The 126,079-nt window shown below is 40.2% G+C and overlaps 8 protein-coding genes, 3 long non-coding RNA genes and 2 other non-coding genes across 18 annotated transcripts; 6 read left to right on the top strand and 7 right to left on the bottom strand.

The window, feature by feature from the left end:
• Positions 1–8,851: 8,851 nt before the first annotated feature.
• LOC129191411 (uncharacterized) lies at positions 8,852–11,891 on the bottom strand. The gene is made up of 4 exons (XR_008573207.1): positions 11,559–11,891; positions 11,184–11,322; positions 9,253–9,352; positions 8,852–9,163 (listed from the first exon to the last, which is right to left on the bottom strand). It is a non-coding gene; the product is annotated as an uncharacterized LOC129191411 (long non-coding RNA).
• A 1-nt stretch (position 11,892) lies between these two features.
• On the top strand, positions 11,893–19,818 carry nipsnap2 (nipsnap homolog 2). Its single transcript, XM_054794744.1, has 10 exons — positions 11,893–12,039; positions 12,524–12,660; positions 12,739–12,784; positions 13,142–13,236; positions 13,748–13,818; positions 13,905–14,045; positions 16,849–16,880; positions 18,686–18,780; positions 18,991–19,074; positions 19,198–19,818. The coding sequence occupies exons 1-10, from the start codon at positions 11,948–11,950 to the stop codon at positions 19,260–19,262; spliced, it is 858 nt and encodes a 285-aa protein (XP_054650719.1). The 5' UTR covers positions 11,893–11,947; the 3' UTR covers positions 19,263–19,818.
• A 326-nt stretch (positions 19,819–20,144) lies between these two features.
• Positions 20,145–25,631, bottom strand: psph (phosphoserine phosphatase). Its single transcript, XM_054794745.1, has 6 exons — positions 25,490–25,631; positions 24,433–24,576; positions 24,228–24,362; positions 23,089–23,234; positions 21,658–21,806; positions 20,145–21,579 (listed from the first exon to the last, which is right to left on the bottom strand). Exons 2-6 carry the CDS (start codon positions 24,570–24,572, stop codon positions 21,469–21,471), a joined length of 681 nt encoding a protein of 226 aa, XP_054650720.1. The 5' UTR covers positions 24,573–24,576; positions 25,490–25,631; the 3' UTR covers positions 20,145–21,468.
• A 102-nt stretch (positions 25,632–25,733) lies between these two features.
• LOC129191612 (uncharacterized) lies at positions 25,734–29,427 on the top strand. Its single transcript, XR_008573234.1, has 3 exons — positions 25,734–26,550; positions 27,026–27,102; positions 28,175–29,427. It is a non-coding gene; the product is annotated as an uncharacterized LOC129191612 (long non-coding RNA).
• LOC129191764 (small nucleolar RNA SNORA15) lies at positions 26,812–26,942 on the top strand. Its single transcript, XR_008573292.1, has one exon. It is a non-coding gene; the product is annotated as a small nucleolar RNA SNORA15 (small nucleolar RNA).
• On the top strand, positions 27,588–27,721 carry LOC129191765 (small nucleolar RNA SNORA15). The gene has a single exon (XR_008573293.1). It is a non-coding gene; the product is annotated as a small nucleolar RNA SNORA15 (small nucleolar RNA).
• On the bottom strand, positions 28,697–37,609 carry LOC129191610 (phosphorylase b kinase gamma catalytic chain, skeletal muscle/heart isoform-like). Of its 4 annotated transcripts, none has more exons than XM_054795112.1 (10): positions 36,820–37,609; positions 34,648–34,764; positions 32,928–33,106; positions 32,706–32,760; positions 32,565–32,614; positions 32,300–32,488; positions 31,351–31,441; positions 30,934–31,087; positions 30,704–30,829; positions 28,697–29,587 (listed from the first exon to the last, which is right to left on the bottom strand). In XM_054795112.1, exons 2-10 carry the CDS (start codon positions 34,728–34,730, stop codon positions 29,321–29,323), a joined length of 1,194 nt encoding a protein of 397 aa, XP_054651087.1. In that variant the 5' UTR covers positions 34,731–34,764; positions 36,820–37,609; the 3' UTR covers positions 28,697–29,320. The 4 variants fall into 4 exon arrangements, with proteins under 4 accessions (XP_054651087.1, XP_054651089.1, XP_054651090.1 ...); XM_054795113.1 differs by having other exon boundaries at positions 28,699–29,587; positions 32,300–32,463; positions 32,549–32,614; XM_054795114.1 differs by lacking the exon at positions 32,928–33,106 and having other exon boundaries at positions 32,300–32,463; positions 32,549–32,614.
• A 141-nt stretch (positions 37,610–37,750) lies between these two features.
• chchd2 (coiled-coil-helix-coiled-coil-helix domain containing 2) lies at positions 37,751–39,874 on the bottom strand. Its single transcript, XM_054795117.1, has 4 exons — positions 39,692–39,874; positions 38,850–39,090; positions 38,491–38,650; positions 37,751–38,086 (listed from the first exon to the last, which is right to left on the bottom strand). Exons 1-4 carry the CDS (start codon positions 39,739–39,741, stop codon positions 38,076–38,078), a joined length of 462 nt encoding a protein of 153 aa, XP_054651092.1. The 5' UTR covers positions 39,742–39,874; the 3' UTR covers positions 37,751–38,075.
• A 103-nt stretch (positions 39,875–39,977) lies between these two features.
• im:7138535 (uncharacterized protein LOC797998 homolog) lies at positions 39,978–42,691 on the bottom strand. The gene is made up of 8 exons (XM_054794458.1): positions 42,518–42,691; positions 42,235–42,341; positions 41,842–41,967; positions 41,448–41,698; positions 41,289–41,369; positions 41,098–41,214; positions 40,513–40,659; positions 39,978–40,442 (listed from the first exon to the last, which is right to left on the bottom strand). Exons 1-8 carry the CDS (start codon positions 42,559–42,561, stop codon positions 40,290–40,292), a joined length of 1,026 nt encoding a protein of 341 aa, XP_054650433.1. The 5' UTR covers positions 42,562–42,691; the 3' UTR covers positions 39,978–40,289.
• Positions 42,692–45,152: 2,461 nt separating this feature from the next.
• On the top strand, positions 45,153–62,002 carry si:ch211-235m3.5 (BICD family-like cargo adapter 1). Of its 2 annotated transcripts, none has more exons than XM_054794267.1 (9): positions 45,153–45,517; positions 46,976–47,191; positions 52,388–52,507; positions 53,212–53,358; positions 55,019–55,189; positions 57,373–57,516; positions 58,375–58,487; positions 58,635–58,755; positions 60,599–62,002. In XM_054794267.1, exons 1-9 carry the CDS (start codon positions 45,269–45,271, stop codon positions 60,806–60,808), a joined length of 1,491 nt encoding a protein of 496 aa, XP_054650242.1. In that variant the 5' UTR covers positions 45,153–45,268; the 3' UTR covers positions 60,809–62,002. The 2 variants fall into 2 exon arrangements, with proteins under 2 accessions (XP_054650242.1, XP_054650241.1); XM_054794266.1 differs by having other exon boundaries at positions 57,373–57,537.
• A 2,449-nt stretch (positions 62,003–64,451) lies between these two features.
• scn4ba (sodium channel, voltage-gated, type IV, beta a) lies at positions 64,452–83,854 on the bottom strand. The gene is made up of 6 exons (XM_054793799.1): positions 83,266–83,854; positions 74,016–74,179; positions 73,704–73,923; positions 73,485–73,614; positions 71,652–71,739; positions 64,452–70,411 (listed from the first exon to the last, which is right to left on the bottom strand). Exons 1-6 carry the CDS (start codon positions 83,324–83,326, stop codon positions 70,406–70,408), a joined length of 669 nt encoding a protein of 222 aa, XP_054649774.1. The 5' UTR covers positions 83,327–83,854; the 3' UTR covers positions 64,452–70,405.
• LOC129190964 (uncharacterized) lies at positions 66,675–86,015 on the top strand. The gene is made up of 4 exons (XR_008573118.1): positions 66,675–66,807; positions 67,824–68,611; positions 69,195–69,365; positions 77,560–86,015. It is a non-coding gene; the product is annotated as an uncharacterized LOC129190964 (long non-coding RNA).
• A 7,485-nt stretch (positions 86,016–93,500) lies between these two features.
• Positions 93,501–109,806, bottom strand: scn2b (sodium channel, voltage-gated, type II, beta). Of its 2 annotated transcripts, XM_054793800.1 has the most exons (5): positions 109,580–109,806; positions 101,676–101,836; positions 101,392–101,599; positions 99,443–99,635; positions 93,501–97,189 (listed from the first exon to the last, which is right to left on the bottom strand). In XM_054793800.1, exons 1-5 carry the CDS (start codon positions 109,650–109,652, stop codon positions 97,186–97,188), a joined length of 639 nt encoding a protein of 212 aa, XP_054649775.1. In that variant the 5' UTR covers positions 109,653–109,806; the 3' UTR covers positions 93,501–97,185. The 2 variants fall into 2 exon arrangements, with proteins under 2 accessions (XP_054649775.1, XP_054649776.1); XM_054793801.1 differs by having other exon boundaries at positions 93,501–99,635.
• Positions 109,807–126,079: the final 16,273 nt, after the last annotated feature.

Genomic DNA, 126,079 nt, shown 5'->3' with positions numbered 1-126,079 from the left:
TGTTGTCATTGACTAATATTTAAATTTGTTTGATGATCTGAAACATTTAAGTGTGACAAACATGCAAAAAATAAGAAATCTGAAAGGAGGCAAAGGGGGCATTTGTTCACACCGCTGTATATCGTATATCGATATTCAGCCTATACAGTATATATTGGGATATGAGTTTTGGTCCATATTGCTCAGGCTTACTGCTGATTTAGTATTTTCTGCTAGAAAAAAGTCTGAAAATTATGGCTCGTCTTATATTCAGAATCTAGAGATTTATACATGCAAACCAACTGTTGGCTCCCCAAGTGAGACCGAGTTTTTCTTCCCTTCACTCACACACAACAGTGACCTGGACAGCTGCAGTCATGACACGGAGACCCACTGGAAAAAAAAATGTCTGGAAGGGTTGGGAAAGTAAGCAAACAACAAAGGAGAAGTTATGATGCTAATTTTAAGATTATGCCGATGAAGCAGTTATCAAACAACTGTTGCGCTGCTAAGAAATAGGAGGTCCTTTTCTACTGTAACCTACCAAGTGTTATTTCACAGATATTGCATCATTTTAGGTTGCATTTTGTCTTAAAATATGTATTTCCAAAAAAGGGTATTGAAAAACAGGGATCCTTTTATATTTATTGCAATATGGCATTTTTTAAACTATTAAACTATGAATTTGAAATAATAGATAAAGACAATAAAGTCATGTTGGATAATGTGGTATTTGTTATGTCTGGATGTACAACATACAGAGTTTGTGAAAAGATAAGATTTAATTTGAAATGCTGTACAGTCGTCCCTCGCTACGTTGCGGTTCGAACGTCATGCCCTCGCTGTATCGCAGTTTTAAAAAAAAATAATTGATTAATAAATGGTCGCTGTTTCATGGTTGACTATGGCCTATTATGAATAAAAAACAAGTCATATGTACTTGTAGTATTCTGGTCACTAGGCGTCAGTAGTGCTACATTTATGAGACACTACCTTAGGAGTACATTACCTTAACACTGCATGGATTAAGCCATGGCATGTCCGGCATGAGAGATTGAAAAATGCTCTCCTCCTATTCCATGTAGAAGTGATACATTTTTGTATTCTTACTTTGACCTTCTTCCCCACGCCATTTAAACACTTTCTTAAGTTTAGAACAAATAAATTAGAGGCTAACTAGTTAGCTGGATAGCTTGCTACATGCTATGAGTGGCGGCCATCTCTTACGTCCATGCAGTGATCCTGTAGCCGGTGCCTGTTGTGCCATGTGGTGGAAACACAGAATAATAGGAGCGTAAATGGTGACCACGGGGGTGTTATTTCATGTCTACAGGGTTCTAATAATGGTAAAAAAAACATACTTAGAAGGTCATGAACAAGGTTACTATGCTCTAACTATGAAAATATTCAGTTTATTAATATTGAATTCTACTTTGCGAAAATTCACTGTCTGGAAAGTATTAACCACGATAAACAAGGGGGGACTAGATAACAGTTTTGCTAATTTTCTCCCCAAAATACCCCATTAACCATTACGAAACACACACGGTTGTCATCTGACGACATTGATTAGTCTTGAAAAAGCAGTGATGTGGCAATGATGTCATTTCATGACCTCACCATCAACACTTTCTAAAGATTTACTTAGATGGTTTTGATGTCATCCTCTATGCTGCTTACAGTATGAGATTGCTATGTATCAAACAGCAACATGGACATGGGCAACTGTAGTTAATGGTATTGTTTTGTTTTGAACTAAAAGAGGACCTCGGGAATATGAAGACATATAAACCTTTAAAGATGGTGTTTTTCTTTTCATAGCAGGGACTGGAGACGGCAATATACGGACTACACCCTGGACTGGTCGACAGTCAATCATACATCTCCTGTGAATCAGCCGGAGTTAGCATTGTTCCCGCGCCAGCTGCATAAAAGTCAGCTATATGAACCATTACACTAGCAATCGAGCCATTGCCCTCTGATTTCAAAGCCCAAATTCTTACGGATGAGGCCCTGTATTGGATTACACTGAGCAATGAATACTCACACAATCTTATCAATCGACGCATTTTTGTAACACATGTCAGATCGGGCATGCTCGTGTAATTCTTGGCATTTTCATATCTATATTACATTATCCAAGTAAAAACATTAAATGTTTCCAGCATATTAATCTGCTCTGTCAGATATAATAAATGTCTCAGTGCCACTGTGTGCAGCAGTGCTAGATTTCCTTACTGCAGTGCCCAGACAAAATAGGGAGTGGGGACACTACACAAAGTATTTTCTCACAAGTCACCAGTGTTTCTTGGAGAGCTTTATATCGCATGCATGTTCACTGTAATGCCAAAGATAATAAGAGAAGGCAGAGGGTGACTGTGAGATTAAATTTACAAAGATCACTTTTATTATTCCCTACTACCCTACCCTGCTAAACAAGTTAATAGATTTTGCAATACTTGCATTATTAAGGGTTTATCATTCTCATTGTCATTGATCTTTCTTCAAGGAATAAACTGTAAATTAAGATCATTTCAAGCCAGATTTAGCGTCGGTCAACTCATTTAGATTAGGGCTGATTTCAAAGCTGGCTGGGTGTCTTAGGTAGCGCAGTGCACTGGGAGGAAACAAGGAATGATTGACTGCTCCTGACCAGTCGTACTGTACAATGATTCAATCATTTTCAGGCGTGTCAGTTATTTGGTCGACCCTGAAAGTGATCTCGTAAAATTGAAGAAGAGTTATGACTGGAATTCTTAATCTGAGACCAGATTTTCAAATTTATGTATACTGTATGTTTAAAATGTTATACTCTTGTTCTACATGATGTGGAAGTACCATATCATGAGGTTGTTGTGGTTTTAAGTTATCCCTGGTCAGTGCCACTCGTGAATCTCGTGAATGGTTGTATATAAGAACTTCACGAGATTTCCACTATCTCACGTCTTTAGGATGAAACATTTGGGTTTGTTTGTCCTGAGAAGAGACCAGTCAGACACTCTTTTCTGTATTTTCAATCTTTAGTGAAGCAATTGCCTGGAATATGTCACAAAGCTCAGCACTGGACTTCAGTCCATCCAATGGCAGAAGGAAGAAGCCTCGAACTAGGAAGTGCCTACTCGTATTATTATCCTGTTCTCAAGTCCCACCCTCGCAGGGGTTGTACCGCTCCCCTACGTGGATCAGTGGTATGGCTATGTGTTTGCATCTAATGGGTTTCAGCTCATGTCAGTCTAGGGTATGAGTGTGTGTCTTCTACGTGTCGCAAGCTGATAAGGTTGTCAAAAGTTCAAACAATAGTATTTCCATTGTTTAATTCTATAGTGCTTCTATTGTTTGATTCTAGCCATCTCTAACAAGGATCAGTAATCGGTGACAGTAACCGCTGTTCAGTATTTGAAAATGGCAGCCAGTGTTTTTCTGATGTAAGAATTGTCTAGCTAAACAGGAGTAAGGCAGAAATGGGAAGATGTTTTGTTTTCATGGGAGCTAGAGGCCTACCTTACAGTGACTGCTCCTCTGCTCTCATCACTTCATGGACAGCTGTTTCGTGAACAGCACCAGGGGAGCCGCCAGAATTCTGGGCCCCATGAAAAAAAAAACACCTGGGGCCCCTTGGGCAGCTGTTCTAACCACATCTCTAGAACCTTAACTGGCCAAACAAGAGCTTTACATAACTCCAACTCTGAAGGTTTGCAAAGGACTTGCTTCTTGTTGTTCAGTACTACCAGTGTAATTTTTACTGAGTTGTCCATGCAGCAATCTGCATATAGTATGCGATTCACTATTTGATGCAAGAGAACATAAATGTGCTAACAAATTGGGGAGGGACAACTGATTTAATAATACATGCTAAACATTTACTTGATACTGATTCAATGTTGGTGAAAAAGGTGTGAGATATAGGCTAACAAAACATGCTAACACTCTGCTAGCTTATTTCATTGTGGACATTAAAGGGATAGTTTGGATTTTTTGACATGAAGTTGTGCGACATCCCCATCAGCATTGTAGTCCAATAACAGCGACTTACCCCCCGCTTGGTCTCCTAAGTCCAGTTCTGGTCAGATTTCCGAGATGAAGAACATAGTTCCACTTAGTTCCACCCTGCGCACTCTTGCCTGTACGTTCATGTGTATGTGACAAAGACGCTCGCATCTACTTAATGCTTTAGTGCCGTCCCACATCGATTAGCAACATTGTGCACTTCCTGGAAATGACAATCGCAAATGTATCCGTTTCCTCTACTTCTTCTTTGCTCCTTATTATCGTGAATTGCAACTGCAATTGTTAATCCCTCCTCTCTTCCCTCATATTTGTGGTGAGGATTGAGGGTGGTTAGGCTCCATTGCTGAGCGTGTCAAAAAGTAAAAAAACGCCACTACTGGTGAGCCACTGCATTTTGCCATACTTCTCAGTGTGAACTGACTTTCATTCATTCATTTTTTTATGCCGCTTGTTGTTCACTAGTGTTGCAGGGGTATGCTGGAGCCTATCCCAGCTGACTTTTGGGCGAGAGGCAGGGTACACCCTGGACTGGTCACCAGCCAATCACAGGGCACATATAGACAAACAACCATTCACACTCATATTCCTACCTTTGGACAATTTCGAGTCGCCAATTAATATGCATGTTTCCGAAATGTGGGAGGAAGCTTGAGTACTCGGACAAAGCCCACACACACGGGGAAAAGATACAAACTCCACACAGAGACGTACAATGGAGATCCAAACCCAGATCTCCTGACTGTGTGGCCAACATGCTAACTACCAGTCTACCGTGTGTACAGCAACAACGCACTTTAGCGCTTAAAATGCTAAGTTTAAGTGTAGGTGTGCGCAATTTGGAACACAACCCATTTCTTAGCATTTTTGGCATAGAACAAGGTGCACACAGTTAAGAGAAACCAGCTGCTTTGTTGTTAGTGTTGTTCTTAGCATTAGCATGCCAAATCCACAGGCGGCAGACCTGTCTTGGCTCTTAGCCGGTTATACAATATGAGCACTTCAGTCATAACGTTGAGTTTCTGTCACAGGCAATACACTTATAATAGGAGTAGGAATTTAAACTCTTCTGAAACCGTACAATGTATGCCCATTTTAATATCTATTATCTTGTTGAATAAGCCCAACTGTTGAATTTTCATGTGAACAGAATTAACAGATGTCTGCACAATTCTAATAATTTGGCTTGAGATATAACATTTGATCCGCTATGAGAGGCTTGAGTGAAGGATTTATCCACAAAGGTTCTTAACTGATGAATGGCATTCATGGTGTTCTGCTGCATTACTGAAGGATTCATGTCTGCTGTTTTCACAGCTGCTCTTCTTTAAGCCTTGCTTTACACAAAATTATTGTGTCCAAAGATGAAATCTGAGAATATATTAAGGGACTTTAAGGTCACAGGAACGCAAATTACCAGTTTGAACATGACATTTTATGAAGAAATACCACGAATGAGTAGAGTATGTTCGTTATCCAATGGTAAAGCGTTCTGCATGACATAATTTCTACCGAGAAATGGGATACCTGTGATAAAATAAACTTAATCATAGAACTCCATGTTTGTGTTCCAAGGTCAAGAAGCCTGTGAGTTTTACTTTGACCTTGTTCTTAGTATAATTTGGAACAATTTGCAAACAATCCCAAGACACCTCTGGGCTCCGTATATTCCGCTTCCATTAACTGCTACTTCCAACAACAACTTACAGCTACTTCCAACAACAACTCTCTTGTATCCATAAAAGGCTCCATCTTAATGGTGTGTTTTAATGACTTTGTACAGGTAAAAAAAAATGCTCCATGCTGAGCTCGAGTTATGTTTGCTAATTCTGTTGAAAGCATTACAACGCTTATATATGCGTGACAGTATCTTTATCAATAGTTTTAGCAGACTTGGCTTGAAATGGAAGTGTAAATGCGTACTGTTGAGCTTGCAAATATTCGCTTGCCAAAATACACAACAACATGTTTAATGTCCCATTAAGCTATCTCAACAAATGAGCAAATTTTAGACTATGAAGAAAGACTGAAGTCTTTGGGAAATGCTGGAGTTTGCTCCTTAGTGTGTGTAATTGTACCAGTATGTTATACAGTATATGCACTGTGCATTAAGACTGCTTTGTTTTGGGCTGACTTCACTTTTCCCATTACTAATATGAGCCCCCCTTGTGAAACGTTTCCACACCCAAGTGCGTACTGATCAGGCCATTCAGATTAATAGTGATGTTGTGAGCGCTCTGCTCTGTTTGTGGAGTTTTGTGAGGTGCAATTAATGACATAATAACACTGGAAATAAGTACAACAAGGCACCCTTTTAGATGCTGCTTAAACTCCTGAAATGCAGAAGTGGATGATCCTGCTGAACACAAATCACTCAGAAAAAGCAATGTACCGTAGAATTCTTAGAATTCCCAGACACATTGACAAATTGCATTTTCAAAAATGTTTCACTGCTCTGTGATTCATGTTTTTGAACTTCAGACAAAGAAATCCTTTTGGCATTTCTTCTAAAGCCAATAAGGCTTTGGAAATATGAGCCCTTTTAGTTTCACCGACACACTATCAAATAATAAATCAATCTCAACTGTGCTGAGTTGCATGGTGTTTACGATCCTACCGCCCGAGTCATCGTCAGTTTCGAACCAGATAAAATTCTCATGTTCTCCTGCTGAGAATCTCACATCTCTGAGGAACGATATCAAATTCATTGAAATACAGTGTGTCCCAAAAAATGTACACTCAATTTAAGAGGTTACTTTGTTCATTAAAGTCATGACTAATGATAAATACTAGTACTAATTTCTGACAGATTCAACTGGTTGTTGACTGGTTCAACTAGGACAGAGACGAAGTTTTTGGCACCTACCTACCTTAAAACTAACTATCTTATAGATTCTGCAAGGTAACAAGGCATGACCTTAGTATGCCAAGGCCTCCGCATCTATAATAATAATAATAATTGATGGGATGTATATAGTTTCTTTCTAGACAGCAAAATCACTTCAAATGAGAACCCGTTATTCATTCATGCCAGTCACACACTGGTGGTGGTAAACTAATGACACACCAATGGCCTCTCCGACCACCACCACCACTTTCATATAGTACACTAGAGGAAGGGTGGGTGAAGTGTCTTGTCTAAGGACACAAGAGCAGTCATTCAGGACAGAGGAAGGTGGGTTCAAACCGCCAACCATCCGGTCTCAGACAACGTGCTCTACCTCCTGAGCCACTGCCACCTACTACCACTACTTCTGTTCATGTTTGTCATAAGAACACCAATGATTTGTAATAATATTCCATCAAAGACGCTTAAGATTGTCCGCATCATATCATGCACCGTGATTGTTCGTGACCAATTTGCCATTAGATTCCACTATGCAGCAACTACACGCTGTCAAAAAGTTTTGACATCAGCATTTTTACAACTGACACCAACAAAACACAAAAAATGAAAAGGCCAGATAGTATTTCTGACAAATTAAGATGTCTTTAAAATGCCAACCCCACTTTGCTGAAGGTGAAGTGAAAATAAAATCCTTGACCTGGCCTACTTTTAGTAGGTGTTTCCTCAGGTAGTTTCTGAGTAAACCTGCTGGAGGCCAAGCAGACAAAATAACAGACGCCGGTGAAAACAACGTTTTGGCAGAGTTAATAGCGACTACTAAACTTTAAGTCCCCTCTGAGGAATTTAAAGTTGTGTTGCAGTAGACTCCATTTGGAAGTTGTAGTAGAACCCATATCTGGCATGTGCTGTTTCTGTGGTAAATACAGCGCAAATCTGAGCAACTGTGTTGTCCATTTCTGATAACACTGCTGCTTTGACAATAGCATATTATTATCCTTGGGGACCACCATTTTTAAAGCTCACTTCAATGCTAACGTATGCTAACTATTGGTGTGGTCAAGTTCATATTTATTTATTGGGCCAAAAACAATCATATCAGTGTGAGGACTGACAAACTGTGTTTGCAAGATTGCATGTGTGCACTGTGCATTCTAGTAACGTTAACTCACTTGCCCTCAACTCTGCAATATAACTATGTTTTATAAAACATGCATTTAGACTAATTGGAGACTCTAAAGCACATGGTGAATGGTTGCCTATGTGTGCCCTGTGATTGTCTCCCACCGAAGGTCAGCTGGGACAGGCTGCATATGATCTGTGAACCTAAACAAGAAAGACCAGGGGTCGGCAACCTTTACTATCAAAAGAGCCATTTTTCCCCGTCCCCACTCAAGAAAAATAGTCTGGAGCCGAAAACATTAGCTTAAAACAACATTTTATCAACTTTAAACAGTTTGAATCTTTCTTGATTTTACGTTACAACAACAGAATACAACAAACAGAAGTGGGATGAGCATGTGTAACGGATGCCAATGAGTGGGGTTGTGATAGTATGTTGGTTAAATCTCACTACCTGATGCCTTAAGAAATGTGCAGCACAGTGATTCGTTTTAATAACATTTCGATTCATATCACGATTCATTGTTGCCGATTCAATTCAAGGACGATATTGTTTCATTTAGCACGATACAATCCGAAACAATTCAGTAACTTTAAATCGATTCAGAAACCTTTTTGCCAAAAAATTAAACCATTGTGACTATAAAATAAATACCTGGATACTGACACTGCAGGTGAAGTTTCCTAGATTCCTCTTGTTTTTTGTAAGGGAATCGGTTATATATTAATTATGGATATAAACAGACAAGTAAACAACAATTTATGGAAAATGCATTCACATTTTATTTGAATAAAGTGCAACCAACACTCCAGGTTGAATTAACAATTAAAGAATTAACAGGTTGAATTAAATCAAGTCTGTGATTAATTCTATCTGATAAAACATGCCTTGAACTCTAATTTGATACCTCATTCACTTCTCTACCCCAAGTATTAAAGAAGTTATAGCACATTTCATACCGGGAAATAGGGCCTATGGTTCCCATTGTTTGAACATTAAGTCAAGACAAAAGCTGTGATTGACCCACGGACCTTGGCAAGTACAACGTCCTACAAAACTTAGGCTGTGACATTTGTCAACAGAGTAGTCATTAAAAAGTCCAGGGAAGAAAATCAAGTATCATAATTTTCATGTAGGCCTCGCACTCGCAGTGCAGCAGCATGCTGTATTCGTTCCCACGCCACACTTCAAATTGCATGTACACAGGAATTCTGGGCCAAAATTAACATTTTTGCACCATCAGATTTTAATGAAATTTCATCTGCAAATAGATATTAAAGTGAATTTGTAGCCTACATACCTTTTATCTTGTCCTGAAGCTCCGATCCATGAGTGAGAAAGGCTTACAGTAGTAACTTTCGAAGCAGTCATATGACTCGATGTGGTCCAACACTATAAATCTGATAGGAAATCGAAGAGGAAGAGGTAATCTACCGAACAAAAGTGTATATGAATGAAAATATATCCAATATCATATGAAAAAGTTGAATTTTCACGGACATCCTCACAGACTAGGTTTACTGCCTTGCTCAAGGCCGCAGTGTTTAGGAAGCAGACCAGCCTTTCTTCAACAACAATTTGCATGTTTTTTAGTCCATAGTGGAATTCCAACATTCAACCTTCTGGTTGTATAGCCACAATTCATGGCTGAGGTGCCCTCTAGTGTTTCACTAATGCTATGCGTTTTCTGTGTTCATTGTAATTATGTTTCATATAGATAATCTACATGTGAATACACTGTAAATCTGTAGCACGTACTTCTTGGGTTATTGTATATGCTGTGAGTTAAGCATGCATTTCTCATTTAATATTAGGAGACACCTTTAAGTGATGAGTGTTTACACATTGTGTGGTGGCGCCCTCATCTGTTCAAATGTTGCAGTTTGTGGAATGATTGTTGACCTGAAGCTTTTCATTCTTAGAATACTGTACAGTATATCTTCACACGGTGAGCCAATGTGGTCAATATTAGGCCCCAAAATGAGTGGAATCCTGTAAGAGTATTTGTATTTTAGATGGGTAAAAATTGGGTAAACCTCCTCCCACATTTTAAAAACATGCATGTTACGTTAATTGGAGAATCAAAATTGTTAATAGGTGTGAACATGAGTGTGAATGGTTTTGTTGTCTGTATGTACCCTGTGATTGGCTGGCGACCATGCAGTCCAGGGTGTATCTTGCTTGCTTGCTATCTTTCTTGCTCAAAGTCAGCTGGGATAGGCTCTAGTTCACCCATGACCCTAATGAGGACAAGTGGTATAAAAGTGGGTGGATGGGTAATTTTGTGAGGTAAAACGTTGTTTTAAATGTCACCACTTTTAGTATATTTCTCTCAAATCTTCAAAACAAAATAAGCACAAGTGTAATGGATGACAATAATAAAACAGCACTGTAGCATGTCTTCCAACTTTGAGTTTATCGTCACGCTTTGTGACTCACTAGCATAGATCACAATCATGATTATTTCTATCAATTCACCTGTGTAAATGAGAGGCCATGCGCATGAGGTGTAACAAGGTCAGCATGTTTTTCTTGAAAAATTTTCTGTAAATGAGACATCTCCACCTGTACAGTGAAATTATATTGTACACTGTTCAGAAGAGCGCTGCATAGTGAGCCACAATAAACCTGATGAATGTACATGTTTTCATTGCAGATTGTATCATGCCTATAAATATTCAAATAAAGAAACAAATGGCTGATTTTTTATTAAATATGTTGTGAGTGTGCAGCATGTAGCCAAGGAAGAACCACTAAATTCATTAGTTAATCATTTGTTCATTTGTTAACCAAGGGTCATTTCAGTCCTTCCTCTACCCTAATTATACATAGCAGTGCATATTTGTTTCCAGTGATACGTGATTTGTTGGAGTTTGGCCAATGAAATAAAAAAAAAAGTATCTTCCCAAAATGGCTGCCATACCAACCGATATGTTTTACGGGCACAAGAGAAGTAGAAATTGAGTGTTTTTTTTACGCACATGTGTTTAAACAATAGTTTGAGTTGGTTTTGGTAACATACTGTAATATTTAAGGTACCTTCCACTGTCCTCTGTGGTGGACTTGACGACTTACTACTACTAGTTTTCATATACATATACAGTATATGTTATTGCATTAGTCATCACTTGGGTTTATTAGTCCAGCTTCGTCACTTTGATGGCACTGGATCATTGTCATTGCTCACCTATGCTGTCACCTAGACGTTTTGTCTTACTTGCTGCAACTTACCTGCACCTGTTTGTGTGCAATAAAAGGCTTTTATTTTTACACGCTGCCTCGGTCTCTGCATACCGGGGGTCTAGCATTCGACAGCTCCATCGCAGGTCTTAACATCTTTGTTTTATAATAAGAAGTCTTCTACCTCCTCCTGTCATCAAAACAGTAGAAAAGATGATAGATTTAGTTGTAATATTGATACTACATTATACTATAGATTTCATACTATATACCGTATAGATAGATGCTGTTAAAAGTAATAAACACGTTTTGTGACAAAAAAACAAATTATGGTATAGTTTTCCCCCATGCCAACTATTTAATAAAGAGACTCAGCAGAAAAAGAAGAATAAGCAATTTGTCAACATTAGTGAAGGAAAAACTGACCTTTATCAAGAAGACACATCAGAGTAGGGTGGCCATCTGCCTCGATTGGATAGGCTACTGCTAGCATAAGTACTACTACTGATGCTAAACTTGGGATATTCCTAACTTAAGCTATAGCAAAAAGCAAGGTTTAAAAATCTGCTCTTAAAAATAGAGAAACTATAACACTACAACACAAATTTATGGAAGCTTTGTGTGTGTGTTTTTTTTTTAAATTATAGTAATACATAAAAATTTTTTAGGCCAAAAAACAGTGACATCTATCATACGTCACAGACTTGCTTTACTGCACTCGCGCTCCTTCTTCGCGACCACATAATGAGTGCTACGGTCCTTCACTGCCACCTGGTGGTCAGTTGTGTGACCAGCGTCTGCATCTTGTGTGAAAGATGGCGTCAGGAGTCCTTCAGAGAGTGAGCGGCGGCTTGGGCCGGGCTAAAAGCGGAGCCCACTCAGCCGGACAGCTTCTCGCTTGGAACAGGTCGGCTGGTCACCACCATTTACTAAGCGTTTTAGTGTTTGGTGAAGTCCGGTATGGATTTATTAACATCGGCGGCGTATGCGAGAAGTGTGAGGGGGGGTCGCAAGCTAGCCGCTGGACGTGCTAAACAATCTTGAATAGCGGTCCGTCTCAACTAAACTACATGAAAAACCCATACATTTGAATGACGTATTGCAAGATTTGAAGGTCGACTTGATGCGGTTGCTGGCTCTGTGCAAACAGTGTCATTTTCAGTTATGCTACGTTATTTGTCAGATGCTCAAGGTCAATTTGGTACTTGAAAAATGACTATGGATGCTACAAAGCAAACAAAGTGAATCCAGTGAGATTATCAGTGGGCGTCTGTGTTTTATGTAGCATTTAACATGTATTTTTTTGCAACCTGCATTGTTGGTCAACATTTGTGCATGTCATGGTGTCATAAAATGTGTCTGTCATCCAGCATTTGACCATTTGTTTGCAGAGTGTTTTCCACATCCGGCATCAACAGAGAAGACAGTTGGTTCAAATCATTGTTTGTAAGGAAAGTTGATCCCAGAAAGGATGCACATTCAACTCTACTGACCAAAAATGAGGAAAGCAACCTCTACAAAATCCAGTGTAAGTCTACATTTCGCCTAACAAACCACATATACAAGTACCCTTGGGATAGTAATCATATTTGTCCTTTGTTTTCAGTCCATAATGTAAAGCCAGAGTGCCTCGACGCATACAACAAGCTCTGGCAAGTGTTCATCTGTTATACTTTAATCACAAACGTGTGTACCTTAATTATGTTGCTGAGTGTTAGTTAGAAGTGCCAGGCAGAGTGAGCCAAGCGCAGAGTCGGTAAAAATAAATCAGTGCAGTCTATTCTTGTGAAGTGTTTAAGGAGCTGCTATGTCACAAGTCATCTGCTCATACCGTGGATGTCTGCAGAGCAAGAACTTATAGTTGGCTTCTATTTAGGCGCTGGAACCTGAGACCTTACGAGACATGTAACAGGAAGACATGTTGTTGTGATTTTTAAGATATAGTTGTAAGGTTATTCTAACCTCATACGGTCTGATACATTTGTGAAATTGTGTATTGTTTGACACAGTGAGGATGTTTTGCCTTCCATCCATGCTGATAAGTACTACCCCTGTGAGCTGGTGGGCACCTGGAATACTTGGTATGGAGAACAGGACCAGGCTGGTAGGATTATTTACATCAGCGCCGCCAATTGTAGTGTGTAATATACTGTAGGTATTTTACACGCTTAGCATGCAACAGTTTGTTTTAATGAACAATACACACAGGTACAGTATATGCATGAATCATGCTAATAATACACACACACACATACAGACAGACTCACTTCCACATTCAGGTAGGAGTAAATTAAGAACAATACCACATTTGTAAAACGGCATTAAAAAAATGCACTTGCATTAGTGTAATCTGACATCTAAAATTAATATATGAACATATAACATTCCAGAAACATTGGGTGTTGGGTTATTTGGAGGCTCTTGTCCGTAGGTGTGAATGGTTGTTGTCTATATTGCACGTACCCTGTGATCGACTGGTGAGCAGTCCAGGGCGTACCCCACCCCTCACCCGTTTGTTCACATTCCCAGCCTTAGTCAGGAGATTGACTGCACCATAAGACACAGTAACTTTTAGTTAACACGTTTCATTCATACTATTTTGTTCTGCTGCCCAGTTCATTTGTGGCGTTACAGAGGTGGTTACCCAGCTTTGACTGAGGTGATGAATAAGCTACGTCAGAACAAGGTCAGAGGTCATGCCCGTGCCGTTTTCCATCGTGTCAGTATCATCCTCAAGTTGGATGCACTGATGAGTGTCTGTCCCCGGTGCAGGAGTTCACAGAGTACAGGAAGGAGCGTGGTAAGATGCTACTGTCTCGCCGGAACCAGCTTCTGCTGGAATTCAGTTTCTGGAATGAACCGGTACCCAGAGAAGGACCCAACATTTATGAGCTCAGGTCCTACCAACTCAGGGTGAGTGCTAAAGTAGGACTTTATCTTTATGATTTTATTATTTATTGTCACTGGTCCTATCCGTGTTTGTGATACCGATTATTCATGTGTGAACTCAGCCAATACCGATCACATGGATTAACTGTAAATTTTTGAATGTACTGTATTTATGAGTGCTATTGGCCAGGTGTGCCGTATAGCGGGGAAAAGTTCAGACAGTTCCAAGTGCCCCAAAAATAGGTATTTATTAAAAAAAAATAAAACCGGGTCCCATGGGGGAAAAAAAAAAACAGCAACAATTTCTGGCTTCACCCCTGCTATTGACTATGTAAGCTGAAAAACTGAACCACAAAATCACCTTAAGTTAAGACAAAAACATATTTTACTTACTTTTTGAAGAGAACATACATATTTAATTCTGAAACTTGAAACTTAGAGGATGCGACGCCTTCTTTAAAGAGAATTTTGATGTGAGAGTACTAGTGATGGAAACTCTGGCTCTTTTTAGAGAGCAGGTTCTTTTGGCTCGGCTCACTAAAAAGAGCTGGCTCCCAATGGCTCCTCAGATTTGTCTTGTTATCTTAAATTAGTTTATTACCAAATTATGTGTGTTGTATAAAATGAATTACTCATGTAAAAAATACATTATATCAAAAGTTTATTATTTAAATGGATTTAAAAGATTAAACCTCAATGAGCAGCTATAAAATTGTTATATTATAAATAAAACACAAAAACCCATCTCCATAAGTCAAAATAGGTCAAATCTCTTCATGCAAATTTGTCACGAACGAATCGGCTCTAAGAGCACCACAGCGTGTGTTTAACCCCACCCCTCCCCCTGCTCAGTGTGGACATGGAGAGGCTGCCACACATCTTGACCCATGACATTCACCCTAAACAGAAAAAAATACGAGGAAAAAAGTAATCGGTTCCCAATTGGCTCCCAACGACGCGAGCCGGCTCCTGTCGTTCAGGTAGCACGTAGCCAGGCAGGTGAGAGAGCAGTCGGCAGAACCCGGTGTCTTCCACCGCTGAGAACGTGCATGCATTTGAACATGCATATGCATATATTGTGGGCGGAGACAGTATCACTGAATACAAATGAAGCGCATCATTTGCTGCCAGCTTGTAAACTAACACATCATCGAGTTAATTGCCTCTGTGTTGTTGACTTTCCTTCGTAAGATGATGAACCAACATTATAAATTCCCGCAGTGGAGCCATGCTGTCTTGCTGCCTTGAAGAAAAGTTGGTGTTCCTATTTGCAAAGTCAAGAAAAACTTGTCTGACCAAGATGCTGTTGTCACATTTGACTGCTCTGAGGTTGGGTCCAGAAAGCTTCAATTTGAATATTCTTTACTTCCATGCAGGTTTAAGGGAACGTGACTTTTAGTTGTCAATGTCAATCTAATAGTGTTGCAGTCACATGCTCCCATGACCTCCACGTGAACAACAAAACTGTCCTCACACATGCGTAGCTATCCCGTGAGTCCTGCTTTATCACTTTGTCAACAGGTTCAGCACTGCGACCATCCACTTACAATATCAGTTGTTTTTGTTTCGTGTGTATGTTTTCTTACTATCGCATGCAACGTGCTTCCTGTGCAGATTAAAGCTGATTTTCTGATCTCATACTTTACGTCAGTGCAGTCTGTGTCACGTGATAAATGCAAGGTATTATATCATGACCAAGATTACTTACGGCAACGGCTGTTGAATAAGCCTTTGTGTATCCTTATTCTTAGAATGGTAGCGTAGAGTTGCATTTACTAGATGGTAAGAAACCCTGTTAAGAAATTTGGATTGGTGCAGTTACTACAGAACTGGGTAGATTTATTGTAATAAAGATAGAAAGAAAATACAGAAAAATACAAATAACTGGCATAGATGACTTTGTAATTGATTGAGAGAACTATTTGATCTCCTACCAACCAGCAAGCATTCACAGGTTGAGTGCTCAGGAAGCACACACACGTAAGTTCCGTCTCTTAAAGTACTCGTAGACTCAACTCCTGATGTGGATAAAAGACAAAGAAACAGTCTCTTCCATTCAAACATCTGCGCCACCATGGACAACACCAAAGAGCTTTCAAAAAGACCCCAGGGACAAGATTGTAGACCTGCAGAAGTTTGGAATAAACTCAAAAGATAATCAGCAAGAAGCTTGGTGAGAAAGAGACCGCTATTGGTGCAATAATTCGGAAGTGGAAAAAATGCAACATAATGGTCAGCCGCCCTCGCTCTAGAGCTCCACGCAAGCTATCACCTGCTGGGGTTAGGAGGATGAGGAGGAAGGTGAGGGACCAGTGCAAAATTACAAGGGAGGAGCTCTTCTATGATTTCAAGGGAGTTGAGAGCAGTTTTTCCCCACCAAATACATACATGACACATTTCACTGTCATGGATTGACACCCCGCAGTGCTTGCGAAGACCCCCGGCTCAAGAAGACACATGTACAGGCCCGTCTGATACATAAATGGAGTGGTCAAATGAGACCAAAATTCAGCTCTTTAGATGGCTTCTCTGATCACCATGCCCCCTGAGATGTGTGCAACCAGAAGAAACGTAGAAGGGTTTCTCCACCAAGTACTAAGCCACATTTTGCATTGGGATCAAATACTTATTTCCCTCAATCAAATACAAATGAATAGACCCCTTTTTAATTTTAATTTTTTCTGGATTGTTTTATACATTTTTCTTTGTTAAAATACACCTACTATAAAAATACTGGACCGTTCATATCTTTGTAAGAGTGCAAACGTACACCATCAGCAACCCATGTGTGAGTTCTACTAATGCCAATGTATTTTCTCTCCTCCAGCCAGGAACCATGATTGAGTGGGGGAATTACTGGTAAGACAGCATGAATTCAGTCATTCATTCATTCAAGAACATGTTTAATGACCAAACAAATGAAGGCCCAACGCTCTGGCCGGAAGGTCAACATTTGACTGCCTGTGTAATGCAATCAGTTATAAAGTAAGGAGGTGAGCTTTGTCAGTTGTCAGCCCAGTTTCGAAAAATCTAATCAATATTTGTGATGGGATTAGCATTCTCTTCCCAAGGTTTTATAGTGTGCATGTGATCCCACTGTCAGAAGTGACAAATGGACGTTGCAATGGTGCAGTGTTTATTTGGGCTGTTCATCTACTTCGTTTTATCACAATTTTTTAAAATATTTCTGAATGCATTTGGGCCATTTTCTCCACATGCAATGCCATCATTTTATAATCCTATACAGTGGTAGCTCGGTTTTCCTCACTGTTCCAAAGGGTCCGTCAAAAACCCAGTCATACAAAAAACGAATCATTTCCAGTCAGAAATAATGCAAGTCCAATGAATCTGTTCTAGTCACCCACACTTATGAACATAAAACACATTTATACAGGATAATTATAGTTTTACATACAGGGAACAATGTGAAAATGGATAAATGAACATTTAACATCACATTTACCTTTTATTGAAGACGCTTGTGGCCAAAGGAGGCGATGAGCAAGGAGCGAGGAGGAGAAAGGAAAGCCACAGCCACCACCTTCGTACGACTTCCTTATCAAAGTTCTGGCACTTGCAACTTTCTTTATCTCATGGTGGGTTATTTTGCAGCCATACTCAATAAAAACCAAGCAGAGACCTGTGGTGTGAATGGGTTAGTTAGCAAAGAGTCAATCAGTGATGACATCACAGAGGGGGGAGACGGAGGTGCGGGAGAATGACTTTCAGGTGGGACTTGAGCAGGTAAAAACACATTACAAACACAGTTGGACTCAAAGTTGGACTGTAATAATAACACCACGAGACTGAGTCACCAATGCGTGGGATTCTTTGTTTGGGCACTTGAATCAACGGAATGGTACAGTACAGGAAAAACGGGCTAGTTTGTCAGGTGCAGTGTTTGAGTGTATGATTTAAAAAAATGGGACAAGACTGGTGTATATAAAAAATAATTGGTTCTGTATCAAACTTTTTATTTCAATGTTGAAAATGTAAATGTAACTGTAGTTCATCCACACCTGGAGGTCATAACGACGCACACAAAGTTGGATTTGACCAACTGTACCTGTAAATTTGTCTTCACCAAATGTCATAACATCGCTACTATTATCAAACATAAAAAGTAGTGGCGGCTCATAAGTACGAACTGTGGCTCCACAGGGTTTACTAGCCGACAAAAGCCGGTATCTTCCAACGATGGTAAAGGGCTGGTCATCCAGTGCCATCCTTTCCATGATAAGCTCACAGATCGCTTTAGCCCTCACGTCGTCACTTTTCAAAAGCTGCGGCGATAACAAACTCCAGGGTGCCGTCACGATGCTGGCGTTTCAGGTGGCTGATGAGGTTTGATGTGTTGCTCGATGTGATGTTCCCTTATCGCTCCCTTATCGTTTGCTGCAAGTAGCACCCAAAATGTCTTCTGAAACAGTTTGTTTACGAGTGAGTTCAGGGGAAGTTATGACAAAACATCACAGGCAGGAGAAAAAGGAAGCGCTTGATTTGCTCACCAGCACAGTACAGGTAATCACATCAGCGAAAGAGCATTTACGTCTTATAAAGCAGATCCAATACAATTGCCTAATAGGTTTCTCTTGGGCACTGGCCAGAATCTTGTGTGTTTTGTCTGGATGAAACTGTACTCAGGCTTTGTTGCTCTTCTGCAGGGCAAGAGCTATCGGATTACGCCAGCACAACAGGGAAGCCGTAGGAGGATTTTTCTCGCAGATCGGCAACCTTTACATGGTTCATCACCTCTGGGGTAAAATAAAGACACATGCTGCTTTTTATACACATGTTACATTTTTTATTTTTTTTAGGGAATCATAATTCTCTTATTTTACACATTTTAAAGAATGCACTTAAAACTATTGGAAATTCCATTTTTACAGCTGCAAAAGTGAATCAGAGAAATGTTGGGAGATTTCGAGGGCGTTGTTGAATGTCCTGTTATTGCTTTTGCTTCTTGTAGCCTACAAAGACCTTCAATCCAGAGAAGACACGAGGAACGGTGCGTGGCAGGAGGAAGGTTGGCACGAGGTGGTCTATTATACAGGTAGGCAAAAAAAACGACCTAGATATTAAAGCACCTTCACACTTTGGTGCACGTAAAATCAATGTCCGAAGACTTTGAGCCTTGCGGACAAGAACAAACTTGTTGCTTGCGCTTTTCCCACAGTCCCTCTTATCCAGCATATGGATTCCAGGATTATGATCCCCACCAAGGCATCGCCACTGAAGTGACAAGTCATGTCGTGGCCCCATGAATGAGAGCATCACGTTACGACTTACAGCCCCTTTTTCTTTATATCATTGTCATTTGAGGATTGGGTCGGTCCAGTGAAAGACTCCATCGTCTTAACAGCTGTAAGGACATGCAGTATGTAGCTTATATACAAAAGGGGGTAGATTTTCATTGGGATTGGCACAGTGGCGTAGCATGGGGTGGATGGGCTTTCAAATTAAACCATTGTAGTAATCGAATGTACAAGGAAAGAAAAAAAAGAAAAAGTAATCTAATGTGCATTTTCCCGGGTGTGGTGTTGACTTTAACTTCAGCTCGTTTCACGAAAGCTTGTTTCCACGTATCCTGTGTGAACAGCACTGACACAGAATGGCAGGGAACAAAGTCAAAGTGTCAGGGCTGTAACAGAGGCAGGACTACGTCTGTTTGACAAGTATGGTGTATGTCACACCAGACGCTGGGACAGATGTCGCATGTAATTGTGGGACGCCAAGCAATATCCCGCTTTGCTGGCTTCTGTGTAAAAGGCACAGGCAAATAAATGTATCTACTGTACCCTTACGACCCTGATGCACCAATTTCACGGGATCTCTTTGTGAATCAGCCACCCACAAAACTAATAGTGCATATAAACACACCATAAATTGTAAGACATGAATAACTAAATACTGTTTGTAGTGTCATATTACAGTGATGCCTCAGAGATTTGGGAGTCAAGCCACACTCCGCCACAATAAGGTCATTAAATCCGACGATCGGCTACGCACTGAAGAGCACCAAGTTTCAAATCTACCAGCGTGTCTTGAGATGTAAAGAAAAACAGCTGTCTGATGCTCTCGTTAGTATGAGAACTGCTGGTGCTCACTGGGCAACACAGTGGCTTTTATTTATTGTCACCTTCATCGCTAAGACCTCCATGATTATGGCTTTCTGTTGCTAAGTATCGACATTTGTAACATATCAGGAAAAAGTTTATATTTGACTGAAATGTGATTTTTCTTTTGCTGTCTCCCTCCCTCCCCCCTCCGAGTTTCCTTTTTGAGAAGTTCTTGTGACATTTCCTTGTTTGTAAATCTTGTGTGAGCTAAGCATGCCTTGTTTAACAGTAGTAATCTATCATAGTTAAGCGTAGGTCACAACCGGACGTACGTTTTTTTGGCCCAAATTGCCGCATTATGTTTTGTTTAGTTTTTTTTCCGTGGAGAACGTAGTTGTGGTCACCATGAAGGAGTAAGATCTCGACACGCATGGAGGACATACGAAATATCTGAACGTGCGTTGGCCGCACTAATTACATATGTGGGGTGCACGTGTGGCACATGACACACATAAGGATTCCGCACGTACAAAAAAAAAAAAAATTGATATTTTGCCCAAACCTGACACCGGCCAAACGGATGAAAGACACACGTTGGCTGCGCGGACGACGCACGAAGACGTACAAAGTGCGTAAGTTAGTCTTGCAACCTGAAAAAAAAAATGTAAGCTTCCGTAGAGATTGCTTGACATGGCAAAGAAACCCTGTGGCCGGTCTACGGCTCGAAAATCAGCACATCACACACGCACCCTCTGTGCGTTTTTTTGCACGTGGACCGGCTGTAGGAGCCCGTACGACCGGTTGTGACCTAGGCTTAAGATATCTTCAGGGGGTGTTGTTAAGCCCCATCATGGGCAATCATGGCACTACATATTCAATTTGAACCAAAAAGGCCGCGCATGTGTTTTTGTTTGCTCAAATATGAAGAGAAGAGCAAATAACCACACCTCAGATTAAAGAAGTCCAAGCAACAGTTTCTACTGTTTAATGCCTCTGGTCTTAATTCATTGGAGCCTTTCCTTGACTACAATTTGTATCAGTTCATATTTAAAATACTTTTTGTCCCCCCCCCCCCCCCTCCCCCTCTCATTGCACTTGCCGTAATGTCGGAGTTGTAAGATGGAAAAGAAAAAGTGCGTGTACCACTAAAACCTTCAAAGCGACAATATTCAGTCATTATTTTTAGTATGTTCTCATATAGACAAATCCAGACTGTAAAAACCACAGTAGAAGGTAGAATCTGTCTCACTAAAGTAAACATGGTCCCTAATTAAATATCTGACATAAACGATGTATGCACAATGGATAAAACCATCACAAACGCTCTTAGGTGCAAAAGAAACATTAGTAAATTAGTAAAAAAAAAACAAAAAAAAACCGAAAGAACCTTAAATCTTTTCCAGTTCTTTCAGCAGCTCTCCAAAACTTGTGACGTACCACATACTCTTCTCTTTAACCTGTGGCCTCACCACATTGCCTCCAAATCCGATGAAAGCGCTCTGAAGGAGAAGAAACCATTGGGAGTATCTGTCAAGTCTCAATTTCTGAATGAAAGACGCCTAAAACAGGAAACTTACAGCCGGGGGGCAGGCTTCCAGATCGGTGGCCCCGTCTCCGATCATCACTACCGTTTTGAGGCCATACTTTTCTTTCAACATGCTGATGACTTTTCCTTTGCCGCCACTGTCGGCCGTAGGTTGGCTCTCGTCAAATCCAGCGTACTCGCCTAAGAACACACAAAAGTGCATTCAATTAGCTCTGTGTGCAAAAAACGTGTGTTTGCAGGGGTAGGGGAATATACACGCAAAGATATAAACACAACACTTGTTTTTGCTTTTTTGCTTCCATGTGTTGCGGATCTAGTGGACCGTGGTGGTGGTGGGCTTATGGTATCGACAGGCGTATGTTAAGACGAACACAGGTGCATTTTTTTGAATGCGCAGAGATAGTGTGATGAGGTCCTGTGGCCCGTTATCTCATTCGAGCAACCACCATGCGTACACAATTCCTGGAAGCTGAAAACGTCCCCGCTCTTGCGTGGCCAGCATACTCCCTGGACACACTGAGCATGTTTGGGGTGCTATGGATCCTACGTCCCTCGCTACATCGCACCCTCCCTCTATCGTGGTTTTTCACAAATGCATGAATACATTATCGCTGTTTCATGGTTGAATACAGCCTATCATTAGTAAAGAAAATGTTATATAAGCAAATTGTACATATTCTTGGCCTAAATTAAGCATTTTCAAGCATAGAAATTGCTAAATGAACTAGCTAAATCAACTAAAATGCAAATACAAGGCAGAAGAAGCATTCTAACACCGAATGTAGTATTCTACATTGGTCGCTAGGGGTCAGTAATCGTTCAGTGAGACAAGTATCAGATGTGATCGCCAGAAAAGGCATTTACAGTTTTTCAGAAACGAACAAGTGGCCGCTGGTTTGTGCTTGACGATGGTCTGTTATTAGTCCAAACATTGAAATACAGTTGATATGTAGTATTCTGGTCATTAATGACAAAACATCGAGGCACTGCATGAAGGCAGCCAACCTTAGCAAAAATGTAATACATTTCAGAAAAAAAACATAAACCCCCCCCTTTTTTTTTTTTTAAACAGAAAGCCAAAAACCATCATCGCGGAACTTTAGCCGGCATGGCAATGCTAGCCACACATTTGTGAGGGCAAGTCTTCTTTAAGAGTCATTTATCGGCAATTTGCAAACAATATTCGGTGTGCATTACCCTCAGCAAGAGCGTGCTTCGAGTTTGACACGAGCGAAGCTTAAGTCTTACGTGACCTCATGCATGACCTGCACTATTAAAAAGGTGTCTTACGCCCACAATTTTGGTTGAATTCGAAATGCCAACATACATTTTCCGTCAATTCGTTCATTTCCTACAGGTGTTTCGGGGTCATAGGTGAGCTGGAGCCTATCCCAGCTGACCGTGGGCAAAAGGCTGCACTGGTGTCAACCAAATTACCCCATGAAAGTAAAAAGGCACTCACCATTGAAGTAGAACTTGAGTCGATTGGCGTAGACGTGGTCTAGAGGAATGTTAAGCTGAGCGGCCACGTGTTCAACAATGCAGCGGAAGCCGCCTGAGATGAGGAACACCTTGATGTTACGCTGATGTAGGCGGTCCACAAGTTCCCTGGTTAAAAAAAAAAAAAAAAAATTGTGTGGGAAAAGTCTGGGGAAAGCAGTGCACAAAGCAAGGCCCACAAAGGCATGCTTGGATGGGTTTGGTGTGGAAGAACTTGCACAGAACCCTGACCTCAGGCCCACCCGGCACCCACCAGTAACTAGGACGACACAATTATCAGGATTACGCTAAAAATAGAAAAACAAATTCCACCAAACGCTGCAGAGGCGTGGCACATGCACCAGGGAAGAAGCCTTGGGTGTTGGTGAGAATCTGGATCAGAACATGGATCACTCCATGGTCACCTTTACATCCGCAGTACCCAATATAGTAGACATAATCAGAACAAAGAACCTTTTTAAGACATAAATAAGACTCGTGACTCATGACTCAAGACTCATAACACTCGTGTGTCGCAATAAATGTGTTCCGAATGTGTGGAGGACAGGAAGTGACGTCAGGGTTTCAGAGTTGAGTTTTATCTTGGAGTGGATTATGGCCGCAACAGTAGCCTGTGTTATTTAAATTATTTGCCCGTTGTGAGATCATTCGAACCTGCAATACAAGCCTGTTGTTCCGGCGATCAGGACTGATTCTTGTGCGTCTCACCAAGCATTACAGGGAAATTACTGACACCTTGTGGCCAGTGTAGAACACTACATAGCATCACGTTATTGAACGCATTTTCTGAAAGCCTTAAATTTGTATTTTAGTTCATTTAGACATTTTTATGCTTGAAAATGCTTGAAAAATACATAAAATTGACTTAAATAAACACATTTTTGACTCATAATAGGCCGTATTCAACCACGGAACAGCATGATTTATTCATATATTTTGAAAAAACGTGATCGGGTGAAGCCGCGGTGCGGCGAGGGACAGCTGTATTGCTCATACATTCCAAAAATAAGTGTAAAATTGGTGTGAATGAGTTGGCGTGAAGTTGGCTAACAAGGTGAAAGGCTACATACTTTACAACCCCCCACCCAACCTCACTCTTACCTGATACCTGGTGTCAGCTGTGGTGGGTGGTCTGTGATCAATTTGTTGACTTGTTCTCGAGAACATTTGATGATGGCCAGGCGCTCAGTCAGGGCTGTTTTGAAGGTCATGGACCCACCCATGGCTTTACGAGTCCTACGATGTCAAACACATAATATCATACAGGGCCGAAGATCTACTTTTACACTTGAAAGCTTTGACATACATTTCAGTGACTGCATCCCCCACGCCACAGAACTTGGCAAGTTCGTCGATGCCTTCTTCTTTGATGACAGTGCTGTCGACATCAAAACAGACAGCCTCTGCTCTCCTAAAAAGTTCCATTGTCTGTGACATTGTCGACATGATGCTGTGAGAAGAGCAACAGGGTTCACACTGGTTACGTAGACCAAACAATACTCCTGGTTAAATAAATAAGAGGCGATTTACTCTGGCTTTTTTCCACATCCTAAATATCCACACCTTAGGCTAATTGGAGAGTCTAAATTTCCCTTAATCCAATATTGTTCAATATTTGTACGCCGCATTTTAATAGGCTCAAGGTTTGTAGTGTTGTGTGGGCATATTGTTGTGACTAGTTGTCAATATCTGTCCTGTTATTGGACGGCATCAGTCTAGGGTGTACGCGGCCTCTCGGCCAAAAAGTCAGCTGGGATAGGCTCCATCTTATTTGGCAGAGTATTGGAAATGGAGCACTCCCACAGCATATTTTTGGTGAAACAATTAGTGGATTTGCATATCCACATAAAAAGACCTAATGGAATTAAATACTATTAACTGAGCACAAAGTTACGAAATGTGAAATACGTTCCAGCTTCCTTTGTGCAGCAATTACTGCAATTGATGCCCGCTATCCAGTGAAGCGGCAAAACGTTTAAACAAAAAAGACACAATCCGTTGCACGGTGTGCGGACTGCCTATGCAAAACATATGAGGGGGCCGCGGTGGACATCATCTGCCAGTATTGCGTCACCCCTCATTCACGCCACAGTTTGCGCCTATTGGGTTGACCATCGATGCCAAAGGGGGAATAAAACACTTTTGCACCACTAGACGTTGATCTTACAGCCAGCATCGACTATTGTCAATCCGTAAACCGCCATCCTCTGCTGCAAAACAGCTGACATAAGGCAAAGTTACCAAGAAGCCGCGAAGCTCGGTTTTAACTCCATAACGACCAGCTGTTGTGCAACAACTAAGAGACAAGGGTGGCATCACGAGGAAAAACATCAAAAATGAACACGTTGTGCTGCAATACTTACGGAAATGGGCAGCGACTGTTTGAAAACTACACAATCAGCAGGAATCTGCACAGAAACAGACATCAGATGGCTAATGGTGAAATGCTGAAGAAGAGCGGTTGCTGGATGCTGCGCCAATCACAGGAAAGCCGGTGAGGGACCGCCCCCTCGCTCGCTGGGTAGTTGCACGACGTCAGAATGATTGGCCAATCGCGTTTCCTTTTGCTGACAATGTGCCCCTCCTCCTCAGTCGATCAAACTCCGATCAAGCCTATCTGTGTGTGGAATCAAAGATGGTGGGGAACCAGGATGTCGGCACGTGAAACTGGAACATTCGTGAATGACAACTATGTGCCGCTAAGTTTGTTGATATCTGTGTGTGGATCAAAGATGGTGGGGAACCAGGATGTCGACACGTGAAACTGGAACATTCGTGAATGACAACCATGTGCCGCTAAGTTTGTTAATATCTGTGTGTGGATCAAAGATGGTGGGGAACCAGGATGTCGACACGTGAAACTGGAACATTCGTGAATGACAACCATGTGCCGCTAAGTTTGTTAATAGAAGGCGGGTTATTGGCAGTAAGCTGCATAGGTCCGGTAAGGCCGGACTTTCGCACTACACATTGTAGCCAGCAAACAGATAGGAGATGGCGGAAACGTCATCTGTGCATTTAAATCAGGGAAAGCAGGCAAGGGGTTCCCGGGTAAAATGGTCTGAGTTAAGGGAGGCGGTAGGTTACGATGAATATTGTTTTGCCTGAGGTGTGTGCGTAGTTTGCGAGATATGGGCTGTGTCGAAATCCGTGGTCTGCAGCCGACTAGGCCGCATTTCGCGCCGCACGAAGGCTGTCCAAATTACTAGAAAGTCTGCGAAGGCTCCTCCAAATACGACCGACAAATGTGTCCTCCTCTATTGAATGGAAGTCCAGCCAAGACACTGCTGAAAGGGGGCGGTAGTGCACCAAAGTGATGGATGCCTGCCGCCATAAACAGAAGAAGACGACGAAGAAGTAGAAGTAGTACTGCAAGACGAGACAGCAGAGCGGCGAGGAAACGTACACTCACTCTTGGTTTCAGGTTTGTGTTAACATTCTACAGAAACTTAGAGCAAAACAACGAGGTTTGAGATTTTTAGGAGGGATATTAAGTAACAAAAAAGTCTGCCGACGAAGAGTCCAGTTAGCTTTACTCGCTTTAGCATGTGCTGCCTGGGCCCTAAGAAGTTCACGTGGACCCAGAATATCACATAAAAAAGTAACAATTTCCACATGATTATTAAATGTTTAATTGGTTACAGCGTTCAACTGGTAACCTTAGCTTGACGACACGTGTTTGAACGCATGGCTGAATTCTGATTTACTTGAAGTAGTAAAGTCAGTCAGACACCATGCGAAATTAACGGTTCACACACTGACTAAGCAATGAAAAGGGCCATTGCGTGGCTCATTCTGTCGTCAGAGTGAATACATTGTCTTACAAATATCAATACTGGAGCTACTGCTGTGTCATCCATTATATTTGGAACATGTTTTTGCTTTTTGTTTTGCCACAGAACTGCTGCAGGATTGATTTGTGATCAAGGTATGGACCAACGACGTACAACCCTTCAGCTTGAGGACACAAGATTAGGTACACATCCACAAGCCAATGGGATCAAATACAAGTACAGTCGATCCCCGCAAGACACCCATATAAATGTCTATTTTTGAAACACGGCTCGCACCTCCCCCTCAAAACCCTCCTAGAGCTTGGCATTCTCCTCAGACTTCAGATCGTTTGCAATTAAAGTGACTTTTGTAATTATATTCAGCTCCAGAACCCTCCTGGTGTCTCTTCAATTGCCATTGTTCGGTAGAGACAAAGGAAGCCAACATGCTAAATGTACAATCCAGGTTTAAGCCCTTATTTACTTGTTATGTAGATAAACCAGGGACAGAAATGTATAACACTATTTTAACTCTTTATTGCTCTAACGGCACAACTCGCATACTCGTAGGTCAGACAGTATCTAATCAGTCTACAGCACTAAACTTAAAAAAAAAAAATTGTGGGGTCGCAAATGCAAAATCAAAAATATATGGGGGTCCACTGTAATGGGGGACTGAAATTAGGCTGCATGGATGAATTCTGTTCCAACTCAGTGTGGTGGACACAGCCAGACACCATGCAAGAGTATTACCTCATATCTATGAAAAGAGTGCATGTGCTGCCCTCAGCTTCATACATCTGCATAGGTATGAGTACAGTTCGCCAGTCTTAAATATTGTCATGCCGCCATAAGATGTTAAGTTTTTCCCTACTAAATATTCTAGGGCAGGATTGGATTGGAGAAATACTGTTTTTTTTTTTTTTGTTTTTTTTTTTAAAGGCAAAAATAGGAAACATGGAACAAAAAGGCACAGTGGAAATGGAAAAAGCTGAAATTTTGATACTAAAAACACAAAGCTTTGTCTTTATAACTTAAAAAAAAGTTTAGCCTTTTTACAAAATTTATCTAAAAATATCAAAGTGGCCCCCTGCATTAGTTGATTTCAGTATTTTCCAGTATGCAACCCTCTGTTCAAGGTTGACAAGTGACCATTATGAGGGGTGTTGAAGGTACAGTACTACTTGATGTAGAAAATGTGTTGGTAATATCAGGCATTACTCCTCACACGTTGTGTTCTAGTAATCTTGTAATGTTTTTTGTGTGTTTACACAGGGCTTCGTGCGGATGACCTGTCAGTCTAAACCACCCCCGGTATCAGGTGCCATTGCAGCAGGGGAATTAAAGCCACTCCTTAGTTTCATCTTGTACAATAAAATTTGGAGAAAAAACTAATCTCATTGATTTCATTTATTTGAAAGAGTAGACTTGTTGAACTGAAGTATAACAGATTGGGCTTTTTGAAAGAAATCGTTCAAAAAGTGTTGTATTTTTGTAGTTGAGCATCAAGGCACAATCATGTTTTATCAAGGGAGCAGTGTTGCCATGGTATTGTCTGATGCTTTGCTCTTGCAGAGGTGTCACACGATCCTTAACCTTGATTAAAGTGACCGATTGGCAGCAAGGTGGAGACTAGGGTAGTGTTTTTATGCCCTGGTGAGTCATTCATGTGTTTCCACATAATTGTATAATATATTACTGTAATTGCATTGAACGTTAGATTTAAAAATGCACTTTGGTGGCTGAATCCAACCATGGAAAGGTAAAGTAATCAAAAGACACAGTAATATTAAAGTCTTTAATATTTTTACTTTTAAAAGACATTTAATTTTCACACGGTGATGGTAAGCATCATGAATGAAAGCCACAAATACACTGCAATGATTATGCACTGATAATGCAGAGGCTGGCTCAGTTAATAGGTACAGATACACCTGAAACACTGTCATGGTTTAAAGTGTAAATACGTTTTGACTCATAATGAATGTAATTTTCACCAACATATCTGATACGGCATTTTTCCTACTATAAAGAAAACTTATGGATTGGCTCAATACTTCTTGTGATGTTTTTGAGTATTGTGTTCCTGCTGTCTGTCGGGGACGAGTTTGTTATTCAAACAGTTGCTGGCATTTGACAAGTTTATGTTTAGGCCTTTAGGAAACATTCTGGCCGGGAGCAATTTGATAAGATGTCACACCCAAGAAAACGAGGTAAACAATTTTATAGAGCTTCTGTGCCTGCACACCAGATAACATTCACATATACACATGTCAGTTTCTAGGGTTTTTTTTAATGAATGACTTGACATCTGTATTGTTTAGGATTAGACTATTTGAGTGGTTTGTGCCTCACCATTATTTCCACATATAAAAATGCCACAATTCTCCCAACAGTGCAGCTCAGAGGCCCAGCTTGTCATTACCAGATGTGATGGACAGGCTCGTCTGCCTCGGCAGCTATCGACAGCAGGATGGCCTTGGGAGTGTTCTCGAAAAGTGCCGCTCTGTTCTGCGTCTGGCCCTTCTTGACCCAGTGGCCGTAGATCTTGAAGGCGCACGCGTCAATGAGCTTGCGAACAGGCTTGAGTGCGTAAGGATCGCTCTTGATCACCTCCTTGGTGACAGGCTTTGCTCTGCGGTAGTTGCAGTAGATGCGCGTGGAGGCCAGTACAGTCATGCAGATGACCTGATAGAGAAGGTAGCATAGTTAAAGGCACTGGCGTTTTGGGGGGTCAGGGAGTTCAAGCATTGTGTTTGCTTTGGAAGTATAGTCGTCCCTCACCACATCAGGGTTTCAATTTTGCAGCTTCACTCTTGTCACGGTTTTTCAAAAATATCTTAAATCGTGTTGTTTCGTGGTTGAACAGTCTGGTGTATTAGTAAAAAAAAAAAAGTATGCTTATTTAAGCAAATGTTATGGATTGGAAGCATTTTCATGCATAAAAATGGCTAATATACAATAATATACATTATTGTACTGTATTGTATTGTTTTTTGCAGTTTAGAATTCTCCCAATTGTAATAATAATAACTACATAATACTCATAGTAAAGGCTACTGTTGTGTCCGTAATCCAGCAAAAATCAGAACCCCGACATCACTTCCTGTCTGCATGTCTGGAACACATTTACTGAAACACACAAGCATGAGTTTTATTTATGTCTTAAATTGCTTATCTTCTTTGATTATGTCTACCATATTGGGAAATACGAATGTAAAGGTGACTGTATGGCTGTTATTTCATGTCCAGAAGGATCTAATAATGTCAAAACCCGTAATTAGAAGGTTGGAAACAAGTTTTCTATACTGTACAAGTATATTCAATTTATAAATAAGGAATACTATTCACTTCACTATTTCACTTATTACGGTCGGGTCTGGAAACAATGAACCGCGATAAACGAGGGATCACTGTAACTGCAATATATACTGTAGCTAAATGGATTATACTGCCAGCTATTTACACAATTGTGGCTGTGTGTTAGTCATTTTCAGTGGATAGTAAGCCTGTGAATATTCTCATGCATCCAGGTCTTTGTATTCTCAGGGCATTCGATGGCTCGCAACTGGACTATTGTCTCTGGTGGTGTAGAACCTGTTTCATCAAAGGTATTTTAATCAATTTGATAAGAATGGAGGTTAAGTGCCAGTACAAGGTCTTGCTTTGAGGGTAGAAAGTACATTTCAGTTGCCAATTTTATGGCATTGTGGGGCCATAAAATTGCCATAAAAGTTTGTCTGACGTTTGAGCGTGTGGTTTGAGGATAAGTGACCTTTGCCACATAAGAGCTTTCAACATTACCTTGAATTTCCTGTATGGGCTGAACTGTCGGACTTCGTCCACGACGTACTGGGAGAAGAAGGGATGGCTAAGGGCGTCGATGGCTGTGTAACGTTGCCTGGGGTCTACCACAAGCATCCGGGAGATCTGACAAAACACCAAAGGGTCTACTCTTCGGTTGTTTCAACTGGCCAATATATGGAATAGAAAAAGCAAACATAATAACGAAGGGAATGAAATGCGTGCCTAACCAAATCTTTGACAGTGTCTGAGCGGTCGTCCCATTCGGGTGATGAGAAGTCGTAATTCCCTGCTAAGATCATGCGCAGCATCAGCATCTGTTTCCTGTGCCAGAAAGGTGGAGAGCCAGCGAGGAGCGTGTACATGATCACCCCTGCGCTCCATCTGCGTGTATAAGCAATCGCCATGTCAGAATGTATTTATGATAGCAGCAGCTTTCATATCACTTACATGACTAAATAAAACTTGCCATGCAAGGATGCAGACTAGTAGAGCACAGGCTGGTTTTTAAGCCCATGAGCCTTATGGCAGCATTTACAAGTCTAATTACGCTATTCATAGGTAACTTTCATGGCTTGTCAGGTAATAGTAATATACAGTATACAGATATATATTCGTTTTTCCATCATGAGGGAAGGGATTCTCACATGTCCACAGCAGTTCCGTATCCCTCATTGCCAGAGTCCATGGAGCACTGAATAATCTCAGGAGCGAGGTAAACGGGAGTTCCACACACCTCTGCATGAAAGACACTTAAAGCCTTTAATATAAAACCAAAAAAAATGACACTTTAAGACGACCTTTTGTTCTAAAAACTTATAACGCAGGTTAATATATCACAGCATGTCATGTCAATCTCCAGAGACAATGCAAAAATGCCCCTGTGAGTAGGATATGGATGACATTAGAGCAAGCTGATCGGACATGTTTGCTTTAATGTCATGCCATGACATCATTGCTGCGTTACTTTTTCTGCCCATCACCTCACCTTGGATTGATTCTTGGATTCAAGCAGAGTCCAATAACACTTTAGACCAGATAGGCCACATGTTTCGTCCTTTGCTGGAGTTCAAAACCACTGAGAAAACATTTAGGCTATTTTGCTGCAGAATACCATTCATATGAAAGTTTGATTCACTCGGCCTTCACAAGAGCTAAATACTGACTGTTTGTGTTTGGTTCATATTGATTTGGTCCATCCAAGAACTAACCGATTACTCAATTAATCGAAACAAGCTTCGGATTAATCGACGAAGGAAATCATCTTTACTTGCCACCCTCCTATCATGTAAATAAATAATGGAATTAATGGTTCGTTTTCATTATTCTGAATATGTATTATTCTTAATATGGCATTAAGTCATCATAATTTAGGTAATAGCTAGGTAATGTAGCGCTTAGAAAGGGATAAGAGCAGAGGACCGACCATTGAACTTGTCAACCTTCCCAAATGTTTTCTGCTATGCATCGCCTACTGGGTGTTCTCACCCAAACATCTTAGCTGCCCTAGCGAGCGTATCCCACAATTAGTAATGGGTCAAATGACAGCTCTCTTTGAATCGATAAATTGATATCCTTTACACGGTAAGCTCCAACCTTTGAGTTTCTGTCCTGATTGGATTTGCACAGCAAAGCCAAAGTCGGTGAGTTTGATGTTCGTCTGGTCATCCAAAAGGATGTTCTCAGGCTTGAGATCTCGATGGACGATGTTCTGGTCGTGGAGAAAGTGAACCACTTCCAGCAGAGCACGCATGATCTTCCTATAGCAGACACAGAAAGAAAAACCTGAAGGCTTACGAGGGTTAATGTATGCAGATGTAATAAGAAATAGTTTTGCTCAGTGACCTTGTTTCCTTCTCACTTAGAGTAACTTTCTCTGTGAGGTAGTCAAAGAGTTCACCCTTCCTCATCCTGGATTAAAGAACACAAGAATCATGACAACACTCAGAACAGCACGTAACAGAGTTGTAAGTGAGGAACACTCTTGCTGGCGCTTACGTACAGGTCAAAAACCAAGAAGAAGAAGGCTTTGGATTCATAACAGTCTTTTAGTTGTACTGCAGGGAAACATTTCACAATGATGTGTCAAACAAAGTTCAGTGCGATTGGTGTAGATCATTAGATAGCAACCAACTGACTACTTGGAATAGGTTAGTGGGACACCAACCACCACCAAACAAATGATGGTGAAGGACAGTTGTGGGTGTGCGCCAAGTGGGCTTACTGATGTTCTCCTGCCCAAAGACCTTCTTGAGGATATCAATCTCCTTCACCGTGGAATCCCTGAGCTCCTCAATCTCCTGCGAGGTCATCTTGTCTGAAGGGGTTATGTCGATGATCTTCACGGCGTATTCCTGAGACGTCCGTTTGTCGACACAACGACGCACCACGCTGCTTACTCCCCTGAGCAGGAGAAGACGCCTTAGATGTTTTTAACTATGCTGTGTCTTCAAACGTTTGTGCTGGTATTGCAGTAGACCTGTTGATATCCATCACCTACCAAACAGCTAAAGTATATATTTTATTTAATAAAACAGTGGAACCGCAGTTAGTTTCAGTTTTCATAGGATTCGGTTCTGGACAAAAATTATTGCCAAAAATATGTCTTGGTTTTCATACACTGTTTCAGTTATTGTACGGCCAAATAGTGCCCAGAACATTTATTTGTTCATAGAACATACTCAACGAATAACTCCGAACAACGAATAACTCCGTATCTGTCTCCTTTGTTCCTTCAAATAAGTGATGTGCGCCGAGCACTGATGAAGCGTTCAAGTGCACCTTGCGTATTTCTGAGTGTTCTGTCTGCATTTTTTTTAAATTATGGCTGCAAAAGAAGACACCATGACACCAAAGAAAGTTGCAAGTGCCAGAACTTTGAAAAAGAAGGTGAGAGACAGTATGATTGTCATGTAAAGAACCTTTGAGCGCAGTTTGCAGGTGGAATGGTTCAAGGGAGAGACGGAAGAGATAGTGAGCTGGACCAATGTGTGTCATGATGATTATGCCTGCTTCTGAAGTTTACAGTGAAGTTCTAGTGACCAACCACACAGCTCTAACCAGCCACTTTTTAAAGTTAACTTTGTAAGGGACTAGAATGAAAGAGCTTCCGTGTGACTTTGTCGTCCCCTCCACTTCTCCCCCCACTCATCAATCACTATGTTCACCAGCAAGTCTTCAATAAAGGCAAAAGCGTTGTTAAATGTTCATTTATCCATTGAATTCGTCATTTATATGTATTTCACATTGTAAAACTATAATTATTCTCAATGCAGATTAATTAGGTTTACATCATTTCCAATGGAAAAAATTGCTTTAGTTTTTGGACGATTTGGTTTTCGTCTTACCTTTTGAAACGGATTAATGACAAAAATCGAGGTTTTTCTGGATTTGTTCAGGCACCAACAACTGTAGGTAGGCTACATATACATTTAAAAATGAATAGAGAAGATCTAGAACTTAGAGCAGTATAAGAAGAATGGAGATTTTGCTATAAAATCGTTACACCGTATGAAATATAAAAGACAAACTACATCATCTAGTGTGTGACTGCATGAAGGAAACCCAATTGCTCTCATTACAATGCTGTGCAGTTCTATACTGCTGCAACTACGAACAAAATGTAGAGCAATTTATTGTGATTATCGCTTTACAGGCTTGTTCCTCCATCTATCAAATCAAAAGACAGCTGATGTGACATGACAGCTCTCAACACTGGACCAAAACAAACTAAAGTTACTGAAGGCATACCTCACGGGCAGTGTTGCTCGTGTAACAGTGCTACAGATGGGGAGGAATGACAATTAGGGCACTCGTTCTCTGCTCACATGCCTCACAGATGCATGGTACCCCCAAAGGTATGCTAAGAGAATCCTAAGTAGATGTCTACTGTGATTGATTTTGGACTGGAAAAGCAATGTTTGGATGTAGAATAGCACACATACCTTCCCAAAATCTCCTTGGGCTCATACGTGTCATAGAACTCCTGGGCTCCCACCCAGTCAGGGATCTCTTCTTCTTTCGTCATGATAGAGCAATCAACAGCGATCTTTGCTTCCACTCTGCAGAGACAAGATGTCAGTTTGCGGTTTGTGATAATATTTTATACCGCTTGAAACCCATGGAGTTGAGTTAGTTTTCAGTGAACTTATCATTTCAGACTGGTATATTTCCAAACAATATGAAGATAGCTAAAGTAGAACCAATTTTCAAAACTCGTGACAACCATCAATTCACTAACTACCGACCAGTTTATTTAAGGCCACAATTTTCTAAAATCTGCGAAAAACGATTCAGCTACACGTTGGCCAAATTTACAAATAAGAATGAATTACTAACGAACAGTCAATATGGATACAGAGCAAACATTTCAACTTCCATGGCAACAATTGAAATAACAGAGGAAATTACCAACGCTATAGACCGTAGAGATTGCACAGCTGCAGTATTTATGGATTTTATACAATTAATCAACAATTAACAAACTAGAAAGCTAGGGAATCAGAGGGTTAGTCTTGAACTGGATAAAAAGCTACCTCGCAAACAGGAAGCAATATGTGAAGCGAGGAGAATATACAAGTACCCCAAGTGTCAATACTGGGGCCAAAACAGTTTAACTTATACATAAATGATATCTGTTCTGGAGAAAGCACGCTAAAGCAAATTTAAAAAAAACAAAAAACAGAGAAAATACTCAGAGAAATATTCTGCTATACCACATGACAATTCAATTTCATGCAATTTCCAGCAATTTTTCCATACAGATTTATAAACCTCAACTTCATTGTAATACATTGTTATATTGCTTGATTGTTTTCTGGTGTTATTCAGAACTGGCAAAGGCAACATGCTGAATGGGAAATGAACAAATGTTTTAGCAATTGATGTGAAATGTGTTAGCAATTGTGGAATGTATTAGCAAATTCATGTGAAACAAAGAGGGGGTAGGATTGAATAAACTCTGCTTTTTCCTACTCCTTTTAGACATGTGGAATTTTGATTGGTGATATGCGATATACAGTGGTGCGAAACAGTGTTTGCCCATCCTGACTTCTTATTTTTTTTGCATGTTTGTCACACTTAAGTGTTTCAGATCATCAAACAAATTTAAATATTAGTCACTGACATAACAACTGAACACAAAATGCAGTTTTTAAATGAAAAATGTAATTATTATGGGAGGAAAAAAAATCCAAACCTACATGTCCCTGTGTGAAAAAGTGATTGCACCTCCTGTTAAAACATAACTTAACTGAGATTACTTGAGATCTATCAGTGTGGAAAAGGTTTAAAAGCAATTCCTAAAGTTTTGGGACTCCAGCGAACCACAGTGAGAGCCATTATCCACATATGGCGAAAACATGGAACAGTCGTGAACCTTCCCAGGAGTGGCCGGCCAACCAAAATGACTTACTTCTAATTGCCTTACTTGTATTAAGAGTGTGCTGGCAGGCGGACTGACATCCGTCTTTCAGGCAGTCTCAGTCCCCCTGTTTGGTCTCGTCCTGTTGATCCTTGATTACATTCACACTTGATCAAACGAACCGTACTAGCAGAGCAAACGGAGTATAGCAGTCCGGTTTAACCGCACCAAAAATGACAAGTGTGAACTCAGCCTTACTGTTGTCCTGTAAGGCGCCCTCCACTAGGGGGGTGTAGTGTCACAACATGCCTGGAATGGGATAGTGCTGAGTAGAACGCAATGAATGTAATCAAGCACTTATTGCTCACAGGTGTTAATGCTAACGGAGTAAACGTCATATCGTTGCTGTGAATAGATTGAAACGTACATTAAATATGGTTTTAACATTATGTCCGTGTAACGTTTTACTGGTAGAAACTTATTTGAATAGCACAAGAAGCAAGAGGCATGAACGTTAACTGCGGATTAAAAGCACGTTCTTAATTTATTTTTTTTGGGGGGGGGGAAGAGAAACATATCCGCCATCATATTAACATGTCCAGCTTTTACTCTGTTTCCCAGCAATACAAATGGTGAAATCATTGACATGGTAGTTACTTTTGCGCCGAATTAGTGACAGGGCTTCGACAAATCGAAGTGAATTCACTCCAATTTGTCGAAGCCCTGTCACCGCCCGAATGAACGGTCCACTCACCGTGTTCCGTCCTGCTCGGTCCCTCCTATAAAAGGTTATCCATCATTTAGAGGAAGAGGACGAACGACAGCGAATATCAGATCTGTCACAGAATGGTGGGATCGCTGCCATGACAGAGGAGCTCTAATGTCAAGGCACCAAAAATAAAACAGTTGCGTTCATGGCACCCGCTCTTTATGTATTGGAGTGTCCACTGCCCAGACCCTGAAATAACCTGGATTTCAATACAAGACCGTCCTACGTCTTAAATAAGAAATAGAATTCTTACACTGCTGTCTTATGACTTCATATTTGAACTACCTGTCCTAAATGTAAGACTAAATTACATGACCTCCATGTAACACTGTAGAACACTTACATGAATTCAGTATAGCCTGTCCAGTGGCTCCATATACAAGTGTCTTACATACTTCAAGTCAATGTCTATTATCAGACTATCTTGTATCTCAATGACTCCTATAGTTTTCTATATAATCTTAATTCAGTAGAACACTGTCCTATGGCTCCATTTATTTGTGACTTATGTTTTTCAATTAGTCTTACATCTCTTAAATACAAGCCTAGAAGTCAATGACTTCAAGGTAAGACTGTCCTAGATCGCTTCAGGTACTTCTGCACATTACTGTATGACTCCAGCACTGCTGACATTAAATGACTGTAGCATGTTTTAAATTTAAGTCTTACATCCAACTTCACATGGGGATGTCCAACATCCATTCAATACAAACACTCCATGAACTAAATTTTAGACTTTACAAACACATAAAACTTCAATAGGACAGTGTCCTCCATTCTTCTGAGGTTGTTTACACGACTCTCCTAATATATATATATATATATATATATATATATATATACACACACACACACACACACACACCCCCACACACACGACTCTATATTTGTTAATAGACCACATAACTGAGTATCATCATGATCCAAGAGTTTTAATGTTTTCAAAACAGTAACAAGTACTTTGTCAAGTAATTATGATCCAACAATGCTGTTGTTCCACAGAGATGTTTCCACATGAAGTACTGGAGCTAATGAAATACAACCAAAACCTATTCAAAACAGCAACATATTGTATAATATAAACATTTATGATTACAAGCTCTGCTGCACTCTCCTAATGCATGGATGTACGGATTCCATCCGATGAAAGTCAACTGCTAAAATAAAATTACACTTTTTGATCAGCTGTTAATTAGACCATGTTGACGTTCTGCAATCCTTTCAAGGTGTCAGGATCCGATTCAGGACAGACCTGCAGAGAGAAGATGATTCAGTATTGATATACAAATACCAGAAAGAAAACAATGTTGAAACAATGTAAATGAAGCATTAGAAACATGCTGTGCCACCTGTTGGGAATGTATGATGGGAATATTAAAACCGCATTTAGGAGAACAAAAAAAATATATTTTCAGATTAAAGCTGTAAATTCAAATATTTTCAGCATCTTCATGCCATACCTGTGAGTTGGATAGATTATGAATCATGAATGGTAAGTGCTCACTAACACAAATTTGTGAACAATATTTGAGAGAGACAGGCCTTCGTTCCGCTCATAAAAAAGTGTTGCGTTTACATTTTTGTTGATTGTAAAAAGACACTTCTCAGAAATATGTAATTTCTTATGCATATACAAACTTGTGCTTTCACACTTACCGTTAGCAAACTTGCACTGTTTGAGCACCTCGCTAAAGCCTTCACAGAGTTTCAGATCGCTTTGGGACTGAGCGCACTCAATGAACTGTTTGAGTTCATAGGAACAGGCCTGCTGTTGCTGCTGCTGCTGCTGCTGATATGGCTGTGCCTGGTAAGGCTCCTGGCAATCAAACAGGTTAGAGGATCACAAACATTCATCTACCACATAATTTTATCTTTAATTTTATCTTTTATCTTTACAGTATTATTGTTCAGTTGTACAAAATACTGTCAGAGAGGTTTGTCAATGTTTAGTATGGCAGCCTACAGTTATGTTCAACTGCACCGTTTAAGGACTGGATATAGTAATGTCTGTTAACCTGGTATGTGACATCAGGCCGTGCAGGCTCTGAATTTCCTCCACCGCTGAAGGCCCCAGTCATTGCGTGGCCAATGGTGTGCCCGACCGCAGAGCCTACTGCTACCCCGGCAGCCGTAGTCGCCATCTGGGCAAACAAACCGGGCTGCTTGGGTGCTGCGGCTGGAGCAGCCAAAGCAGATGGAGGCGCCTGCACTGGTACAGGTGCATGAGAGGGAGGAGGCGGAGGTGGTGGTGCACGGCTGTGAAGAGATTGAGAGGAAAGGTCAGAAGAGTAGACAGATAAATGACTAAAGGGACAAAGGAAATTAGTTAAAGCTGTGGAAAACAACTCCACTGTGTCACTTCAGGTTGTTTTCACTAACTCCGACGAGGTAGTGCTAGTGTCACTCATTAATATGGTGAGGTAACTAAAAGTAGCAACGTCAATTACTTATGAGATAGGATTAGTCAAGTAGCATCCAAGTAGTAAAGGCACTATATGAATCTGGTAGATTATAAACCACTTAAACATTTCAAAACTTGCTTGGTCATCTTGTACGATTAAAAAAAACAGGAATAGTAAATCCGGTATTTGTTATGGAATTAAACAGCGACATGTTTGTTTTCACATTCTGGTCTTCAGAACAGTGTGACCTTGATTATACAACTGTTTCAATTTGCCATTGAGAACCAAATCCCACTCAATTAGAAACCCTCATAGCTTTCAAACAGACACATGCCCACAAAAGTGGCATCTAAAGCCGGTTAAAGGTTATTTCTTTAGTCTGCTCGGTCGAACATGCTGTGCTAAAAGGGCACACTGTCACGTTTATTTCATCAGCCCACACTACGAAACGTTACCTGGCTGGAGGAGCCATCCTTGATGTTCGGCTTCTGCTTCCTCTCGGCATGGTCAATATTAATTTTAATTTTATTCTATCAATTGGTATCTGGAAAAACTCAGAAGCTACTGCGCCACTCTTCTTCAGCTAACGCTTTATGAAGCGACCTTAAGGTATTCCGGAACTTTCTGTGTTACATCATTCATCTTCCGGGTGACTTCCGGTATGACAGCGACAAAAGGAGACACACTATTTTTTTGGGGTAAAGGCTAAAGTAATTTACGTAGACAGAAATTACCACACAATAAAAGCTTATTATCTTTTATTAGACAAATTTTATTATGTGCACAAAACATGCCAATGTTGATAACACATTAACTCAGTTCGAACTGTGAAAACAGAATAAAAAATAAAAATCGTTTTCATCTCCCCAAAGATTACAAAGCATATACCTGCACACTTCAGATTTGACAAGGTTTGAAAAATTTTATAATAAAAGTGCAATGTGTAATTTTACAAACAATAATCATTTGTTGCATTCCATTGCTATTTTTAAGTACTTTTTCCTAAAGAAAAAAATAAATCAGCTAGGCTGTAAAGCTAAATACAATTACATACTACTCCCTCTTCCCCTTTCTCTTTTTATTTGGATTTTTCCCCCACTGATGGCGTCCACCTCCATGTCCTGATCTTCTCTCTGCCCAGGTCGGCATAGGTGCCTCAATCTCCCCAGGTCGACCCCCTCTGTCTGGTACGTGGCCCATCATTTTCTAATCATCAGAGAGGAATTATAGAGTTTTAATTCCGTGCCTGCAGACTTTATAGTTATTAGCATTTTACCTTGTAAACATTTGTAATTACTCCAGCTTTGATTGGCTCAATGCAGGACTGATCCTCTCTGGTAGCTAGTAGTAGAGGGATGGACACTCGGGACGAAACAGCGATGGATGAAAGCGGTGGGACTGAGGCCAGCGCTTCACTACGTTCCTGTGTAAAAAAGAACCAAAACAAAAATCGTATTATCAGAGGAGTTTTGTGAAAAAAAATTGAAGTGGAGAGTAAAGTGCTAAAAATTGAAGAGCGCAAAAAATGTGTATTTGAAATTGTAGAAAGGAAACATTTGTCATGTTTGAAAAAAAGAAAGCTATGTAGTAAGAGAAAACAGTGATACACATATGAAATAATGTAAATGTTCATTGTAAAACCAATGATGACGGACAATTAAACTTTACTGTTGCAGGAAGTGATGTGCTTCATTTTGAAATATTCTGTTGGCATTAAATAAAAAGGAGTGATGCCGCTGACATAGCAACACAGTTACATTACTTAATGTAGTAGCTATTTCTAATATTCCGACTTCAATAAGAACCAAATTAGCTGCCGGCGTCACAGTTTTTAAATTGTACTTGGATTAAACATTCCTACCTTCTGCTTGTCTCCCCATGCAAAAGACTCGAGTGAAACCTGAAAACGTTTGATCATCATTTGCTGCCGACAGCCATAGTCGTCGGACATAACTTTACTTATTTTTTCAACCTGCATCTGAGGAACAGAGAAGATGAAGTTTATTTACCGATGCGGGAGCAGGCTACTGGAATCAAGCACAGACGACATACCCACTGCTCCGAGCTGAGGCTGGCGTTAAGAAGAGGCTTGGTCATGGCTTCACCAGGTAGACGAGCAATCCTTGACTCTACCTGGATTAAAACAAGACGAATGTAATCATTCCAGAAATTTAGAATCTTCAGTCATTCATACTTACGTAGCCTGCTCACCTCATGCAGCACATCAGGATAAGGAGAGGACCCATCCATGTTTAGAGCGTGAAGCAGTAATATCCATTCCGCCTGCATCTCAGCTGTACTTTGGTTATTGTTTGAATCACTGTCATCATATTCCTGAGAAAACGCTGTGGTATTCATCACCCTTTGCTCTTTTTCAGACTCCTCTCCACATGGTTTATCCTCAGGATGAAGCTCTTTGTGCTTGATTATCTGAGCTGCTTGCAATTCTGATACAAGGAACTCTGGAGAGGTTTGATACAACATTTTAAAGGTTCGCCGTCATTTGAAGCTACAGGGCTGCATATGCTACAAATTCACGGGTTGTGTTGAGGCCTGCTATTACCTTAAACGCAAAACCTCATGGCTTCTCCTGATTGTTTCTCACCAGTGACTTTGTTGAGGATGGAGGGCTCCAGCATCTCAGAGGTCTGCCCAGTGAGGGGAGAGTGCAAGTCTGAAAGTATGTTTCTCAGCTCTCTCACCAGCAAGATGTTACTTCCCCCACCTGAATCTGCAAGCAGGGAAGACATGTTTTCCAAACAGAGTACATGCTAGAGCCGACTATACACTCATTTCTTGATTCACGCGCGCACATTTTTTTAATTAAAAGCTCTAGAGGTAAGTATGGAAATGGTCTACGATTTTATAGTATTTCTCGCATCATACATAGGCCGAATGAACTTTATCCTGAACAACTACAATCACAGATTCTCACCACTTGTACAGACACGTGTGTTTTTGGACTAACATTGGTAGCAACTGGGTTAATGTTTCGTACCCTGAAGCTCCGGACACAGACACTTCAGTTGGGATGTGAGCCAGCTGAGCAGCGGGCAAGGAAGTTCATCACATGTACACCTCGACAAGCAGCACTCCCCTGCATACCTGTACAGTGAAAAGTAATGACACAATTTACAGAATGTAGTTCGTTTTCGTACAGCGGAAAGAGACAACCAGCATACATTTAATACATTTTTGTCGCTGCACTAGTATACACGTTTGCGCGATAAAATGACGAGTGCAGTGACTACTGAACAAACAGGCCGTTAAATATGACATACCCCAACGCTTTAACTGCAGAAACCGTCTCGCCATTCCTCTCCATCGTTATCGATAAATTTGCTGTAAACTGTCGAGATTAAAGATAGTCTTTAACTAGTTAATAGTCACCCGTGTTCTTGGTGATTACGTGCCGCTCTTCCCTGTTTGTAGATAATGAACGTCAGGTTTGAAGCACACCGCCACCTGCTGTCTGGAGGGAGAACCAGAGCGTCTAGCGTCGTTTGGGGAGAAAAGACAACAAAGCTGCATTGCCGTAATTTTATCAACTTGAAAATTATACACACCAATGAATAAATACAGTAGAAAATATATGGAAAATAAGAGAAAATATATACTGCGATTGGATATTAATGCTTAGCCTTCTATTGCACAAAACTTAGAAAGAGAATTGATGGTGTAGTATGTGATGATAATCATAATAGTTGTATTGATGTTTCTATGCATCTTCATGCTTTGTACTTCGATAGAAATGCCGATATTAAAAAAAGAGCAAAAAAATGACAAGTGATTTATTTTGATTCCACTAGATTTCTGTAGAGATCTAAATATCTTTTGTCTAAAAAAAATTGATATTTACTGAAATTATGTAATTTGTGTTATTTAGGGACAAGTCACTGACAATAGTAGATGTCATATTTAAGACCATGATTACATTAGAATGTACTTTTATAAATGACGAATGCAGATATCAGACACAACCAAGACAAAACAGCAGCATTAGGCCCCTTCATGTAGTGTACAGTGAGCTTGCTGGCTCCCTGCTGGGGCCATACTGCCATATGTGCTCATGCTTTGGTCCCATAGACAACAAAGCTGTGCCATGCGTCAGGATGCGCTGGTTTTATTCCCCTGACATTGCCTCTTCTCAATAAAATTCTCAGGGGGGGGGCGACCTCTGACCTCTGGCAGCAAGCCCATCAATGCAGGCAGACGCTCTCCCTCCGCTTGGCGGCCTTGATCATGCAAAGAAACGCTTTGTGGTCACTTGTTAGGTGGGTACACTGAGACACTAAGGCACCCTGCAGTGAAGTGAGACAAATTTATTGTCATTTACTAAAGAAATATGAATGTGTAGGGTTTAAATGCATAAATGTGGCACTGAATCATTTTTTTTTACATTTGTGCTGCTCATGAATAGTGTAAAATATTGCTTTTATTTATCCTGTAGTGCTTTAACCACTGCTACATGGTATTTGCTGTTTTATGTCAGTGTTTTTAATGTAAGAGAAGCACTGTACAGAAATGTGACTGAACAATAACAAGAGTACAATAACAATAAAAATAACTCATGACATTAATAAACACTTTCATTTTCTTTCATTTTTCATATACAATCATTTTGTAAATTAGTTTTGAAGATGTGCATCAAGCATAGAATATTGAAAGAAACAATGTGCCTGTGAATGCAAGTTAATGCATTTTCTTTTACTCAACATTATGACAGGGAAAATCTGAAAGTGGAAAGAAGAAGGTGGTGTATAGTTGCACTACATCATAATATAGGGTGTTTGTCATACCCTATTTTCCTAAAGGAGAGGTGTAAAATATGCAACAATTCACAATATGATGCAACGATAACTACAGCAAGGAAAATATTGTGAAATTATTACTGCTCTGACAGAGTCAATCAAACTTGAAAAGTAGAATTTTTGACACAGCTCTTAATTGTGCAAGTGCACCTAAGAAGGAGTCTGACCATGTCGATATAATCCAAAATGGACCTGAAGAAATTGTACAGACAGTGTATGTTTATTTCTTCATTGTAATACAATATATGTAATATACTGTAATGTAGTAGCTCACAGATGGCAGTGTTATGGGTGTAACCTCACTCCGTGGGACATGAAGAGTCATGCTGGGTATAAAGTTTACAGTCTGGGTTTTTCGCTCGATGGCTAGCGCTCTCGACTCTCCTTCTGCCGACTTTGGTTCGAGCCCAGAGTAAGAGGTGGGACTGGCTAAACCAGGTGGGTTGCATTTCAGCAACAATTTCATTATATCTTGAGTAGCTAAACTTTGCCAAATTGCTATCATTAGCTGACAACACTCGAAGCAGGAAGATGTTGGAATTTTGGCTCCCACTAGATATCTGCGGAACCTGTTGCATACAGTCCCTTTAATGCTGGCACTCCCAACCAGGAAAATAGGGGGGAAAACTGAGGACAAGTAAAAAAAAAAAGGTACTAATAGGTACTAAAAAGGGTGGCCCAACATGATGGGGTTTTTTTAATGGAGCTCAGAATTCCTGGCGGCATCCCTGCTCCCAACACACTGATAAACACATGAGAGACCGGAAAAATATTGATCTTTTGAGGCTTGTATTGATCTGATATTGATGCTACTCTTTGTGTCAATACTTGGATCGATCTACGAACCTCCACCCTCACCCCTGTTGAGCGAACAGCAGCTCTATACTACTATACACCAACTACTTTTCATTTCTATGGGATGGAGACGATATACTCTAATAAAGATACAATAGCTGTTTATTGAAGTTAATATGAACGTGGCCCTGATTGCATCTGTGTGTATGTTTTCATGTATGTGATGTGACGCTGGCAGTTGCCAGGTGACCCAAGCCACCGCCCAGTGTTTGCACGTCAGCTGCTGGTGACATTGATGGGGCCTCCCTCCTCTCCTCCCTCCCACATACAGTATTGTAACAGGACAGGCAGGTGTTATGGTATCTACGATATGATGCCGCCAATGTATCACTTGGACTAGTGTGGACCAAGCGAGCGACAGGAGTCATGAATCGGATACACGAGTGGGGCTTCACGCCCAAGCAAATGAGCCTGGAGGAGGACTTCTTCATCGACTACGGCGAGGAGGAGGAAATAGTCTCTTACCAAGACCCCGGTCAACTTGTGGCGGCTTTGAAACAAAAGGAGGAAGAGGTTATTTTGGCAGCCCAGCTGGGGAACGCGTTGCTCCTGGAAAACCGTCAGCTAAAAGAACAGAGCGACAAACTCCATGAGCAGTACGCCGATAAGCTGGAGGTAAGACTTTTCCTTTAAAGTTAAGGGCTAATTGTTGACGTTTAGCTTTCTAAAGTTGGCGTAAACTACTTAAGCCAAACTGGGGCAACCTGGAATGACTCCTCGTGTAGTCATATTTTATTCCGATTCGTAGCAGACTTGTGGAAAATACACCCATCTGTGAGTGAAATGTAGACACTTTAATAGGTTGCTTTCGAATGCGCTTGTGATTAGCTTGACATTATGAAATAAGGTACACTCACTGTCCATCTACACAATATATAATCAAAAGAAATCCCATACTAGGCATTCATCAAAACTTCTGCCTTTACACAATCATCACGTGCATTAGTGTGACTGCAATACAAGTAATACCAAGAGGACACTCAGGAGAGCACAAAACTGGAAGGTTTGTGGTCTGAATCAAAGCAATTCAATTCACTTTGCATGTATAATGTAAGTAGAAGAATGAGGGGAAACTCATCTATGATTTATTATGTTCATTTGCACCACCACTGCATAACACTGCGTTACTTTTTGCATGTTTTGGATTATTATATCTATCTACCTATTCATTATGGTGGTTGGAGTGGTGCAGACGTGCCGTGTGTCATACAGAGAGGTGTTTTTATTTGTATATTCTATTATTTATTTATGGTTACCTCAGCGGTTTTCAAATTGTGAGACCAGCCTTCTGTGGGAAACAGTTTTCAAATCTGCTAAACTACAGTAACTTCCATTATGTTAAAATGCAAAATGAATCGCCTTCGATTTGCTATGGTGAGAGAGTCAGCAGAGTCTGGGGTGAACAGAAAACTATGCCACAAGATATTCTCCAGAAAATCAGTTTGAGTAAGTGCACCACCACCTCTGACTCCAACCACATCAATAAACTTACTGTTAAATAAATACCATACTGTATGGCAGTACTATTATTAAAAGCAACTGTGCCTAATGAAATGTCCAATGTGTGCTGTTATTGGATGGCTGCATTACTGTAGCTATTGTTTACAGTATGCAGAGTAAACACGGAGGAAATGTACATCCTGTCTCCTTTGCATGACTTAAATGCTGAGACATTTTTTTCTTGACATTCCATCATCAAAGTTCCCCCTTTTGCATATTGTGCATTAGGTATTGCTCCCTCAGATGATCTTTCATTATGATATAATCTGAATTTAACAGAGTGGGAGTTCTTTAAAAAGGTGACAATGGACAAATGAAACTAAATAATGCTGCCTTCTAACACCATATCTCAGTCAATGCTCCTAAAGTTGAAAATCACTTTCTCACAAATGAATCTCGTCCTTCACAGAAGTGCTTGCTAATGAGACATGCTTTTAATGTTTTAAAGATGTTATTACATTCCATTCCAAAATGATGTCATTCATTGTATCAACACCCCTTGTCAGACCTTTAATTAAGTCTACTTGACATGCTTAGCAGTCACGTGGTTTACTGTGTGTCCCTCTCGTGCAGGAGCTGAAGCAGGGCAGGCACGAGCTACGCTTGAAGCTGGAGAGCTGCCAGTCCCAGTGGGAGAGTCAGGTGGGCTACCTGGAGAGGGATGTGAGGGAGCTGAGCTCTCAGGTGCAGCACCTTGCTCAGGCCCTGTGCCAAGCCGAGAGGGACAAGACGCGAGCTCAGCTGGAGAACAGCGAGAGCACACAGAAACTGAAGGAGCAGCTAAACACTGTGAGTCCAAGCAAGCACACACAGGAAAGCCAGTGAGTGTGTGTGAGAATAATTCACTTCTGTCCATATGAGAGGCCCTCAAGGTGATCAAGTAACCACACAGGATAAAAAGCAGATAAGACAGGCACTGACTCTGTCCACCTCACATACTGACACTGTTGTTTATAAGCCTCTAGGGTATCACTCTAAAACACACTAAGCCTGTTTGTGTGTCTCACACACAAACATAGTGATCTGAGAAACAATTTAAAAGAGTTACTCAGCAGCTGCAAAACAAACTCTTATGCTTCTAAATGTTAGCCAATTACTGTATTTGTGTTGGATGAAAACAGCTAAAGAAACCTTTTTGAACACGATCCAATTGTGGGTCACATTTTGTTTCACTGATTGTGCCGCTTCAGAAATTTTGTGTAAACTGAACGGCAATACCGTATTAACCCCAATGATGACACTGAATTTTTCAACGCTGGTCCCAAAGGACACTAGATGTGCGAATTGATACTGAAATATTTATACAGCCGATATCAGATCTTTATGCTCTGGGGTACAATTTTTAATATGCTAACAACCTAAAAGGGATGTTTTGTGATAAAAATATGTTACAAACACAGTTGGACTCACGCAATGTATTAATAACACGACACAACGCGCGCCATATTCTACGCTCATGCGAAATGTAAAAGTTCGCGAACCGAGGCCAAATTTTTGCGTACATTTTCAGCGTAACCTGAGAAATACGCTGACAGGTGCGTACGCTAACTGAGGTTCCACTGTAATTGTTTTTTTTTCTTTGCTCCGCCCCCTTCAAAGTATTGTGGAAGCTGGTTAAGCAGGTTTTGTCACTCATATCAACAAATAAACACTGATGAAATCATAACCTTCTCTGCTGAGATAATGGCGTGAGAAAAAGAGAAACGTTTCTTGTGGAGTTGGAACTTTGGAAATGTAGCATTTTTATTGTATTGAATACCTTTAATCACTACTCACAAATCACAACCATGCTGACAACTCATTAGTTACTTTGAGAATTGTTTTTATGATTCGGGCAAATGGAGGTTAAGAACAAAAACCTTTTGTCACACAGGTGATCTTGTCTTCTTGTCTGTACCAACAATTACAATAGTTTTCGGTGATACGCCACATGAATAATTGATCATTTTAAAACAAAAAATAATGATATTAAAACTGTAAAAGCCATAAACCAGTGTCTACATTACATTTGTGGCTTGTGTTATTTTACAGTGTCATTTTATCCAGCTTGTTTGGTAACACAAAGTTAATGTTTAGTAGTCTAAGCTGCTGAGTCGACGATATGACATCATGGAAAAGTATCAGTGGCTGTATACATCTGATAGAGCATCATCAGTTCTCAGTCACATATTTATAGTCTTAACTGTTCGAACCTAAGGAAGCAGTGTTCACTGTGAAGACAATCAAACAGTGACGTAATTTAGGACTTCTTATCACCTCATTCGGAGGAGTCGATTAGACTTTGTGAGCCCGAGAAGGAAGAGTTGTATTTTTCCTTACCTACTTATAGACATGACACTGCTATTCAAGGTACCTTGCGTTGTATGAAACGAGCAGCCGTTTAGTTAAAATGAATCCAAAACAACATAGCATTCCCTCCCAAGTGTCAAGGTCCACTGAATAATGGACTGTGACTGTCTTTCCACCCAAGGGCTGACTGTGGAAAGACCCCCTTGAAGTGCAGGAAAAAGGCAATTTAGATTAAAAAAAAAATTGGTTCTAACTCAACTTAGGCTGTTCAAGGCAAAGGAAGAACTGTTTTTTTTTGGTGTTAGGCTTGTTTTAAAAGTTAGAGAGTGTCGAGAGAAAGCCTCATGTCTAATGACATCTCTTTACCTGACCTAGTGTCAAGTGCTTCTGCCTGCTCTGTGGTGAGTATATTGTAGTTTTGTGTGTACAGGTGGGGCTGCAATTCCAACTGCAAGAGAGGGCTTTTGGTCCGTGTAGACCTAGAAAGTGGCTTTGCTTTTTTTAAGAAAGCGTTTCTATACTGGTGAGAAGGCGACTGCATGAAAACAGTAATAAGTCACACGCTGGGGCAGTGACTGTTTAGATAGTCACTCAAGTGCTGAAAAGTATGCAGGAGGACATGAGGGTAAGTTACTGACGTCACTGTGCTGCTGTGAGACAACAATTGTTATCGCTGCGGCAACATGAGAACACTACATAGATATGCTGATGTGCATCTCTTTACAGGCTTTTGTGTGAATGAGCTCTGTAACAGAATTAGATTTAAACGAGCTAAAAAGGATAGAATCTCTGACAAAATAATATTTTTGCTGTGTAGCAAAGTTAAAAACAGCTTTCATACAAAATATAGATTTCTGTACCAGCGCCTCCGTACCAGAATGTTTGCAGATGTCAGTATATTATGAATAGCAAAAAAAACTGTCCTTATTCACAGTTGCAGTGTCAGTGAAATAACGTTGCGATGGGATGTTGTAAGTGCGCAACAAAGCACAAAAGCCCTGCTCCTCAACAACCGAATACGGCCACAAATCCTTTGCAACAAAAGTTGCGATTGACTTTGTGATTTGCTTTGCCTTTTCCGAGTTGGGTGGAAAATTAGTTATCACCTGCTCGATGGTTCTCTGGTTGGCAGCAACTTCAGCTGGCTGTTTTTCCTCCTGGTTCGGGTGGAAACGTGCTATGTGGTTTCTCATATTTGTCGTGTTCCCAAAGCATTTTAAGCTTGTATGACAAAGCTTGCATATGGTCTGACTCTTGTCCAGCTATTTTTACCTTCAACTACGTGAAAGCCAAAGTACTTCCAGACACGCGTTTTAAATCCAGCAGGTGCGGGTCTGCGTTTTCGCTCAGCCATTCAGGTAGCATCTTCGGTGCGGCACTTCTGCTTTCCGGAAGGTCGTATTGCTTAACATTGTGGAGCTCAGAATGAGAACTGTATAAAATGACCACTGTGTCAAATCTTCTTTTGCAGCCAATGTTAGAGAGAGTCCACAGGTTGTTATTGAAGACAAATCCTTTACTGTGGATTTGTCTGGTGTCAAGAGAGATATCACAGTAGGCAAAGTCCGGTAATCTCTTTGCTACCCAGCATCACTGAGAGAGAGGAAAACACAATATATATTGCTGAGAGATATAAATCTTTCATTTGCTCTTTTTGATGTTGGATCCCGCTTCCCAAACATCCCATCATCCCCAGGGAAAGCCATCTTTTCTGTGTAAACCCCCGAGGGCCTTAGCTGTAGCTTGGCTTGTCAGCTGCCAGATACCTTAGCTTGTGGACTCGGGATGGCCCGGGGGTTCGGGGGGCCATATGAAGGGATATCATCTCAGGCTTTGTGTCTCGAACAAATGGAGCGTTCTCCTTCCACTCGTGTCTCTGCTCATTCTCAGCGGGTCGCTGCCTCTATTGTGAAACGGGTCTGTGTTGATGAGACCAGCCGGTAATTATGGCATCTCCACGATACAAGCTTCTCTTCCTCATAGTGCGTCTGCAAGCTATGTTTTGCTTTTGTTCAGTATGCTCTTTATTTCAATACACACACACACACACACACACACACACACACATACACAGACCCTGCCTCACTTCCTCAGTACACTCATTCAGACACGTACACACAAGCTGTCCTGTTTCACCCTCCTGATGTTCATTTGGACTGTCTGTTGAGGAAGATGTCAATTACTGTACATGAGCAAGAAGTCCTCTGCTCCATCTGCTGCATGGCACACTTTTCATCAGTTATTCTTTGGCTGTGATGGGACTTGACAGTCACCCTCTGAACTGCTGAATAATGTGAATGAAGCGTTCCAGACTTAAAGAGGGATGTGGATGTGAGGGAAATTATATGTTGTGTTTATGTGCTCTCAGAACTTCAGTTCGCAAGTACCACAATGATGTAAAATGGAACATTAAAGAACACAAATCAGACTTTAATCACTCTAGGATTTGTTGCACCGTAAAGGTGTCGTATGGGTTCTGATCTCTCCCAAACTCACTGATTCATCTAAAAACATTTGCTTTGGTCTTTTTCTATGTGCTCGTGTTGTTTCCTTCCTTTCTGCAATTGAGAACTCGACATGTCCCTTTCAGCAATTAACAAACTCAAGGTTTCTATTGAGTTGCAGATACGTAACATGAACAAAAAAGCGCTAGCATCAGGGAGGAAAAAAAGGCATGTATAGTAATCCCTCATTTTTCGCGGTTACTGTGAAAAGTGAATACCTGTAAAGTAGGATTCCTTATTTTTAAATGGAATATTTTGGTAGTTTGGTAGCAGTTTATGACCTTTAAATACGTTTTTTGACATTATTAGGGCCCTCTAGACATGAACTAACACCTCTATAGCCATCTCTACACTTGTATCACACAATATATTAGACACAATAAGACCAAATAATCAATTTAAGACATAAATAAGACTTATGCTTTGTGTGTGTTGCTACAAATGTGTTCCCTAGGGAAGCAGAGTGAGAGGCGGACAGGTGTAGGTGTAGGTGGGGTGTAGCGACAACAGTAGCCCATGTTTTTATTCGGGATTTCCATGAGGGATTATTATGCCTGCTGCTAGATCATTCAAAACTGCAATAAAAGCCTGTTGGTCCGACAATCAAGTTTTGCACTTGTGTGTCTCACCGAACATAACAGTAACATTACTGACACCTCTAGTGACTAGTGTAAAGTACTACGCCATTGTCTTTGAATGCGTCTCTTGAAAGGCATATATTTTGTATTTTAGTTAATTTTGCCATTTTTATGCTTGAAAATGCTTAATTTAGGCAAAAATATGTAACATTTGCTCAAATATGCGTATGTTTTGACTAATGACAGGCCGTATTCAACCATGAAACGGCATGATTTATTGATAAATGTACTTTTGAAAAACCATGATAGCGTCAAATCCAAAGCGCCAAGTGGTGAGGGACTGTAATAGAATAGAATAACAAAGTTCTGTTTACAGTACTACTACTACTTAATTGAGATCAATAGATAGACTTCCTTTGGAGGGGCCTCAGTCCTTTTTAAAGTCATTCCCCTGTCAGATGTAATCTAAATAAAATGAATTCATTTGTGAGTTATGTTTTTGCATCCCTCTGCTATCCCCTCCTTTACGCACCTCCATCTTTAAAAAACAAGAACAAAACACATGTTATCTATGTATTATAATAAATTGCATCTGATATACTGGCTGTTTTTAGGCGATGGAGGTGGAGAGGGTCATGTCCAGTGAACTCCAGACGCTAAAACAGGACCTGCAACAAAAAGCAAACCACAGTCGGCCTCAGGATGAGGAGTTGATCAGCGCCATGAAGGAGCAGGTAACTATGCCAAGCATCTATTTGCTTTTTGGCCATGAAAAAAAAAATGGCAAAGATTTTACTGTTTTTGTTAATGTTTGCTAACATGTTTTTTTGTTGTTGTTGTTTTTTTTTACAAATAAAAACTTTTACACTTTCAAGTGCATTAAGTTATCCCTGCGTATAGAGGTAGCCCACTCCGAAGGCAAGGAAGCATTTTGTAGGTGGACTGGTAATTCAAATATTTAAATATGAATTTAAAAATCTGGATTGCAATGCATGCATGCATTTTTTGTAACATTCCATCAGATTTAAAGTGCTAAAGTTAAATGATATGCAGAAATTTATTTGGGGGGTCTGGGGGGGAGGATACCAGAGAAAATGTGTTTATTTTGTTTATTTTTGGTCTTTTTTATTGTAAATAACAATATGTTTTATTGTATTTTTCACAAATAAAAGAAAAAATACCATTAGAACAATTATTATGAATATTCTTATTGTAGTTGATAGCCCAAATGACAATATTTTCACATTTCCTCAGCTAAATTTCCCATGGAGATTTTCCGTAAAATTTCAAGAAAGGGAAAAATGAAAAAAACAAATTTCTATTGCCCCATCAGCTCTGAAAATCAGTAAAGCTATAAAATGGTGGAGTTAAAGAGAATATATCATGTCTAGGGTTAATTTAGGGAAAACAAATTGCAGTGATGTGTGTGTTTGTCCAGGTTTTGCGTCTCACCCAGAGGGAACAGGCATTGGAGGAACGTTTGGAGAACCTTTGTCAGGAGAACAGAGACCTGAGAGCCAACTTGGCCTCTTTAAACACACGTCTGGCCATACACGACCAACTCAACCAGCAGCACAGCCAACAGGTACACATACACGTATACACGTGCACCCACATGTATACAACGTGCACGTGTTTTCAAGCAGGCGACTGACTGAACGCACGCGTGTACTGTAAATAAACTAAATAAAATGAATGACATGCTGTCAAACCCAGGTTGTAAGTGTTTCTTCAAAACAATTCCACCCTAATGCTTAGTTTTCAATCAAGATGAGCAGCCAGAACTGTGTGACTGAATGAATGGACGACTTTCAATAACAAAAGGAATTTAAACTCATTGCCTAGGCAGCCATGGTTTCCTTGGGATTTCAGAATGTGTGTTAAAAGGATTTACTGTATCTACTAGTCCTCACTTCAGTCACTCAGACTTTTACCTGCAGCTCTGGATTCCTCACATGTTCAGTTAGTTTCATTGTTCACTGAAAGCTGGAATCTGGCAAGTCAGGATGCTTGTCTCACTGGACGTGGACGGATGCTGTAGGCAACACAAGTTCATAAAAGGTCCTGATGGCCTTGGGTCAGGCAATTTGGCTCATTCACATTCATCTTTGTATTTTAATACGACCACCTCTGAGGTTTTCATGTGTGCTTGTTTGCGTTGTGTACTGATTAAGGATTTCCATGAAACTGTGAATGGGCTAACAGAAGTGACCAAAACATCCCAAGATTTACACTGCTGCCTAACTCCAGACCAAAATATAGTAGTTTCTTTCTTTCTTGTACCTTGGCTATAGTTTAGTAGAATCAGGTCTCTAGTTTATGTTCCTATTGTCACAATATGTAATTATTTAAGTGGGCCGCAAAGTTTGGTCAAGAACTGGAAAGACTCACTCTCTTTTTTTTTTTATAGCATCCTGTGGGGCCAATTTCATTAACAAGTATTAGAATAAACCAGGCAATCAATGTCTTTGGTTGAATCCAGTCAGGAAAATTAAATGCTGTTCTGTGCACTTCTTTTAATGAAAAAAGGTGTCCAGTTTTGATGAAACTGCTGCTAGTATCCACATGGTTATGACGTTTTGTGGTTACAACGCACTCCCATTAATGATTAATACTGTACAAAACGAAAAAGAAGAATACGTCGTCCCGCGTCGCTACACGAAGAAATCACTTTTGCTTTTTTCATAAACTTGTTGCGCTTCATTATGTTTCCGAAGCGTAAGGCATACTCTTCTCATGGCAGTGCGTCAAAGAAAAGGAAAGCCATCAACACAAACGTGAAATTAAACATCGTAAAAAGCTCAGAAAGGGGAGAAATGCTGAACAAGATTGACCGCATGCTTTGTCTACGCCGCTTGACTGTTGGGATTATCATCGAGGATAAAGTATAAAATACCCTTGAACATGTGAAAGGATCTGCTTCTATGAAATGGACAGTGAAAACAAAGCAGCCCTTTCCAGTGTGCTGGTCACTCTTTTTCGTTTAGTTTTCATTTAATTATTGTAATTAATCTTGTTATTCCTGCATTTTATATGTTCATCATGTGCTCTGTGCACAATGTGAGTGATTTAGGTATAATTTCTGACTTGCACTAAAATTTTCAAGGGGTTGATATTGTTCACGAGCTTGTCATATTGCGCTTTTTTGGTTCTGGCAACAGCGTACTATGAAAGTAAACTTAAATCATTTAAGGTAACATTTAAGGTAACATTTGTTGTTGTTTTCTGCATGTGTGTATTTCCAGTTAGTTGAAGCGCGACAGGAGGTGGAGCTGGCACGGGGCCGCTCACAGCAGCTTCAAACACAGGTGGATGAGCTTATGGAGGAGGTGACCCTCCAAGAATCCAAGAACCTCGGAGATGCTTCTCTCCTGTCAGAGTTAGACATGGCTGACTTGGGCGTCAGTAAAGAAGAGGTACCAAATTGTCCGTAGGTGTGAATGTGACTGTGAATGGTTGTTTGTCAGTGTCCTATGATTGACTGGTGACCAGTCTCCTAAGCAGTCACTGGGATCGGCTCCAGCTCACCTGTGACCCTGAACAGAATAAAGGGTGGATCAATTGGAGATTGAGACTTATTTGCAATTTATTAATATTTTTGGGAAAGCAAATGAGCTGGACCAGTGTTAGTTATACATTTAATTACTCTATTCTGGTGTGATTGTTGTTTGGCTCACATTCAGATTAGTAGTAACATTCGCTCTCTGTCTGTACTCAACTATGCCATTTTTCACAAAGATTCAATATTATTCAATGGACATTTAACAGCTTCATTTGTGATTGCCTTATTAGTGGAGCCTGATTGTTTTGCTGAACAAATTTTAGGGTACCTACCATGGGTGTCACGAAACACAAGACGATATACAAGATTGGGTCTGTTGGGAACGAGACAAGACGAAATTTTATCTTTACTTTTAAAAAAATTACAATGAAAAAATATTACATTATATTGCAATCCACTAATATAAAAATGTGTACTACGTTCCACTCTTTTGCACTCTGTGTGTATGCTAGCAGACCTGCCTCCACCCACTGAGTCACAGAGACTATCACTGACAAAGGGCTCACTCCATTTGTGCCGTTATTCTATGGGACAATCACTCCAAGGTGCTGAAACCAATGCACAGAGTGAATCCTCTTCCTGCTTGAATGGAGACGGGATATGAGGAAAACAGACACGCATGCACATGGCAATATATTGAGGCCGGCAAAGTTATCAAGTCAATTTGAATTTATTGTGTCATTAATTCATTTATTTTTTATCGTCCCAGGCCTAGTGGCCTAGTTTTCCAACGAAAAATCGTGTCACATTTTAATCTAGCTCTTGTGACACCCTGAGTACATACACAATATTATAATATGACAAATGTCGGATTCCCAGTGGGATGCATTTGGCATGCATGCATTCTAGTTATCTACGTAAAAAAAACAACTTTTTTTCCCCTCAGTTTTTGATAGCGCTCTTGTAATGGATCGCAATAAATCATGCAGGTGTACCTAAAGAAGTGGCTGGTGGGCATATGTAGTGTTACTTGCTGTCTTGTTTCCCTTTGATGAATTTAAAATGGAAAGAAAAATAAGTGCGGATTGTGCACAGTGAGAGCTGACAGTAATTCCTTGCAGTTTCATTATGAGACTCACGTGTATTGTGGATGTGCTTTGCCAGAAAAACACTGTGCCTGCTGGCTGGAACGTGATAAGAGCTCATTTTTTGCATGTTGTCAGCACGACACTGCTCAGGTGATCGTGTGAAGACGGTGAATTTTCAAAACTGGAAACTCCAAATGAACTAATGAACATTACATAGCTGCTTAATGAAGTTTGGAAGAAAACAGAAGAATTCCAAAACGCAACCAACAGGACCAGTCTTAATAACTTGTTGCGTGCACTTACTGCAGGAAAATGTGATTTAACTACACTTGTGAGGGATTCAATGCACTTCCTGTTTGTCAGCCACATTGTTGCAGTGTTTCCTCCTTTTAGACCCTCCAGCACATGCACATGCACATGTGTTGCAACACTGTCATAACATTTCGGATTATCTCTTCTGCCACATTTGAATGGAAGTCATTAGATGTCCTATCTGGGTGTGATTGGGTGGGATGTGCCTGCTAATGTAAATATTTTCTGTTAACATGCAGGATAGCGACACAAAAGGAGAGCATTGCTTTGCGTTTGAGCCCCTTAAAAAATTGAATAAATAAAATAAAATACATGCCAAATTCATATCACCATCATACGGAAACTGCTGTAGAATTTTAGTTGTGAGTAAATAAATTATGATTGAACTTTATTTATCACATATACAATGTATGCTGAAATTCGTCTCTAAACCCCATCCTCTTGAGAAGCAGTGGGGAGCTACTGTGCGGAGCCGCCGACTGAATCTGGGTTGTAGGTCAGCATCTTGGCAGTGAAGCCCCTGTGGGGGAAAAGTGGGTGGTGCCTGTAATAGCAGTGACCGGTATGTAGGAAGCGTGATTTGAACCACTGACTCTCTGGGTACTGGATGCCCCACTCTACCCACGCAGCCCCCAAAGACGGCATTGGTAAAATATGTGCGTAATGTACTTTCTCTCCTTTTTTTTTTTTTTTATAGCTCACAGAAGAACTTGGTTGCATCCTGCAGATACTACTGCCACTGACCCAGGAACAGAACAGTGCAGGCTGTTCTGATGATACGGCTCACGAGGAGAGCTTGAATGTTGTTCTGCAACAGTTGAAGACTGCGGCTCAATCTCTGGTACAGGCCTCTGGGGCACAGGTGGGAAAAATGGGGAAAAAAAACAACAAAATGTTGGCTATCACAGTATTACAGCTAAGCTTTTGAACGCTTTGCTCAAGCACTCATTGAATGTGAGCGAGCACATAAAGGTATTTTTTTTACCAGTATCCTCATTTATTCCTGTAAACATATAGTTTAGCCTGGCCCTTACTCGCCTAAATAACCATGTAAATAGACCAACATGTCAAAAACTCCTTTTGGGAGGGCAACTCGTGAACAAATGCATGGATGCTACCTGATCCCTCCTTTTTCCTGTTTGCTTGAGGAGCTGCATCACTCTTTTGTTGTCAGGACGAGTGATCAGTGTGGGAATTTGAGCACGGCGTATACATTGAGAGATCAGGTGACCCGGTGCTCCTGGGGAGGGATGTGACCCAAGTTGCTCTTTTATTAGAGGACTCATGTGGGTGCTCTCAATGCAGCCTATCGCTGCGTCAAAGTCTCCTGGGGGGGGTTAGCCTTAATCGGAACATACACACAGTAAAAGAAGTACACGCAACTACACACACAGAACAAGAGCGCTCAAAGACAAGGTGCGAACAACCTGTGAAACCATACACTGTCCAACATCAAAGGGGTACTAAACGTTTTGACTTAAACCATTCCAGTCCTGTAGGTGGTGGCAAAGTGCACCACAAAGTGGTGATAACTCCTGGTAGTACATGATAGTAATTCCAAAGATCCCCCTTTAGTTGATCCATGACATAACATAACTCCGTGTTCTTTCAAAGAAACTACGTTGTTGTAGCACTTTAAGCAGATGAACAAATAAAACAGTAAACTTTGCTCAAGCGATTTGTTGATGCTCCTCTTCAGGCCTCCCATCTGCGGCAGGAGAATGCTGAAATGAGACAAAGTCTGCAGAGCGTCCACGAGCAGACTGAAGTCATCCGACAAGCCATCAGAGACAGAGATGAAGCCATTGCCAAGTCAGTACTCCTTAATGCTCAATCTTCTCATAACTAATACAACATGAACTTACTGAATGGAGTTTTATAGCTGGAGAAGTCGTACTCTTAATCAGCTCCAACACGCAATTTGTCTGCGCATGTGACTGTGACCGTGATTTGTTACAGGAAAAATCTGATGGAGGCTGAGTTGGTCCGAAGTAAAAACGACATGATGTCTCTTAACAATCAATTATTAGACGCTATCCAGCGTAAACTGGAGCTTTCACAGGAACTGGAAGCCTGGCAGGTAAGGACTCCTTTTCTCCACGAAGAAAAAACTGGAATAAAATTTTCAGTCTGTTTTTATTCTTTTGGAGCTTAAAAAATGCACAACTCGTCTCAAAGTGAATTTGTATTTAGTTTTGTTTGCACCTTGCACACTGTGTACAGATGTCTGTGAAACAGAGGACACCAATGTTCTATAAAAACTAGAAATCTTTCCATTGTAAATTGTCCATCACTGATGAGTGGCAAACGTCAGATTTATATGTCCAAGATTCTTTTTACATACCTGTTTTCTACCTTTGCTAGTTCCAATTCATTGTGTCTGTTTATATTATTTTTATATATTACATTGTAAAATGAAGAGGCGTGGATTGACGTTTAAACGAAATATATCATAACATGGACGGATAATAAACATTACGTAAGCTGTGAAGTGAAATGACAGTAAGGTTTATTTACAGCGTGCACATTTTCCTTTTTCAAAGTGTCTTTATAGAGTAGTTTGTGCGTGGGAAGTTTCATGTGCCCCGTCAGACGCTTTTTTTTTTTTTTTTTTGCTGATCCAGCATTATAAACAAGACTGAACAGCACATGATGTAACGTCAGCCACTTATTTGTGGAGTTTCTTTCTTCACGATCCTCATTGCAGCCTTTGTACTCAAAAGTATTCAAACCTGCTGTCAATTAAGTTTATTTTTAAAAATGTGCAAGCTTTTGGTAAGTGGCCAATAAAAATGAATAAAATAACAATAATAACATTGTAATATTATGCTGAGCTATATAAATTGTGATCATTTTGTTGGTTTGTTGCAAACTACTGCATTTTGATATACTTTGGAAATATCATTTACAGTGATGCATATTCATTTTTTTGTTTTTATTGGGAAATATTAGTTTAACAAACATTTCTATGGTAGAGTTCATGACGCGAAGCCCTGCAATGAAACAATTGACCTTTTTTCTACACTTTTGTTCTACAGATATAGGCATCTTACCGCTGACTTAGTTTATCTGTAATCGGACTAACAAAGATGAAAGTTGCATTATTCGAGTATGCATGCCGACATATGATCCCCACTTTTTTTTTATGCCACGGCTGTGGCACAAGAGAGAATTAAGAGGGGGCTTAATGTCAGCTGACTGATGTCATACGACATCTACGAAGTGACCGTAATGATGCAGGTGACAACGCGACCAACACTACCTTTGCGATTGCCGTAATGGGCACCCCAGATATAGCATATACGTCCATCCATACACTGTATTACTTAATATTGTTTTCACGTTAAAAAATAATAATAATAATAATTTCAAAGGTGTGGCGGATTTTACTGAGCCGTGGCGCCCCTCCACGATCCATTACATGTAGCGGAAACCCTGCCTCTTAAAGGGATACTTCATATTTTTTGACATGAAGTTGTATGACATCCCCATCAACAGTGTAGTACATCAACACCGAAATACGAGCTACTACACTAGCATGAGTCTTATTTATCTCTTAAATGGCTTATTTGCTCTTATTTTGTCTACAATATTGGGTATTACGAGTGTAAATGTGACAGTAGGGGTGTTATTTCATGTCTAGAGGGCTTTAATAATGTTAAAAAACATATTTATATGGTCGTTAACAGTTTTTCTATGCTCTAAATTCACTTATCACGGTCGGGTCTGGAACCAATTAACCGCGATAAACAAGGGATTATTGTATATCATATTTTTTTCATGAAGATCCACTGAGAAATTAAGGAAAAATACATCACACAATGCTAATCATGTGCGGATTCGTTTTTTTTTTTTTTTGCATAAAACTACATAATACTTCCAAGCAATGTCCTCATTCCTGATTCCTCACCACTTTTCCTCAGGACGACATCCAGATTGTCATCAACCAGCAGCTGAGGTCCCAGCAGCAGTCAGAGCAACCACAGAAGAAGATGCCCCCACATGGCATGTCCTTCTTTCGTAAGCCCAGCAAGACCGTTTTCCCTTGGAGCGTAGATGCCAATCAAGACAAGGTCCAGTCACCTTGGAGGGACTGGCTAAGACGAGGCAAAGGCCTATCGTATAGCAAATAAGACTGTACCTAATGGCTGCTCAGGACAAGCAGCGGAAAGTAATGGAGGGAATCGTGTGTGGTGCAAGGTAGCCATAAAGACACTGAACAACAGAGCACACTTACACAAAGCTAGCCTTCTTACACTGTGACAAACCTGCAATATGTTTTTTTTTTTTATTGGGTTTGGCTTAAGATTGTAAATATTGTGTATTCATTTTGAAATATTGGTGATTTTGGAAAAGTTTGAGGCATTGTATGATGTGCGACAGAGGCAGCTGAGGTTTTGCTGACCTTAATTAAAAAAAAAAACAGATGGGAAAGGGACAAAAGAATTATTATTTTCACTGTACTGTGGTTTGTTGTTTTTTTACACACAAGTTAAATGTACACGTTACATTGTCTTATTAGTTTGTCAAGAAGCAAGGTGAGAGATTCTGGAAACATTTGGTACAGTGTTCCCTCGTTTATCGCGGGGCATAGGTTCCCAAAATAGCCTGCAATAAATGAAACCCATGAAGTAGCCAACTTATTAAATATGTTTTAAGGCTGTAAAACCCCTCACCATACACTTTATACACTTTTCACTTTATACACTTTTTTGTTTCTCAGACAGGCAATAACATTGTCTCACATTTCTCTCTTGTTTAAGCCTTCTCAAAAAAGTCCAAACCTCCATTTGGATTTTAATTCATACTGTAATAAACCAATAAAGAAGTACAAAAAAAAAATCATCAAATGTGCAAAAGGTGAACCGCGATAGAGCAAGGGAACACTGTATTGACAAAGCTCTTATTTTTTGGACCATTTTGTTTATGTTGGTTCATGTAAAAGAAATACAACAAAAGTCATCTACAGTGTATCTAATGGCAAAATACACTATAAGTACATCTGGAATGGTTCCTAAATTTGATGAAATATGGATTAAACGTTTTGTGGTATGTTTAATGTGGTCGTAGTGACATGAGAATACACGTCTTGTTCATCATGTGGCAACTCTGCTCTTGCCTTACGGCAAATAATGATAATCATCATTGAAATGTAGATATTTTATAATGTTTTAACCCCTAGTTTTATATTTATCGTACTGACATGAATATGAGATTACACTGAATATGAGACGACCCCTGTTTTTCGAGATAAAGACAAAAAAAAAAATCATTTGAAAACCTTGTTTTCGTTGTCAGTAAAATAACTGGTAGATTGCAATAAACTGATGAGGAATAATTTGTCATTGTGTCGTTATGTTATGTTGTCAGCAATTTTAACGCAGGAGGGCGTTAAGTAAACAGGCAATTAAACATGACACCACCTTCCTATTAGTGGTGGGGGGAAGCGTACCAATTTAAGCACAAACACTCGTTGCAGACGGAACAGTGCCATCAAGTGGCCAACTGATGCGAAGACGCACATCATAGCTTTGAAAGGTCAACCCTGACTTTTCCCTCCGGATGATTGAGAATGTTATTTCCATCGCTCTTGGGGTGGACAAAAATGGGGCACATTATTTGTTGTGTGCATACATTCAACAAAAATACACATGCAACACTTTTGTTTTTGTTCTATGCACACAAAAGGCCTACTTCTCTCAAGTATGGTTCACAGATCTGTCTAAATCTGTGTTAGTGAGGATAATCCATCCACCTCTCAGGTGTGGCATATCAAGATTCTGATAAAACAGCGTGATTATTGCACAGCGCATTATTGCACAAGTGCCATTCAAGTCGGGTACAAAGACAAACTGCAGTCAGGTCGAGACCCCGATGAGGACAACAAGCATGCAGATGCGTCTGTGTGGAAATTCTTTGGTTATGCAAACCAGTAGTAGCAGTGGATGTCTGGGTGGCTGCTCTCAGACCATCTTGGAGTTGAAGATGCTGGATGTGGAGGTCCCGGGCTGCTGTGGTTACTCGTGGTCTGCGGTTGTGAGGCCGGTCGGTCGTACTGCCAAAATCTCTGAAACGTCATCTTTAGAGACGGCTTACGGTAGAGAAATGAACATTCAAATCATGGACGACTGTTCTGGTGGACGTTCCTGCAGCGAGCATGCCTATTGCACGCTCCCTCAACACTTGCAACATCTGTGGCGTTCTGCTGTGTGATAAAAGCGCACATTTTGGAGTGGCCTTTTATTATGGCCAGCCTAAGGCATATCTGTGCAATAACCGTGCTGTCTAATCAGCATCTTCATATGCCACATCTGTGAGGTGGATGGATTATCTCATGAACACAGATTTAGCAAGATTTGTGAACAATATTTCGGAGAGATAGAACTTTTTTGTGTACATAGAAAAGGTTTTCCATTTTTGGCTTCATGAAAGATGGGAACAAAAACAAATGTGTTTCATTTATATTTTTGTTGACTGTAGCTAGCTGAATTTTTTTTAGTGCTTTTAAATTTACAATTGCATTGTGGGAAGTTGAGTGTTTCTCTCTCTCTCTTCCCTTGCTTGTCTGTCTGCACCGCCCATTGTTTTCTGTGTCCTGATTGGCTGTACACCATTGTCAACCAATCTCCTTTGTGCCGCCCTGGCGTGTTTCCTGTGTCATGGCTAGCTTGCTAGCTTGCTAGCAGCAATATGTTTTAACAAGGATACAAAAGCACTACAGTACAGCGGAACGCCGCCAGGAGTGAGATACGCGTGAGTGACTTCCTAATTTCTTGTGTCCAACCTGCAGGTTGATCATTAAAATCCAAACAAAGGTTTGAGCTTTTTTGAGAGTGTTTAAACAAGAGAGAAATGTGAGAAAATGTTATTGCCTCTCTGAGAAAAGTGTATAAAGTGTATGGTGAGGGGTTTTACTGTCACGCGCTGGCGTGGTAAAGCTATCGGACCCCAAGATGCAGAGAGGAACACAACAGATGAGATAACAAAAAAGGTTTGATACAAAAAAATGACCTCCGAGGAGGAAAAAGGCAAACACAGGTGGTCTAAAAAGGTACAGTCCAGGAACAAAAAGAATGGGCAGACCCACCGACAAAAAGGATAACAAAAATCGCTGCGAGCTAAACGTGCTGCAGAAAAAAAAACACGCACTAGCGGTGAACTGAAAACGCTGTTGAGGACCAAGCAGGTAATGAACAGTAGCTGTACCACACAAGCAGGATAGTTGCTGGAAAGCCAAGCAGGAAAATACTCACTAGAAAATAGGAACTGGTACTCGATAGCAAAAGCAAAAGATAACTGGAAGGCAGGTTGGCACAGGTTGCAGGAGAAGTCCGAAGGAACAATCTGGCATTGAGCAGCTGTCTCCCTGGACTGGTCGCCAGACAATCACGGGGAATGTGGAGGGAAGCCGGAGTACCCGGGGAGAACATACGAACTCCACACAGAGATGCTCAACAGAGATTCGAACCCAGCTCTCCCTGATCACGTGACTGTGTGACCAACAGGCTAACCACTTGGCCGTATTTTAGGTTTTTGGGTGATTTTAGGCCCAATGTGTTAATACAGTATGTCAGCTCCGTATGGGGAAAAGCTCTGGCTTGCTTGAGGGGAAGTTCTTTGGTGCCACCTGTTGGTTTTACATGTATAAACCCGGAGGCCCCAAACATAAGTCATACTTACATTCACTCTTATATTCAATACAGTACTTCATTTCACACAATTTATGAGGGAATTGCAATTCCTAGTTTGACTTCACAATAAACCAGGTCTACTTTTTCCACAGATTCACAAAGAGGCAGTGACACTCCAAAGATGTCTGGCAATTATAATCCTTTTATTTACATTTCAATTCTATTTCATAACAAATGGAGTTATGGGTGCATAGTCATGAGGTGAGCATGGGCAGCAGTGTGATTACAGAGAGACGAACAGCTCGACATTCAGAGAAACATTTTGCGGTGGTGATAATGTGTACAGACAGTATACTTGTATACGTATAATACAGACAATTGCTGCAACACTTGGGCGTTGTACATTGTGTGTATAAATGACTATCATTTGGATAACATGAGTCGTCTTGCTTAGCTTTCACTCCAGAGTGAAAGCGTTTGTGCTAAATGAATACCTTTTTTTTTTTTTGTTACCCTCATTCTCTTTTTTTTTTAATGGGTTAAGCTTCCTGTTGAACTGCATTGATCAGTGATTTGATCTTTGGATTTGAGCGGAATGTGGGAGATGTCACACTCTTGACTCGGCAGTGCGGCCACCGATGACGTGCTTCTACAGCAGGGGTGCCCAAAGTTTTTCCACCGAGGGCCGCATACTGAAAAATCTAAGAATGTTAGGGCCACGTTGATGTTTTATGTTTTGTATTTGCTATGCTAAGAAGTTCAATATATTCAAAGAAAAGGCCGCCTCCATCTGAAGATTTGTTCTATAGGCGACAAAGCGTATTAGTAATATGAATTTTTTCTCCTCACAATAAACTTTTTTTTTTTGACAAATATTTCAGCTGTATTCTTGGGAATCTTTTTATGACTTTATCCCAAAATATTTTAACTTTCTCGTCATATCTTTAAATTGTTTACTTTTTTCTGACGTTACGACTTTTGAAAGAATAACATTTTTTTTTTAATGTTTCAACTTTATGCTTGCAAACTATTTTTTTTCCTCCTAATATTACGACTTTATTCCCGTAAAAGAACTTTTTTCTCGTAAGATTACCACTATTGTCGTTATAATTCCTATCATGACAACTTCATTCTCCTAATTTTTGTCGACATGTTTTTGTTTTCCTGTTTTTAAAATTGTGCCGCGGGCCGCACTTTGGACACCCCTGCTCTAGAGTGTTACAATTTACTCGAGAAATGCTGTCAATACAATATATGTTTTCATATTTTTTTATGTGGGCAGACATGAGACTCCTGGACTGGCAGTATGAGCTCCAGCTGCTGTGGCAGTTTAAATTTACTATAAGAAAACATAGTGGTCAATCCCCATTCATGATAGTTTTGCTAACTTTAATATCATTCTGGTATGGCACGGATTCTAACCATAGCTGTCAATTTGAAGTCATTTGATCCATAAGTTTGTGTGGTCCCTCCTTTTAATATCTTTACAATTGAGTATAAATGTAGCACAGATGTTAAAATATATAACAGGAATCACCTGTTGCACTATGAAAAATGCGTGTTATAAGTGTTTTTTTTAAACTAACATGTACACATTTTATTTTGTAACTGAGCTGAGACAAAACGCATCTCACGTCCATTTGACTACATGAGTAATAATTTTCACCACTTGGTGGCAGTAGTAGTGTACACGGAATACTGTAACGTCTGTAAGGAGCAGTACTGCAGCAGTGAGTGTAAACAGGTGACCGTGAGGGTTGGCAGACACGTCAGAATGAGTCAAGGAATATGCTTAAAAGTTAACCAACTCGTTCTTGGTGTTGTTTCCACATTCACGTTTTGTGTCAGCATCTCATCCAGAGGCTCATCAACTTTACTTTCACACATGACATCGGTGTTGTTAATTGGCAGATGTAAACATTGGCCTTCATCATACAGCACCACTAAAAATCCATGTACCGTACACTAAAGTGTACTGTGTTTCCAGCTATTCTGACAATAATTACTGTGTGTCGGTACATTTGAACTGGGTAGCAAATCCATACTGCCGCACTAACTGTACACTGACTGCTCTAAAGCATAGCCAAGTTTTCTATTCTGTGGCATTGTAACCTTGAGGACATGTCCTGCAACAAAAAATGAGGATTTGTTTTTTTAGATACTGTATGTGACATTGGACGTTTTTGGACAAGCGATTATGTTCATTTATCACCTACCGCAGTGGTCCCCAACCCCCGGGCCGCGGCCCGGTAGTGGGCTGTGGGTCATTTGGTACCCGGCCGAACAGAAAGAAAAATAATTTCCATTATTTCTTTTTTTATGTTTTATTTTGAAAAGTGGCCGGATTCTCTCTGTTACATCCGTCTCACTTGACGCATGTCCATTGTGCGTGTGCTAACTTTATCTCATGCCGCACAGATAGACTGCTATTGTATTTTAACCATTTTTCTTTCACCTCATATTTGGTCTCAAATGCTGATACTATGTGGGAATGCATAAAGGTAAGTTTTGATGACTTATTGAGTGCTAATGTGCACATTTGTCTCAAGTTAATTCATGCTAGCACACTGTAATGTAATAATCTCTCTGGAAAAACTTGAACTGGTGGATGGTGGGTCGGCATTCATTTTGTGCTCTTAATTTATTATTATTCATGTCTTAGTTTTACACGATAAATAATAAATAAGACCAATTAGATCGCTATAATGTACGAACAACCCCCTCCCCCGGTCCGCGGGAGATTTGTGGGAACTCAAGCCGGTCCGTGGGTCAAAAAAGGTTGGGGACCACTGGTATAACATACACCAGGAAATATCTGTCACGATGAAAAAATGCCATTGAAAGAAGAGTTTCTATGATACTATGACTGTAAAAATAGTATAGTCAAAGCAGTATCGTGTCGTCGTGCCCAAGTGAAGCTACCCTACGTATTGCAGACTCACTGCATCTTTTTATCGAGTGCCATTGCGAGATAACCCACCATGGGGCCAAAGAAAGTTACGAGTGCGAGTGCAAGCAATTTGATCAAAAAAGATGAGAAACACTATTGAAACAGGATGTATGGGGAGTAGTCTGCATCAAATATAATTCCATCTACAATTATTTCACACTGTTTTCTGCATGCAAAACTATAATTATTCTCCATAAAAAGTATTGTTAAAAACATTTTGAGCTCTGGAATGGTTTAATTTGGATTATTTGTGAAAAATTGCCCCAGTTTTTGTACGTTTTGATTTTCGGCGGACCTTTTGGAGCTACTTAATAACAAAAACGGAGGTACTTATTTATTTGTACAATGTTCCCTCGCTTTATCGCGGTTCACCTTCGTTGTTTCGCAGAATTTTTTTTAGTGCTTCTTTTTTTTTTAAATTATTTCAGGGTATGGACGCTGTCACAGGCTGAACCTGGCCCTTTAAGAAGAATTGTATTGTGGGAATTTAAGTGTCTCCCTCTCTCTCTCTTCCCTCTCTCGTCTGTCTGCACCGCCCATTGTTTTATGCGTCCTGATTGGCGGTAGACCATTGTCAATCAACCTCCTTTGTGCCACCCTGCCGAGGTCATGGCTAGCTTGCTTGCTTGCTAGCTTGTAAATGAATCTTCGGTTCAAAGGAGGAGGACTGCAACAGGAGGAGGACTGCGGCAATATGTTTTAACAAGGATACAAAAACGCTACAATACAACGGAACGGCACCGGGACAAAAAGGCACGGTAACATACGCGTGAGTGACTTAATAATTTCTTGTGTCCGACCTGTAGGTGGATCATTAAAATTCAAACGGAGGTTTGAACTTTTTTTTAAGAGTGTATAAACGAGAGAAATGTGAGAAAATGTTATTGCCTGTCTGTAACGTGTATAAAGTTTATGGTGAGGGGTTTTACTGCCTTAAAAAATATACTTGTATAATAATTGTAAAAAAATTAAGTTGGCTACTTTACGGATTTCACTTATTGCGGGCTATTTTGGGAACCTATCCTCCGTGATAAACGAGAGAACACTGTACATTTTTGTTGTTGAAATACCCAATTTTGAGCAACTAAGGCAAATGATTCGAATGATCCTGAAAACACAGCACACTTGTTCAGGCAAAGTAATGACAGGATATTACAATATAGACTTTAGATACAAAAGTATTGGGACACCTTGCCATTATGGAATCCCTTTGTCCACCTTTGTATTGATAATAACATTCTGTATATTTCCTCTCTTTTTGTCCATTCACTCAACATTTGGGAGGTCAGATGATGCTGGATGAGAGAACCAACGTTGGAAGCATTGAATTACGACATGACCAAATGATGGATCAGGTGTGTCCTCATACTTAGTGTCCTTCAACTGTTTCTATGAATAGTGAAGCAAGTCTAGACTTGCAAATTTCACCAATAGATGCCGTCCACGTCACATGAGAAAGTTGTAGCAGTCACGATGTTGTATCGAAACTGCCACTGTTGGATATTACATGATGTATGCATGACGTACTGTAGCCGGGAGATCAGAAAATCAGTACGGAATCAAGTACAGACATGTCCCATGTAAATGTATAAACCTAATCTAATGTATTAGCCCACGCAGTGTGGATACACACATTGGTGTAATGGATAGTGCCTTGGACACATCTACAAGGTGCCTTTTAACAGGTTATTGCATAACAATGTCTAATATTGCTTATACCGAAAGCAAGAAGAAATATACAGTACACAACATAAGGAAGAAAGCAGCAGGCTGACCAGAGTGAAGGATTCCAATACTAAAATAAATGAAACGTATAATTGATTTGTGCAGCCACTCTGATAAGTGGTAAAGTGCTGTATTGTTTGTTTGCACCACTCTCTGCTGCGAGTGCTTCAATATGTGTGTGTGTGTGTGTGTGTGTGTGTGTGTTGCGCTCAGCTGTCCCAGCTATCCCAGTTATGTGTGAGGGTGTGTGGCAGGTCATGTGTGCCAGCTTCTCAAGTAACCTCTGGTAGAGTTGCATAGAGGGCACAAGGTGGAGCCGTTAATGGCAGAATGGCGCTATATCTACAGTATCCCTTTCTGCTTATTTTGGGACACGGCTACAAGGTAACGTTCTAAACTATACTTTTTGTCTAGAATAAAATGCTGAACATAGGAGCTAACATCTCAAATGTGGATCTTTTGAAACGAGGGACGACGGTATTCCACTTTTTTGTTGGAATATTACAATGTTGTTGTAGAATGCTGTTTTTTTATCTGATATTATTTTTTTCCTTGTCAAATGACGTCTTTTTCTTGTAGCATTCTGATGTTATTACTGTAGAATGACATTTTTTTTCTTACACTATGATGACTCTTTTGCCCCTAAAATTGTAAGTGCCATTACTGTATAGTACAGGGGTCACCAACGTTTTTTCTTGCGAGAGCTACTTTTAGAAAATGAAAATGGCCACGAGCTACCCATTTTTGTAGAAATGATTTTCATACCTTATTTCAACCCAAACAAATCAAATATGCTTGTTTTAGCAAAACATTCACAGAATGCTGGTATCCACAACTCACATTTTATGTTTCAGAATACTTTTCTTTCTAGTGTTCTCACATTATTAACTGAAAACCTGAATGAAAAGCAGGCTTGCGGGCACCTCATGTGGTCGTGGGGGGCTACCTGGTGCCCGCGGGCACCACGTTGGTGACCCCCGGTATATTGTATGTATTATTGAAATGACAAAGTTATTCTTTAAATTAGTTTTTCAGTCTTTTCAGTGTGGCTCTGATACTCCTCCATACTTTCCGGTACATCGTTATGATATGCCTTTAAAGAAAATGACATTTTCAGCCATCATCCTTAACATTCTCCAAGGTGCTGAGGTTAATGTGGATATTTGCAAGAAAATAACACAATAGTTCCTACACATCTGTGTTGTTGACCCCATGTAAATGTATGAGCTTTCATAAAATGGGCACATGCTAAAAACAGGAATAGACTACAAGTCAGAAGCAGCATGATTAACTTCATTCCTCTCAGTGGGGAGCTGGGGAGTCTTGGGATTGTCTCGGGATGAGGGTTAGGGTTGCTGTTCTGTGATTTTATCCTCCTTCCAACAGAGGGAGCAGAAGCAAAAGCAGGCACCTGTGTTTTCATCTTAAAGCTAAAAAAAAACAAAAAACAAACAAACAAAAAGCTGCAGAGGAAGATCATTCATTTGCTTTAGGAAGCCCTGTTGCCAGCCATATGATCAAATCCGCTTTTGGGTTCAATGAACATTCAGCTTGAAAGTTCTAATATCAGAAGTCAACAAAAGTACTGTAATTTCCGGTGTAAAAGACGTACCAGTGTTTCAGCTGCACGCACCAAAATCAGATTTGTTCTTATACAAGTATAAGACGCACCAGGCTATAAATCACACATGCCCACGTCATAAACTGACATGTTGCAGCATGCATGAGTCCATGGGGACCAAGTTCGGTAGCTTTTTATCTGACAGGAGTCAATTATGAGCTTTGTAAAAAAAAAAAAAGGAGGTCATTACTCAATATACCAGTGTACAGTACCAGTCGGACTCACTGCGTCAACTTACAAAGATCCCATGAGCTCATGAACTCCCTGCGAGCTCACGAGCTTCATCTGGTGGTCCGGCACCCGACAGCAGGCAGCCTCTGCTTGCAGTAATGCATTGTGGGTCAAAGTTAAAATAGTTTTTGTTTGTTATTTTTATGTAATAATTGATTGTTATCAAGTTATATTTATGTGATGTTATATTATTTGGAATTTTAGTTGCTTCCTTTCAACTTCCTTTGTAAGTTGACACTGTGAGTCAGACTGTTAAATTGAGTAATGGCCTCCTCCTCCAACATACATCTTGCTAGTTGTTAACTTAATACAACACTACAAGGTGCAATAGTTCTGTCTTTTTTTCAGTCTTTTAAAGATCATTTGTGGAGAACTAAATGATTTATTTCCATTTAAATGAAGGTTTGGTGGCTACTGTGTGCACGTCAATGAATGCAGTCCATTATTTATGGCATCAAAGTGAGCATCTCTCCTCTCCTTTATCCAGGTGTCTTACTTCCGCCAAACTAATAGGGAAAGTCTATTAGCGCCAGATCGATATATATTTATAAATACTGTGGGGAAGTTGCTGTGATGCAGTAAAACGTGAAGCAGAATTTGACCATACAGGCTGTGAAGATTGCAACAAATGGGCTGCCATGTAGGCAAGAGTGACTCAGCCTTCTGCACGCGTCTTCAATTTCAAGCAATGATTTCAACTATGCATTTGCACGGTGTACTATTTAGCAACAAGATAAGACAGTCCATTCATTGAGAGTGTACATTTGTTTTAACATATATACAAACATACAGACATAATGCTGAATATTTGCTCATGCCTTTGGTGTTCCTTTGTTGTCAGCTTTGGCTCCTGTAAGTCCATTTTCTGTATTGTCGTTCCCTGAGGCGTTAACCAGGCACTCTTTACTGCGGGAAGGGGGTGTGGGGGGGTGAGAGAGAGCCAAAGATTAGCATATGCAGCAAGTCAGAGCTAATTAATACTGAGATACATGGCACATGAATCAATTTACATTGTCGTCATAGTCTTCTTTTGACTGATTTGACTGAAGTATTGACTAGAGATGCTTTATACTGGCTTTCTTACCCATAGCCAACACGCTGTATCAATATTATCCAGCACTTAATTTCCGATACCGATATTGGTAGCAGCTCTTCCCTCAAACTAATGTCCGGTCACATCTCATGTAATGGATGAACACATTATTGCCTCTTTTACTGTTTACAAGGAACACTGTTTGTGCAAAATAAGACAAACACTGCAATATCCAACATCAGTTGTAGAAAAAGTGCCATTTTTATTTTGAAACATTTTGTCAGTGATTAAAGTAATTAAAAACCATGACCAATAGTCAACTAAAATAACACGTTCACCTACAAGCGACAAATTCAATAGGTTAATCTGAATAAATTCACAAATGAGAATCTAATTAATTCATGCTGGCAACCATACAGTTTAGAAAGTTGCACATTTCTGTGTGGCACAAACATCTGTATAAGAACAAAGTAAAGTGCAAAATACGAATGACACATATTCGTTTACAACACGGGTGTGCTTGGTGTGGCAATGTGTGGGCCGGGCCATCTGCGGCCCATGACTTGTTTATTATTGGCCCGCCACATGTTGTAGGAATAGAATTAAACCCCCAGAATACAGTAAAAATTGTATAAATGCTGTGATTAAATTTTTAATAAAATTTAGAAAATATCTAAAAAGCATACTTTAATTGTATGTCGCCCTAAATGGAAAAAAGTTTGGACACCCCAGTTCTAGAAGTATTAAAGGAAGATGCCTTACCCCCCCTTTTATTGCAATTTGCATAATTACAATACAAAGAAGAAGCTAGTGCAGAGTGCGGTCATACCGAGCTAGCAAGCCTGTTGCTGTGTGGAGCACAGCGTTACTCGCCAGATCCAGCAGCTGGACCTGCACCGTGCACAGGTTTTTTTTCTAAAATCTATTACTCAAAAATCAGGCTGTTTTGTGGTTTAATATCATATTATTGGAAAAAAAAATGCATATCTGACAGGCAAAATGGCTTTATCAACTAAATACAAAAGTAAGGCATTGAAAAGATGCATTCAAAGACGTTGATGCTGTATGTAGTTTTCTTCAATGGTCACGAGGTGTCAGCGATGTTACTGTCACGTTCGGTAAGACTCACAAGCACCAGATTTATCACCAGTTTGAATTATCTCACAACAGGCACAATAATCCCTGATAAAAATCCCTAATAAAAACACGGGCTAATGTTGTGGCTGTTACCCACACAAAACTAAAACTCAACTCTGAGCCTCCGATGTCACTTCCTGTCCGCACTCAGCTCCCTAAGGGATCACATTTACAGCAACAGACACAAGCACACGTCTTATTCATGTCTTAAATTATTTATTTACTCTTATTATAGCTATTGTATGAGGTAATATGAATGTAAATGTGATTATAGGGGTGTTATTTCATGTCTAGAGGGCTCTAATTATGTTGAAAACCATAATGAGAAGGCCATGAACAGGTTTTCTATGCTCTAACTTCGAAAATATTTGATTTATCATCAAAATCTTACTTTGCGGAAATTCACTTATCATGGTCGGGTCTGAAACCAATTAACTACGCTAAGCGAGGGATTACTGGAAACACACTTTAGAGCACTTACTTCTTCTCATCATCCTTCAGCAGGAAGTGAACCACCAAGGCCTTTATCACCATTACAATGATAACCAAGCCAATCACTCCGCCCAACACGGAGACAATGATCACTGTCAAAGTGTTGTCATCCTCTTTCACTGAAAGTGTGGAAAGACAGAAAAGACATTTGATGAGAGAAAGGAAAAATAGCAACATGGTCCATCCGATGCCGGCCTGTGCCACTCACTTTGGTTCACCACTTTGAGGGTGAAGATAGCACTGTGGTTGCGGCCCTTCTCTTTTGGGTTTTTGGCAAAGCAAATGTACTCCCCGTCATCTTCGAAAGTGATGTTCCACAGCAGGATCGAGATATTGTTGGTCTTTGAAGAGCCCACAAATTCTACTCGCTCGTGCTCCACTTTCACCCTCGGCTCCACGCCCTCACTAGGAATCACCCCGTCGCAGAACTAAACACACACACACACACACACACACACAAAGGCTTGGCTCACACAGCAACAGAAGGTCTACCAATGTGGGGACGTTCGCATGTGTGTACCTTGACCATGGTCCCGTTGTCATTGAATTGCCAGTTGAAGTAGAGGTTTTTAATGCCAATGCAGGAGGAGTAAGTGCACGGTAATAGCACCGTGGAGCCATTCATTGCTTCAATTGATGACACTTTTCCTGTTGACACCTCCAATCCATTAACGGGAAGTACACCTGAATGACAGGGACAGAAAAAGTACCGTATTGACACAAATGTAAGACCGCCATTTTTTTTCAACACCTGCTTTCGAAAAATATTTTTTGAAGAAAATCTAAGACAAATTGAATATTATTTTTAAAATGCCCCATGGCAATTATTTTGAGAAAATACAGATAGTCCAATACTCCTGTTTTTGTCAAGTCAATAAATGATCCAGAACTCCAAGTGTGGCTAATGATGTAAATGTCTTTGGCTGGACCTTTACAGATAAATACCATTAGCCTTGGGCACTGACAGCGTCGCTATAGGACTCAAGAGCAATTAGATTTATTTATTTCTGCTCTTGGTGCTGGACCCTTTGGGGAAAAAAACGTCACAACAACACAGGAAGAATAGCAACTGATGAGTGACGGGTTGACAAAGTAAGCATAAACATTTACAGCATGTGCTAATACTGAATGAGTTATGTTACGAATATGGATTGAATGGATGAAAGTATATGACACTATGACGTTGTTCTGAAACCCCTAAAGGAAGGAGCCATGACACTGTCAAAACCTGTGCATAAGGATGAAGTTTCCACACTATCATCACCGCTATGATGTGACATGGACATGGACATGGACATGGACATGGACATGGACATGGACATACTGTACAGTCCAACTGCACCGAGTGAGACGCCACAGATTTCCATTCCCAAAAAGAGGATCACTTTATATCAAATGGAAGAGAGAGACAGCTTATTTTGAACAGTTGTGAGCGTCTCCACCATATCAACAAAAGTATTGGGACACCTGGCGGTTACGCTTGCAGCAAATGTAGAAAACAAGAAAGAAAAGAGCGTTGCTGAGGTGAGAGACTTGGCTCACAATCTATGTAATTTATCCCAGAGGTGTTTAACGGGTTTAAGGTTGGCCCCCTATTAGGCAGAATTGATTTTTGAATGATGTTATAACCTTGATATGTGTCCATTAATCCCGTTTATGAGCATGAGAAAATCTTTCATCTCCCACTTTTGAGAGAAGATGACGTCATGAAGGAAAAACCTCATGAAAAACCGCCCCGTGTATACGCACAACACGCAAGCATACAAAAAAGGCTTCGCTCCACGTCTTAAAACAGAGTTTGGCATTTTGCCAACTGTCAGTCAACTGCAGACATGTGAACTACAAGTTTAATCATTCCGTTTTTCGTCAGTGAATAAGCAAACCTTGCATGATAACCTGTTAAAATGTGAGTGTACTGTTAGCACATGAGAGTTACAGAGTTGCAGAGTTACAGTGTACATTAAACCCTCGTTTATTGCCGTTTATCGATTCCAGAGGCGTGATTTCACGCAAAGTAGGATTCCTTCTTTGTGAATGGAATATTTTAGTATTATTATTTAGTTTATTTTAGCAGTTAGAGCATAGAAAACTTGTTAACAACCTTCTAAATAAGGGTTTTAACATCATTTGAGCCCTCTAGTCACCTTTACCCTCGTATCACCCAGAATGGTAGACATAATTAGAGAAAATAAGCCATTTAAGACATAATCACTTGGCATCTGGGTTTGAATCTCAGTTGGGCATCTCTGTGTGGAGTTTGCATGTTCTCCCCGTGCGTGAGTGGGTTTTCTCTGGGTACTCCAGTTTCCGCCCACATTCCAAAAACATGCATGTTCGGTTAATTGGAGACTCTAAATTGTCCATAGGTATGAATGTGAGTGTGAATGGTTGTTTGTCTATATGTGCCATGCGATTGACTGCTGACCAGTCCAGGGTGTACCCCGACTCTTGCCTGAAGTCAGCTGGGATAGGCTCCAGCATACCCACGACCCTAGTGAGGATAAGCGGCATAGAAAATGGATGGATTGCTGGATAATCCCTTGCCGTGGGTTACGACCACAACAGTAGCCCATGTTTTTATTAAGGATTATTGTGCCTGTTTTGCAATAATTCAAACCTTCCATAACAGCCTATTATTGTTCCAGCGATCAGGTCTGGAGTGTTGGTATCTCACCGAACATTACAGTAACATTACTGACACCTAGTGACCAATGTAGAATACTACATATCAGTATATTTGAATGTCTCTTCTGAATACCTTATATTTGTATAAATAGTTCATTTAGACATTTTTATGCTTGAAGTGTTTAATCTAAGAAGTGCTTTAATCTAAGAAAAAAAATATGCAAAATTTGTTCAATATGCATTTTTTTGTTACTAATGATAGGCCATATTCAACCACAAAACAACATGATTTATTAATCAATAATTACGATTTTTGAAAAAACGTAAAGCCACAAAATTCAAACTGTGATGTGGCGAGGGACGACTGTATATGTAAAAAGTGTATATTAGTGCACGAGTCAGAGACAGTCGCAAACAAACAAGCTCTTCAGCATTAAAGCTACAGACACATAAAACCGTGTGTTCCCAGTAAGGCTTTTAAACTGTCTAAATTCCAGCATTAATGCTAGATTTTGGACAACACACTTCAAACCCACTATTATAGAACCACTGTGACTTATTTCAAATTGATGGCAAATAGTATAAAACGGGACTTTTCCATTTCTTCCACCTTAAACTCAAACAAGGCACAGTCATTCTTTGTCGTAAAACGATTCCCATAATGTCAAAATAGTAAGATATACCATCAGGTATCAAGATTGAAGGGGAAATAAGGGCTCTACTTTTATTGATGGAGTGTGTGTAGGTAGAAAGGATGAGAGTTGTTCATCATGCATTAATGTGCACGGGTCTTTGTTCATTAACAACCGCAGGAATCCTCATATTACTCAGGTGTCTGCCTGCACTTGAGTCCTATTTATAAACACTGTCCTCTACACTCCCCATTGCTGGGATTACTTTGCACTTGGAGTTGGTGCAAAACGTGTAAATCACACGCTTGATATTCTTGCAAACTAGCGGTCTGCCACTTTGGAACATTTTTTTATTGCAACCCACAAATACAGGTCCGAAAATTCCACTTTTTTTTTTGTTTTTTTTACATGTTTTTACTATGCCTAAATCTGAACAAATTTGCTTGCTTACATGCCGTGTCTTTGCTTCTGTTATCCTGTCTCCTAACCCTACCCTTTCAGCTAGACTTCTACCATTTGGATATTTTTATCGCAGTCAACTTGACTCGTCTTCAATAGCAACGTGAACCGAGTTCTCTTGTTCTTTTCTCTGTCAGTATCTTCTTTCTCTTAATGGACTTTTACTTTTTTATTTTTATTTTTTAGCTCTAGTCACTTTTCTGGTCTGGTCTTTTTTTGTTCTACTGAGAACCCATTCTGCAAGGATGTCAAGGCAAAATAGGAGAAGAAGGGACACAGAGGTGGTCTGCTTGTGTATTTTTAGTTCGATCCAGTTGTGTAATCAGTGACTATTAATGTTTCCCATAGTGAGGAGTGCTTTGAATGCCTGAGCTACCATTCAAAGTCTGTACAAACAGCAATGAACCACGCCGCTGTTGAATTTGACCATCACTTGGGGGTAAATGCATGCATGACATCATGCAAGACATGGGCGTATGGAGTAAGACGTTAGTTCAACAAGCATCAAAGCCAGGGCCGCCGCTGGCAAAATTGTTCAATAACAAACAACAAATTAAGAAAATTAAATAATTTAAAAAACTGTCTACAGTCATCCCTCATCATTCCAGACCCAACCGCCATAAGTTAATTTCCATTAAGTAGGATTCAATATTAATAAATAAATAATATTAATTAGAGCATAGAAAACCCGTTCGACTTTCTAAATACATTTTTTAACATGATTAGAGCCCCCCTTTAGTCACCTTCTCACTCCTGTTCTTTTTAAACACCAGGAACATAAGGGGACATAACCAGGGACATAACACCAGGGACATAAGAGACGGCTGCCACTCATAGCATATAGCAAGCCACGGAGCTAACTGTTTACTTATTCTAAACTTGAAAAAATGTTTCAAATGGAATTTATAAACCTTTTTGTCCACTCGATCATGTTGGACATGCCATGACTTGTAATCTAATGTCCTGTCTCGTCAACGTAACATTACTGACGCCTAGTGACCAGAATACTACATATTCTCTTTCTTTGTTTTTCTGACTAATAATAAGCCAGAGTCAACCACGAAACAGCGATCATGTGTTAATGAATACATTTTTGAAAATCCACAACATAGTGATGTTTGAATCGCGATCTAGCATGTGCATACACACACACACACACACACACACACACACACACATACATATATATATATATATATATATATATAAATATTAAAAGTAATTCCTGATCAACAGGCAGTCAAAAATATTTAACATGCAGCCGATGTCTGACTTCTTGTTTTGGCAATAGATTTTTTTTTTAGGCATAGAATTTCTTGATAATTAACGATTCATTTGATTTGATTGATTTTGACATACACTACAGGTCGAAAGTTTTACAACACTGTGGAGGAAAGATTAAGATGGTCTGTCTCTCTTCCATTGTTAATTCCCTTTTTTTCTTGACATTTTTGGAGCAACAAATTGCTTTCTCCCGTACAATGCTGTTCAACTGATGGTCCTGATTGTACAGCACCACAGTGTGTTCCGAGCACTGTTTTTATGCAGACAGAGGAGGTAGTAAGTACTCCAGAACTCGGAACACCTATAGGAATGAGTTGCACCAACTGCCAAGGCTTGATCAACCTCCATTTCTGCAGAACAGCTTTAAATTGTTAACCCATTTTGTGGCACATGAAACAGGCCTTTTTGTCTAATTCTGAAATATACATTTTTCAGTTTTGGGTATCCTTACCTTTTTTTTCATTTGGCTTTTTTTCCCATGTCCCGCTATTCATTGGACTTGAATTTCAACAAATAACTGGAAGAATTGGGGTGTTGTAAAACTCTGACCAGTAGCGTATGCAATATTTGTGTTCCTCGGTTTGCCAAAAAGGTGCTCTGAAATACTTGCTTTCAAAGGCCATTAGCTTGTTGTGAGTGACTTCATGACCTGGAGAACACCTGGGTGGGGCCAGTTGAGAAGCCCTTACTTTAAAAAAAAAGCTGCACAGTTAATCCTTTTTCTATGATGGTCACAGCTTAAACCAGGAACAGATCATTTTGGATGTCATTATGTCCTATGGTGAAAATTGTTATGGAATCTGAACACTTTCTGAGAATGCAATGTGGCAAAGTGATGGAGGATTATGCAACACTCACTTCCCCCCCCAGTAATAAACTGTATTTATTAGAGTTCCCAAATCATTGATCACAGCATGTGAAGCATTGTTTCGTAATGTGTTGTGTATATGCAGTTGCATTTCTCACCATGTGCGCATGCTTACATTGAGTGTGCATGCATGTACTGTATTTGTGTGTGATATTTAAGCTCTACGATCAAATATTTTTATCCCAGAAGGAGAACATCAATATCTGAAACAGTGGACCTGCTGTAATGGGAGGAAATGCATCTGACTGTATGTATGAGTGTCCTTGGATGACAGCCAAGGTGATGTGTTTTCTTTAAGTAGGCCACACATTGAAGGTTTAATGTATTTCTGAGTGAACCCACAGAGAACAGACCGAGGACACCATTACCTAGAGAGGGAGCGAGGGAGGTGAGATGGCAAGAACAGCAAAGAGAGGGAGGAGGGGAATGGTCATGGAGGTGGAGAATAAAGAGGAGAGATAAACGGCAAAGGGGAGACAGAAGGGATGGCGGACGTTACCAGCATACAGGAAGGAGGAGCGAGATGGATAGAAAGTGGTGAAGGGAGTGAAATGTCCTTTCCAAGGTAGCTAAATGACAGCTGGACCGAGAATTACAAGAGCAGCTAAGCACCGGAGGACAAGGTGGGGGTCATGTATACGTTATACACACACAAACACGCACGGATACAGCTTGCACAATTTGACACCCATTTACACGTGCATCTGTTTGCTAGAACTTCCTGCAAGTTGTACTACAAGAACTAAAGTATCGCATAACGGTCTGTGAAAGTGGAGATGCGGTATCCCTTCGTAAGGCAAGGGACATTTCAGTTGAAATGGACGCCACATGTGATTTCTCCCAGCCAATAAGCAAAGAAAGGCAGTTATAATCAGGAAAAGATATGTATATATAATATAATATGAGGAAAAGAAAATGTACTATATACCAGTTATACCAGTATTTTAAATATGAAGATAATTATTAGGCACAGTATATATTCAAAGTTACAAAAAGTAAAAATGATTCCATTTCACGTATTGCAGGGAAGTCCAAAGTGTGGCCCGGCGGCCATTTGTGGCCCGCGGCTGTGTTCTTATTGGCCCGCGGCACATTGTAAAAATAGAATTTAACAACAAAACAAAAAAAAAACAGCAAAAATTACAAATCCAGAATATTCAGTCAAAATATTAAGAGAACAAGAAAAGGTCATAATTTCATGAGAATAACATAATATTGTGAGGAAAAATAACCATTAATAATCATTTTACGATCATAAAGTTGAAATGTGCGAATCAAATAAAACGATGAGTAAAGTTGTCATTTTTTTGGATGTAGGAAAAAGTTACAATGTCACGAAAATAAAGCCAAAATAAAATCATAATTACGAGAAGAAAGTTGAAATAGCAGATATGGTGCAGCTGCAATTTTACGAGAATAAAATAAAAATATTAAGAAAAAAATGTCATATTCTAATGAGAAAAAATGTCGCAATTTTATGATTTTACAATTATGAGGAAAAAATGTCATTTTAGTAGCAAAGAGTTGAAATATTAAATACAAAATAATTTTTTTGTAAGAAAAAAAAAGAAAAATTACAAATATTATTTAACAAGAAAGTAAGAAATATTTGTGAGAAAAGAGGAAAAATGGTCGGAAAAAGAAAGCAAAGTTCATACTGGTCATGACACTTTATTTTTTAATTTACAAAATATCAAAATGGCCCTTGCATCCTTTCATTTCTTAGTTTTTGGCCCTCACTTGAAAAAGTTTGGACACCCCTGACGTATTGCAATAGTTAACTGTGAAGTATCTCAATGACTGCCATATAAAGGGGATAAAAGATTACGTTTAAATTACACTTAACACTAAAGAAGTTGTTTTATTTGTCTCGTGTTTGGAATCCGGTTATGATGCACGCCTCATGGACAGGTCTCTATCAATCATGAAGCACTTTCAGGTTGAATAAAACATTACAACGACGTAGTTTGACAATAAATACATGAACTTTAAATATTTACTTTAATTTGTTACTATCCCAAGACGTATGCATTTGCAAATAGAGAGAAAAACATGACAGCTTTTTAATTGATTTGATGCTATGCAGTGGAGCGTTGATTTGATGCTAATGTTGCTTTAGCACACAGGAGCTAATGTTCCCGTTCAGAGTTGCCATTGCAGTGCTTCACCAAATGTTGCTAAAAAACTGAAATGACCACACGTTGTTTATTTCATGATAATTAATATAATGAAATATATAATAAATTAAATACAGTTGTCGCCGACCACATCGCGATTTGAATTTCACGGCTTCACTCACAAGTTTTCCAAAAATACTGTATACTAATAAATACATCATGCTGTTTCGGAGTTGAGTGCGGCCAATTAGTAAAAAAAAAAAAAAAAGTACATCTAAGTAAGTTTACTTTTTTTGTTGTTGCCTGAATTAAGCATTTTCAAGTATAAAAATGGCGAAATGAAGTAAAATAAAAATAAAAGGCATTAAGAAGATGCAGTCAGATTGTGATGTAGTAATCGACACTGGTCACCTGGTGGCAGTAATGTTACTTTATGTTTGGTTAAACATGTATTGGACCCTGAAGTACACTGAGATAGGTACGGTGATTTCAAATAGAGTCAAGCTAATATACAAAAATAGAAAAAAAGAGAACAAAATTATATAAAATACAGTATGTGAAAATGGTATTTTAAATAATAAAGGAAGAAAATAAGTAAAAAAAAAAAAATGAATAAATGCTGGACGCAAGAAACACTTACAGTAAATGCCCACTGTTACTTGCTAGATATATCGACTATGGCGCTAAATTGCCAACACGAATCTCTTCAACACGGACGTATGAGGTGTGTTAGGAAGCAGATGATTGCCGGTGCTTGAAAGTTGGCGCTTAGCCAAATGCAGTGAGCGTCAAAAGAACCACTCGGTGATGAAGGGTTCAAGTCTGAACATCTATGTGGGTTGATCTGACAAATCTTTAAGTAAAATGATCAAATGTAGAATTACCACAGCCTCTGATTAGACATGAAGTAGCAAGCAGCTGTTCAACTCCGATGGAAAAAACAGCCGCATGTCGCTCGCTGAGGCTGTGAACACCGAGGTAGCTTGGATTGCAAGGTGTCTCGAAAGCACTTAATGTGCCTTGCACACTGCCACTTCCATATTATGTTTTTTTATCATTCATAGTAAAGATGCCATAGTTCACAGTCTGATTGGCTCTTGGCTGCCCTGTTCTCGCGATACAACTTTTCCCCAAATGAGAAATCTCGAAAGTTACCTCGTGGCACGGCTGTCATTATTTGTCGTTTTACCCGAAGAGAGAAAAGGAGGCGTCACAGAGTGTAGGCCGCTGTTTGAGGATACGGTATAGCAGCATAAATGAGGAGGGATGATAAAACTAATCTTTCAGTTTCGTGCAGTAGAGATGCACTCAACTTTGAAGAATTATCCAGAAAGAAGTAAAACTATGCAATAATAAAGCGGAGCCATTTCACCAAAGCCATATGGATCATGGAGTGAGCTGAGGACTTTTAAGTAGCATCGTGAGTCACTTGGACACACACACACAAAGATATGCATTGTATTGCATTGACAGTCATAAGTTGAAGTAGCCTAAGGATGGATGTTACGGACAGTGATGCCATCAGTGATAAGGACATCATCATCGTGTGAGATCATCACATCGCTGGACATGAAAGTGTTGAGCTGTATGACACAGACTGAGTAAGACTTAATGTTTGGGCATGGAGGTATGGATTTTTTGTGACAGCAATGACCCACCCATTAAAGTCAGACACAGAGAGCGCGAAAGTGGACATTTAAAGGTGGACAAACAGACTTAAACCCACCAGCGGTATACAAAAGTGGAAAGCTGTGGTGTCATGTAAAGATGCAAAGTCTCACTCACCCAGCAGCAGTGCAACTAGCAGACCTGGCACACTCCAGCCGGTGTTGTCCAATGACGCCATGGCACCACCTGTCTTGTCCAAGCCCTTGTATGTCTCCCAATCCTGAACCTTGTCCTCGTCTGACCCTGTCACAGGCAAAAACAAAATGTGTCTGTCTTAAAGGTCTCGGGGAGCAAGGCGGTCCTGCTTTCGGTCCCTCCCTCTTCCCCCCCTCCTGTCCCAGGAAGGAAGCGCAAGGAGTTGTGTCCAGGCTGGAGAATACTGTCCTCCTCCTCTCTCTTTCTGTCTTCCTGTCCTCTGTCAACAGCCTCAGTGGCGATCCAGCGAGCGAAAAAAAGGCAGTGAGGTAGAGCAGAAGCAGTGTGGCGACGTGGTGTTAGTGTCAGACAGCCTCACCACTCTTACAGCAGCGCTATCAGCCAGGGAAGCAAGCTGGCCAACAAACCCTGCAGGGGGGAGACGTAGGCTGGAGGAGGGCTGGATGGCGCATGGGAGAGAGAGGCACAAGAAAGGGATGCTGGTGCAGCAGGCAGACAGAGAAGCAGCAAGCCAAGGTCTCCACGAACATCCAATGGAGAACTGAGTGCGGGAGGGACTGCAGAGGAAGAGAGAGAGAGGGAGAAGGGGGGGGGGAATGAAGGTGATTACTAGTGCGTCATACGCACACATGGCAATCCAGGATAATTTGGCTGAGTCAGCCTTACTTTACGAGAGTTGGAGACAGGATGAGTGCTTGGCTTCAGTCACAGCACTCACCGTCTCCTTTGCTGCATCCTCTATTCCCGTCTCACTCTCATGCGTCTTTTACTTCATGCTCACTACCTCTATCTAGCACCGCCACCATCTGACCTTGTTCAGTGGCGATGAACGTCGAGCTCTGGAGTGTGTAGTGTGAGTCGTATACCTTTAACAAACTACAATGGAACCTCCAAGGTCAAACACACACCACACTCATTTCCCACAGGTAATAATAAATATAGAATTCATCTGTGCCAGGGTCAAACTGTCGCCATCATGAAACCTGATATGTATTTGTATTTTCGTTCATTTAACCATTTATATGCTTTATATGCTTGAAATGCTTAATTTAAGCCAAGAATACATACAATTTGCTAATATATGTATATTCTTTGGTTAATAATAGGCCATATTCAACCAAAAAATGGTGGTTAAAAACAAAAAAAACAAAGCTGAAGCTGAAACTGAAGTTAGAATGATAAACAAACAACACAAACTTTACAAATAAATATTTTTGACATTTCCAAAAATAAATCAGTGACCAACAGAGCCTACATTTCAATAACACGGGAAAAAGCCTTCCATCCATGGAGTCTGTCAGTTTCGTGATCATTTGACCATCAACTTGTTGTGCAGCAGCAACCAAAGCCTCCCAGACACTGTTCAGAGAGGCGTTCCTTTTTTCTTCACTGTAAATCTTAAGGGCCCACAAGTACTCAATAGGGTTTAGGTCAGGTGAGCAAGGAGGTCATGTCATTATTTTCTAAGACCTTTTTAAGACTAGCTAGCCACGCAGTGGAGTACTTGGATGCATTAGATGGAGGATTGTCCTGCTTAAAAATCATGGTCTTCTGGAAAGATGCACACTTTTTTCCTGTACCACTGTGTAAAAAAAGTGGCAGTAGGTTTGGGAGTTGAGTTTGAGTCCATCTTCAACCTGAAAAGGCCCGACAAGCTCATCTTTTAATAATTCCAGCCCTACCAGTACCCCACCTCCACCTTTCTGCCGTCTGAGTTGGAGTGGAGCTCTTGTAAAAATGAGAATATGGTCAAAATACTGACTTGCCAAATAGTTGTGCACACAGTGTAGTTTTGTATATAGGTATTGTATACAGCTTTTGTAGTTTTTTAAATGTAGTTTCTGTATGTTGAGATTGCACAGTGTAAATGTAGCTTATATTAGGGTTATTGTGTGCAAACTGTGTGGTTATTTATATTTAATGTTGATTGTTGAGCTTAGAGTTTATTGCTTTTATTATTTATCCACTTATTTACAGCATCTTCATTTAGTGGTAAGTTTTTTTTTTTTATTTGTTTGTAATTTCTTAACTATGTTAATTGGGTGACACATTATTAATGGTAAATTAATGGTAAATGGTAAAAACACGCCATTCAATTTCTGTGTATGTAAATTGCCATATAAAAGCTCGCCTAGGGCACCACTTTGGGTAGGGACGGCGCTGGGTGAGTCTGTCACATAAGTGTAAAAAGAAGCCAAGCACTATAAAACAAAATAAAACACCCGTAGCAGCTAGCCCGTCAACAACATGCAGTTGTGGTCTGACGTTTTTATGCTGGCAAAGAGAATTGAAATAGGCTGCAGTTAATCAGCCTGTATTTACACTTGTAAATTGCAGAATTCACACTAGAAAAAGAATGGTTCAAGTCAATCATTAAGGGCTCAACATTAATATAACATCCACGCCAATGGTGAGTGTCTGTAAACTTCAGCATTTTTGGCTTACTACGTGATATAATGCTGCAGTCTCAAATGCTAAGTGTTCCTTGCATTAAGCTCACTGCTTCACACACACGCACACACACACACACACACACGCACACACGCTGAGAGTGCCTTAGCATTAGCATATAACACAAGGGAAATGAAAAAGGTCTTAACATTTATCGATTGATGAACATGAGTCAATTTCGTAACATTGGCTTTTGTCCACATTACATCACCAGAAATAATTATTTATTATTACAAATTGTATTTACAACTTCCCGTAGTATGGATAGTTCCTCAAGGCTGAAGTGCACCGTTTAACACAGTTGTTGTACTGCGTTTCATTCATGCGGTTTGTTCATGTCAACAATGCAATCCTCACATACTATGATATCCTAATGCTGTGCTGGTGTGGAAAGGGAAAAGCATTCACTCGCGTCTATGCAGCGTTAAATCAAGCTGTGAGAAACTAAAGTTGACTCTAGTTTACATGCTTTGTCTGCACATAACTAACAATTACATTTTTTGTTCTTAATTCTTTGCAAAGAGTCTGTCCACAACTGAATCATCCAAAAAACAAATCCAATTTTCCCATAAGAATGAGTGTAAATCCAATTTATCTTTTCCAGACACAAACAATTTTAACACAAAAACATTTTACAGAGAATATCGGAAATTCCAGACTATTGGACACGTGAATATATAAGTCGCACCCAACAAATTTGAAGAGGAAAAAAAATTGTACATTTATAGGACACACTTGTATATAAGCCACAGCTATCCACGTTGTAACATGGGATATCTACACAGAAAGACATATATATATATTATATATATATTATAAACATATAAACATATATTATAAACCTTGCAATCCTACCTGCACTCGGTGTTCCCAGCGTCACTTGTTAGCTCCGGTGAGACGTGAGAGGCTTTTTTTTCATCAGTTTTCATCATTCAACAGCTACCTCGGTCCAAGCAGAAGCTGTAGTAATCCTACACTTGATCAAACTTACTTAACATTTGTCAGATCAAAACACAATCGCTGTGTGAAGTACAAGCACAAGCTGCACTCCCTGAAGGTCTTGGCGTTCTTGCCAGCTTATTGTGAATTCACGTTGCCCATGATAATAGAAGGTACCGAAGGCTTGAATCTCCGCTTCCTTGCTAGCTGCTTGAACTTCATCTTAGCATGACAGGAGATATAAAGATATGATATTGGTAACTGAGAGTTGGACAATACTAGAAAAGAAGTAGATAGATAGATACTTTATTAATCTCCAGATCTCCAGATGTAGATGATACAGTACATGGCAAACAAACTTGTTTATGTAACATTCTCATTTGAGTTTGCCAAATGAACGTGCCTTACAGGATACTGTAGTATTGTGTAAACTAAACTAAGTATCGTGAGATTTGGTTTGGGGTGCGAGCTTCAAGATGGCTGAATAAACAAGCAATGTTATGCACATACCAAAGGGTTAGAACAGTTTGTTATGTGCAATATTGTATAGTAACCCAGACAGTATATGAGAACTCAGACAAAATTTTGGCAAACATTTTCGCGAAAAATGGAATCATACGAAAACAAGGGTGTTCGAAAAGCGAGGTTTGACTGTACTTGAAAGCATTAAATACATGTGCCCTTCACAAAGATTACACCGTGCGAACAGTGCTTCCATAAATCTCATCTCAGAAACCTCCAGTGGCAGTGAGGGATGGCGGCTCACACCCTCAATGTGCAGACTGACCTCCTCCGCTAGATTCATCACTTCCTGGCTAAACGACCTCCGGTATGTGTCATCGTCAACATTTGAGCCAAAGAGCCTTACATCCAAAGTGCAGCCCTTCAAAGCAAGGAGATGGTGCTGAAGAATAAGTACTTCTAGCCTAGGGTAGCATTACATAAAGTAGTAGACACTGCTGATGTAAACGTTCAGCAGGGGTGACCAAAGTTTTTCCACTGAAAAGCCACATTCGGGAAAAGTCAAAGGATTTGTTTATATTTTGTAAAGAGGTTCAATGTACAGTATAATTAAAGACAGAGCTTTGTGTTACAGTGTCAACTTGCAAGCTTTTTCTCCTCACATAGCGACTTTAGCTCTATTTTGCCCCTTGTTCCTTTTTTTTTTTTTTTTTTTTTGCTAATGTGCTGCGCCCCAATAAAGCCACCAGCCACCAATGACCCCCAGACCGCACTTTGGGTACCTCTGGACTAAATGAAGAAACATGTTCTGCTAAAAACCGTGCATTGTTTTGTTAAGCATCCATGCAATGACTGCTTATGAAAGCACGAGTTATTGAATGATTTGCGCTTTACATAAAAAAAAGTGGACGTGTTGCTTCTGTTCCTCAAAGCATGCAACTTGTCAATGTTGTGCAATGTCAGTATCACTGCTACTACTACTACTACTAATACTACTACTACTACTACTACTACTACTACTACGACAACAACAACGATGGTGCAAAATGTTAGTTCAGCTAATTAGCTCCATCAGTGTTGCATGTGCGTACTGTGGTCCCTGATTGTGATTGTGTTCGGTGCCTAGCTGTTTCCCAAGTATATTAGTTTGTGTGAATTAACTTACATTTCTTTGTAGAAGAGCCTCTAGATAAAAGGTGTTAATACAGAAATGTATTTGAATCACTACGCCATTAAAGCAGGGGTCTGACACTCAAATCAGAGGCTGGGCCTTATCAAGGACTTCACAAAGAAGATGGGTTTCCAAGCAAAAGCACAACTGATCTCCTCAATCTTCATTCATAACAGTTCGAAACATGAACAGTTCTTCAAAACATAGGCTTCTCTTGCCTACTCCTCGCCTGCAGACACCTGGCACCACCTTCTGGCTTCCCAGCATGCCTTGCGGCTCTTGTTTTGGAAAAAGTTATGTGTTTAGAGTTGTTGTCTATTATAACAGGTGCCCGATCACACCGTGCACCGTGATTGTAGGTAGTGTTCTGTCCAACTGCCACATTTATAGAATCTTGTAGATATTTTCATATTAATTGCATATAGGATCCATGATTATTGGGCGGTTTCATGGGCTGAATTTGACTGGGGAGATTCTAACCTCCCCAACGCACCATCAATTACACCCTTGATTCTGCGCCAGCAATGTGATCCACTGCGCTACCAATGAACACATTTTCACGTATTTGTCGGGGGAAGAATTCTTTCATATCAATGGCAACACTACGTCATTTACAGTAGGCAGGAGGTGTACAAATACATTTTCTTCACGGTGTGGCTGTGCACGGTACGAAGTGTTATTTTAATTAGAATGATGGTCACAACATAACGATGTCTCACTCTCATTAGTTTATTCACCTCGTGTAATGTGCTTCATATTTTAAAATAGTAACGACAAATCCTCATTGCCCGTCGGTCGCCATTCATCACTACACACACCGAAGACATGATGCTTGACCTTCTCACACACACACGCACACACACACACGTTATTAACACATATCGTTGATCCCCGTCAATTACGCACTGTACACTTTTGACAGATATGAGACACATGCATCAAGACATGGACAGCACATGCAGGGCATGATCTGCAAATATCCTGCCTTTTTGTCACATGCCTTTGCACGTGCACTCCCGTACAGAACGGCATATGTGCACCCACACCTGCTCCCGTACAGGGTGACCTTGGAACGCTTGGAAGGAGGAGCAAGAGGGGACATTTCACTGATGAGGGGAGGGTGAGAGGAGAACGTTAGCGAGCGAATAATGCTGAGAAGGAAGCAAGAAGGAATTCACGGAAAAAGGAAGAAAAGGTCTGAGGCAAAAGGGAGTAACATGAGAATGGGGGGTGTGGAGCATTCTGGGACGACCGAGGCGAAGAAATGCTGCAGTGAAGCCACATTGCTGAAATGCCTGCTACACACACACACACGCACACACACACACACACACACACAGCTAGTAACCCTTTGTTTCCCGCACGTACATCATCGTCCTGGATGGGCCACTTTTACTACTCTGATTAACCTTCATATAACCCAGCGCTTGGGCCTGCTTGATCCTCTCCTTTCTCTCCTTTCGTTCCCCTCTCTCTCTTTCTTTCTCTCTTTGCAGCAGCCGATGAGTGAGCAGATTTCAGAGAGAGCATCCTGACTGGAGGACAAGTGAGGTTGGCCTGTCTCTGCCTCATCTTTAAATCCGTCCCAGTCTGAGCATGTCCTCCATTGCGATCCTCACCTTTTCTTTTGTCTTTATCGCTCCTTCTTTCGGTGGTTTGAGCTCCATTTTCGACTCAGCCTGTCCCATCAGAGTGCTGGCGAGGAGTAGGACACAAAAAAGGTGAGTCCAGTTTAAGACTTAGAAGCACGCATTGGGACTCGCTTGGTCGCACACTTATTGAAGTTTTTTTTAAAGACGTGTCAGTTGTGAGTTCCAGACTTCAGTGCTGCAAAGTCACGGCATATTTGTGTGTTCTGGGCTTTTATGTTGTCAGCATGCATGGAACATTGTGTGTGACTTGAAATTAACGACACGCTTTTAAAAATGCCTTTGTTCTGGCAGAAGTTTTGTATTTTGGAACATGAAAATGAACTCTTGGATAAGACCGCTGACGTTTCTTGTGTACAAATTATAATTTTGCGACTCATTTACATGTAGTTTCTTTTTTTTTTTAAATACTGTAGTAATAATGGTAATAGAGAGAAAAAGCTACTGTTTTTTGACAGTAGCATCAGCTGGAGAGCAGCAAGTCAAAAGCAAGGTATTTTTATGCTCTTCTGAATGATAAGAATGGTGATAAGAGCTTTTCCTGGAAAAGGAAAGGGTGCATGTCCTTCATATACACAACGTAAGACCACAAATGTTTTTCAGTTATTAAAAGACGAATAAAATAAAATAAAATAAATAGGACGGCAGCAAGATCAACACGGACACCACCTTCGTGTTTTGCCATGAGTTATTTATTGAATTCAATACTTTTTTGCGTACGCTAACCGAGATTCCACTGTATATCATAATCATAATGCAGTATATCATAATAACGCCGCATTTCCTTTCATATGTCATCTTCCACTCTGTTGTGAAGTTCTGGAATTGCCGTTTGTGTCGTGTATTTTCTCACACCAGCTGTCGTCTGCAGCATTTCTCAAAATAGTGGATTTTTAACTATTAAAGGGCAGCATTTCTTTGGCAATGTCGCAAACTGCACTTTCTGTGAGCGCATAACATTTAGGCACAGAAATATGTAACATTTGCTAAAATATGCATATTTTTTTACTAATAACATGTCGTATCCAACAAAATTGGGCATGTTTGGGCGCGAAAAGTTGCTGTAAATAAAAATAAACATTTGTTCAAAGTAATTCCGTCCGTCCCGAGTGCAGCTTGGCTCAGACTACACTGCTAACAGGCACTGCGGCACTGAAGTTGCACACTCGTGCATGGGCATAATGTGTTATGATGTCATTGTTTTTCCAGAAATTAGCTTTTTATGCATTTATATGTAAGTAGTCGATCGATATGTGGATGAGCACAGTATAAATCATAACCAGAGGCAGACAGCCTTAAGTTATTAGATGACTGTAAATGGGGCACTTTGGAAGGACAAAACTATCACAACATACTGCAGCATGCACTCATGGCATAATTGTGCACGGTGATCTCACAGCCAGATAAATACTGAAATCTAATAATGACAGACTGGAGAGTTTTATGGCGTTTACTTTAAATGTTCTGCCTGTTTACCATTTCTTCCTTCTCTGGATATTGCAATCCATAGAAGGCATATTAGTATGAAGTTATTATAATTGTAACCTTTTATTTGTGATTGTAACTGTTACATCCAAAATTGTTCAACATAAATAATGTTTAATTCAATAGTCCGTCACTTTCAGTTCATAGCGAATTGTTGTATTTGTCAGTCGTGATGAACGATTTCAATTGTTCCTTTTGTCACTTCATCATTGCAAACTATACTTTCATGATGCTAATTCAAATGAATCATTTTAAATGCAACCGTATGGAATTATTACACTCAACAAAAACATACTTTTTTTTTTTTGCTCCCATCTTTCATGAACTGAGATTAAAATATGGAAATTTTTTTCTATGTGATAAAACTGCACATTTTGGAGTTGCCAAGGCACACCCGTACAATAATGATGCCGACATCTTGATATGAGGTTAATGAATTATCCTGGCAAAGGAGAAGTGCTCGCTAATGCAGATTTAGACAGATTTGGGAACAAAATTGGAAAAAATGATGAATATGATGAAAGATGGGCGCAAAAGAACGAGTGTTGCGTTTATATTTTCGTATATAATGACAAATACATTCCACTAACTTGTAATATAGCGGTTTTTGACATGCGGCGTGTGCTTCCCCGGGGGGGAACCAGAGTACCAGCTTGAAAAAAAAGCAGTTTTTTACCTGCTATGTGAACTACAGCTACGTTTAAGGTAAAATGTGTAATTTTTCTACTTTCTATGTTCAGAGGTGACAGTAAATCCTTGAATGTATCTTTATGAAATGTTAAATTCGGTTATATGACGCACAAAATTGAAACGGTCGAGGGTAATTTAGCTGAATTTAGCTTGGTTCCATGACGGGATGCTAACTGTCCCACACTTTGAAAACCACAGCTGTAAAACATCATAATTTTAATAATAAATAAGGATGTCCGATATTGGCGTTTTGGCCAACAACGATATGCCGATATTGTCCAACTCTCAATTTCTGATTCCGATATCAACCGATACCGATATGTGTAACATCACATTTGTCATGTGGAATTAACACACTGTGGTGACCCACAATATTGTTTTACACATTTCTCTTGGAGATTAATAAAGTATATATCTATGTACCCATCCATCCATCCATCCATCCATCCATCCAGTATACTTCCGTTTCCGGGTCATGAGGTTGTTGTAGCCACTTAGCTAATGCTAAAGAGTTGTTGCTTGTTGAGTTGAGTGGAGAGTAACCTGATTGGTGCCACCTACCTCGACTCCTGTCTCGTTGTGAATCGCATCACCACATTTGGTGAGCCTCAACGTGGGTAAAAATGTCTACTGGCAACAGAGACAACGAGACCATGCCAGCGCCGCTTTAAGCCGACGAGTTAGCTAACGTTGGTGCTATCTGGGGCACAACCACGCCCGTGGTTTCAATATATCAAGCCCAGTTCTGACTGCAAGGGATAACACAGGGCGTGACAAAGTATTTCCACGTATTGGCGGCGCGGGATGCCTCGATGACAACAAGTACGGAAGCCCTTGGGCTTTTTTATTAGCGGTTTTAATTGTAGAGAAAACCTGATACCAATATCAACTGATACTACATTTGTATGCCAATGTTGGGCCGATATTATTGGATATCCATAATAATAATGATACGGAAACACTGGCATTTTACAAGCAAACAAACTTAATTCATCACTGGTGTCATAGTATTAGCACGGCTGCCCACGACGTTAGGGCAAGACACTACACCGCATGCAGGGATCGCTGCGGGGCTGCAATAGTAGTAGCCACAGGTGATTGGCTTTTGTGATCAGCGTTGAAAGGCATTTACCGGCATATATGGATCACATGATTTTTCATGGAAATCGGCCGATACGGATCAGTGGCCGATTGATCAGAGCATCCCTAATATAATTGTGTCTTGTCATGGGCATTAATTTGAAAACTATCAGTGTGATTTTAAGTTGTAATTATTTGACAGCCCTGTTAGTAAACCAAGAGTGAACATTGAAAGAGTAACACAGTTACACATGTAATAAAAACAAAGAAAATGATGAAATACTTTATTAAGTTTATATTCAACATTCACGATGCTAAAATGCCAAACATAAAAAATGATATATCTTCCTGATCCATACAATCATCATTCCAAGTTTTATTGTAAAAAGCTACACATTCCAGTATATCATATTGATCCTTTACAACTTTTATGGCATGCTCTTAAGGGGATAGTTTGGATTTTTTGACATGAAGTTGTATGACGCCCGCATCAGCAGTGGACTATATGGACAGTGACAACAGTGATTTGGTCCTGCGAGTCCAGTGCTGGTCAGATTTCCGTGACGAGGGACGTAGTTCTGCTTAGTTGCTGCGTCATTTAAGTATTCGTCATTTGTCTCCCGCCGTATCCCTGCGCACCGTCGCTTCTCTTTTGAGTTTGTGTGTATGTGATCGCATGGCCATCTTGTTTACGTGTGTTCCACAGCGGAAGAAGATGCGAGCATCTTCATCACAAGTCACCGTTGACATAGTCACCGCTGATGGGGATGTCATACAACTTCATGTCAAAACAAATCCGTAACTATCCCTTTAAATACGATGATAGTATAACGTGCCAATGTACAAAATCTCTTTTAGACAGTGTCTTGGAAACACACACAAAAGAACGTTTTGTGATGGACATCATTTGCGTATGCTGCAATATACGACTTTGGAAGAGACAAATGGAATCAATCCATGTACAATAAAAGAACACATAGGTGCCACATAGACAAGAAAGTGCCAGCGGTGTGAAAGACTTTGCATTCTTCCATATGCTCGTGTTTGTTTTCCGTTGTGATTTCGTAGCAGACTTTGGTGAAAGGTGACATCGGTGGTGGTATTTCACATGCAGGGAAATAGACTACAGTGTTCATGCTTTGATCTACTTTAATAACAAAAGCAAAGGCAGGCAGGCACCTACTGAAAAATGATGCATCACAGTCATCTACAACAAACAACGTTTTCAAGCTCTCCTTCTGTTTGTTGAACTTATTTGTGAAATGTTATCAATCGAGTTACTTGTATCTAATTACAAAGGGATTGGATGCTATAACCAGTTGTGGCATTAAGTAGATTTGTATTTATTGGGCAGGAGAAAGTGCACCAGATTTATCCCTTCCAGGGCTTCCTTGAACACAAAAAGACTGGTGAAACACAGGGCAGCTTTGACAAATAAGTAATGGATATGCCGATCCACGTTATACATCACTCTGCTGTCAATTAATGGCTGTTTAATGAAATTACAGTAGTGTATGGAAGACGTGGTACACGCACATGCAGCTGAGAAACATTGAAGGCGATGCAGAACACTCAATTCGCCATGTTCACTGGGATAACCGAGTTCTGAGAAATGGAAGAACAGCATATTAATCTTCTCTGTGCTCTGATAAGCCTCTTAGCTTCTAACTTTACATCCAACATTACAGGGGATTGTAATTGTAATTGAATTAAGCTTCATGAGTTTGAGACAATAAATAGCTTTCAGTTCAAAGCTTTCAACTGCATTTTGCACACATTTCTAATCCAGGATCAATACTGATTGGACTCTGTATTCAAATGCATGATAAGGATTTGGGACATACTCTTAACCAATGAACTAATCAAGGGGTGGCTTGCAAAAACTGAAATCAAAGCAAAATAAATGCAAGCCGATATCATCAGATACTCTTTTTTTTGTGGCTGATATCGGCCCAATATCCGATATCAATATCGGATCGGGACAGCCCTAGTTAATTGGTTCCAGACCCGACCGTGATATGTGAATTTCCGATAAGAATTCCTTATTTATAAATGTTCGTAGTTAAGAGCATAAAAAAACAGTTTACGACCTTCTGAATTAAGTTTTTAACATTATTAGAGCCCTCTAGACATGAAATGACATCTCAACCTTAGACAAAACCTTACCACTTCCACACGGAATGGGAGGAGAACTAAGTCATGTCGGACATGCCATGGCTGACTACATGCAGTTTGAAGGTAATCTACAGTAAGATAATGTCATGTCTTATCAATGTAACATTACTGACGCCTATTGGCCAGAATACTACATATGACTGATTTGTGTTCCACGAAACAATACAGAAATTGGCCTCACTCGTCTCAGCACTTTTACCCGAACGTTGTATGGATGACGAGGGGGTGGATGATCAACAGTCTTTTAATTGAAATAAACAAAACAGGCTACTGTCGACCGAACCACATACAAACAACATCAAGAAACTCAGCTGTCCTCGCTGCACGCAGCCACACACACAGTCAGGACTCATGCCACGTTCACAGACGGTCGGATATCCCAAAATTCTTTACCTCTCCACATAACTGCCTGATCGCTGATCCTCTGAAAGCGACAGTACGACTAAACAGTATATAGTCGTCTTATTATTGACATGGAAAGGTAGCGCTTTGGCTTTTTTAATTTTTTTATTGCCGTTTCATTGAATTCTAAATACAAGAATTCAATGAAACGTGTCTTATTACTGTATTTTATGTCCTTCAGGTGTTCAGTGTACAGTGCGAGTGACTTACGAATTCATTTTGGTGTCAGACGCGACTTACACCAAAACGGGACTTAGATCACAGTCTAATGGTTTAACTTTATTTGGACATACAAACGTTTTACCCTGGTATACATCATATATTACAATGGGCACATGTCCAAAAGGAGTAGGAAGAAGCAGAGATTATTCAATCCTAGCCCTCTCCCGACATGCGCTGCCCAGTTAGCCTAAAGAACACCGCCAGAAGAACTTGTTTACGAAGGCTGGGGGCCTCGTTTTGAGGACAGAATGGTTGTTTTCTCAGACAGAGGGATTTGTTCTACAGGCAGAACGTGTCCAGCCCTGAGCCATGGATCAACACGTTACAATTATTCCTTCTAATACGCCAAGATTACATGAATGTGCACTATGGGAAAATAAAGTCAGATAAGAATGTTAATACGTACTTATACTGTATGTATTAACAGGTCGTAACTAACACGACTAACGTTACCACCCAGCCCTTAATGTTAGAACTTGCAACTGATGATTGTAGCAATGAATAGCACAACACTTGATGTGGACTGTTAACCGTGCGCATTCCTCTCGCACACACACACGCACACGCACACACACACACACACACACACACACAAACACTGTACATACAAAACACACATGCTAGCTGACACACACAAACATGCAGAAGTAACACTTTATGATTCAAGCAGTGCTTCCTATGTATCGGGAAGAGATGCACATATCTTTTGACATGAAATAAAAATATCTACCGTTTGTGTACGTTAGGAAAAAGCAATATTGTGCAGACAAGCTAATAAATTAATTTATTATTTCTTGATACCACTTATTTTGCTCTGGCCTGGTCACCAGTCCATCACAGGGCACATAAAGTATAGACAAACAAGCGTTAGCATTCACACCTGTGGACAATTTTGAGTCTCCAATTATGCCAATTCCAGTTATGTATGTTTTTGGGTAAATAAAGAAACATAAATACTGATCTTGAAATTATGTATGACATGATTTACTATCATCTATCACATAATTTTTCCATCCCATATTTTTATTCCAGGTGCACATGATAACATCAATCCCTTTATGTTTACGATTACAAGGCAATTGCTGTGGAAGATGATGAGTTTACCAGGAGAGGTGCTGGGTTGGCTACTGGTTTAGTCTGATGGACCATATGTGGTTATCTGCAAAGGCCAGAAAAGAGATGTTTACTCTGTAAGAGTTCAATCAAGTTCGGGGCAGTGAGTGTGAAGCTTGGTTTAGAAGCAGGTAGCGGGAGGAAACAGTCAATGCATTGCTGTAAATCGTCATTACCTTCAACAAGCATGAGTCATCCTTTTAAACAGTTTGTTGGTCAGTTAACAGGATTGCATGAAAAACAACAAATTTCCTCAACATTCTGTAGACGGGTGGCGCATAGTCCAAGGAATAGTCCAGTAAATTTTGATGCAAAAAGTGAAAGAGCAGACTGTGGAAACCTCCCTACCACAAAACCCCCTTTTGCCATTACGGTCCACTTACATTAGGGCCAAATGAGGCAGCAGATAGAGCTGTAGTGAAAACAATGTACTTGCTTTGAAATGCTGCCTCCTACAGTGGAACAGTATTTGCCAGCATGTCACAATCATCTAGTTTCAATCAAAACGGTGTTAAGCCTTGGGGGAGGTCTGTTCTTTACCATTTGCTGGTTATCGTCATTATTGGGATATGATTTGAATAGGAATTGATGCAATAATTATGATAACGATCACACGGAAGGTGCATAAGACGGTGTTTCCCATACATTCATTTATTCGTAGCGGTCCGGCACAAGTAAATTTGGACCGCCACAAATAGACTTAGCACTACCTGTTCTTCCTCACTCATAAACACATTATAACGCACCTTTGTCGATATACAGTGGAATCTCGGTGAGCGTAATTATGCCGTTACAGAAGGTCTGACTCAAACGTAAACAATGTTTCCCATAAGAAGTAATGCTAATCCAATTCATTTCTCCAGACAGCCCAAAAATGTTAACACAAAACACTTTTTTTATATTTTTAAAATGTAATCAGCAAAGAACTAGAGTCAATAGCTAATGATGTCATAGACGGGCGACAAAGCTGGTGGACAATGCCTTCCGGTGTCACTACGCAATACGTACCCGAAACGCAGTTGGCTCAACTGGGTTCAACGCATGTGCAGAATGTGTCCACATCCGGTCGGCCTACTTTGTTTTGTTCTTTTATTCTATTTAGTTATGTATGTTATACTAACCGGATATGCCGTTAACGTGCATTGCGTAGGTTTTTACGTAGCCCAGTCTTGGTGAATGACATGAGACGAGAGAAACATCCGCATGGTAACAAAGTATTTGAACAAATAAAATAACATTACATTTTATGAAGTATGGTTATTGACCGTTTATGTTCATACATTTAAAAAATAACTATCATAGCACATGACGTTGCAGAAGCGCTGTTGTAAAAAATTTGCTCAAGCAGGAAGTGATGTAGACCTCGTGCATGCGCGGCATCGATTGTGTTCCGGGTACGTACTGCGTACGGTTCCCGTTTTGTGATAAATATATGTAACTGACACAGTTGGACCCACGCAGTGTATTAATAACACAACAAGACAGGCATTATACTGTACACTAAGAGGCAACATTTTGGAGAATATTTTCAAAGTAAACCGAAAAAGAAACCAACCAGGACATACGTTAACCGAGGTTCTACTGCATTTCGTGAGTAATCAGGCCGCTCTAGATTGTGTTTTTCAAAAAAGTGACAAATCTTGTGGAGACTTCTGGTGACCCTTGAGATGAAAGCACGTATCGCTCAACGAGCAGCAGGTGCTATTGTGGGGCCCTCCCCCATCTAAAAGCACTCACAGGGGGCTCTGTCGTTTGTGACATTGAAAAAAACGACAAGCAGAAGAAAGCTCAGTCGGGATGTCGGGACACAAGGGCAGTTTCCGGGAGTCTCCTGCAGAATCCGCGAGAGTTGGCAGCTTTGCTTGTGGGTTGATTTGTCTCCAGAAAAAAGCTTTTTTATTTTATTTTATTTTTTTTAAACCAAGACCTCTGACTTGGTGTGCTATTTGGGGATGCTACAGAATGGGAGGAAAACAAAAGCGCTATGGGAGGAATACAATAAGTGACCTAGTTGCAACATCCGTTTTTTACCTGTGTGTCTATTTGAGGTGTTTAAGTAGCATTATCAAGTATCAATGCATTAATTAGATGTTATTTGAGGATATACAGGAAAATAGTATCTCTCTAAATTCAGTGCTGACATAAGACAGTTTACTCATTGATGGTACGATACGGCCATTTTCTAGAAGAGATTTTGTTCAGAACAACCCACTTACTGACAGCAATACCAATTCCAGTGATCCAACAGACTGATGCCCCTAAAGCTGGAAGATTCTGACTCTATTATCTGAATTCTTACTTTGTTCCTTCCTCTGTGGCACCTTCAGGCTCTAATTTCCCCTCCTCCTCAATCTTCTCCTCTGAGATAAGCTCCTGTTTGAGATGATGGCGAAGAAATTTCACGACCACCATGGAAAGGATTAGGAGAGCAAGCGCTCCGCCCACCGATGCCCCAATCACAACCGCAATTGTCGAGTCTCTTGGTGGGGGAACTGCGGGGAAAGGAAACGAGAGAGTTAAATATATTGTATAGATAAGAGACGGAGACAAGTGCAGTGCTGGCTAAAAGCTTGACTGGGCTGATTAAACAGAGTGGAAAGAAAGTGCTGCTGAGTTAGCCTGGCTATGGTGTGAGAGGGAGAAAGATGCTGAGGGACCAAGTTCAACCTCTTGTTGGCCATTAATAAATAAAAAGCTGACTCATGAGCGGAAGGCCCACAGCATCTAGGAAACACAAACCATGTTATGTATGATTATCACCTGGCAGCAGGGGCGCCGCCAGCAATTCAGCCCCCCCCCAAAAAAATCCCCCCTGCTAGTCCGTTGGGTGTCCCGATACAACATATTCACTTCCGATACGATACCAATATTGCAGCCTTGAGTATCGACCAATATCGATGTGATATCAGCATGAATCAACATACTTTTACTACTTGTTTTGTACAGTTGGATGTTAGAAAAAGCTTGATCAAGTGATATTATTCATAAAAAAACAATCGTCAGCAACACTAACTATGAGGAAAACTGACCCATTTACTGTATGCCTTTACTTACTTTATGCATCTGGAGTATAGTTTTTCTCCATAATGTAGCAGCAGTAGTAGCATAATCTAGCGAGGTTGGAGGTGCTCAGTGAAGTGTTTAAAGCCGACGTTACTCACCACCGACAGGGGCGGGCTCTTTTCGGTTATGGCCAATTACTTTTTGCCGTCCCGTGGGAGTTTCTCACGCTTGACAAATGTTTTGGACAGCACCGGATGCTTGAGGGATGCCGTCGTCTTGAGAAAATCTAGTCTTGCCTTTTTTATGATGCTGCTTTAAATGTGCTATGAGGTTGGTCGTAGTACACTTACCCGGTTTGTCAGTCAGCTGTACTTTAACCAAAAACACTGCTACACGGCCGAAATCGCACCTATTCCTTGGTATTGAGTACTTTAGCACATGCGGCTGTTGTGATCATGTGGGCTCTATTCAGCCGCTGCTGGATAGAAGTGCTGGGGTGGAGTCTGGAATGGACTACTTGAATCGGAGTGCTTATATCGAAGATTTTAGATGCAGGCCGATATAATCCGATACTCGTTATCGGATTTCCGATATCAATTTGAGATTGGGACACTAACTCATGCTGCTGTACAACATTCAGGCCTGGGTGCTATCACTTCATGACAATGCTGTATTACTGCAACTTTCCTGACATTGTGGCTTATTTTGAGTCTGTCAAAAGTACCGTGTCAAAAACATTGGCAGTGGCTGTAGGTAACCCCCGATGTAGTATTTACTAACTCCACAAGATGGGAGCAGCTGCATTTGAAGTATCATGAGTGGTCAACCTCCAACAGCTTCATCTACCTCTGCATGGGCTTTAAAACGTTGTTTGAACTCATCAGCGGTATTAATCCTGGCTGCGCAGTTGGCTCCTTAACAGTATTACAGCACTGGTTCTGTTGCTGCTGTGTTGTGCAATGTAGTCAACATTTTCCTTTGCACTTTCTCATGTACCCGAAATCAGGAATAACTCTAACTTGGGACCCACATTTTCCAGTGGCCATTAAGTCACGACCCACTTCGATGTATGTCAAATGGTGCCTGTGGTAACAGTAGACATACTGTACTTCAGACAATAATACAGTGTCTCTAGCTCCACTAAAATCTACAACTAAAAATGCACTTACTATTTCTAAGAAAGTGCAGTTCAGGATTTAGACATTTACATGTTTGTTTTTTCAGAAGGGAGGTTTAGTAGCTTACGTTTAGTAAACACATTCAGCTTTATGACCCCATGTCCATGTATGCGGTCCGGGGGATTTATCACGTAACAGTGGTAAAACCCCTCATCCTCCTCCTGAACATCTAATAAGGTGATTGACAGGTCATTCTTTTCCAGGTTCCCTGCAAACATGACCCTGTCTGCAAACCTCAAAGCCACCATTCCTCTCTTCTTGTAGTAGGCCATAAACTGCGGAAATAGAAAGGGAAATTATATGCAGTAGTTTTAAAAGTTCCCCTTTCAAACTCTGCCGTGACATGCTTACCATCTGTTCTGTATCGTTGACTGTTTCTTGGTAGGTCCAGTTCATGACAAACTTGGGTGCAAATATCTTATAGCAGGAAGTAAAAGTGCAAGGGATTTTGATATCTGTTCCATTCTTTACGTTGATTTTATTGGGCACAATAACCTCCATGCATGAACAACCTGCAAGGAAAAACATTTAATTAGTAGTGGCATCACAAATTGTAGGAATTAAATCTAAGGTGAGCAGTTTTGACCAAGTAGTACTAAATTCAGTAAGCCATTTTTTTCAGCTGTCAAAAGTTGTCAAAGTAACCTTAATACACTTTTGGCAATAACCAGTGTTCGGGAATGGAATGGATAATTGTAATGAATAGTCTTATGTCAAGCCATGCGATTGGCTGGAGACCAGTCCAGGCAGTACCCCGCCTCTCGCCCAAAGTCAGCTGGGATAGGCTCCAGCATACCCCGCAACCCTAATGAGGACAAGCCGCATAGAAAATAAATGAATGAATGAGTCCTATGTCAAGACCAAAGAACACAACATTCTGGATGTCCTGCATTGTATTCTGTCATTTGTTTAATGTGTGATTGGTACTTCAAATGCAGCTACAGCCATCCCTCGCTCCTTCACACTCCGACTTTCACGGCTTCACTCTGTCACGGTAAAAAAAAAATACTGTATATTAATAAATCATGCTGTTTTGTGGTTGAATATGGCCTGTAAATTAATCATTTTCAAGCTCAAAAATAGCTGGATGAACTGAAATACAAATATAAGGCATTCAAAAGACGCTATGAAGATATGTAGTATTCTACACTGATCACTAGGCGTCAGTAATGTTAACTGTAAAGTTCGGTGAGACACATAAGCGCCATACTTTATCACTGGAAACTACACTCTGAACACCAATTGTCACGTCGTGTCCACCAACTCAGCTCAGCTATCACCGGAACACATTTACAGCAACACACACGAGAGTTATTTATGTCTTAAATGGCTTATTTACTCGTATTAAGTCTACTATATTGGGTAATATGACTGTAAAGAAGGCTATAGGGGTGTTATTTCATGTTTAGAGGGCTCTAATATTGAACATATTCTATTGATAAACAAGGAATCCTACTTTGCGGAAATCACTTATCACGGTTGAGTCTGGAACCAATTAACTGTGATAAATGAGGGATTACTGTACTGCTGTATTGTGGCAACAGTTGTTGCCGGCAATGTTTTTGACAGAGCTGTAATTACAGACTGGCAGTTATTTGCTTTCGTAGACCACAGACCTATAGATTGTAGACCATAGACCTGTCGACAAGAGTATGGAAGACTCAGAAGTTAATTGAATAGAGGCATTGATTGTTTGGTATTCAGAAAAGAGTAAACTATTTTGACAAGTACCAGTGTCATGTCAATAGCCTGATCATTTCTTTCCACGGTTGAAAAATGTTTTCAAAAAGCTTCAGTCAGGTTCTTTTCGATCCAGAAACTGCTGCTGTGGCAGAATCCGTGCTAATGTCTCTTAGGGCTGCCGTCGGTGAAAAGCTTGCAGCGGTTATTTTGCTTTCGAGACGTCTAAACCACGCCCTTATCTTTCCAAAGGACAGATTGGTCCTGTCATTTCTGACAAGCCACTATCGATCGAGACTGAAATTGCTAGAAGCGAAATGTGTCCGACGAGCTTCAGTTGAATTGGCTGGCATGAACCATGGGGTAAACACGTTTGTAACATGAGATCAAATCGCTTCTGTTTGTTGTTAGTCATTTTGAGATGTACTTTAGTCCAGACAGTGTGCAGAAGAGTTGACTACTTGCAGACATGGGTAAAAATACATTCTCACTCGAATGAGTCATAAACACGAGGAAGACCTTATGTAGTTGTTCCACACACTGCATTCCAGATGTGTTTTTATTATATATATCAGGTTTAAGACCATAGCCCAACCCCCCCCCCAAACCCTGTTAAAATAGAAGTAAAAAAAAAGGACTCAGTAATTGAGGATCTGTGCCATCTCAAAAATGTGTTTTGTCATGCTTGATGCCAGTGTTTTCGAGAGGCTAGTGGGAATGTTGGTGGTGAAGGTGGTGAAGATGACTTCACGGAGGGTATCGACTGTTGTCTATTTTTGGAAACATCCTTGGTCATCCATCCCCAAATGTTCTCAACTGGATTTACTGTAGATCAGGCGACCCACGCAGGATGGTCCAAAAGAGTGACATTAGTCCTTTGGAATAAGTCCTTTGTCAGGTGGACATTGTAAAATGCTGTGTTGTCCATCCATCCATCCATTTTCCTCTGCTTATCCGGGTCTGGGTCGCAGTCTCAGTAGGGAAGCCCAGATTTCCAACGTGACCTAGGTCTGCCCCTGGGCCTTCTCCCGGCTGGGCATGCCCGGAGCACCTCACCAGGGAGGCGTCCGGGAGGGATCCGGACTAGATACCCGAGCCACCTCAACTGGCTTCTCTCAATGTGAAGGCGCGCTCCTTTTCTGTGACGTGCTGCAAACAGCCTGTCATAACTTCCCCTGAACTCAACTGTAAACAAACATGGTGTCGACCGTGTGCCACTGTTTCAGAGGAAGGCATTTTGAGGGGAAAAAACATCAAGCTTCAACACATCAAACCTTATCAGCCACCTGAAACGTCAGCATCACTACGCAACCAGAGGCTCGTTCCTTCTGAAAAGTGCACAAAAGTTTCGCCGGAGACAACCTGAGGGCTAAATCAATCTGCGACTGAGTCATGGAAATGACGCCGCTGGCTCGTAAGGAGTGTCACGAGACACTCAGTTCATGAGACAAGACGATACACAAAACTGGTTCTACGAGAATGAGATGAGGCATGTTTGTACTTCTGAGACACCGCTATTGTTTTAAATGTCTGTTAATAGTCGTGATATTGGGCAAGGACAAATCTGCAGGCACAGTTTGTCAAATCTGACTTTGTTTGAGTCGTTTCTACCTCCAGGTGTGCACCAACTACAGTTAAATCTATCCATCCATCCATCCATTTTCTATACCGCTTCTTCCTCATTAGGGTCACGGGGGCATTCTGGAGCCTATCCAAGCTGACTTCGGGCGACAGGCGGGGTACACCCTGGACTGGTCGCCAGCCAATCGCAGGGCACATATAGACAAACAACCATTCACACTCACATTCATACCTATGGACAATTTAGAGTCGCCAATTAACCTCACCTGCATGTTTTTGGAATGTGGGAGGAAGCCGGAGTACCCGGAGAAAACCCACACGCACACGGGGAGAACATAAAACTCCACACAGAAATGCCCAATGGAGATTCAAACCCAGATCTTCCCGATCTCCTGACTGTGTGGCCAACATTCTAACTACTAAGCCACCGTTATGTAGTATTTATAAATCAAACTGAGATTAAATGATCATTTAGATTGAGAACATCCTCCTCCCTCCAAACTAGTTGTCCCAGCATGAGTTTGCACCCTGCCAGAATCTGCAACCGTGTGTGCGTGCGTGCGTGATGGGACTCTGCACCATTCTCTCCTCTGCAGTCGGGTGTTACTGGCTCACTTCCCACTGCTGCTGCACCACTCTACAGGCCTGCACCACACACACTAACACACACCTATGCACTCTCTAAAACGTCCACCCACTGTCCTGTATGTATTATTTACTCATAAACTCACAAATTGCTATGTGCAACATTCACCACCGTCAGGCATATTTTGGTGCAGCACAAACTCTTCCTCTTGCACCCCTGGACTTCATACACACGCACGTGTGCATCCACACCTTCAAAATATGTGCATTGTCAGCAGTGAGCAGAGCATGCAAACTGCGCTTCGTCAATGTCATCCCCACATACTGACCTACAGTATCTGCTTACACAGCCAAGACCTTACATAGTCAAGCATGTTCTGCAGTTTGCACACACTCTTTACATTGTAAACACACTGCCACATGTATATGTTTAGAGAATCGTCCCTTGCTGACTCAGCAGTCCTGTCATGAGAGGAGCAGATGCAATATGAGAGAGGCACACACACTTGCAAAGAGATGAAATACTGCAGTGAAGCAGCCTCATGCATACCTCCAGTCCCTTTACCCCTCCCATTTGCCCATCTGACTTGCCTCCTCTTGCACCTCTTTGCAACTTCACCCGGACTTACAAGGTCAATGCAGGAAAACCGAAGGTGAATGTAGATTGTGCTCTTGCTTGTCCAATTGTCCAACGTGAACTTGTAGTGAACATTGTTACGCCATCGTGTCATTCCTCACCGCTCTGACAATTCTAATTCCTGGTGCAGTGTCACTGCTGTAAAGATTGCAAGATGTACTGCTTTAGACAGACCTGATCAAAATCTTAAGACCAGTTGAAACATTTCTAGAGTTTGCGTTTTGCACATTTGGATCTTAATGAGGTTTTAAGTAGAGCTACAATATGCAAAAGCAAGAAGGGGGAGTGAGACAAACAAGCACTTTGAAAAAATTATTTATTGAAAACAACAAGTGAACTGAAACAGGCCGTCCCAGCCTTGTGCAGGTCAGCAATCATGACCATGCCGTAGATGTTGGAATCTGTTTGTTTGGATATGGACAGGTGTCTTTTATAGAGTGAATGAGTTGAGGCAGGTGTAGTTGATGTAAATAATTAGTTGGGATTGGGGCTGTGTCTCAAAGAAAGACTAACTGGCTTATGGGAGACAGAATACTTGCTGATTGTACGTCAAATACATACTTTTCCTCATCAAAAAATCAGTTTTTATGAATTGATAATGGGATTTTGTGGAATTTTCTCTGGGATTCCGTCTCTCACTGTTAAAATATATCAAATATTTTATATAAATAAGGTGGTACTTTAGTTTACTTCTTTCAAACTGTGGGATAACTGTTCAACTGACTGTTCTGTTATTTGTGCTACACCAACCTTTTAATGTAGATAATTTACCTGTCCTGCACAAACACAACAATTTCTCATTCAGGCCTTTCTTCTTCTCACACAAACAGATGGGACTCAAATGCACCACCCAGGTCGCAGGAAATCCGGATCAAAGTCTTCACAAAAAGCTGACTGAGAGTCCTATCAAGCACAAGCAAATGGGAACAAAAAAAGGAAGTATGTCGAAAATACAAAAATAAAGCAATAATTGCACTTATCTTCACTTCTGCTCAGTCATCCTCTGGCGAACATCACCGATTACGAGGACACTGAAATACTCTGACACTGGATAAAAGTACTGCCAGTGTTTTCTGCTTAATGCGAGTCAACCAGTGCATACTCTTCTTCTTCTCCTCTCAATTCTTTTAACAACCCTTGTTGAGCCTTCTTTCAGAAAAGAATGTTGCCAAACGGCACAAAGACATGAAAAAGCAAAACGAAGAGAACTAGATGAAGGCAATGTGAGGAGACATTGCATGTGAATGCTAAAGATGAAGAAACAGGGAAAAACTGAGAATTTGTTTGTCATGTGAAAAATAAGATAGCCTGAATGTCCTGACTGTGTTGAATAGTGAAAATGTGATAGTAGGGAAAAATTGATAAGTGTTCACAAAAAATGAGAAAATTTTGTCATTTGAAAAGTCGGTAGCCTGAATGTCAACATGTTGAACAGTTTGATGTTGCGATGGCTTGAATGAATTTAGAAATCTGGACGTTGAAAGAAATCTTACAAGAAGAGAAAGTAGTGTTACAAACAAGTGTCAAAGTTTCCAAAAAAGATACATTTTTGAATGTGAAAAATGGTCAGTTTTAAAGTCCTGAATGAGCGGAATGGCTGTGAAAAATGCCCCTTTCAATTTCAATGGGAAAAATGTGGGAATTTTGGAAAATCTGTTTTGAGATATTTGAACAAATAGCAAACTATTCCCGAATGAGCTAAACAATTTGTTTGAATGGTTTGGATTTGGTAGAAAAATGAAGGAGGAGTTTGAGAACAAAAAAAAACAAAAAACAGCGGAGAATAACAGATTAAAACGACGAAAGAGACGAAAGCACACGATGTATATGAAAGAGATGAAAGCACACGTTAAAGAGATGAAAGCACGTGCCGTAATAAAAGCATTCACACAAGCAATGATTAGGCTGATGGAATATAAAGTACTCCAGACCCTCCATTATGAAGGTTTGATGTCCGATATTTGCATGACGTTTAACACTCCCCTCCCCCAAGATTTGAGCTTGCACTGCACTATAAAATGTGATGACTATGCAGTTATGATACAATTTTAGAAAATGCAACTTCAAGGGACAGGATATCTAATGCTAACCACTCCCATAAGAGCAGAAAACAAGGAGTCTGTGAGGTATACAGTATTTCTATGATAAAACATGTCTTACTGGTCCGTTAATGAGGATTATTGTGTCAATGTTGTTCCTTTAATTTGTATTAAGCAGCACGCTAAAATGAATACCAGTACAATTACACTAGTGAACTCCATGTCTGAAACGATGAGAAAGCCTATGAAAAAAAATGTCTACTCTTTTCGATATGCTACTGCACTCTAGTGGTTGTTTTATGTAACTGTACATGTGCATATGCTGTTTAATGGTTGGATGGGAAAAAACACTAATCTGTGGCGATCTACCACAAAAGATGCATAGTTACTTTAACTATTAAACAAATACAACTGCACAAAACATGGCTGCACAGTACTGCAACATGATTTGACTGTTCCTTTGGGCTGCTCACTTGTTGCCATGGAGCCAGAAAAGGGTGTGGCACCCCACTTGTTGAAAAGTAGTACGGCTAAATTAAACATTATAGAGTAGACAATTTATCAAATTACCAAATAAGATCACCTCACCAAGGCTTTAGTCTTAGGGGAAAGATAACTTAAACAACCCATAGATGACTTACACGTTTACCTATACAGGTGAATGCTAGATTTTGCATATATATCCGTGTAAGATTTGAGTCATGGATCTCTAGGCGTGCATTTATGTTTATTTAATTAAGATTAGCATCTTTGGCCAAAAATGTTTTTGGTATGCCAATATTTTTGACCATGGACTGTATGTGTTATATTATTTATATTTAAGATGTCACACAATCAGGTAGACTCTTAAACTAAATACATCGTGTGCTTTATAAGTGCAATAATTGATGGTCTTACGCCAGTGTTAGTAATAACACATTTCAATGAAACAGGAACCTGAGGACTCCATAATGCAGTTTGCATAGAATACAGGTTTCACATATCATAAACTGTTTTTATGAACTTGCAGGGTGTCTAGGATTATTGTATGATTTCACGTCAGGATGGCTGTATTCAGTTGGCCATTTATTTTTCATAACCACAACTACCACTTACTGATTTGCAGGCGAACTTAGCTACACGTGCACAAAGCAGCAACACTTCCTCCTCTTAATTTACGCCTTTTCCTCCAAACGCTTGCTCCAACCAACATGCTGAACCCGACTGCCCCCTATAGCTCACACACAAAACAGCAGCTGGGAGCAACACAACACACCCGTCGCTACATTATATAGTCCAGGTGTGAGACATCTAGGTACAGTGGCTTTCGAACTGGACATGGTGTAACGTGGTCTACATGCTGAAAAAACACATAAATGTGTCTTTATTGCATTTCACAAATAGAATAAAGGTTTTACAAACACAAAATTATAAATAAACAAACATGTCAGTCAAAGGTAATGTCTTACATAAAATGTTTCACACAGAGTGTCAGGGGGGAAAAAAGCGATCAGTGGACACATTAGTTTAATACCACCTTAAATCGAATATGACGCTAAATTCAGCGTCGTGGATATTAGGCCTTAAAATGCCAAAAATGCCAAAGGCAGCCCGTGCAAATATTTATTTTAAAAAGGGATGTCATGGTCTTGCCGAATTCATTTATTTATATCGAAGAAAAAGACGCATTAACAGGTTTGTTATGTAGAGCCAGCTGCTATCAATGTGATGGTTGAGGCCGGTGAGGTTCTTACCGGAGACCCAGAGCAGGAGCAGCATCAACAGCCGAGCACCACAGCTTTTCTCCCCCTGCGAACTGAGACACATGGCCGCTGCGTCAAAGCACTCAAAACTAGAAAATGTTAAGAGGTACAAAAAGAGGCAAAAATATGATTTGTGGTGAGTAAAAAAGCAAAAAAGAAAACCGTATATGTTTACAGGCAGGACATAGCTGGCAGTGTCTGTAGCCTAATGATGGTTGGTTTTGTGGTTCAATGTTAACGACAGAGGCGAGCGGGCCACACAGAACAAACGACATGGATCACTTCACTCAACGAATTTGCTGTAAAGAAACCAATTCACCCATTTACATAGTTAAAAAAAATAAATTAAATTTGACAGGACAATAATAATTTAGCCCAGTGGATGGGAGCATAGAACTGTTGCTTATTAATTTATTTTTCGAGGCAAAAAAGACAAAAGAAAATGTTGCAGATAACCCTTGTTAGTGCAGATTATGCACGAATGGAAATAAAGTGAATGTTGGACATGCATGACGTCCTACTGTTAGCAAGTTAGGAATACAGTATAGTCTAATAAATGATGCTGCCGTGCAAACAAAACAATAAATTAACTCCAGGACCTACCCGATTGGGATGCTGCGGGAATCTTGGGGAAGATGCATACAGTCACAGTTGTCACAGTTGTTAGATGCGTGTGGTTAACATACAATAAGGAAAACAGCTGGAGTTACTTTCTAAATATGTGAATTTCTCTTGGAGATTAATAAAGTATCTAAGAAGGTATCAAGGTCTACAAACACTCCTGGAAGTTGTACAAAATCAAAACCATTCATTTTCTACACCACTTGTCCTCAGTGGGGTTGTGTGCAAGCTGGAGCGTAACCCAGCTGACACTGGCTAAAGTGGGGTACACCATGAACTGGTCAGCAGTCAATCACAGATCATATTACTACTCTGTCTTATTATACAAATTCACAGACAAAGCAGTAAAACTCCAGCAATCACCACACACACACACACACTTTCTTTTTTGTTATGACAAGGGTTCAGTGTTTTGATTGAATATTTTACTCATTTTCTTGTGATTAGTCTTGTGTGACAAGCTGAAGTCTTAAAAAATGTGATGCATTGCGATACCCTTCTCTGTTAGGCTTTGCAAATAAAGTTAGATTGAGTTTTTTATTCTTTTTATTAACAGCATTACAGTACTATTATTGAACTACTTTATACTTGTATGAAGAATAAAATAAAGAATTAAAATAGTGTAAACATAGTTTGTTATGGTTTTATATCAAGGTTTTATTGTAGACTACAGGCTGGACTGGTCGCCAGTCAATCACAAGGTACATACTGGATCGGCAAACACTCATTCAACTTAAATGTGTCCCTGTAGAAGAAGAAAAAATGATGTCTGAGTCAGAAGCAAGAAGAAAAGGGGCCTTCTAAGGTCGTACCTCGCCTTATACACACACACACACACACACCAAGATACTACTACTACCGGTACTACTTTTATCTGTACTTACAATGCTTAGTGCCTAAGGGCACTGGGTCGCATCCTGTTTGTTCCATTGCGGTGGCAATATGTGCCGTGGGCCCTTTGGTTACATCTATGACGTTGTGTGTGGTCACATCATTTATCTTGGCAGCTGTGTTGGTTATACATGTGCTATGTCCCTTTTTCTATAGCAGGAAAACAATAGGGATGGACTGAATAATGCAACAGCGAGTGGAAGAAATGAGAGCAACATGAAGTTATATAGTCTATACCGGTGTTTTTCAACCACTGTGCCGTGTCATACGAGTGTGCCGTGAGGGATTGTCTGGTGTGCCGTGGGAAAGTATCCAATTTCACCTCATTATTATCCGCAAATAATGTGCCGTTGCCGAGTGTCTGTGCTGTCTAGTAGTGATCAGCAGAGTAACCGTGTAATACACTTCCATATCAGTAGGTGGCAGCAGGTAGCTAATTGTTTTGTACAGGCAAAAGAATCAATGCATGGATGCGTCAGATCGGTGACAGTGGCATTGTGGCGAGCGAAACAGTGATTTGAAAAGGAAAGACGCCAACTCTGAACTGCAACCTGGAAAAAATTCGGACCCAGATGAAGGCCCAAGTATGAGTGGGGGTCAAAAGAAAGTAAAGACGGATAGCTGAAGCAAAATCTCTTGCGCGAGGCAATACGAGCCGTCTTTCATTTGGATTTACGTTCACTGGGGATGCAAGGAAACGACTACGTTGTGCTCGGTGTGTGGTGAAAAGCTATCCAACAGCGCTCTGGTCACAAGCAAGCTTAAACACCATCTCCAAAAGAGACAGAGTTGTTGAGAAAGAGCGTTCTGTGTGTTTTTTTCGATTGCTGCCAGGATATTAGCTCTGTGTTTATCCAAACCGGCCCATGTTTCACACTGAGTGAGTAGAAATGTGAATGATTCTAAAAATGTTTATTTGATTCCTACACTGACAACTTTATATTGTCAATGGAGGCTACAGAGTTCATTTGTTAGCATTTTCGGCTGGTGGTGTGCCTCGTGGTTTTTTTCAATTAAAAAATAAAAAAAGTGCCTTGGCGCAAAAAAAGGTTGAAAAACACTGGTCTACTGCACCATCTTTCGTTTTTGGACCAAATCAGCCAAGGATCTCATAGATGGTCTCCTGAGCTCCAGAACATTTCCCATATGCTTCATTCCAGACCTTTCTGGCCAGGCTGCAAGACGCATGAATAACACAACACAACCTCTCGTTTTTCAGCCTTTTGATGGCAGACTGTGCATGCCCACAAAAGAAAACATAAAAACAGCTTGATGTAAAGATGCCATGGGCTACAAACCTGAAGCATTCAACATTGAAACCTCCTCCTAATAACGCCAACCTTTGGATAATTCCACCAAAACAACGGAAAGATACTCTCTCTATGACCAGTTTCACCAAAAGAACCCAAAAAGGCCAGAGGAGAAGTTACGGAGTTTCAATATATGCTGTGCAAGTCTTGGTAGAACTTCACAACAACTACATGAACAGACGCTTTACGGAACAGGCGGGAAAACAGTGTTCAATCCCACCTACTTTGGGGGCTCATGCAATGGCAACGTTAGAGTCTTTTGGTAGGTTTATATGAATTTGTATTTTTTAAAAATTTTTTTTAGCCCCAATCATTTCCATGTTGATCACAAATGAAAGGTTTGATACCTTTCAGCTAGCAACTACGTCTTTATGGCGTCTTTCTCACAACAAATACCCTACCAGCGAAGACAAGGTTTGTCATTTGTCAGTCATTTAAGTTCAATTCGGAAATTTGCAGTCTGCATGTATTGTATTGCTTTTTTAGCTCACATTAAAACAATTAAATAAAAACTAAGTCTCTTATTCAATCGGTGTCCGAGTCTGATCTGTATGATTCTGTCGTCCTTTGTGCTCTGACTGCCCTTCCCATGACTACAGTGCTCTGAAGTGGGTCGGCAACCCGGCCCCAGTACGCTTGCTACTGCATCATTACCTTACTTTCAATGAAAGACTGAAATGAAAGTGCGAGTACCCTTGACTTGCTGTTTTCTTTTAAGTTGGATTTGTAACTCAGTAAAACAGTACTTCCTGTATTTGGTGAATTTTAGAGCCGTCAGTATGCACTGGAACGCACAAGTTGTACCTTGTTTGCAGTCTCTTCCACCAGCGCTGCCACATTCCTGATCCATTTTTTAGACTGCATCTTTTCCAGTGTACTGATGTCAAACGAGACAGCAGGGAACAACCGGGGAGGGGGGACTATTCAAGATTCAAGAGAGTTTTATTGTCATGTGCACGGTAAAACAGCAGTTATGCCATGCAATGAAATTCTTATTCTGTTCATTCTCCCAAGAAAAGAAAGAAAACACAAGAAAAGAATAAGAACATAAGAAACATAAACGTATCTACCAATAAATTAAGCAACAACAACAGAAGAGACATTAATACAAATGAATAATACAAATAAATAAATAAATAAATAAAAGTGCTATGAGTGTGTGCGTGTGTTGCGTGCGGCGTGTGTGAGTGCTTCGTTGAGAAGCCTGATGGCCTGTGGGTAAAAGCTGTTTGCCAGCCTTGTGGTCCTGGGCTTCAAACTCCTGTAGCGTCTGCCTGACGGTAGGAGTGTGAATAATGAGTGTTGTGGATGTGTGCTGTCCTTGATGAGGTTGTGTGTTCTGCGTAGGACTCTAGATTTATAAATGTCTTGCAGTGAGGGGAGGGCTGCCCCAACAATGTTCTGTGAGGTCTTGATCACCCGCTGGAGTGCCTTCCTATTAGCGGTACTGACAAGGAGAACTGTTACCATAGTTTCACACACACACACACTTCCAAATAATTCTACACACAGTACGCACGTATGCAGACGCGTACACACAGCCGTGCACATACACCCCATTTGCAGCTCAGATTGTCTTTTCAAAAACTAATAGAGACAAACTGCCCAATGTTCCTCCCACTTAGTCCGGCTAGACCAATCGACTGAGTGCACCTGTGATTGGCTGTTCCAAACCTCTCAGATACCTGCTTGCTATAAAATAAAGAATGCGTGAGCTTCATCATTTTCACTGAACAGTGAAGGAGGTCAGTCGTTTTAAAATGTATTTTTAAACGTTGTGTCCACACGAATAGAGTCATCACAGCGGCTGGTCCCATCCAGCCATTGGAGGTTAACCACCGCACACTCACCAACTGGTAAGGCTTGTGTCATAACATGCAGGGAACGAAGATAATAGCTGTGATGACGACGCCGGTGCTGATGTTGATTACATACAGGTACAACAAGCGGAGCAAAGTGGACACCGTGCATCAGTAACACCGGAACACTTTTGCTCCCAATCTGAGGGGCGTTCGGTGGACGATTGGCTCGCAGAGAAAAGGAGCCAGGACAATCAAAGAAAGGTAGAAGATGCATGCCTTGTCTTTCATGTGTGTTTATTGCTCTTGTGATTGACTTGTCCTACCTCATCTCTTAATTGAACCATGTCACCCACAGACGGGAACTAAGCAAACAGAGGAGACTGGCCACTTGCGCCCTCTGAAGCTCTAACACCTCCCTAACACCTGTGTCCGTCACATCTTTCCACCCTGAGTGGTCTTTGAAAGGTGAATGACCCCAGTCAGCAGGGTAGTGTCCTCCTAAAGAGGACACCACTGACTTTGAAGAATCTGTGTCCTCCTCATTGGTTGGCCGGCCGCATGAGATCAATGAAAGGTCCCGGCCAGGTAAGTGTTGCACTTCAACTAACTAACTCTAACCTGATAATGGAGATACAGCATCAGCTGCAAGGTACAATATGCTCGTTCATAGAAAGCCCTGTTTGACCGACCGTATGTTTTTACACATGTATTTTAAACTCTGATCTGACCTTTTCTTCTTAAAAAGGGTCAATCCGGGTTAGTGCCGGGCTTGACAACCGGCTCTGATGCCCCCTCCGCATCTTCTACAAGCGAAGCTCTTGGAGACATTCTTGCATCGGCGCCATTTCAGGAGTGCGGAGCCAAAATTGGGAGAGCAGCTGCCGACAGTGAAAGAGAGAATGGCAACCAAGCGAGCCACGGGAGTATAGTTTAGTTGCTAGCATCCATCCCTAATGTTTACGGTCTGACTATAGTTTGTGTGAGTGTTTCAACACACACTTCACTCCATGATTATTTGTGTCACACATGATTATCAACTTGGTCATCATATGGTTACATTTGCACTTTCTAAGAAGAAATTCATAAATGCTGTTTCGGGGGTTGAATATAGCCCATTATTTAATATGCATGTAGAAGTTAATTTTAAGTATTTTTTGCCTAAATTAAGCATTTTCAAGACTAAAAATGGCTAAATGAAGTAAAATACAAATATGAGGCATTCAGAAGACGCATTCAAAGACGCTGTGAATGATATGTATTCTACACTGGTTGATAGGGTCAGTAAGTATTGTAATTTCGGTGAGACACATATACCAGACTTGATTGGTAGAATAAACCCACCCCAAGCTAAAACTCAACTCTTGAACCCTTGACATCACCTTCTGTCCGCCCGCCGCTCAGCTCCTCGAGGGAACGCAATTATAGCAACACATAAGAATGACTCTTATGCCTTAAAATGCTTATTTATTCTTCTAAGTCTACTCTATTGGGTAATACAAGTGTAAAGGTGAGTATTGGGGTGTTTGTTCACATCTAGAGGGCTCTCAGTATGCAGAGACAGAAGCATAGCATAGAAAAGAGTCTTTATTAGCCACGTGTAGGTGTAGTATCTGATAGTAATATGCAAAATGCCAAATCTTATGTGTTGTTTTACATACACCAAACCTACGACTGAACCTCAGTCTGACACTTCCCGCCTCTTGTGACAGTCATTGGTCGACGTCAAAGCAACGTTTGTCTTGACCAGGAAAAGAAAGAGCAAACCCTCGAGACAACAGGTTGACGTAATGGTTTGCAAACCCTGTAAGTTTGACTGTTTGCCGAATTCTTGTTGGAAGTGCTTCTGATCTGACCTCGTCTTCCCACAGGGCGCCCGACCTGTTCGTGATACTTCCTGGTTGTCATAAAGTTGTCTTTGTTCAACTGATCTGCCTCATTGGATTTGCTTCATCCTCACAAGTACTCAACAGTTTTGCAGGCCAAAGGCAACAAAAAGCAACACAGCAAAAAGGCTCAGTGCCAAGCATAAAACAGGTAATTGCTAGAAGGAAACCAGAAACTAAGGCTTAGCATCTGGGTGACAGCGTGGACGAGGAGGAAACTGCAACAATGAACCGGAGAAGTCCTAACGACTCCACTGGGCTTATGAACCCCACTGATTGTGAATTGCCGCCAGCTGCTGCGCACCGCCACACAGGTGTCAAGCGGCTGCAGAAAGAAACTCCAAAATAAGAGTGCGTAACAAGAACTGGGCCCAAACCCTGTTCTGCGATTCATGACACTCGAAGAAAATATTTGATTTATAAATTAGGAAACCTACTTAACAAAAATGAACCATGATAAACCAGGACTGTTGATGACTGTGTATCTTATTTACATGACAGCATGTCATTTCTGACCCCACATAGTCAAGCTATTTCTCATCTGGTCACAATACCATCGCATCAACTAAACTAAACTAAACTAACTGATCTTTTTTGCAGTACATTTAGCAAATCAAGATGACTTTTATAGTTATTACCCCATATCTCCACACAAGTTAGATATGGTAATACCAAAGAACAGTAAAGAGTATGCAGTGATTTTTGATTAAGGACAAATTTTGCTTGATTTTTTCTCGCCACCTTACATATATTTTTATTATGATATTCCCAGTTCATGTTTTCATCGATTATGATCCCCAGAAATTTATTTTCATTCACCCTTTCAATATTCACACCGTTGAGTTGTGTTTGTGCGTTTGTATCTTTTCTATTACCAAATAGTATTATTTTGGTTTTACTTAGGTTCAAGGATAATCTGTTTTTATCAAATATCTTTTTTTATAGTAATTTCCTGTGTGACTGTTTTCATTAGCTCTTGTGTGCTTTCCCCAGAATGAAAAGCAGTAGTATCATCTGCATATAATAGCTTTAGGTCTTTCGCCACTTTACATATCTCATTAATATATAAGTTGAACAGTTTTGGTCCCAGTATTGACCCCTGGGGTACTCCGCACATAATATTTGCACATACAAATGAGTATTCTCCTAGCTTCACATATTGCTTCCTGTTTGCTAGGTAGCTTTTGACCCAATTCAAAACCAACCCTCTGATTCCATACCTTTCTAATTTTGTCATGAGAATGTTGTGATTAATTGTATCGAAAGCTTTTGTCAGATCCATAAATACTGCAGCTGCACACTTTCTGTGGTCTATAGCATTGGTAATTTCGATCAGTGCCATGGAGGTTGAAATGTTAGCTCTGTATCTGTATCTTGCTAATAAATGTGTCCAACCTGTTGTTAAATAGCTTTTTGATCATTTAGGAAAATTGTGATAATAAAGAGACTGGACGGTAGTTTGTAAATTGATGTTTGTCTCCGTTTTTGAAGATTGGAACTACTTTGGCTATTTTAATTTTGTTTGGAAAGGTACGAGTCTGGAATGATAAGTTACTGATGCACGTCGACGGTTCTACTATCTCGTTAATGAGCTTTTTTATCATTTCCATTTCAATACTAACGTTGCTTTTATTCTTGTCTGATAATTGACTATAATATTCTTTCTTACACACTCTCAAGATTGTAGTCAACTTATTTTTATATGACTTATACGTTTTTTCTGCTTCTTTAGTTTGTTGAATGTACATTTCCTATATAATGTCTTTTTCTTTTTACAGGCATTTTTCAGTCCTTTTGTCGTCCATGGCTGATTGTTTTTCTGTGTGTTTACAAATGTTCATATGCTTCATCCACAAAGTTTCCGCTGTACACACTCTCACATCTTTTTTCTAGTAGATCTTTCTTAAAAGCGTTGACACTGTCCTCAGTGTGCGTAGTCTTTGGAAAGTCTTTGTCCTCCATCTTTCTTTTGTTGTAGTTTTCATTGTCCATTTAAAATACTGGAAGACGGTCACTGATGTCGTTGATTAGCAGACCACCACAGTACTTGTGTTGTTATCGAAGTCATTAGAGAATATATTATCTATTAGAGTACCACAGTGGTCTGTTATTCTGCTTGGTGTGGTGATTTTAGGATGTAAACTCAAGCTGTACATTATATCTATAAAGTCATCTATTATGTTGTTGTTGTGTGGATTCAGAAGACCAATATTAAGGTCTCCACACATGAAGCTTATTTGTTGACTGATGTCTGCGAAGGTTGTTTTAATCCAATCCTCGAACATTCCAATGCTTGACTTTGTAATTCTATATGAACAACTTATTAATATATGTTTGCCTTTTTCTTTGCAGATTTCAATCGTTTTGCATTCTAAAATGTTGCCAAGAGCAAATGACATGTTCTTTACCATTTTGCGGTTCAGATGTTTGTCCACGTACACAGCCACTCCTCCTCCACTTTTGTTATTCCTATTAATGCAGTTCCTTTCATAACCTTCCAGCGCAAAGTCCATGCCCTTGTCAGCGTTAATCCAAGTTTCCGAGATTGCAATTACTTTGAAAGGTTCCTTGAGTTGATTCAAATATTGTCTGATGTTGTTATCATTTGCTTACATACTTGTACATAATTGACAACTCATTGGCATGAGACAGACGACATGTTTGACTTCTGTGATTCTGATTGCTTAGAGGAAGTCTGACGTAGCGAATCAAAGATGAGGTACTTTGTTATTTCCGCAGCATGAATGTGTCAACAGTAATCATGTTGGTCGTGCACCCGCCGTTGCATATCATTGTGTTGCAAATGTAGCACTGAGCCGACCGCTCTTTTTTATGAAGCTCGCTGGCTTCTTCTTTGTTGGTGTTCGTAGCGATTTCTTCTGGTCGGCGAAGTGGGCATTTGAACTAGGAACCGAAATAAAACCGTTTGGACCATCCCGGGAGAATTGGAATGTTAGTCTCGGTTCCCATCGATGCTTGAGACTCGATGCCAAACCCTACCAGTGAGCAATGTAAATTATTGGATGATATCAACTACTTTGATTACCTGTAAGCTTTTAAACTGTGAATGTGAAATACTAATCATTAGTATTTAGCAGAGCTGCAACAATTTATTGATTAATCGATGGTTAATGGATTAGCCAATTAATCGACAACTAATTTGGTAATCGACGAATCATTTTTTTTTCATTTAAATATGTAAATATCCTCTGATTTCAGCCTCTCACACGTGACAAATTTTTAATTTCCTTAGTTATCCATGAAAGCAGACCTATTCCCTCAGTGTTTTACCAAATATATATATAGCCTCTTTACATATTGACCACAATTAGCTTGAAATAAAATATCAAATATCACATATCATAAAAACGTTTCACTATGCTTTATTTTGAAAAACGTACACTGGAATCACCTGTATGCCCAGTTGGCACTTGACAGATAAGGAGAGGAAGACAAGGCCAAGAGAAAGATATTTAAAGTTAATTAACGCATTTGTTGTTCAAGCCTGTGAAAACGACCCTAATGTTGACATTATTACCGACAGTAAATTGAAATATTGCAAAAGAAATTCCTGCCACAGCGACACAGCAGCGGAGGTCCGCCTCCCATGTAGCCCACCACCACAGCTTCAAAAAAATCCTTGGGGAAACCTTGTACAGTGCATTATACACAGCAACATTACAGCATACACGACAAAAGGTAAACATTAGTGTTACAATTAGTGGTAGTTTAAGCACAGCAGCTACAGTCTCCAAGCTAGACACAACCATCACCTTTAAACAGGACTGCTGTCTAAAACACGACATTTCTTAATCTACACACATTATATAATTAGAGTTAATTACAGACACATGGATTCCAAGGCAAAAGCGTGTTAGAAAGTATTTTGGAACAAAATGTGTTCAGTATGCTCTTTAACATGACATTTTTGGGTTGAACGCCTTCACAAGCTCAATTCAATGAATGATTGTGTCCACTAGATAGCACCAAATATGAATTAACAACCATAAAACAGCCCCATGTCATATTAATCTAAAGGTAGCACATCTAGCATACATGTGCTGATCCAAACAAACCACTGAGTGAAGGAATAAGTGTTATTTTTGAGGATATCACAATTTAAAACTAAATAGTCATATGCTATCTTAAATATGTGTGTTTTGGTCACATCACCAACATTATTTGTAGATGTAGGTCAAGATATGTTAATACCATCTTTACTACCATTTTACCAGTATTAGCTCAATCTCCAGAGTGAGGAAATCATCAATCTGTTTAGTTATTTAAATCTTTAGTATCAGCAACTGGACGTATGTGGCATTTACTACTAAATAAGTATATAATGGATTCAGAGTTTTGCAGTTGCAAATAAATGCAAAAAATTGTCCTGATAAGGGTCCATTTTTTTGTGGATCCAGAGGATGGCGCTGTAACTCCATGACTCAACTATCCTCAGCAGAACAGCTGTCAAAATATCAAATTCCTCACCCCGCCATTTGGATTGCACATCAGCATTCAGATAAAATGCTGTGTAAATAGGGTGGTGTTAAATTCATGAAAAATTGTTTTTTTCTGTGCAAATGCACTCTTGATGAACCTAGTACAAGAAGAAAACATTTCCTATTGTGTAAAATGTTGAAAATAACAGGTACATGTATTTATTAACAGAATATTCATAAACTACTAAGAGAACTAAGAGGGTGTCATTTGTTGATTAATGATTCAAGTGGTTTTCAGGCACAATCCCAGTTAGACTGACCCCTCTGCCATTGTTGATTACTTTTCTGTATTGTTTGTTAGAGAGTCAGACTGCACACAAGGACAAGGACAAGGACAAGGACAAGGGGTAAAGGACAGACCACAAGGAAGGTTTGTTGGAAGACTGGTGGTCATCCAGTTGAGCTCTTAAATCCACTGGGATAATACTGGAATGTGTTTTCCATTTAATTGAAATGTTTGATCACTTGTCCTGCCTTATCTTTCATTAATCATTTTTCAAAAGTCGAACCATCATCTTGCGTGACCTAAAAACGGCTAAAATTGAAATACAAATGCAGTATAAAGCATTCAAAAGACACATTCAGACACTGAATTATATGTTTTATTCTACACTGGTCACTAGGTGTCAGCAATGTTACTGACACACAAACACCAGACTTGCTCGCCGGAACAACAGGCTTTTATTGCAGGTTTGAATTCAATCTCACAACAGGCACAATAATCCCCAGTAAAAATCCCCAAAACACGCGCTTCTGTTGTGTAACCCGCGCCAAAATAAAACTCGGCTCTGAACGCCCGACGGCACTTCTCGTCTGCTCGCTACGCTGCTGTCCTAGCACTAGATCACATTTATAGCAACACACATGAGCATGAGTATTAAATGGCTTATTTCTTGAAATTTAGTTATCACGGTCGGGTCTGGATCCATTTTAACCGTGATAAATGAGGGATTATTGTCGTTGTATATAGGTATCTTATATCACACTTTTTTATTATTGTTATTGCATATGCCGATAAATGCCTTTCATCGCCGATCACATTTGGCTAGCAGTATTGCGTCCTTATTTATTACATTATTAGAGCGCTATAGACATGTAATAACATGCCTATAGTCCCCTTTACACTCCTATTATTTGACACACTCAGTCTCTGAGTTCCAATTTTCAGCATTTTGACTGGTCCAATTATTCAGGTACATTTCACTACCGTTAAATGTGAGTCGGAATATGGTTTCATGTGTACTTCTTAAAAAATATTTGGGTTTTTGTTTGGTATTTATTTATTTTCATTAATATGTGTATGTATTTAATTACCTTCATTTCCGGTTTAGAAAGAAAAAGGATTTGGAGAGAAAAATGGATTTGTACATATATAAGCCGCACTGGACTATAAAATAGTCACATGTTGTGGCGAGCACGAGTCCGTGAGAACCAGGCAGCTCTTTATTTGACAGGAGCCAATCATCAGCTATGAGAAAACTCACCACGAGCTTGTCAGTCCACTGGAAGGAGGTCATTACTAAATATCCTGTAACACCAGAGCGCCGCCATTGGCCCGCACCCATGGCAGTTGTTGGCCAATGAACAGCTAAGCTGGAAGTAATGCATTATGGGTAGAAGTTAAAATAGCTTGTTGTTTGTTATTTTAAACTTGTATTGGTACTTGTCTTGTATATTTCCTAGCTACCTTTTGAGTATGAAGTTGCTGTGCGACGATTTTAGCATTCTTTGGAAGATGGTGCCATGAGTCAGACTGTCATATTGAGTAATGACCCCCTGCGATTTTTTTAGTGGGTTGACAAGGTCGTTGTGAGTTAACTTGCCGCTTGTACCAAAGAAAGGGCTACCATTTCCGCACTGACTCGCGAGTGGCACAGTATTTAAACAATGAGTAGTAGTTCTGAAGTATAGGAGATGTCACAAGATTAGAACATGCTCATAAATTAGCCACACTGCTGTATTAGCCGCAGGGTTAAAAAAGTAGCGTCTTATACACCGAAAATGACGGTACATATACAGTATACAGTCAATTAACTAATAACAATAATGATAGTAATAACAACAACTGATTTAATTGTGGAATTGTATTGAATTTTACATATAATCCACATGAGTTTAAAAAGTTTGGAAATCTCATTTAACAAGCTGGCATTTTTATATTTTCATAATCTACGAATGAAATAAATTTTTCCTCTGACTGCTGCTCACTGTCTTTGTGCACCATTCTTTCAAAAAAAGAGCGATCTAATAATTTTTCTTTCATGCAGCAAGGATAACACTAAGACGACGCAGCTTTGTCAGTTTATAGAACTGTACGATCTGACATTTTTTTTTACACTTTAACTGTAAAAAGGATAGCTTAATCTTATTAGTGGTTGGATTCCAGTAAGCCTAATTTGCTGCATTGTAAAACATGAAGGGAATCTCGCTGCTATTTAAAGGATTACACAGCAAGGATACCAGGATTCCGGTAAGCACGGCAGTCAAATGAATGAAAGAACAAAATGTTTTCTCTTGGAAAGATCCACACATAAGATACAAAGAAATGAACTCTGTATACAGTGCAGATGCAGTACCGAAATCAAAACAAACATTTTCTCTACAGGGCCACATGCATACATAATAGACATGTAAAGTGCCTGCAGCCTGTCAGTGGAGATTTGCGACTCAACGGAACTCCTTTTTGAAAAAACTGTGCCTCTATCAAAGAGGTCTCTGCAGGAATTGGCCAGCGCTTGTCTCTTCAGTTCTTTCGTCCTTCTTCCTTTATTCTTCTCCAGGGATTTTTTTTCTTCACAAAATTCAAAGGAAAAGGATTTCACAAGCTAACAGTCAAAGCTTTGTTTGGTGATTAGTCAAGGAGAAGAAACACCGAAGCGTGTGTTTGTGGGTGTGTTCTAGCGAGTGGCGTGCGTATTGTGGCCCTTTGCTGACAGCTAATGCAGAGTTAATGTCATCATGACACCTTGAGATGTGCCATCTGGAGTATGAGGTCAAAAGGTTGGAAAATAGAATGAACATTAAACATGTAATGGTCTATTAAAGGATACTTCCAGGTAAGGTTGTAACAAAAACTACTACTAGCGTACTAAATACTTGGATAATACACCGATGACCGCTTTTTCAGGTATCGTCAGTCTTGAATACAGTTGTCCCTCGCTACAACTGTATATGGAAATATTGAAAGACAAATCATATGTAGTATTGTGGTCACGCTGCATCAGCAATGTTACATTGATGAGACATTACATTATATTACATTACCTTCACTTACAGCCATAGATGCAGCTTTCGACATGACATGGTGAAAAAAAGTTCTGTGTGGAAGTGGTACGTTTGTGTCCGTCTTCCCCACTCAGTTTCAAACATAATACATACATAAGTTTAGAATAAATAATTTGGAAGCTAACTAGAAAGCTCGGTAACTTTCTACCTGTTTAAAGTGGCGGCTGTCTCTTGTGACACTTCCGAGATCCCATAGCCTGCACATAAGGGTTGCGCAATGTCGTGTTAACAAAGCTAGCGGTAGTGTCGGAGTATGCCAGAACCATGAATGTCGATCTTTTTTTAAAAATGCAATGCTATCGACCCACATTACGTTCGAGATACTACAACAACAAGGAACTTTCCCACTGCTAACGAGTTATTATGTATAATTACCGCTTATCATGTCTACTGTATTGGGTAATATGAGGATAAAGGTGACTATAGGGGTGTTATTTCATGTCTACAGGGCTCTAATAATGCTAAAAAAATGTTTTTAGAGGGTCATAAACAGCTTTTCTATGCTCTAAAATATCCAATTTATTAATTAAGTTATTGCGGTCGGGTCTGGAACCAATTCACCGTGATAAACGAGGGACGACTGTATACAACTTTTCCCTTGGTGAGCAAGAACTGACGCGGGCAGTACAGGTATATGCGTACGAGCACTGAGGCGGCTGATACGGTGTCAGAAATACGACAAAAGTTGGGAGGCACAATAAACATTTTATCACATTTTACGTCCCTCGTGAATTGTAACAATCTGCTGAATGTGACATGCGTTGCAGAGCGTTCAGTCACGCTGCTTCCAAACTTTGGAACTCAGACTACTTTCCTCTTTTCAATCTAGACCGAAAACTCACCTATTCAGAACGCCTTACTCTCTGTGATTCACTGTGCCATTTTATTGCATTTTAATGTTGTGTGCTGCTTTTGTTTTCCCTGTACAGTGTCCTTGGGTTAGAAATAAAATGCATTATTATTTATTAGAACTGAACAGTCAGCACCAAAGAACATCATTTTACCTTTACACTGTAAAGTCAATTTCCAAATTTTGTGGCCCCCGACGTGATGTCAAAGATTATTAACGTGCAGCCCGCGCACCCTGGGGAGATGGTGAGAGGCACTTGAGCTTGCTTGAAGGAAGGCAGCTCTTTAATTGGGCAAGCAAAAACCAGCACTGAACATGCGGTGGGCTTGTCACTCAGTGAAATGAACAAGGTGCTGATTAAACAGAACACTAAGTACAACCACGGTGCCAAGACAAAAATGAAAAAGGAAAAATAAAGAACAGCAGTGGCATTGAGCCTTAAAGTATATCAAATTCTGTATCAAAAGAAATGCTGTTCTTTTCTGAATGTAAACTAGTTGACTATTGTTATTTATAAGCACAGTATGGCATACAGGCAGGCTGTATGCCACTGCTGTTCTTTTTAGGATGTATACTTAATTCTTGGCACTGTAATTATATCCATCAAGTTGTTGATCTTGAATACTTGACAGTTGGAAACAGTTTTTAATAAAGTAGTTAATTAAAAGAACATGGGTTCTGTATTTTTATTGTGGTATCGAATAAGTATCGAGGATCGTGGGAAATTCACAGGTGTTGGTATCGACTCCTGAAATGCTGCTATCGCGACAACCTTACTTCCAGTCTGTTATTGGGGAGTAGAAAGTAGTAAAGCATGCCATATGTCGACTTGGTAATATTTATCCAATCGTCCTTCTAAGTACTCAAAATTTCCGTTGATCGTGTGGGAATCTCCTTTTTACAAGTCTTTCATAGGTCAAACCTACAGGTGTTCAGCTGCATTAGGTCCGGGGTCGAGTTGGATCATTGCAAAACTCACAACTTTCTGATCTCTTTCATCAGTATTCTTTTTATACCACAAGAAGTGTCTCGACAAAAATGTTTTGGGTTCATGCAAAAAGGAGATCTTAAGTGCAATAACATCCCGAAATCGTTTCTGATTGGACTGCGGTAGAGGGGAAAAGGCAAGCAACAGCTCATTTGTATGAAACAGTCCAACCCACAAAACGGCTGCTCTGAACAAGGCTGTTTGTTAGGAAAACTGCACTTTTTTTTTAAATTTTGCCCATCATCCACAATCCTTATGTGAGACATGAACACATATGTCTTTCTATTTTTTTTCCGGGCGTTTTACAGATAAAACGCGACAGCTCAGTAGTGCACGTAATAGGATACACCTATGCTGCCTAC

Source organism: Dunckerocampus dactyliophorus, chromosome 12 (assembly GCF_027744805.1).
Source record: "Dunckerocampus dactyliophorus isolate RoL2022-P2 chromosome 12, RoL_Ddac_1.1, whole genome shotgun sequence".
Classification (NCBI taxonomy): Eukaryota; Metazoa; Chordata; class Actinopteri; order Syngnathiformes; family Syngnathidae; genus Dunckerocampus; species Dunckerocampus dactyliophorus.
The sequence above is the reverse complement of the archived record's forward strand: the minus strand, read 5'-3'. Positions and strand labels throughout refer to the sequence as shown.

Bases quoted from the DNA above. Each gene is read 5' to 3' on its own strand.
- LOC129191610 (XM_054795112.1), bottom strand. From the start codon at position 34,730: ATGACGAAAGAAGAAGAGATCCCTGACTGGGTGGGAGCCCAGGAGTTC. The intron at 32,761-32,927 runs GTAAGCCCACTT...GTTTCCCTGCAG, and splicing joins CTTTGGGCAGGAGAACATCA to TACAACTAAAAGACTGTTAT. The intron at 32,489-32,564 runs GTGAGAAGGAAA...GTAAGCCTTCAG, and splicing joins CACAGAGAAAGTTACTCTAA to GTTTTTCTTTCTGTGTCTGC.
- psph (XM_054794745.1), bottom strand. From the start codon at position 24,572: ATGTCGACAATGTCACAGACAATGGAACTTTTTAGGAGAGCAGAGGCT. The intron at 24,363-24,432 runs GTATGTCAAAGC...TTGACATCGTAG, and splicing joins GGGGATGCAGTCACTGAAAT to GACTCGTAAAGCCATGGGTG. The intron at 21,580-21,657 runs GTAAGTTTCCTG...CTTCTCCTTCAG, and splicing joins TGGAAGCCTGCCCCCCGGCT to AGCGCTTTCATCGGATTTGG.
- nipsnap2 (XM_054794744.1), top strand. From the start codon at position 11,948: ATGGCGTCAGGAGTCCTTCAGAGAGTGAGCGGCGGCTTGGGCCGGGCT. The intron at 13,237-13,747 runs GTAGGATTATTT...TCTGCTGCCCAG, and splicing joins TGGAGAACAGGACCAGGCTG to TTCATTTGTGGCGTTACAGA. The intron at 13,819-13,904 runs GTCAGAGGTCAT...TCCCCGGTGCAG, and splicing joins ATAAGCTACGTCAGAACAAG to GAGTTCACAGAGTACAGGAA.
- im:7138535 (XM_054794458.1), bottom strand. From the start codon at position 42,561: ATGGAGAGGAATGGCGAGACGGTTTCTGCAGTTAAAGCGTTGGG. The intron at 42,342-42,517 runs GTATGTCATATT...TTCACTGTACAG, and splicing joins TCTGCAGTTAAAGCGTTGGG to GTATGCAGGGGAGTGCTGCT. The intron at 41,215-41,288 runs GTATGTCGTCTG...TCTGTTCCTCAG, and splicing joins GCCTCAGCTCGGAGCAGTGG to ATGCAGGTTGAAAAAATAAG.
- scn4ba (XM_054793799.1), bottom strand. From the start codon at position 83,326: ATGGCGTCATTGGACAACACCGGCTGGAGTGTGCCAGGTCTGCTAGTT. The intron at 74,180-83,265 runs GTGAGTGAGACT...CCTGTCATTCAG, and splicing joins GCTAGTTGCACTGCTGCTGG to GTGTACTTCCCGTTAATGGA. The intron at 73,924-74,015 runs GTACACACATGC...GTGTGTGTTTAG, and splicing joins ACAACGGGACCATGGTCAAG to TTCTGCGACGGGGTGATTCC.
- scn2b (XM_054793801.1), bottom strand. From the start codon at position 109,652: ATGTGTCTCAGTTCGCAGGGGGAGAAAAGCTGTGGTGCTCGGCTGTTG. The intron at 101,837-109,579 runs GTAAGAACCTCA...TTTTCCTTGCAG, and splicing joins GCTCCTGCTCTGGGTCTCCG to GTTGTTCATGCATGGAGGTT. The intron at 101,600-101,675 runs GTAAGCATGTCA...CTATTTCCGCAG, and splicing joins TCAACGATACAGAACAGATG to TTTATGGCCTACTACAAGAA.
- si:ch211-235m3.5 (XM_054794266.1), top strand. From the start codon at position 45,269: ATGAATCGGATACACGAGTGGGGCTTCACGCCCAAGCAAATGAGCCTG. The intron at 47,192-52,387 runs GTGAGTCCAAGC...GGCTGTTTTTAG, and splicing joins TGAAGGAGCAGCTAAACACT to GCGATGGAGGTGGAGAGGGT. The intron at 58,756-60,598 runs GTAAGGACTCCT...ACTTTTCCTCAG, and splicing joins AGGAACTGGAAGCCTGGCAG to GACGACATCCAGATTGTCAT.
- chchd2 (XM_054795117.1), bottom strand. From the start codon at position 39,741: ATGCCGAGAGGAAGCAGAAGCCGAACATCAAGGATGGCTCCTCCAGCC. The intron at 39,091-39,691 runs GTAACGTTTCGT...ATCTCTTCACAG, and splicing joins AGGATGGCTCCTCCAGCCAG to CCGTGCACCACCACCTCCGC. The intron at 38,651-38,849 runs GTTAACAGACAT...TTTGATTGCCAG, and splicing joins GGCCTGATGTCACATACCAG to GAGCCTTACCAGGCACAGCC.